The 121605-nt window shown below is 37.8% G+C and overlaps 7 protein-coding genes and 5 long non-coding RNA genes across 15 annotated transcripts; 8 read left to right on the top strand and 4 right to left on the bottom strand.

Moving 5' to 3' along the window:
• Nucleotides 1–11666: 11666 nt before the first annotated feature.
• Nucleotides 11667–13395, top strand: LOC130994511 (ankyrin repeat-containing protein At2g01680-like). The gene is made up of 2 exons (XM_057919554.1): nucleotides 11667–12239; nucleotides 13219–13395. The coding sequence occupies exons 1-2, from the start codon at nucleotides 11667–11669 to the stop codon at nucleotides 13393–13395; spliced, it is 750 nt and encodes a 249-aa protein (XP_057775537.1).
• Nucleotides 13396–15714: 2319 nt separating this feature from the next.
• LOC130994510 (putative late blight resistance protein homolog R1C-3) lies at nucleotides 15715–18426 on the bottom strand. The gene has a single exon (XM_057919553.1). The coding sequence runs from the start codon at nucleotides 18424–18426 to the stop codon at nucleotides 15715–15717; it is 2712 nt and encodes a 903-aa protein (XP_057775536.1).
• A 6018-nt stretch (nucleotides 18427–24444) lies between these two features.
• Nucleotides 24445–27732, bottom strand: LOC130994509 (ankyrin repeat-containing protein At5g02620-like; the record flags this gene model as incomplete). The annotated part of the gene is made up of 2 exons (XM_057919552.1): nucleotides 24445–25254; nucleotides 27223–27732. Coding segments are annotated over 2 exons (1218 nt in total), but the record flags the coding sequence as incomplete, so codon positions are not given.
• Nucleotides 27733–28921: 1189 nt separating this feature from the next.
• On the top strand, nucleotides 28922–32580 carry LOC130995156 (uncharacterized). Its single transcript, XR_009092080.1, has 3 exons — nucleotides 28922–29642; nucleotides 31769–31831; nucleotides 32340–32580. It is a non-coding gene; the product is annotated as an uncharacterized LOC130995156 (long non-coding RNA).
• Nucleotides 32581–40169: 7589 nt separating this feature from the next.
• On the top strand, nucleotides 40170–43403 carry LOC130995157 (uncharacterized). Its single transcript, XR_009092081.1, has 3 exons — nucleotides 40170–40466; nucleotides 42594–42656; nucleotides 43165–43403. It is a non-coding gene; the product is annotated as an uncharacterized LOC130995157 (long non-coding RNA).
• A 4608-nt stretch (nucleotides 43404–48011) lies between these two features.
• Nucleotides 48012–52089, top strand: LOC130995149 (ankyrin repeat-containing protein At5g02620-like). Of its 3 annotated transcripts, none has more exons than XM_057920303.1 (3): nucleotides 48012–48082; nucleotides 50058–50535; nucleotides 51283–52089. In XM_057920303.1, the coding sequence occupies exons 2-3, from the start codon at nucleotides 50059–50061 to the stop codon at nucleotides 52048–52050; spliced, it is 1245 nt and encodes a 414-aa protein (XP_057776286.1). In that variant the 5' UTR covers nucleotides 48012–48082; nucleotide 50058; the 3' UTR covers nucleotides 52051–52089. The 3 variants fall into 3 exon arrangements, with proteins under 3 accessions (XP_057776286.1, XP_057776285.1, XP_057776284.1); XM_057920302.1 differs by having other exon boundaries at nucleotides 48015–48082; nucleotides 50047–50535; XM_057920301.1 differs by lacking the exon at nucleotides 48012–48082 and having other exon boundaries at nucleotides 48246–50535.
• Nucleotides 52090–53598: 1509 nt separating this feature from the next.
• On the bottom strand, nucleotides 53599–56597 carry LOC130995151 (uncharacterized). The gene is made up of 2 exons (XM_057920305.1): nucleotides 55927–56597; nucleotides 53599–53844 (listed from the first exon to the last, which is right to left on the bottom strand). Exons 1-2 carry the CDS (start codon nucleotides 56516–56518, stop codon nucleotides 53831–53833), a joined length of 606 nt encoding a protein of 201 aa, XP_057776288.1. The 5' UTR covers nucleotides 56519–56597; the 3' UTR covers nucleotides 53599–53830.
• A 2501-nt stretch (nucleotides 56598–59098) lies between these two features.
• On the top strand, nucleotides 59099–60692 carry LOC130995154 (uncharacterized). Its single transcript, XR_009092078.1, has 5 exons — nucleotides 59099–59431; nucleotides 59510–59598; nucleotides 59786–59851; nucleotides 60137–60321; nucleotides 60522–60692. It is a non-coding gene; the product is annotated as an uncharacterized LOC130995154 (long non-coding RNA).
• Nucleotides 60693–67506: 6814 nt separating this feature from the next.
• Nucleotides 67507–70145, top strand: LOC130995153 (uncharacterized). 2 transcript variants are annotated; one of them, XR_009092077.1, is made up of 4 exons: nucleotides 67507–68092; nucleotides 68626–69078; nucleotides 69154–69351; nucleotides 69837–70145. It is a non-coding gene; the product is annotated as an uncharacterized LOC130995153 (long non-coding RNA). The 2 variants fall into 2 exon arrangements; XR_009092076.1 differs by lacking the exon at nucleotides 67507–68092 and having other exon boundaries at nucleotides 68099–69078.
• A 4834-nt stretch (nucleotides 70146–74979) lies between these two features.
• LOC130995150 (ankyrin repeat-containing protein At5g02620-like) lies at nucleotides 74980–77281 on the top strand. Its single transcript, XM_057920304.1, has 2 exons — nucleotides 74980–75639; nucleotides 76424–77281. The coding sequence occupies exons 1-2, from the start codon at nucleotides 75067–75069 to the stop codon at nucleotides 77069–77071; spliced, it is 1221 nt and encodes a 406-aa protein (XP_057776287.1). The 5' UTR covers nucleotides 74980–75066; the 3' UTR covers nucleotides 77072–77281.
• A 2017-nt stretch (nucleotides 77282–79298) lies between these two features.
• LOC130995155 (uncharacterized) lies at nucleotides 79299–81054 on the bottom strand. Its single transcript, XR_009092079.1, has 2 exons — nucleotides 79546–81054; nucleotides 79299–79425 (listed from the first exon to the last, which is right to left on the bottom strand). It is a non-coding gene; the product is annotated as an uncharacterized LOC130995155 (long non-coding RNA).
• Nucleotides 81055–83360: 2306 nt separating this feature from the next.
• On the top strand, nucleotides 83361–83864 carry LOC130994508 (ankyrin repeat-containing protein At5g02620-like). The gene has a single exon (XM_057919551.1). It carries the CDS (start codon nucleotides 83361–83363, stop codon nucleotides 83862–83864), a length of 504 nt encoding a protein of 167 aa, XP_057775534.1.
• The last annotated feature ends 37741 nt before the right edge of the window (nucleotides 83865–121605 follow it).

Here is a 121605-nt window from a genome sequence, read left to right as displayed (position 1 = left end):
TGATAATGATAAAATGAGAAATTTTACTTCATTTTACCATGAAACTTTGAAATAAGACATTTATTTAGAGATAAAATTTAGAGTGGACTTTTAAAATCTGCAAAATACTTGAGATGAGAATGAGTAATTGGAGAGTATATATATACTATGAATTATTAATGTTTACATTGTAATGTTCAAAATTTATTGAGATAAATAACTAACTATTGTAAAAATTTATATTTAATCAATTAGATATTTTATAAATATAAATCATTTGGGCAATTATTGGGTACTTCTATACGCCTTGAGATGCTGGAGAAACCGTCGTTGTAGCTTGTTGGGCTTTGATTGCCAAAGGAAGAAAGACGAGAGTTCTATTCTTGTAACTACTGTAATTAATATTTATATTTAAAACTAGAACGAACAATAAAATTATTTTTTAATTGTCTTTGGGACACTAGCTTCATCATTTTGGTTCATTGCAGAACCCTATCGAAGTATAAAGTTATTTTTATAATGAGTAAAATTTTGGAATAGCCAAAATGGATCATAAAACACAAATTATGGCCACTCATTGAAAAAACATAAATTTTGGCCATTTTTATAGCTTTGGGACGTTTTTGCCCTTAACTGGGCGGACTGGGTAGGGTCAGGAGCGCGGGTCGTGTGCCGGGTAGGATCAGGCACGCGGGTCGGGTTAGGCACTTATGGCACTATTAGTGCCATAAGTGCCAACGAATTTTTTTTTTTACTCCCCCTGCCCTGTCTACCCCCCCCCAGACCCCCGATCCCACCCACCCCCAAGCCAAAAACAAAAAAAAATTTACTCTCCCTAGATAAAAATAAATCAAATTTTACTTTTGTTATTTTATTTTATGGCACTAATAGTGCCATAAGTGCCAACGAAAATCCAAAATAAAATAAAGTAAAATGGTCTTTTTAGCACTTATGACACTATTAGTGCCATAAATGCCAAACATGCAGAACAAATATAGAAACAACAACATCATCTAAACCCTAAATGGATAATCTAAACCCTAAATGGAATATCTAAACCCTAGGGGAAGTGTTTAAAAAGTTCCTTTTGGCTTGGGGGTGGGTGGGGTCGGGGGTCTGGGGGTAGACAGGGCAGGGGGAGTAAAAAAAAAATTCGTTGGCACTTATGGCACTAATAGTGCCATAAGTGCCTAACCCGACCCGCGTGTCTGATCCTACCCGGCACGCGACCCGCGCTCCTGACCCTACCCAGTCCGCCCAATTAGGGGCATATTAGGCATATTGCCTAATTAATGGCCATAATTTGTGTTTTTTCAATTAATGGCCAAATATTGTGTTTGCATGTTCAATGTGGCCATTTGACACCATTGTTTCTTAGAAAAATTGATAGATATTTACTAACAAAAATTGACCGACATAATGCCAGTTGAATCTTAGTTTTTTATATTTGTTGCTTACATATATATAATTAAAATCATAATATGCTGAATGGCAATTAGGGTAAAAAAAATGGGACATTTGCAAAAATGCCCACATCCTTATAAAAACTTGTAAAATTGCCCACTTTCATAAACAAAAGTGGGCAATTTTACAAGTTTTTATAAGAAGGGGGCATTTTTGTATTCAAATATACAGTCACTATAGTTACGTAACAGAATTGTCTAGCTAGGCCTGGCGGCCATGAACATGAGATCTAGAACAAATAAAAATTCTTCTCTATCAATTAAAGAAATGGAAAAGAAAATCAACGGGATGGTGATTTTTAAAGGGTGGAAATTAAATTAAACTATCAGGCCACTTTTATAATTAAGAATATGTAGAAATTACGTCAAATGTCTCAATTAATCACATGTGTACTTGGCAGACAAATTCTTATATAACCGCACATGTTTTATACTTTTTCGCCATTTTCTTTTATCAATTCAATATTTAACTAAATTAACTACTCTAAATTAAATTAGGGTTAGTTGTCAAATATATTACCACTGCACATTTGGTCCATTTTGCAATTATATGTCCCCTTTAAAATTAGTTACAATTTCGACATTCCAATTTTTTCAACGTTGAAAGTTTGAAACGACTTTGATATAGGGATAAATTCTCCCTAAAATTGAGTGTGTCGAAATTGCTACAAATTAAAAGGCATATATGAAGTCATATTGTTCCGGTCCAACCCAAGCCCATTGGGCAAAGTAATAATTCAAGGCCCAGATGGTCTATCGTTCCTAATCGGTTTGACACCCTATGACAGTGTCAAAAATAGTGATTTATGTGTGCGTGCGTTGACCTAGTGGTAGAAGGTTAAATGCCCAAGATCTGAAGTTTTGGGTTTGAGTCCTTCTTTGTGCAATAATAAAATTTTATTTATTTATTTATGTAATTTATCAAAAAAAAATAGTGATTTATGTGTGCGTATGTTGGCCTAGCGGTAGGTGCATGGTTAGAGCATCCATAACGCTTACACGTTAGACCTTACACGATAGCCCTATCGTGTAAGCGTTGCAGACTCGGGTTACACGAGGGCTACACGTTCTATCGTGTAGCCCAATTTCTCAATAGTGTAAGGCGCGTGCATCGCACGCGCCTATTTAAAAAAAAAAATCCTTTTTGACTGTTGACTCCTCGTTTTGCGTGTTTTTGACCGTTCAAATTTTTTTTTTCCTTTCTTTTCTTCTATTTATTCTTCTTCTTCCTCATTGTTTTCCCTACACCCTCACTTCTTCTTCTTCATCTTCTTCCTTTCTTCCTCTTTCTACACCCCATGGATCCAAACAACCCAAATTACTATGATCTAAATTGGTGCCCCGATCTATCCGACGACTATCATCCCGATTTATCGGGATGTAACTTGGGGGATGCTCCTCAGGCCGGCGAGGAGATGCCTTCGGCCCATAGTGCCGCCAAACCGAAGAAAGGCAGCCGGAGGAAAGAAGTCGCCCATAAGATCCGACATGACAGGCAGGCGTCGGTGGCGGAGGAGGAGGGGGCGGAGGATGACGGAGGTAAGACTATCCGTCATACCTACACCACTGAGGAGACGGACATCATCGTCTAAATTTGGATGGAGGAGACAAACGACGCCATCCGTGGGACAAATCAAAAGGGGTACGAGTACTGGAAGAGGATCGTCGCCTGTGTCAACCCCCTCATCGGCGCCCACCTCAAAGTTCGTCAGATTCAAGGGCACTGGACCCGAGTGGCCCAAGAGGTGCGGTTGTGGGAGAGTATTTGGGTGGAGGCGCGCAGCAAGTGGCCGTCCGGCCATTCTGACGATATGCTCCGGGACAAGGCCCAAACTCTTTTCAAAAGTCGGAGCGCAAATAACGCCTCCTTCAACTACTGGAATGCGTGGAGAATTCTCCGGAACAACCACAAGTTCAAGTCGATGTACCTCGAGGGAGACGTGCATTCCTCCAAGAGGACAAAGACGACAGAGGAGGGCGCCTTCACCACCTCGGCGTCGGGCGAGGAGATCTCGTCTGCCCGGCCGATTGGGAACAAGGCGGCGAAGGCGGCGGCAAGGGCGGCGAAAGCGAAGAGGAAGGGGAAGGCGGCGGCAAACTCCGAGCAGTCATCGGAGTACAAAGAGGCATTGGATCGGTCCGATCAGAATTTGAAAAATATCACGGCCGAATATGCCAAAAAGAACGAGCTCAAGGAGAGGGAGCTCGACATGCAACTCCTCAGTCTGGATACATCGCATATGAGCGATGCACAGAGGATGGCCCACGAGCACATGGTCCAAGAAATGCTCAAGCGTCGTGGCCTTATCTAGACTAGGAGTTTAATTTATGTAATTTAAATTATGTTTTTAATTTTTTTTAATGTAATTTTTAGGTTTTTTATTTGAATGAAATTTTAATTATTAGTCAAATGTGTTATTTAAATTTGAGCAATTAAATTTAAGTAAAAAGCATAAAAATGGAAACTAATTCTATCATGTAAGCTATCATGTAACCCCACTGCAGCATCTTTACACCATGTGGTCCCCCCATCATAAAGTAGGCTATCATGTAAGCTATCATGTAACCCCATTGCGGATGCTCTTAATGCACAAGGCCTGAGGTCCTGGATTCGAGTCCTCCATCACACAATTTTTAAATTAATTTTTTTATTTATTTGTGTAATTTATCAAAAAAAAAATAGTGATTTATTTGATGATCAACATATTTGATTATGTAAAAGTTCCTTATACATGACCTTGATTGATGGGAATAAAAAACATTTATATAGGATTGAATTTTAGTTCAAAGTTTAGTAAGATGTTGTCCTTTTATTTATTATAAATTTATCATAAATAAATGAGGAATATAAAAGAATTCTCTATTTTTCCCCCTCATTTTCTACAAAAGAGAATATCTAGAAGTGATAATCTTATTCATTTCTCATTCCTCTTTTTCACTTCAAGAAGTGATAATATTATCCCTTAATTTTTTCGATAAAATAAATAATTAAATAATAAATTTAAAGATTACACCACATAGAGTAGAATCTAAGACCTTTGACCTTAGGATTAACCACTCTACCGTTAGACCAACACACATTATCCCTCAAATGTCATTCTCATTTCACTCCAAAGAGGAATAATCCTAAAAAAATTAAGAAATTAATGTCATGTGGTGAACTCTAAAGATTGAATTAAAATGAATTAATTTAATTAAAGAATAAGTAGCTTGAAGGAAACCATTTAAATTAATTGTTATTGTTATAGTATGTATACTCTATATTTTGTGGTCATTTTGTAGTCTGTAACAACAATATCTCGTACATATGGTGATACATGCTTTCAGAAGTGATATATACACTTATGGATAAGCACAAATCTCATACTAGAAGTATAATTATTGTCTGGATATACTTATAATCTTTATGATAGCCACAAAATTGTTATGTAGCATGTGTATTGGTCTTATTTCTTGAAGAATAATTATCAAATTGATAGATCAAGATTATTGAGCAGAGTCCTCATCAAGTTAGAACTCCTGTTTTTATCTACGACTAGGAAAGAATTAACTTAGGCTACAGAGAATATTGGAGACGTCTAGCCTATATAAGGAGGCCATATTTCGTTCAAGATGGTTGAAAAATTTTGTTCTTAACTGATCTCGCAATGTAATCGAGAATTCTTGTTCTTGCTAGGTGTCCCCTCGGACTTGTTACAGTTTGTATGTAGTACAATTACTGATAATGTACATTTATTTGTTCTAGCAGAAGAGTGTTTGAGAGGAATACACTTGATCGTACATTGTAAAAGAATTATAAACTCTTCTTTATTTGGTTCTTGTCTCTCAAGGGATCAGGTGCGTCTAGGAAGTTAATCGTTGTCTAGCTTTCAATTATTTACCGTTGGTGATGTTTTGGGAAGATATAGAGGCTAAGTAAGAGGGTTGTGTAACTCCTTGTATATCTTAACTTCATATAGTGGATAATTTTCTATAGGCGAGGCCCCCTAGACATAGATTGTTAAACCGAACTGGGTTATCATTATCTGTATATTATTCTTTGTTGTTGCATGATATATTCTGTGATATTGTATCCTCTTTCGTACTCACATTGGTCGTTGCATCTCATCACATGTTTTATGGATTAGTGAATTTTTCAATCACATATAGTTAGATCATGTGGTCAACTCTAAAGTTTACACCAAAATGTTAATAACCATATATGGATTAATTTTTAGCCTCTACACGACAACCCCACACAAAATACCTTCTTTTATTTATTTATTTATTTAATTATGTCTTTTCGATGATAAAAAAAAAATACTATGGTACGTTTGTTATATGTGTTGTTTCTTTTTTAGGGAATGATGATCAGTTATAGTTCCGTATTATACTAATTAGTCCACTTTATTAAAAATAATCAAGAAGAAGTCACTAGCTCGAAGTCGTCTTATAAATGGTTGCACGTTGATAGCAGGCAAATTAATAATCCACTTTGCCAAAAGCTCCTTCAAGACGCCAACATGGCTTCAATATTGTTGGTGGCAGACAAACTTTTCTGCTTTTACTTTTTGCTTTTCCTTTGTTGACTTCTTTTCCGTAGTGAAAGTTGTAAGGAGGGAGAGAGAGCATTATTCTTCTGCTTCTTCATTTTCGATAGAAGAGAGAAGAGAGAGCTGTGAGAGAAAAACAGAGAGCTTGGGGTGTGATATACACGAGAGATCGTGAGGTATTTGAAGAGGGTTTTTCCAGCGTGGGTTTGAGAGTGTACGAGAGTGAGAGGTTGATCTCATCTTGGGTGTAATTCTCGATTCATTGTGTGACGAGTTCGCGGGTTGTGCGAATCGTCGGAGTTCTTCAATATTACGATTGGTATTGCTCCCGTGGACGTAGGCATTTGCCGAACCACGTAAATCTCTTGTCTCATTTATCGTCTTGCATATGATCTTGATTACTTGTGGAGATTTTCTTGTTTGCTAAGATTGGGGACGTTTCTCGGTTGTATGTGCGTTATAAATTGTTTCCGCTGCATTGGTATTATTGTATGGATTTGCATTTGATACCAACAATTGGTATCAGAGCTTGATATCAAATTCGGGTGGTTGAGCTCAGATTTGAGGGGTATTGAGCTGGTCCTTGCAGAGGCGCATACCAGGTGTTCGACGAAATTCCTGAGAGAAACGAAAATCTGAAACAAGCTGAAAAATGACGTCTATGAGTGGTGCGGTCAAGATAAGAAAGTATGAGATAGCAAGGTTCAATGGGAAGAATGATTTTTCCTATTGGAGGATGCAAATGAAGAATTTGCTAATTTCACAAAAGCTACACAAAGCTTTGGCGGGTAAAGAAAAGAAGCACGAAGACATGTCTAATGAGGATTGGGAAGAGTTAGATCTTGAAGCACGAGCGTCGATCATTCTCTGCCTAGAGAGGGATGTTGCTTTCTTGGTGGACAATGAGGTAACCGCCGCGGGAGTATGGTTGAAGTTAGAGGCGAACTTCATGACGAAGACTCTAACGAATCGGATCTACTTGAAATCCAAATTGTACACTTGCAAGATGGAGGAAGGTACACCTATCCAGGAACATTTAAACAAGTTTGATAGGTGCATATCGGACTTGAAGGATATTGATGTGAAGGTGGAAGATGAGGATCAAGCTCTCATGCTACTACTCTCTTTGCCAAAATCGTATGAAAATCTTGTACAAACCTTGATGCTCATGGGCGACACTCTGACGATGGATGAGACAAGGACTTCACTCCTGTCGGATGATCTTCGAAAGATTGCAACTAGTGGCATGGCTACTAGTGGGAGCAAGGAGCAGGCACAGGGATTGTATACGAGGGGAAAAACAAGTGATCGAGAGAAAGGCAAGGGAGTAAAGGCTAGATCCAGTTCAAAACCTCTTGCAGAGAGACCATGTTTTAAGTGCGGGGAACTTGGGCATTTCAAAGCGAATTGCCCCAGCAAGAAGACAACTTGGAAGAAGAACAAGAACAAGTACAACAACAGCGGGAAGGTACAAGGGACACAAGAAGCTGGTTTTGCTTCGCAGGAAGGGGATATCGGTAAGTGTTTCAATGCCACGGGTAACGAGGAAAGCTCCGGTAAGTGGATACTTGATTCGGGATGCTCTTATCATATGTCTCCGAATAGGAAGTGGTTTACTACCTATGAGGAAATAGATGGTGGAACTGTTTTGATGGGAAACAACCATTCCTGCAAAACAGTGGGGGTCGGTTCGATCAGAACCAGGATGCATGATGGGGTTATCAGAACCTTAAAGGATGTGAGACATATCCCGGAACTATGTAAGAACCTTATTTCCGTTGGCGTTTTGGACTCCGTTGGATGCAAAATTATCACTTGGAATGGAGTCATGGAGGTTGTTCGGGGTTCTTTAGTTGTGATGAAAGGTATCCGTCAAAGAAATTTGTATACGCTTTTGGGCACAACAATGACGGGAAGTGCGGCAGTTGGAGTAGATGGAACTAGTAGAAATCAAGGGGACTACACCCGGTTATGGCACAGGAGACTCGGACACATGTCAGAGAAGGGTCTGCATCTACTTTGTCAAGAAGGTTTGCTGAAGAACTTGAAGAAGCCTTGCATGGAATTTTGCGAGCATTGCGTGTACGGGAAAACACACCGAGTTCAGTTCAGGGCCAGCAAACACAGGAGCAAAGGCATCTTAGATTATGTGCACACTGATGTCTGGGGGCCAGCTACAGTTACCACCAAGGGAGGCTCCAGGTACTATGTCACGTTTATTGATGATTATTCTAGATATGCTTGGATTTATTTCTTGAAGCATAAGAATGAGGTGTTTGACACATTCAAGAAGTGGAAAGCAATGGTTGAAAACAGGACAGGAAAGAAATTGAAGACATTGAGATCTGATAACGGTACAGAGTATACAGATGGTGACTTCAAGAAGTTCTGTGACCAGGAGGGAATTGCTAGGCACTGGACTGTCAGGAATACACCGCAGCAGAATGGGGTCGCGGAGAGACTGAATCGCACGCTGCGAGAGCGAGCAATGTCCATGCGGTCTCATGCAGGGCTAGGCAGAGAATGGTGGGCAGAATCGATGTTTACAGCACTTCATGTCATAAATCGATCTCCACATTCGAGCTTAGGTGGAGATACTCCATACAGGCTATGGTCTGGGGAACATGCAGATTATGAGAGACTCAGAACTTTTGGATGCACAGCATACTATCACGTCAGCGAGGGAAAGCTTGAGGCGAGGGCCAAGAAGGCAATATTCTTGGGGTATGCAACTGGAGTGAAGGGTTATCGCTTGTGGTGTTTAGAAAATTCAAAGTTCATAATCAGCAGGGATGTTATCTTTGATGAGTATTCCATGGCAGCTAAGTTTAAAGCTACAATGCCCGGTGAAGATGAAAATGAGACGGTCAAGTCTCAGGTGATCGAGATAGAACCTAAGGATCAACCAGGTTCTAGTCGTGTTCAAGAAGTAGGTCATGGAGACACTCGAGAACAGAGTGATGAGGAGTCTGAGCTCGAGGCTCTTGATCAAGAGAATGTAGATGTTTTATACCAACAGAGGCTCGCGGATGATTTGGCTTCCACTAGGCCAAAGCGAGCATACAAGAGAGTTCAAAAGCTGGGGTCAGATCAGCCTTTGAAGCATTATGGGCAGGCAAACTTGGTCAGGTGCGCACTACCAGAGGATGATGCGGTACCAGCATCATACCAGGAAGCTATTCGGGATAAGAATAGCTCAAGCTGGTTGGCTGCGAATGAAGAAGAGATGGAGTCTTTTCGGAAGAATCAAGTTCTGGAGGGGGTTCTACCTTTGCCCAAAGGAAAGAAGGCTATTGGTTGTAAGTGGATCTACAAGAAGAAAGAGGATAATTCTGAGCTCGGTGGGATCAGGTACAAGGCGAGGTTAGTAGCAAAGGGATATGCACAGAAGGAGGGAGTGGACTACAATGAGATTTTCTCTCCAGTAGTGAAGCACACTTCTATTCGGGTGTTGTTGAGTGTTGTGGCTCACAGTGATCTTGAGCTGGAACAACTCGATGTCAAAACCGCTTTCCTGCACGGAGACTTGGAGGAGGAGATTTATATGCGTCAACCTGAGGGCTACAAGGTTGAGGGTAAAGAGGATCATGTTTATCGCTTGAGGAAATCCATGTATGGATTGAAACAATCTCCTCGACAGTGGTACAAGCGGTTTGATTCTTTCATGCTGAAGCATGGTTATTCCAGAAGTGATTATGACTGTTGTGTCTATATTCGGAGACTTCCTGGAGGTGAGTATATCTATCTTTTGTTGTATGTGGATGACATGCTTATTGCCTCGAAGAGCAATGTGGAGATAGATAGACTGAAATCTCAACTTGGTAAAGAGTTTGAGATGAAGGATTTGGGCGTTGCTAAGAAAATACTGGGTATGGAGATTAGAAGAGAGAGGACAAACTGTGTTTTGTTCCTGAGCCAGAAAAGCTACATTGAGCGGGTTGTGCAGAGATTTGGGATGCAAGATGCAAAATCGGTGGCAACTCCGTTGGCTCCTCATTTCAGGCTCTCTAGAAAGCAATCTCCCACTTCACCTGAAGAGAAAAAATTGATGGAGAAAGTGCCTTACACTAGTGCAGTTGGCAGTTTGATGTATGCTATGGTGTGTACACGTCCGGACATTTCACAAGCAGTTAGTGTTGTGAGCAGGTTTATGGCTAATCCTGGAAAGACACACTGGGAAGCTGTGAAGTGGATCCTTAGGTACTTGAAGGGTACCAGCGACACAGGATTGTGTTTTAGTGGAAATACATGTCAGGTTAATGGGTTTGTGGACTCGGATTATGCGGGTGATCTAGACAGACGACGATCTACTACGGGATATGTGTTCTGTGTACACGGTGCCCCCGTTAGTTGGAGATCGATGTTGCAGGCTACAGTGGCTCTTTCCACTACCGAGGCTGAGTACATGGCTTTGGCAGAGGGGGTTAAGGAAGCTTTGTGGCTGTGGAGTCTTCTGGGTGATTTTGGGATTAAGTAGGATCGCGTGGACCTGTGGTGTGATAGCCAGAGTGCTATACATTTGGCAAAGAATCAGGTTCATCATGCTCGTACCAAGCATATTGATATCAGGTATCATTTTGTGCGGGATGTCATAGAGGAAGGTGATATTTCTCTTATGAAAGTGCACACAGATGAAAATCCAGCAGACATGTTAACCAAGGTGGTGACGGGTGGTAAGTTTAAACACTGTTTGGACTTGCTACATATCAACCCGTGTTGATAATCAAACGGGGCAGCCTTTCGGGGCGGTGTTGGGGTGAGGTGGAGCTTATCCTTTTGTGTTCGAACTACAGGAGCTTGATCCCTGGATTGGGTATGTAGGCAACCATGGAAAAGTGGTGCAGCTTGTACGGGTGTCCATGTTTGTGGGCGGTGCTCGTATTCGTCCTACATTTGAGGTTTATCAAATGAAGTACGAGGTGGAGAATTGTTGGTGGCAGACAAACTTTTCTGCTTTTACTTTTTGCTTTTCCTTTGTTGACTTCTTTTCCGTAGTGAAAGTTGTAAGGAGGGAGAGAGAGCATTATTCTTATGCTTCTTCATTTTCGATAGAAGAGAGAAGAGAGAGCTGTGAGAGAAAAACAGAGAGCTTGGGGTGTGATATACACGAGAGATCGTGAGGTATTTGAAGAGGGTTTTTCCAGCGTGGGTTTGAGAGTGTACGAGAGTGAGAGGTTGATCTCATCTTGGGTGTAATTCTCGATTCATTGTGTGACGAGTTCGCGGGTTGTGCGAATCGTCGGAGTTCTTCAATATTACGATTGGTATTGCTCCCGTGGACGTAGGCATTTGCCGAACCACGTAAATCTCTTGTCTCATTTATCGTCTTGCATATGATCTTGATTACTTGTGGAGATTTTCTTGTTTGCTAAGATTGGGGACGTTTCTCGGTTGTATGTGCGTTATAAATTGTTTCCGCTGCATTGGTATTATTGTATGGATTTGCATTTGATACCAACAAATATGAACCTCGCCTCTTGACTACTTCAAAAATGGTTTTCATGTACAACTCAAATAAATGAATTAAGAAAAATTAAGACGAGGAGGCTTTCACGTAATTACTCTTTAAACACTAATTAATAAATTTGTAGTTGGCTGCTCGTCTACTGTGTGTGTGTGTGTGTGAAAATATACAAATATATGTATAAGTCGAACACAAGTTTGTCTCTGTGGAAAAAGAAAATTAGAGAAGATGGCTGGAGAAGTAGCCAGAAGGGATCTACACGTTGCTGCAACAGATGGAGACGTCAGAGGATTTCTTGGGCTGCTTCAAGAAGATCCATATCTTCTTGAAGAAGTTTCATTTGCATGTTCGAGAAATCTTCTTCACATAGCGGCGATGCGTGGACAAGTAGGCATTGTTAGAGAGGTGTTGAGGATCAACTCACAACTAGCTCGATATCTAGACTCCCAGAAATCATCTCCTCTTCACATTGCAGCAGCGCAGGGGAACGTCGAGATCGTGGAGGAGTTGTTATTAGCAGCCCCAGAGATGTGCTGGTGGCGTGACGGCCAAGGTATGAACCCGGTTCATATTGCAGCCATGAATGGGTATGTTCGGATATTGGAAGTGCTGATCGGTGTAGATCCGTTTCCTGCTGCGGAGAAGTTGGATCGTGGGCAGACCGTGTTGCATTTGTGCCTCAAACATCGTCAAGTTAAGGCTTTTCAATTGTTGGTGGACAAATTCGGTGAGCTTGTGAATGTAGAGGATGATGACGGGGAGATGGTGCTGCATTCGGCTGTTCGCTTCAGGCGAGAGGAGGTAATTAAGCCCAGCTGAATTTTAATTCTTTTTAGAGTCAGTATATAAAACTAAGTATTATTTTTTTTATTTTATTAAATTAAAAAATAGTATTCCCTCTTTTCCATTACAAATGTCTAATTACTTTTGAGCACGAAGATCAAGATATATATGTGTAAAAATAGATATATAAAATGGGTTGATGAAAATTATTTAATATATTAGGTATAGCGAGAGTATATATTTCCAAAAAAAAAGAATGAGACATTTGTAATTGTAATGTATTGAAACTAGTTGTTAATTTATTGAAATTATATAATCCATGAAAATGTTGTTCTTATGCTTGTATTTTGATAAAAAAAAAGAGACTAAAATATACGAAATGCTGAAAAAAACCCGAGGGCTGCCGCCCCCGAACCCCCGTAAAAGTTCAACCCCCGCCACTGTCTATAATTCTCCCCTTCTTCTCCAATTCTCTCTCTCTCTCTCTCTCTCTCTCTCTTATATAGTAGTAATGCCAGTTTGCCCGAGTTCCTCCGATTACGATGCTTAACAGTAACACCTGTCTCTCTCCCTCTTATATTTGTGCGCCATGATTTCCTTCGATTACGATGCTCAACTGTTACACTTATATATCTTTCTCTCTCTTGTATCTGAGGAACTTATAATTTTGAGGAGCTTATTAATTGTTGGAGATTATTTTTAAAGCTTATAATTTATTAACTTATTTTGTCAAACACTTTGAAGGAGTTTATAAACTCTTAAATAATTAGAAATTATTTTACAGAGCTTATAAGCTCAATCAAACACCCTCTTAATTAACGTGAATATAATAAGTAGTTGATATGATGTTTTTCCTCCAATCACTTGATTGGAAATTTGAGTAATTGGCTAATGTGTGTGTCATGAGTTGTAACTCAAAAACAATAAAGATGGTGTTTATTTTGAACGATAGCTTATTATTTTGAATAATTTTGAAACTGTTTAATCGTTGTCTCAGGAAGTACAATACTTGGTAGAAAACCACACAACATATGAGCTGCCAACGAACTCCAAGGGCAAAACAGTGCAGCAAATCTCTAGAGAGAGCTCACAAGACACTTCTGTCAGAATCGACGAAATTCTATCTAACAGGGTGAGTTATTCCGGCAAGCCCACCGGTTTCGCGGGAGAATGAGCGACGTCATAATGGTGGTGGTGGTCCTTATCGCCACCATGGCATTCCAGGCCGCCATCAGCCCCCCTGGCGGGGTCTGGCAGGACAACTCGTTGCCGGCCCACAAAGCCGGCGAAGCTGTGATGGCATCTAGTCGCCCTAAAATATTCAAAAGCTTCGTACACGCTAACACATCAGCTTTCGTTTCATCTCTCATCACAATAATCCTTCTCACCACCGGGCTGCCATCCAAAAACATCTTTGTGACGATGGTCGTCTTGCTCACAATGTGGGTATCGATAGGATCTATTGGGATTAGCTATGTAATTTCAATGATAGTGATCACTCCCCATAGGGAAAAACGAACAATTATTCATGTTATCTATGTATTAGTTGCGATCTTCATAGGCAACTATGGAATTTTTTGCTTCTTCAGCCGAGCCACGTTTTACTCGACATTGATGCCTTATCGGTGGGCTCGTCAATGGCGGCAACACCTAGTGATCAGGCCTGCATTCGAAAGTCCGTTTTCTATTCCACGGCCGGTGCCAGCTTAACCCTTGAGGCTATTTATGATTTGTTGGATGTAGTTGTTCATGTGTTACATTCATTTGTTTATCCCGAATTCATGGATTTTAGGTATTTGGGCCGAGGTTGTTTTCCAATCCAAACTCCGTTTGTTATTCCACGGCCGGGTCTGACCATTGAGGTCATTTAAATTTATGGTTTGTTGAATTCAGATCCATTGGTTTATTTCAGATTGATTCATGATTTTACGTGTTTGTTCATGTGTAATTCTCGTTATAATCTATCCATATATGTGTGTATATGTATATATAATGAATGACATGCTACTACCTATCATTTGCATCATTTGTGAGCATCGCTTGTATTTAGTCCATACTAATTAATTAACATTTTTTTTATACATTTCATGATATTATGTTACTCTCTCTGTCCCATCTTTTAGTATCAATCTTTTTTTTTGGCCGTCTCACATAAAAGATGAGACTCTTATTCCACTCGCAACACATCCAATAACTTTATTAAAGCCCGTGTCACTCTCAAATGGATACTAAAAGTTCAGACGGAGGGTGTAGTAACTTGCACTTTTATTTGTTTAAAAACCAGTAATGCGATAATTATCGCATCTTTCAGTAAATGAAGCCCAATAATTATTTTAATGCTCAAGATTCATTCTCCATCCTCTCTACATTTAGCATTCTATATGGTAAAAATAATAATAATGATAGTATGGTCCATGAATAATTAAATATGAGGTAGTGTTATAGTGAGAAAAATATGAGATAGTTGAAAAATGAGCTAATTGTTGAGGTGACACACATATTGCACCACTATGGGGTAGCTATGCTCTAAAAATTTATGCCAAAACGAAAAAACTTTTAATTTGTCAAACTTTTTATAGGAAAAAAATAATAAAAAATTTAATTAGGTATTTATTTTAGCTTAACAATATAGTTTTAGTACTTTGTTAATCAAATTAAGGTTATTCATACAAAAACAAAAAATAAGGTTATTAAATAGTAACTTTGGTTATTATATTATACTCACAGTACCCATTCTAGTTTTAAATCAAAGAAACAGGAATTAGAAATCATCAATTGATAAAGCATTAACGTTTCCCAATGTGTCATCAGGGGCGGATCCAGGATTCAATGTTAGGGGGGGCTGAATCTATTGGACTACAGTGCTTGAAAATATTTACACGGGGGTTCGGGGGCGGGAGCCCCTGAAGCAAATTTTTTTGAGCATTCCGTACACTTCATTTCATACATTTTTTCAACAATCACTTAATATAATAAGATAATTGTTCGCAATTGAATTAATTCAACATCAAGTAGATTGAAAGCATATAAAAACGTACTTTTATTCATTTTTCTTAAAAAAAAAATTGTTTCATCTTCTAAACAAATAAACTAATTTTCATTGTTAGTAATTAGTAATTTTACTTTTACCTTTAGAATTGACTCAAATTTAACATTAAAAATTAACTAAGAAAGAAAAAATGATAAAAATAATACTATAAATGTAACAACTCAATGTGTTGAGCAATTAATATGGATAGTTGGATACTATAAATAATGTATTACTATATTTTTTCTTGTATTTTTTTATTTATATACACATATATATAGATATAAAACAAAATAATAAATATATATATCTATAATTAAAAAAAAAAAAAAAACTCAAAAATTGGGAGGGGGCTGAAGCCCCCCCTAGCCCCCCCCTGGATCCGCCACTGTGTGTCATTGTTGGTGCTCTGAAATGAGTTATTTAAATTGAAAGACTTGTAACTAATAACGAAAGCTCACAGTTTTATAAGCTTACAAAGTTGGGACTTGCTATAGCTCGAACATGAAAGTCTAGTTGGTCTCCATATAAATCCTGTTGTTCTTCTACTATCTTTGCAGCTGACTCTACCGCTGATTCACTGCAATATTCCAAATAAATTGATTTCAGCGTTGCTATTTCTCCAACTTCTGAAGGGATCTCCTCCAATTCCATCAAACCTTGAAGACGAAGCTCCTCGAGAACTGGAAAATGGGAGCTCTCTGCCATCGTCCAATTTTTTAGACCATTACAATTGTCCAATTGTAGTAGCTTGAGGCTCCGAAATTGACCCTCGATAGTGTCCCACTTGCCTGTTTTGAAGATACCATTTTTTAATACTAACTTCTGAAGAAGGGGCAACCACCCTATCTTTTCCAATATCTTTACCAACTCCACATGATAAGAGTAATCGAGAGATAAGTTCAACTTCTTGAGGGAGTGTGGGAAACTAATCCTCTGAAAATACTCAGCATATCCATAATCAAAAGAGAAGTGGCAGTACAATTTTTCCAGTTTACTCAGACACTCAAGATAGCTGAAAGAGTTTGCTCTCTCCGTTTGTTTCAATTCACTCAAACTGATGAGACAACCGTTCATATCTCCCCTTTCGTAAATTAGATGCAATTTCTTGACATTGGAAATTCTCTGAACCACCTCCTCATTCAAATACAAATTCTTCGCTCCTCTGAGCGTTTGTAGATTCTCCATGATAACGATATCATCACTCGGAGGATCTGGGAGAATCAATGCTTTTTCTACAAACTCGAGATGCCTAAGTTGATGCAATTTCCAAATCTCAATCGGTGCAACAACTTCATGCGAAGACATTTCGAATGAAGACTGAGCAACTATTAACGTATATAGATTCCAAAGCAAATTGATAGAAGACGGGAATTTGGACTTCCAATTAACTCTGACAGCAAGGTGTCGTGAGTTCACCAATTGAAAAACATCGCCTAGGAAATGATCACCACTTCCAAGTTGACGTGTATCTCTATCATACTCTTTGAATGTTCTCAACAATCTAAAATTGTGAGACCTTTCAAAGTTTATCCCGTCGTCATTACATATTATAGAACGAGCATGTGACAAAGATCCCAAGATTTCACTTATTACCCTACTTCCAACATTTTGAAAAACAACCCGACGAGGTTCGTTATATATCACTGAAGGAGACTTTTCTATGATATGATAAAACCTCTCCTTTTCAACTTCTTTCAAGCATAAGTCCCTCAATAAATCATGAATCTTACAAAACTTTACATTTCCACTAAACCCCAACTTATCAACTAAAATCATATTTCTATCTACCAACTCCTTCAAGTACTCTTCTGCTATTGTTTCCCAACATTTTCCACTCACGGGTTTTAAAAATCCTTCTGAAACCCATAGCTTCTTCAACATTGAGGCACGAATTGAACGATCTTCCTCAAAAACACCCATATACAAAAAGCACGGCTTCAAATAGTTGGGCAGATAGGTATAGCTCACTCGCAATATTTTCAAGCAAAATTCATCATTATTCGTAATCACAATTGAATTTAAATTTTGCTCAATACGCACCCAATATTCTCTAGTACGCTCAGATTTTGCCAAAAGACCTCCAATTGTAGCAATCGATAAAGGAAGCCCTTTACAATTTTCTACAATATTCTTTCCAATATCCTCCAACTCAGGTGGAAGACTTTCTCCCCCAATCACAGTGTTGGTAAACAAATCCCAACTACTAGCCTTATCTAGAAATTTCATACCAACGCCATAAGACTCACCCAACTGCGAAGTCAAGTTTGACAGCCTAGTTGTTACTATTATTCGACTCCCATTATTGCAATCAGGAAAGGAAGACCTGATCTTGTCCCACACATCTATAATCCACATATCATCCATAATTATGAGATACCTCCTACCCCATAAATACTGGTATAGTTTTAATCCCAATTCGCCCTCACTCAGATCACCACCTGAATTTCCACTTGCTTGGAAAAGAACTTCTCTAAGTGTTTCTCTTACATTATAAGTTTGAGAAATTGTAGTCCAAGCACAAATATCAAAATGCTCCTTAACAAGCGCATGCTCAAATACATGTCGGGCAAGAGTGGTCTTACCAATGCCGCCCATCCCCATGATTGGGATGATTTGGCGACTGAGTTGGCCTCTGGTGAGCTTATCCAGCACTTCAAGTAACACCTCGTCGAAGCCCACCATCATGCTTTCTTTCACAGTGGAAGAGGAGCCAGCAAGAGTTGAGGATACCTTTCTCTGCAGTTGATCAGCTGCGTTTGCAATCTCCAAGGCTTCCTTCCTGATCAAATTCATTTCTTCTATCACTTCTTGTAGATCGTGATAGAAGTCCTCCTCAATAGTTGCGCATTTACACAGAGCTCGAAACAAGTTGATGAAACTGGACATCATCCCACGAATTGTGGATCGGTTATCAGTTTGAACCACAATTTGTGATTCAATGACATCCTCAGATGCATAAACTGCATCAACAATGCGACGCTCCAATAGATCCGCTTCATGGTCATCGACGACTGGGGAGATATTCATATAACCATCAAGAAATTCCTGCAAGAAGGTAACATTTTCAGTAAGAGATTCAACTTGTTGATTGTCGAGAGAAATTGGAGGGGAAGGATGATTCTCTATCCTATCTATGATATGCATAAGAGAAACCAGAGCTCCATAAGCTGCCATGATTAACTCTTTGAATGCAGACACAGAATGTATATATTTATGGGAAGTGTGAATGAAAATATATAAGATGATATTTGAGAGGTGAAAGAAGGCAACCAATCTTTCATTCAAAGATAATCGAAGATGAAAGATGACAATTAATGTAGTAGCCCGCTCTTTTAATTATGATTAAAATTAGTAAATGCAATTTTTATAAATGAATCCAGTTTATGGTTCTGATTTTTTTATCAGAAACGGAGTTATTATTTTAGCTTTATACTTTTATAACGTATGAGAAAAACGCGACGAGGATTATTGAGCCATTCAATAATTATTATTTCCAAGTTATAACTGACTTAGCAAAGTCATATTATTTATTAATCGAAAAACAGAAGCAATTATATTTTATTAGTGCTACTAGAAGTCGAGAAATTATTCCGACTGCAACGCAGATTAAATCTACGGATTTAATTTAAGTTATATTACAGTTTATTAAGTTAGCAGGCAAGGAAAAAGATATCAAGCAGATACAGAAATGCGATGATTTAAAATCGAAGCCAGTATTTATTTACAGTTCACAGATTACAGTCTAGTTCCCAGCTTGGGGAAAATCGGCTAGTATATTACAAAAGCAAAAGCTCTTCAATCAATTAAAGTTTAGATAAAATTTTTATTTCCATCTTTTGCTAATGATGTACACGTATTTACTCCACCAACTATCAGCCACCAACCTTTGCACTCTACCAACTCCACCACCCTTTTTCTCCACCAAACTTTCCACTTACTTCCTTCCCCACCACACGCAATAATACAATACTCACTCAGCTCATTCACAGAGTACCAAAGAACAATCCCAGCTTGTTCCTGCCAAGTTCTCAAGTTCAGTAGTTCCAGTTCATATAACTCTGCAACAACAGCCAACCAACAGTTAGACATCAAGGTATTATACTAAGCTCAGCTTATTCAAATCCAGTGCATGCATCATACCATCAATCACATGTTTGAATAAAGATACAGAGTATACAGATGAGTGTATGCATAAAGAGACTTAGCAATCACAGGAAGTTAGTTTATATACATGTTCTTCATGAGACAAATGCATTAAGAACTCTTATCAAACAGATGCAATCACATGCCTAGTATTGATATCTCGCATTTAGTAATATAGGAACCAAGAAAGTTGAGTTATGAACTGCCAAAAACTAGAAGTTCTTCTTCACAGTAGAGTATTACTGAACTTAGCATTTGGGGAAAAATGGGGAGTCTTTGGGTCGAACCTGTTCCATTAAACGAAGAAGGAAAGTGGCGAACTCTCGTCGTCTTGCCGGCATCGGAAAGAAGGGCTGACTCGCCGGATTCGAGACAATGGCGTGACAGCAGCGGCGACTCGCCAGGAATTCAAGGCTCCATGGGATTCTGCGAATGAACCGAAGGAACAGAGAAGACGACGCTGAATTCGAGGCCTACCAGAGCCGACGACCACTGCACGGCCGGAGCAGAAGGTGAGCGAAGCCGACCGACTCCAGGCCGGAGCAGCACTAGAACGGCGACCAGCCATCAGATTCGTACGAAGAAACAGCGGCAACGATGAATTCCAGATTTCAGGGCTCGTCTTTGGTTTCCGCGTGAGGCGAGAGAGAGGACGTCTTTGGGGTTGACGCGTCGGAAGCCGAGGCCGATCAGATCTTGGCCAAGAGAGAGAACGACCGGCGCTGACTGAATTCATGGTTGAGACGAAGGGAGAGATGAGTACGGCCAACGCCGACTGAATCACCGGATTCCGGGCGAAGGAGTAGCAGCGGTGTTCCAGATTTTAGGGCTCGATTTTGGGGCTCTGGGGGGAGGAGAGAGAACGGCGCCGGGGTTAGACTCGTCGCCGGTCGAAGCCAACCGAAGCAGATGACAGCTGAACGCCGGAGGAGGCGCAGCCGGCCAGATTTAGCCGGAGAAGGTGAAGCCTATCAGAGTTTTGAGGATGCCGAGCGTAAGCTTTGAGGAAGAGGGATGAGCGGCTCCTTGAGTTGGGATTAGAGAGAGACAGCAGCAGAAGCTCGGCCGGCGCGGCCTCACCGGAGCGGTTCGCGGCGGAGCTCGCGTAGAGCGGGCGAGAGAGAGAGAGATGTCTTGAGCGGCTCTTCCAGAGAGAGAAAGGCGAGATTGAATCTTGAGAAAGAGAGAGAGACCGAGAATTAGAAAAGAGAGAGAGATTGGGCTATCAGTTGGGCCGATATATTTTAATTGTTTGGGCTTTTCCCTTTTAATTTTCGGGCTTGAATTTTAATGGCTTGGGCTTCACATCTAAATTCGAATTGGGCCTTTATCTATATTATTTGGGCCGAATTATTTGAGCTTGGGTTTGTTTTATTCTAAAGGAATTGAGCTTCCAATTTAATTGATTGGGCTTTCATTAAATTCGAACTGAGCCAGTCTTTAATTTTAATTGGCCCTTTTCATTAATTCTATTGGGCTTGATTTATTTAAGGAGTTGGGCTGATGCATATTTTATGATGGGCTATTATTCTAGTCCCATTTATATTTCGTTGGGCCAGTTTAATTCATCATTTTGGCCGATTAAATTGCCTTTTTGGGCTAAGATTAATTCTTTTCAGTCCACATTAATTATTATTTGGACCCCTATTTTAATTGTTTTGGGTCGAAGACTTTTTAAGTTGGGCTTTAATTCTTTTAAAGCTTGAGCTGAAGTTACTCCTTTGAGCTAAGCCTAGCAGTATCAATTTTTGATGGAGCCCAATTATTTATCAGTGGGTGAGCCGATTCGTATTCAGTAATGAGCCGCCCAGTTTATTAATTAATGTTTTTGGACTTCCGACTTTAAAGCAAGCCATTATTGTTTATTTCATTTAAGCCACTGGTTTATTTAATTAATTGGCTACTCTCTTTTGAGGCTATTAATTATTTGAGGTTACGCTAGTAATGATGCTTCTATCGAAAAGCCTGATAATTTCTACAAGGTCACACCTCGTTTAAAGCCGAGTTAGTCCTTTTTCAATCAAGTACAAATGCGAGGTTTATTTCACGACTAGAATATTCCAATGAGGAAGGAAGAATCACAGTTTTATTCGACCGCGCTAGACGAGAATTAGCTAAATCTATTAACGAGGATTAATAGTAGAATTCCCGATTATCGCTCAGAGTATTAGTTCATGCATACCAGATTCATGCATAGTTAAATTACGCTTTCTCATTAATTAAGAATTTTCCTCGAGGCAATGTCTTATTTTATATTCTCGTGATTAAGGTCAAGCGCGAGAGTAAGAACTACACAAGGAGTTAGAGTACCTTAGCAAAACTTTGCTATCAGGTGGGCAATTTCTTACGCGTAAATAAGATGTTATGCAAGTGTTATGCTTTTAAAATGCAAATTGGATCTTCAAGTGTGGTATGCTTTATTACGCTTAAATGAGTTAAGCTTTATTATGCTGCACGTTAAATGATTTACGCCTATGTAATTTACGCTTGATTACGCTTATTTACGCTTGAATGCTTTATGCTGATAAGTTTATGCTTATGTTTGATGCTTGCGTCTGTTGGGGGAGGCCTCCCTCAACAGTACGATGCCGTGTCCGCTGAGGAGGGCCTTCCTCACGGCGCGATGCCCGTGTCCGCTGAGAGAGGCCTCTCTCGCGGCGCGATGCCAGTATGCCAGTATGCCAGTGTTACAGCGTCTATTGGGGGAGGCCTCCCTCAATAGTACGATGCCGTGACCGCTGAGGGAGGCCCCCTCTCACGGTGCGATGCCCGTGTTCGTTGGGGAAGGCCTTCTCCACGACACGATGCTTGTTTATGATTGTTGATGATGAAGAATGCGCTCATGCTATTTATGAATTTGGAAATGTTTAATGAGCAAAGAATTTGAAAGAAACTTATGCCTCTTATGCGATGTTGTGTTTTGTTGTTGATGTTATGTTATATGTTTGGCAACTGCCCACTAAGTACTCTTGTACTTAGCCCTTCGATGTTTATGTTTGTGCAGGTTGAGCTGTGATGGGCGATGAAGTATTGCTGAGTGGAGTTTTTGTCGAACTTAAAGTAGGCTCAGAAAGGATACATGTCTTCATACATGTATCTCAGTTATGCATTCCGCTGTAAACACTGATTATTTCAGTTACGCCTTCCGTTGCAAACTCTGATAATGTTTTAGCCAAGCCCCTAACTATGTCTTTTTCCTTTTTAAGGAATATTTCACGCGTATTCAAGCTCTTTGAGTATTCTTTTATGCACCCCTTTCTAAACCCGCTTCTTAATTTCCCTTCCCCAGTCATGGTTTCCCGACTTAATTATCCCTAATTAAGGCCGGTCGTGACAATTAACCAATCTGGTATTATGATTCCACAATTGAGAATTGAAACTTTTTATAGCAGAAATAGTTGAACAAGTCATCTGCAGCATTATTGAAATCAATAAAATATGCTGCAGCTGGCTTAGTAAATTATTAGTGCAACTATTGATCCAAAAAACATATTAGAGTAACTACTATGCACCTAACATGCCATCTGCACAATTCATTTAAATAAGCTGCAATTGTCGGATACAGATTGTTTTATGCACGCCATTAATTTAATTAGTCATATGTTTGCTGTCAAACTAATTGCCGCTGATCACTGATCGATGTTGAATTTCGAGAGCACCGATGAATAAAATATGAATGTTGAAGATTGAATTTTATAATGTTGATAAGGTAGAATGCGTTGTCCTAGAACTTTCCGAGTAGGTGTGAAAAGGTCCTTGCTAGTCACGGCCCAATCCCCCCCCCCCCAACAATGTCTTCTTCCAACTCCTCTTCCAACAATTCTTCATCAAATTCATACGATGAAGAAGTTCCAAATCAAGATCACCTTCCTTTTCTAATCCGGATATCAATCCCGGATTATTCTTCATGCATCTTGCCTCCAACTTCATGCAAGTGACATCTACTATTAATTTTGATCATCCTAAGGGGAAAAAAAAGTGGAGATATATTCTTCGTGATCGTGAAAGCAGGGGAGTTCGGCTTCATCGGGATTACTTTGCCGACGAGCCTGTTTATTGTGATTCATTCATCCGCACTATCTATCCTATTTATTGAATTAATATGCGAAGCATCCATATATTGTTAAGGGCCTTAAGGCTGCGCTTTTGATTAATAGTCATTTTGAAAAAGGAAACACAATATTTTGTCACTAATTAAAAAAACACAAAATTTGACCATTTATTACGTGTTAAGACTATTTTGTCCTTAATTAGGACGGACCGGATTCGATTTGCGCGGAGTTAGGCACACATGGCACTATTAGTACCACAACCGAAAAAAAATAAAAATAAATAAAAATCTAAGTAAATTGGTACTTTTGACACTATTATTGCCAATAGTGCCATGCATGCACCAATAATTTATTAATGTGGGACCGGCCCAAACTCCACTTTTCCACCACATATTTTTAAATAATACTCTATATAAGTAACACATTTATTGGTGATTGGTATGCTGGAATGGAATACGAGTAGAATGGAATGGAAGTAGGAATGGAATGAGGGTGAGAAATGAATAATAAATTTTAGTGATTCCCATGCTTGGTATCCACAAGGAATATCAAATGAATGGAATTGTGATTCTTTGTCTAATTCAATTACTATAATTGGTAGCTAGAAATAAAGTTTAGGAATAAAATAAAATAATTTTATTTTATTAATATCAATCCATGTATATGATTGTATAATGTGTTGCATCAATTTCAATCTATATATTAGACTATTGCTTATATAAAGTTGATAATATTTTATTTTTTTAAAAAATATTTTTTTATTCAAAAAAATATTTTTTAAATAATACATGTTTCATATAAATTTACGTGTCAAAAGATAAATTTAGAAGGATTAAGAATAAAATGGAATGACTAATATCATGGTAGGTGGAAGGAATGGTGATTCCCATAGATGTGGGAATGGAATTGAATGAAGGTAGGCATTCCCACCTTCATTCCATCGTACCAATCACTTGTGGGACTCAAACTCCACTCACAACACACCCATCTACACGCATCGAAAAAAATAAAGACCATTGATCATGGGCGGAGGGAGTATATGATATAGATTCTGACGAATACAACACAGACAAGAACAATTATTTTAACTGTCTCTTTCCTAAACTCGAACAGATTTCACGAAACATGTCTCCGATGCCCACAATCCCACTCCGGCGCGCCTCAGCCACCGGAGCAGCAGCCGGAGAATATTCCCGACGAGCAAAACCACCATCACACCGCTCCAAACACTGATCCCAGTCTTGATGACCTGGCTGAGCGAATGCCTAGCAAATCTGGGAGTCACCACCGTGATCGAAGAGCCATACGTGACGCCGAGGGCCGTCACCGACACCCACATTATCGCCATGAGGGCCCACATGAAGAATCTGTACTTGAACGGCAAACCGCTGATCAACAGCAATATCGTGCTGAGCGACGTCCCGAACGCCACCGTGTTGGAGCGTATGAAGTCCTTGTATATCTTAGGGTTGTTGTAGGCCATCACGGCCTCCCCGGCCCTGTGCTGCGGCGTGTCGTCCTGCCACACGCCGCCGGCGGGGCTGACGGCGGCCTGGAAGGCCATGGTGGCGATGAGGATCGCCACCACCATTATGGAGTCGCGCTTCTTGGTGAGCCACTCCACCGGTGGGGTTTGGGAGGGTTGGTTGGTGGATCGAGATTTGAGGATTTCTTTGATTTTTGTGGTTGTTTTGTCGGATCCTGCGGAGTGGGAAATGATCTGCTTCAGGAGTTTTAGTGGCGTCTGCCCTTTAGAGTTCTTTGATTTCTTGTCTATTTTGGTGCTCTCGACCAAGTATCGAATCGCCTGTCAATTTAATGATAATTTTGAGCTAAACTTTCAATTCTACCCGTGCCTTAATATTTATAATTAAATGAAATCTTGAAATTAGGAAATATAATTAAGGCTATGCATATAAAATAATACTCGTCCTTGGTATGTGTAATTTTGTGTTATATGACACTTGTTTAGAGAGACTTACAATAGAAATATTCTTTTTTTACTCTATCCATCTCATTAGTAATATCTCAATTACTAGAACGTTCCACTAGCCAGTAATGTCCGGTACCTTTTTTAGTAAAAAAATAATTATTTATATTATTATTAACAGTTGGCCCAACCCACTAACTCACTTAAAATAATATCTGAATACATTCTACCAATTTACAGTATACACTAACTATATTGTTCTTAATTTACGTGGCTAAAAGTAGATGGACATTACTAATGGGACGGAAGGAGTATAATCCTGCAAATACGCTAAAAATTAAGGACAAACCAAATTCATAATTAAGGGCACTATGAATTAGATGATGATTAAATAACTAACTTAACTTTGAGGTGATAATTAATCATCAAATTGAATGATTAGAGTGCAGGGTCGAGTTAAAATTATTTTATGAAGCTATTATTTTATCAATTATATTATACTCCCTTCATCCTAAAAAAGTTTGCCCCAATTTCCTTTTTGAGGTGTCCCCAAAAAGTTTGAACCGATCTCTTTACTTTCTATTTTTTTATATGGGTCCACCATGAACTTTACAATTACAACTGTTTAAATTAATACTATTTTTATATATGACCCCATTATCAAATAATTTTTTTTACCGACATTTATAATTAAAATCTGTGCCGCTCCCTTCCCTTGGGCAAATTTTTTAGTATTCCCTTCATTCAGTCAAATTTTATATGAAGAAACAACTGAACTGAAATAATCAAGAAACAACTAGACGACGATTTTCTGTTTTTGCTTCCTTTTTATTTTAATTTTTAATTTTACTAATAAAGAAAGTTAAGGCTTCAATTTTAGGGATTGGGATGATTCACAATTGTGATTCACAATTAGGGAAGAAAGTTAGGGCTTCAATTTTAGGGATTGGGATGATTCAATTTGTTGAATTTAAATTTGATTATAAAGTCAAAGTTTTCAAATTTGGTCTAAAAAGCTGTGTGTATAGACTTCCTCTATTAATAAACAAGTGTCATATTTTGAAAATAGTGCTATTCCTAAATACGTTTCCTATTTCAAAAGTCTATATGTAAAAATTATGTTAAACTGCCAAAATCACCCTTTTTGGTTTGTTTTCCAATACCGCGATGATTTTGCATGTTTTTCCCATGCCACACAATAATTAAACGCAATAGGAGTAAATTTACCTACTTCTTTGATATGCATTTTTAGATAATACGCGACACTTGTTCGGAGATGAACTGATTCATATGAATAATTATATTTCGATTCTTACAAACTGTTCGATTGAAATTAGACCAAACCCCCTTCAAAAAAAAAAAAGAAATTAGGCCAAACCGACCAAATTCAAATAAACCAAATAAACAAAACCGTTTTAATCAAACACAAAAACTCCTATGCAACTGATTGCATGGTGCAATCGGATTGTATTTATCAGTTGATATGAAATTACTATATCTATATGAGTCAGGATACTCTATATGAGTAAGGATCTGGGTCCTGTACAACCATGCAACCGGTTGCACATGAGACCACCTCTTAACCAAAATATGTTTAGCTCGGTTCGATTTCTTTTTTTTCATTTTTCTTTTTTTGGATTATTACCCCTATATATGTATATTTGTGGACATGAAGAATATAGACATTTAGCATGTCAGACTTTTTATCTAACCTATGTCTCTTATCCAAATCCCTAGCTATGTAAAGTTTGCAAAAGACTTGGTCTTACTTTTTTATCTAATCTATGCCTCTTATGCCTATCACTATATAAAAATATGAAGCTTGCAAAAAATCTTGGTTCTTACCTCAACTTGTCTGAACCTAACAGCCAAATGCAACACTGTCTCTCCATCATCATTCTCTGCACACACAAACTCCCCCAACTTCTCCACCAAAGCCTTCAACGCCCAAAGCTGACGATGCTTCACGCACAAATGCAGCACCGTCTCTCCGCGATCCAACCGCTCCATAGCAGCAAACCCATCCTCCTCAACGAGCTTCTCTAGCACCTCGACATGGCCGTTCATGGCTGCCACGTGGATAGGGTTCATGCCGCGGCTGTCACGTGACCAGCACATGTTTGGGGCTTCCAATAGCAACATTGAGGCGATTTCTACGTAGCCTTTTGCTGCTGCGATGTGAAGAGGCGACGATTTCTGGGAGTCTAATTCCTCAGCCAGCTGAGGATTATTGCTCAAGATTTGTTCTACGATATTGAGATTTCTTTGCAGTGTTGCTATGTGTAGGGGAGATTTTTGAGTGCATGAAAATGAGATTTTATTGAGAAGAAATGGATCTTGTTGGAGCAGTTGTTGATTTATACTCCCTCCGTCCACGAAATAAACTCCCAGTTGGGGTTCGGCACGGAGACTAAGAAAGCTGAAAAAGGGGGTGTAAAGGTGGTTTTGTAAAAGACTAAAAGGGTAGTGTTTATGCATTGTGATTACTTTTACTAATCTTTAACTAGCAATTTGATAATAATAATAATAATAACAACAATAATAATAATAATAACAATAATAATAATAATAATAATAACAACAACAACGACAACAATAATAATAATAATAATAATAATAATAATAATAATAATAATAATAAGAAGAAGAAGAAGAAGAAGAAGAAGAAGAAAAAGAAGAAGAAGAAGAAGAATAATAATAACAATAAGAATAATAATAATAACAATAATAATAATAATAATAATAATAAGGATAATAAGGACGACAACAACAACAACAACAATAATAAGAATATGAATAATAATAATAATAATAATAATAATAATAATAACAACAACAACAACAACAACAACAACAACAACAACAACAACAACAACAACAATAATAATAATAAGAATAAGAATAATAATAACAACAATAATAATAATAATTAAAAATAATAATGATAATAATAATAAGGATAATAACAATAATAATAATAATAATAACAACAACAACAACAACAACAACAACAATAATAACAACAACAACAACAATAACAATATTAAAAAAAAAATGATAATAATAATAAGGATAATAACAACAACAATAACAACAACAACAACAACAACAACAACAACAACAATAATAATAATAATAATAATAATAATAATAATAATAATAATAATAATAACAACAACAACAACAATAATAATAATAATAGTAATAATAATACTAACAATAATAACAATAACAACAATAATAATAAGAATAATAATAACAACAATAACAATATCAATAATAAGGATAACAATAATAATAATAATAATAATAACAACAACAACAACAATAATAATAATAGTAATAATAATACTAACAATAATAACAATAACAACAATAATAATAAGAATAATAATAACAACAATAACAATATCAATAATAAGGATAATAATAATAATAATAATAATAATAATAATCACAATAACAATAACAATAATTAATTTAGGGGAGACTAATTACATAAGTAATGGTGGAATAAAGTGGGTGTAGTGACCCGCTCTTTTATATATTTTAAATCCAGTAATGAGTGTTTATTTTTGTTCATCAGTGAATGAAAACGGTTTTTATCCTAATATGAATTCAGCTTATGATCCTGAATTTATATTGTTAAAGCAGTTAATGATATTATTTCAGAGTTATAACTGACTTAGCAAAGTCACGTTATTTATTTAAGCGAGATGAAATTTGATTTTATTTTTACTCAGATCGTGAATTATTTCCGACTCAGGAAGTTAATTAAATCTGCGGATTTAATTTAGATATCAGAACAACGAACGAATTAAATCTACGGATTTAATTTAGATTCATTTTATAATTTATCGGTTTTAGTGAGAAATCACATGTCGAAATACGAGATTTATTTAAATAAACAGTATCAAGCATATACGAGCACACGATCCATCTTACAGTTACAGAATCACCGAGACAGAGAAAATACATCAATAATTCTCCTCTACATTTTTTTTCCTTTCTTTTTCTTCTCTTTTTCTTTCCATTAATTTTGTTCCCCACTCCATCAACTCCACTACCCTATGCTCCCCACCATCTCCACTACCTTTGCTCCCCATCAACTCCAACACTTCACCCATTCCTTCCATTTCGCACCAGCAATCACAAAGAGAAGGAAGACTTGGCTTAACTACTTTGCCAAGATTTCAAGCTGCTCCAGTCCAGTAGTACCCCAACACTCGAAGCTAGAGTTTATTGGGTGAAAAACCGTGCATGAGGTAAGGCAGCGAATCTGCCATAAGCACACTGCTCCGGCAGTGTTTTGCAAGGCGATTCCAGCCATCCAAACGGTTCCCAAAAATTCCCAAATTAATTGTGTATCATATTTCATACATTTTCTATATTTTGGTAAAATTTCAGAATATTTAGAGCTCGCATGATTTATTTATGAATTTGTAAACATCACTGCCCATCTGGAATACATTTTTGGTAAACAATCTTTAGGAGATCATAAGTAAAGTTTCACTCGGTGAAAACCTTTGAAACTTGAATATGTCACTCTAGACTCCCGTATCTTTCTTTTGACATCGGCCTCACCATTTTTGAGTAAGGGAAACAACCGGTATAAATTCTTGAAATCTAGTTCTTATTCCATGTACCATCCAGTAGATTTTACAAACCTACGACTTTGAGGTGGAAAAGGCCGACTTAAATATTTGATTCTCAAGCCTATCTTTCTACTGAATATTCACTGACATGTTGGGAACTTACTTGTTCAGTTTTAGAATTTTTGGTGAAGCTTAAAGTGGTTTTTCCGATTTATGTTCTGAATCTGCCAAACTTGAACTCTTTTTGTGCACTGAACTTTAGATAGTCATATCTTCTAAACCATGAAGGTTCTTAGAGTAAATCCAACTGGAGAGTGTTATGATCTCTCCCTAGTTTCCAGATTGACCTTTGGGGTTCCCAGTGGAGTTTTGTAAAGGGAGATATGAATTTTTAAAGAAAGCCCACTGACTTGGTTGTAATCTGGAAATATGAAATTTACAGATTTTTGCTTGTTAAATACCCATCTTTGAGAGGGCATATCTTGCTCGTTTGAATTGTTTTTCATTCGATTCAAATTGGAGAATGATCCTTGAAATGTCTAGTTTCCAGAATGTCTTTTGGAGCCTCATTTGGAGATCCGAGGTAGATTTGGTGTCTGTTGTAAAACAACCCCTTAAGAGCTCAAGTTGTTGAATTATTTTCTATGTATCAAAGTTTATTTTAAAGGATGTTTCGTGAAAGATTTAGTATATGTGCGTAACAAGTTTGGGACTATTTATTTTAAATGAGGTCCGTTCTTTATTTAAATTAGGATGGACTTTTAATGAATATTTTTGGGATTAAACTATTATTCTTGATTTATATAAATTATTTTTAAGGACTTATAAATATGAATTTCGTAGGCCTACTGACCTACTGTGATCGACGGTTTGTCGATGTCTAACAGCTTTGAAAATTTTATAGCAAGTCCCTACATGAGTCTTGAGTACCCTGGTAAAATTTCAAGCCATTCCAACTTCGTATGGTACTTCTTTAAAATGTAAAACCTAAACTGCACATTACTACTGAGAATTTCAGAGAACAGAGAAAAGAGTCATTTATTTCAGTAGCTTCCTGGGTGATCTAGCTTTCCAAATTTTTATGGTATTAACCTTATTGTGTTATTTAGATATCCACCAAAGTTGAGCCCAGTTTGACAACGTTTACTATTTTTCAAAAATACAAGTTTTCGATTGTTCAAAACTGCCGAACATGGTAGATCGTGGTAAAAACGTCATATCTCTCAAACCACTTGGAGTTTTCGACTCTATTTTTTTTATATGAAACTAGACTCGAAGATCTTTCTTTCGGTATGAGTCTCGAGTCCAGGAGATGTCGGAGTCAGAACAGATTAAATTTTGAAGTTGAGTCAGTGTAAAAGCAGAGCATGTTTTGATGATGTTTGATTGTGATTCTTATGTGCCTTATGTTGAGCCTTTTTATTTTATTTTATTTTTTTTTAATTTTATAACATTACTTGTTCTTATTTATTAAGCCCGATTAATTATGAGATTATAAAGCGAATAAGTTGAAGTATTTATTTTCTATTGACTACGAGGAGCGGGGTTTATTTAATTGACGGATTAGAACACCCCGAAGAGAACGGATTAATTTTTGTTAATTATCCGGCTTCATGAGACGAGACTTAGCTTTTGTTTAAATCCGATAGCCTGGATTAACAATAGAAATTCCCTGATTATTATCTCAGAATAATAGTTCATGCATACGAGATTCATGCATAGTTTAATTACGCATTCTCATTTAATTGAGAATTTTCCCTCGATTTAAAGTCTTACGTTATTTTCTCGGATTAAAGGTCGAGCGCAAGAATAAGAGCTCGTCAAGGAGTCACTAATCTGTAGCAAAGCTTTGCTATCAGGTGGGCATTACTTTCATATATATCAAATGAGTTTAAATGTTACGTTCAAGCAAGTTATTTCATGACTAAATTAATTGAAGTTATTTCAAATATTGTCTTGCCATAAAATGTTTAAATTTCAGTATGATATCTATCTGATGTGACTTTAATCATGTAATCGAATTCGGGTCTTGAGCAGTTGATAGCTATCCTGCCAGGGCTAGTGTACACCAGTGACCGTGAGTCATCTAGCGGGTTGGCCGGTCAAGTGTCCGTGAGAGGTGGCCACCTCTCCGGCACACAGTTCCAGATATGATAGATTACAAGAGAACTTAGTCTGCAGACGAACTTTAAGAATCACAAATGAATTTAGTAAGCTTGGGCCTTTTTAGAGAAAAACTCCCTTGCTGTACTGTTTATGATGGCATGACAATTTACAACTTTACGAAGCATGTTATATTTCATAGTAGGCATATGTGCCCACTGAGTACTTTTGTACTCAGCCCTGCATATATTTCTAAATGTGCAGGTTGAGCAGCTGCCGATGGTGATGAAGTGACGAGCGGGACTCTTTTGTCTTATTATGTATTAATGAACTCTAGGGTTACATGTCTTCATACATGTAATCAGAACCTTATTCCGCTGCGTACTCAGAAGTTTTATGTTATTTTGGATAAGTCGGAGTTATCCGAACTTGTTAGTTATTTGAGTCTATACGACAAAAACTCTGTTATATTATAGATATCTATGTTGTTAACAATGATGAAATACGATCCTTTCTTGTTTGACTATTCCCCTTTCTACCCCGCTTCTAATCTCCCTCCATTAGCCACAATTTCCCGGCTTAATTATCCTTAATTAGGACCGGTCGTGACAGAGTGGTATCAGAGCAAATCATTTGCTCTGAACCCTAGAGTTAGCCCATTTTTCTAGTATGATCACTAGTATATATGAGTCAGTCAGCCAAAGCTCATCACTTCATCACATCGTCATGCTCAGCAAGAAAGAAGGTGGTAATGATTTTAAAACATTGAGAAGTTCACGTTTTATATGAATGTACTGATGCTTACATTCAAGTTTTATGCTTTATTGATTGATTAGATATCTCAATGAACTTAGATGCGTTAAGAATGCATGATCACTGTTACGAGAATAACGATAGAAGCTAGAAACTCAGTTATATTTCACTATAGCCATGGTGAAGAGCTAAGAAAGAAAAAGAGAATCCCATGAAAGCAGTGCAAGCGGAGTGCCACGCACGAATCACTGAAGCAGGCATAGTTCTTCATTCAGGTTGTTCACGAGTGACAGAACACCGAATCGACTATTGCCTTATTTGATGATAGATCACGTGAGTCATTGCTCGTAGCGACGAGTGTGACTTATGTAATCAGCTAGCTATCGCATAATGAGCTAAGACTCATTACTAACTCTCGATTATCACCAGTTATGGCATGAAGAGAACCTTCATGATTTATGTTTGAACTTCAGAGTCGGACTCATATGCAGTTATAACACTTTGTGTATGATGTTATAGCATCGCGATTAGAACTGCCAGCTTACAGTTTCAGATATTTAGAACCTTTATGATTACAATTACCTATTATATTACACGTGAGCATGATTTAGAATCCCTATTGATTACGATCACCTGCTACAAATCGAAAGGAGGATAGGTGCCATGGGTAACTAGAAGTTACCAACCATTATGATTGACTAGAAAAATCTATACAAGTGCGTAAGACGGGAGGAGTTCCTGAAGATGGTTTGGAGTTTAACAAGAGCTAGAAATATCGACAATGGTTCGATGTTAAAGTTAAGAGATTGAGATTATGATGAGAGACTAAGCAGGTTAAGTATGCATACCTTAGTCGATCAGAGACATTCCCCAGTTAGAACATTTTAGACCAAACATTCACTTTAGTAGCCAGAATGCAAGCATTGACTAAGGTCATTCCATGACTTAGAATTACACATGGGGACACATACCCTATAAAGGTGCTCAGATGAGCAAAAGCTATTTCCTTATTGAATGCGTGATGATTCAGAAGGTCTTTTGCAATAACACGGAAGAGTGCTTCAAATTATATGGTTGCATTTCAAGCGCTATGTGAAGGAACACTAAGTACTAGAAGTACTACATTAAGATCATATAGAGGAACATTATTGAGTAAGGTCGAGCCTACCTTATTTCGCCTATAGAAAATGTTTAAGGATTGCATTAAACTAGGAGGCAGACTCCAAGTTTGAGAAGCTCTAGAATATTCTCAAGGACATGTTCAAGATATTAAGAAGAAAGTGGTGATTTTAGACCAAATATACCTTTTGCAGCCAAGGAACAAGAATTGCCAAGTTCGGAAAAGTATTTCTGAATGACTGAGAAGTAGTTGTGTCGGACCTGGCCAGTCCACATGGCCAAAATCTCAGTAGTCGTCATATATGGGTCTTTAAACCTATATATTTTAAACCTTCATCTGAAAAGCCAAACGGGTTCAGACTATTAGGTCATTTCGTTTCGACCTTTCAGTCAATTCATTTCTACCCTATGGTTACTCATTTTCAATTGTTTGGCAAATTATTGAAACACTTTGCCTAATTGCCATTTGTTATTTGAATCATTGCGATCTACTAGTTGTTGGTAGATTTTCTGTGACCCAAGGACAAACAGATACTTATCTGATTAAATCAGTCAAACACATATGCTTCAACCCAAGGGTCAAGCACGTAATGCATACAGATAATCTCTTGTGCATTTAGTAGGACCTTATTTGTGTATTTCAAAAACGATGATCATTTCGATGCTTTTGTATGCCCCTATGTTGGCTTAGTTATTTTGACTAGTATTAGTACGAAAATGCTGGTTCATAGAGCATTTCGGAACTGAGCTCTTTCATGATGACCTTGCTAGATAGCTAGTTCATCGTATAATGCTTGGATAGATCACCAGATCTATATTCAATTGTTGATGAAATAGTCCTCATTGATACTAATTTCCCATGTCTATGTAGCGACCCTATCAGTCTTTTGCGGCAAGTTACTTCCGCTATGTTATTTATATACTTTCATGAGGAAGAGTATGAGCGAGATTTGAGAATCAAGAAAATAATTTACAGAATCGATGATATGCATCTGTGTATTACATTGGTGACTATATGTCGACTCATCGGAATGCCAACAAAGCAAAGGCGTCCGAGAGAAGTTGGATAGAACAATAGTATGCCTTGTGATGTTGCATTAACAACTTGTGTTTGGACCTAATAGAATGCCGTCAAAACGAGGACGACCAAGAGGAGGGGGCGGGATTCCCCGAAATGAAGGAAGAGGCCCAGAAACAGGGCCAGAACCAGAAATAGTTCAATCACCTGTTCAGCCAGAACGACGGATTGAAGAATTATTCTTGCGACAGAACCCACCTACCTTCAACGGGACAGGAAACCCGACAGAAGCTGAAACTTGGGTTCGCGCTATTGAGCGCATTTTCAACTTCCTGCGTTGCACCAACCAAGAGCGCTTGACTTGTATGTCCTTTCAGCTGACTGGGTCAGCTGATTTCTGGTGGGAAGCACGGATGAAAACGATGACAGCAGAGCAGTTAGAAAACCTTACTTGGGAACAATTCAAAGCCGGTATATATGACAAGTATATACCCAAGAGCTACCGCAAGAAAAAGGAGGCTGAATTTTACAATCTGAAACAAGGGAAGATGTCGGTAACTCAATACGATAGGATGTTCTGCGATATGTCTAGATATGCGCCGGAACAAGTTGACACAGATGAGAAGATGGCTGAAAAGTTTTGTGCCGGTCTGAGGCACGAGATTAGGATGGCTTTGGCAAGCCACGGAGGATTGTCTTACACTGAGTCGCTCAGCCGAGCGTTAGACATTGAGGCAGCCATGCCTGGAGAAAGACCTGCAACTGTACCTGCGCCAGCACCTCCACATGATCAAAGTTATAATCCGAATTTCAAAGGAAAAAGGAGATGGGACAACAGTAACCCGAACCAAGGCGAGAATAGGCCATGGCAGGGACGGGTCTTCCAGTCACAGGGCTATGGAGGCCAGAGTGCACCGAAACAGATGGGAAATAACCAACAGAGGGCCCCACATTGCCCCAAATGTAACAAAAAATCATGTGGGAATCTGTAAGGCCGGCAATGATAGTTGCTATATCTGTAACCAGAAGGGGCACTATGCAAACCGGTGCCCGAATAAGCAAAACGGAACGAGTTCAAGGCCGAACCCACCTATCCAGGCTCCGCATCTGCGAGCAATCCAAGCTTTGCCCCAACCATACCCAAGGCAACAACCACAGTATCAGCAGCCACAACAGCACCAACAGCTACTGTACCAACCACAACCTCAACAACCGTATCAGCAACAGGCCCGCCAACAACAGCAGCGACAACAGAAACAACATGAAAAACCTCGTCATGCTAGAGCCTATGCTATGAGGCAGAAGCAGCCCGAGAACAACCAGGGAAACCTGGCAGGTATGGGCATGCTACTCAATACTCCTGTTGTACTTCTATTTGATACGGGCGCATCGCATACTTTCATTTCAAGTACATGTGTTGATACATTAAAACTTAAAATGGAAAGAGCTGACCAGGAGTTGAGTATATCATCACCTATAGGAGGGATGACGACAGTAGATCATGTGTGCTTGAACCTAGAACTGAACATAGGGTCACACAAGATTGTAGTGAACAACTCCTATGTTATACCGATGGGAGATGTGGACATAATCCTAGGAATGGACTGGCTAGCCGAGAACTATGCCACCGTCCTTTGTAACGAAAGACGGATATCGTTTCGACCCCCAGGAAGGGAGCCGTCACATTTCCACGGAATTAGTATGGGAAGAAGAAAGATGATCATCTCCGCCCTGCAAGCAACGAAAATGATGAAGAAGGGATACTCAGCTTACCTCGTATACTTGCACGGAGAACTGGGTACTGAAAAGAGTATAGAAGATGTAGCAATTGTACGGGACTTTTCAGATGTATTTCCAGAGATTCTGCCAGGGCCACCACCGGACAGACCAATTGAGTTTACCATTGATTTGGAGCCCGGGGCAGCTCCCATTTCGAAGGCACCATACCGAATGGCTCCTAAAGAGTTGGAAGAACTCAAGATACAACTGCAAGAACTTTTAGAACTTGGATTCATTAGGCCAAGTGTATCACCTTGGGGTGCACCCGTACTTTTTGTGAAGAAAAAGGATGGCACATTGCGAATGTGTATAGACTATAGAGAACTGAACAAAGTGACACTGAAGAACAAATATCCTTTACCAAGGATAGATGACCTCTTCGACCAGCTCAAGGGAGCAAGCGTGTTCTCGAAGATTGATTTGCGATCTGGTTATCACCAGCTGAAGATTCGACCAGAAGACGTACCTAAGACGGCATTTCGAACTAGGTATGGCCACTACGAATTTGTAGTTGTGCCATTCGGACTAACCAATGCGCCAGCTGTGTTCATGGACCTCATGAATCGAGTGTTTCATCCGTACTTAGACAAATTTGTCTTGGTGTTTATAGATGACATCCTGATCTACTCGAAGAACGAGAAAGACCATGAGGAACATCTGAGAATTGTCCTAGAAACGTTGAGGACGGAGCGCCTTTATGCCAAATTCAGCAAGTGTGAGTTTTGGCTCAGCGAAGTCACGTTTTTAGGACATATTGTATCATCAGAAGGGATTAAAGTGGACCCTGAAAAAGTGCAAGCGGTGCGTGAATGGAGATCGCCTACTAACCCTATTGGGATAAGAAGTTTCTTAGGATTGGCAGGTTACTATCGGAGGTTTATGGAAGAATTTTCCAAAATTGCAAGGCCAATGACGCAACTACTCAGGAAGGGAATAAAATTTTCTTGGACAGAGGAGTGCGAGAAGAGCTTCCAAGAACTCAAGGAAAAGTTGACTACGGCACCAGTGTTAGCCGTCCCAACAGCTGATAAGGAATACGTGATCTACACAGACGAGTCCAAAAATGGACTTGGTTGCGTGCTGATGCAAGAAGGAAGAGTGATAGCATATGCGTCACGATAGCTTAGGCCACATGAACTGAATTACCCGACTCATGATCTGGAGTTAGCTGCAGTGGTGCATGCGCTGAAGATTTGGAGACACCACCTATATGGAGTTAGGTGTGAAATATTCACAGACCACAAAAGTCTGAAATATTTTTTCGAGCAAAAGGACCTTAATATGAGACAAAGGAGATGGCTCGAACTAGTGAAAGATTATGACTGTGGTATTAACTACCACCCAGGCAAGGCCAACGTAGTGGCTGATGCATTGAGTCGTAAGACTCAATCTAAATTGGGAGCTCTCATCACTCGAGAGACGGTGCTCATAAGGAAATTTAGCAAAATGAGCATAGAAGTGGTTAAACCACCAGGGACGATAGCAAGCGTTGTGGCAACGGTACCTAACTTGAGGAAGACGATCGTAGAAGCACAAAGAAAAGACGAGAAGATGGAAAAACTACGGGAAACAGTAAGGAAAGGAGGCGTCAAGAATTATCAAGAAGCATCAGATAATGCTATCCTCTTTGAGAGAAGGATATGCATCCCCCACGATGATGAGCTTAAGGATAAAATCATGAGTGAGGCTCACGATACCCTTATACTGCCCACCCAGGGAGTACTAAGATGTATCAGGACCTAAAGAAACACTTTTAGTGGGAAGGCATGAAGAGAGACATAGCGTCATTTGTGGAGAAATGCCTGGCATGCCAACAGGTGAAGGCCTTACACCAAAGGCCATATGGAAAACTACAATCGTTGGAAATTCCAGAATGGAAGTGGGAGCACATCGCAATGGATTTTGTGACCAGTTTGCCCAAAACAAAGAGAGGAAACACTGCCATTTGGGTAATAGTGGATCGACTCACAAAATGTGCTCATTTTATACCAATACCGATCACACACGGGTCAGACAAGCTAGCTCAGTTGTATGTTCGAGAGATTGTACGCTTACACGGTGTACCCGTGTCAATCACATCAGATCGAGACTCGAAGTTCACATCTAGATTTTGGATGAGCTTACAGAAGGAGTTAGGCACGAGGCTAAATTTCAGCACCGCCTTCCATCCGCAGACAGATGGGCAGTCTGAAAGGACAATTCAGACCCTTGAAGATATGTTGAGAACAGTGGTGTTAGACAGAGGTGGAAGTTGGGAAGCAGTGCTGCCGTTGATTGAATTTGCCTATAATAACAGTTACCAGGCAACTATCGATATGGCACCATATGAGGCATTATATGGAAGAAAATGTAGATCACCGCTTTATTGGGATGAAGTGGGTGAGAGAAAAGTTTTAGGACCAGACATGGTCAATGAGATGGTTGAGATAGTCCGCCAGATCAGAGGGCGAATAAAAGAGGCACAAGATAGACAGAAATCTTACGCTGATGCACGTCGAACTGAGTTATGTTTTGAAATAGGAGACAAGGTCTTCCTAAAGGTATCTCCTACCAAGGGGATAACTAGGTTGGTGTCAAGGGAAAACTTAGGCCCCGATTCGTAGGACCTTATGAGATTTTGGAGAGAATAGGCCCAGTAGCCTATAGGTTGGCGTTACCGCCAAGCTTTGGAAACGTTCACAATGTTTTCCACGTATCACAACTCAGAAAATACGTTTCCGATCCAAAGCACATAATCCACCAAGAAGAGATCATCATTTGCCCAGACTTGAGCTATGAAGAGAGACCAGAGGTCATTCTAGATCGAAAAGTACAACAACTCAGGAATAAGGCAATCACATCAGTGAAAGTCTTATGGAGACACCACGGACAAGAGGAAGCCACGTGGGAGCTTGAAGACAAAATGAAGGAGAAATACCCCGAACTGTTTTAGAAGAAATATGCAAATTTCGGGACGAAATTTTTGTTAAGAGGGGTAGTATGTAGTGACCCGCTCTTTTATATATTTTAAATCCAGTAATGAGTGTTTATTTTTGTTCATCAGTGAATGAAAACGGTTTTTATCCTAATATGAATTCAGCTTATGATCCTGAATTTATATTGTTAAAGCAGTTAATGATATTATTTCAGAGTTATAACTGACTTAGCAAAGTCACGTTATTTATTTAAGCGAGATGAAATTTGATTTTATTTTTACTCAGATCGTGAATTATTTCCGACTCAGGAAGTTAATTAAATCTGCGGATTTAATTTAGATATCAGAACAACGAACGAATTAAATCTACGGATTTAATTTAGATTCATTTTATAATTTATCGGTTTTAGTGAGAAATCACATGTCGAAATACGAGATTTATTTAAATAAACAGTATCAAGCATATACTAGCACACGATCCATCTTACAGTTACAGAATCACCGAGACAGAGAAAATACATCAATAATTCTCCTCTACATTTTTTTTCCTTTCTTTTTCTTCTCTTTTTCTTTCCATTAATTTTGTTCCCCACTCCATCAACTCCACTACCCTATGCTCCCCACCATCTCCACTACCTTTGCTCCCCATCAACTCCAACACTTCACCCATTCCTTCCATTTCGCACCAGCAATCACAAAGAGAAGGAAGACTTGGCTTAACTACTTTGCCAAGATTTCAAGCTGCTCCAGTCCAGTAGTACCCCAACACTCGAAGCTAGAGTTTATTGGGTGAAAAACCGTGCATGAGGTAAGGCAGCGAATCTGCCATAAGCACACTGCTCCGGCAGTGTTTTGCAAGGCGATTCCAGCCATCCAAACGGTTCCCAAAAATTCCCAAATTAATTGTGTATCATATTTCATACATTTTCTATATTTTGGTAAAATTTCAGAATATTTAGAGCTCGCATGATTTATTTATGAATTTGTAAACATCACTGCCCATCTGGAATACATTTTTGGTAAACAATCTTTAGGAGATCATAAGTAAAGTTTCACTCGGTGAAAACCTTTGAAACTTGAATATGTCACTCTAGACTCCCGTATCTTTCTTTTGACATCGGCCTCACCATTTTTGAGTAAGGGAAACAACCGGTATAAATTCTTGAAATCTAGTTCTTATTCCATGTACCATCCAGTAGATTTTACAAACCTACGACTTTGAGGTGGAAAAGGCCGACTTAAATATTTGATTCTCAAGCCTATCTTTCTACTGAATATTCACTGACATGTTGGGAACTTACTTGTTCAGTTTTAGAATTTTTGGTGAAGCTTAAAGTGGTTTTTCCGATTTATGTTCTGAATCTGCCAAACTTGAACTCTTTTTGTGCACTGAACTTTAGATAGTCATATCTTCTAAACCATGAAGGTTCTTAGAGTAAATCCAACTGGAGAGTGTTATGATCTCTCCCTAGTTTCCAGATTGACCTTTGGGGTTCCCAGTGGAGTTTTGTAAAGGGAGATATGAATTTTTAAAGAAAGCCCACTGACTTGGTTGTAATCTGGAAATATGAAATTTACAGATTTTTGCTTGTTAAATACCCATCTTTGAGAGGGCATATCTTGCTCGTTTGAATTGTTTTTCATTCGATTCAAATTGGAGAATGATCCTTGAAATGTCTAGTTTCCAGAATGTCTTTTGGAGCCTCATTTGGAGATCCGAGGTAGATTTGGTGTCTGTTGTAAAACAACCCCTTAAGAGCTCAAGTTGTTGAATTATTTTCTATGTATCAAAGTTTATTTTAAAGGATGTTTCGTGAAAGATTTAGTATATGTGCGTAACAAGTTTGGGACTATTTATTTTAAATGAGGTCCGTTCTTTATTTAAATTAGGATGGACTTTTAATGAATATTTTTGGGATTAAACTATTATTCTTGATTTATATAAATTATTTTTAAGGACTTATAAATATGAATTTCGTAGGCCTACTGACCTACTGTGATCGACGGTTTGTCGATGTCTAACAGCTTTGAAAATTTTATAGCAAGTCCCTACATGAGTCTTGAGTACCCTGGTAAAATTTCAAGCCATTCCAACTTCGTATGGTACTTCTTTAAAATGTAAAACCTAAACTGCACATTACTACTGAGAATTTCAGAGAACAGAGAAAAGAGTCATTTATTTCAGTAGCTTCCTGGGTGATCTAGCTTTCCAAATTTTTATGGTATTAACCTTATTGTGTTATTTAGATATCCACCAAAGTTGAGCCCAGTTTGACAACGTTTACTATTTTTCAAAAATACAAGTTTTCGATTGTTCAAAACTGCCGAACATGGTAGATCGTGGTAAAAACGTCATATCTCTCAAACCACTTGGAGTTTTCGACTCTATTTTTTTTATATGAAACTAGACTCGAAGATCTTTCTTTCGGTATGAGTCTCGAGTCCAGGAGATGTCGGAGTCAGAACAGATTAAATTTTGAAGTTGAGTCAGTGTAAAAGCAGAGCATGTTTTGATGATGTTTGATTGTGATTCTTATGTGCCTTATGTTGAGCCTTTTTATTTTATTTTATTTTATTTTTAATTTTATAACATTACTTGTTCTTATTTATTAAGCCCGATTAATTATGAGATTATAAAGCGAATAAGTTGAAGTATTTATTTTCTATTGACTACGAGGAGCGGGGTTTATTTAATTGACGGATTAGAACACCCCGAAGAGAACGGATTAATTTTTGTTAATTATCCGGCTTCATGAGACGAGACTTAGCTTTTGTTTAAATCCGATAGCCTGGATTAACAATAGAAATTCCCTGATTATTATCTCAGAATAATAGTTCATGCATACGAGATTCATGCATAGTTTAATTACGCATTCTCATTTAATTGAGAATTTTCCCTCGATTTAAAGTCTTACGTTATTTTCTCGGATTAAAGGTCGAGCGCAAGAATAAGAGCTCGTCAAGGAGTCACTAATCTGTAGCAAAGCTTTGCTATCAGGTGGGCATTACTTTCATATATATCAAATGAGTTTAAATGTTACGTTCAAGCAAGTTATTTCATGACTAAATTAATTGAAGTTATTTCAAATATTGTCTTGCCATAAAATGTTTAAATTTCAGTATGATATCTATCTGATGTGACTTTAATCATGTAATCGAATTCGGGTCTTGAGCAGTTGATAGCTATCCTGCCAGGGCTAGTGTACACCAGTGACCGTGAGTCATCTAGCGGGTTGGCCGGTCAAGTGTCCGTGAGAGGTGGCCACCTCTCCGGCACACAGTTCCAGATATGATAGATTACAAGAGAACTTAGTCTGCAGACGAACTTTAAGAATCACAAATGAATTTAGTAAGCTTGGGCCTTTTTAGAGAAAAACTCCCTTGCTGTACTGTTTATGATGGCATGACAATTTACAACTTTACGAAGCATGTTATATTTCATAGTAGGCATATGTGCCCACTGAGTACTTTTGTACTCAGCCCTGCATATATTTCTAAATGTGCAGGTTGAGCAGCTGCCGATGGTGATGAAGTGACGAGCGGGACTCTTTTGTCTTATTATGTATTAATGAACTCTAGGGTTACATGTCTTCATACATGTAATCAGAACCTTATTCCGCTGCGTACTCAGAAGTTTTATGTTATTTTGGATAAGTCGGAGTTATCCGAACTTGTTAGTTATTTGAGTCTATACGACAAAAACTCTGTTATATTATAGATATCTATGTTGTTAACAATGATGAAATACGATCCTTTCTTGTTTGACTATTCCCCTTTCTACCCCGCTTCTAATCTCCCTCCATTAGCCACAATTTCCCGGCTTAATTATCCTTAATTAGGACCGGTCGTGACAGTGGGCCCAATAGATAAAAATGTACTCCCTCCGTCCCACTAAAGTTGGCTACATTTCCATTTTGGGCGTCCCACTAAAGTTGGCCACTTTCCTAAAATGGAAATATTTATCACATTTTATCTCCTACTTTATCACATTCTCTCTCCTACTTTATCACTTTATTACCTTCTCTCTCATACTTTATCACATCCTCTCTCCTACTTTATCACTTTATTACCTTCTCTCTCTCACTTTATCACCTTCTATTTCTTACTTTATTACTTTTATACTTTATTAACTACACACTTAAAATACTAATCTACAACTCCTTAATTCCCGTGCCGAAACGAATGTAGCCAACTTTAGTGGGACGGAGGGAGTAGTAAATTTAAAAGCAAGGGGGTATAATTGTCCAAAAAGCAGAGTAGGAGTTTATTTCGTAGACAAATATTTAAGGGCAAGTAGGAGTTTATTTCGTGGACGGAGGGAGTATATAATACTCCCTCCGTCCACGAAAGAACTTCATATCTTTTCTTTTTGGGACGTCCACAAAAGAATTTCCTACCTATTTTTGAACTATACCCCACCACTTATAATCCACTTACTTTTCACTTTTCACAACTCTCAATAATAATAACACTTTTTCATCACTCCCAATACACTCAACTACCTTTTATCCACTCTCAATACACTCAACGATATTTTTTCTTAAAACCCGTGCCACTCCCTCCTAGAAAGTTCTTTCATGGACAGAAGGAGTAATAAATTTTTTTTTGGGGGGCGGCCCATTTTTCCGGGGGCCCTAGGCGGTCGTACCCCTGGCCTATGCTCAGGGCCGGCCCTGAAGGGGACTTCCCTTTCATGTTGATGTCATTCTTCGCCAATTACCCTTCTTGTAGCTTCTTCCACTTCTACATCTGTGCTCCCTTATTTGGTTCTACTCTCTAAAATCGCATATAAGAAACCGATAAAGAAAGAAAAGAATATTTTTTTGAAGTGAAGGAAAAATAATTTTTTTTTTTTGAAAGAGAAAGAAAAGTAGATTTAATTATGCCCGCCAAGTGTTGTTGCATTTAATTGACCATTTTAAAATCTAGCAATTGACGTTGCTGACCAGGCCAAAAGTCTTTATAAAAATCTTCTCAGGAATCTTTAATTAATTAAAGATATGGGAGTTTTCATTGGTACTCTTAGTCTTGGTCTTGATCTTTTAGGTGTGGTGGAAAGCAATCTCAGTTAAAGTGTCTGCATTCCATTGGAAGCCACTTCAAGATAGAATCTCTACCAAAGAAAACCAGATTAAAAGAAAAATCTTGTCTGGTGATCAATCCTTGGCCTGTGTGTTTTGTCTATAAGTCCTGAAATTGCGTCCCATTTCTTGATTGAGTGTCAGTTTGCAGCACAAGTTAGGGTATTAGTGAGGATATGATGTGATTAAACTGTTCTCTAAATTCTTTAATTGACTTTTGTAACCACTAGCAGAAAGTGTGTATCTTGTACGTATAATTAATGTTATTTTATTTTGATAAAATAAAAAATATAAATATAATATTTATTATATTTAATTTTTCAATTAACAATTTGGTCTATTTAATTCTATTATCTCTTACAACATTTTTTTTAAGAAAATCTAATAGTTCATTACTTCTATTAAATATAATCTATTTTTTAATTCTATTATCTCTTACAACATTATTTAATTCTATTATCTCTTAAAATAAAACATGTAATAGAGGTAAAATAAGCAATTCACACATTGTGCCCAAGGCTTTTTTTATATTAGTATAGATTTTGACAATTCATTCTGGAAGGCCGAGGAAAGGAAGAAAAAAAATGTATTTGATTTAATCTGGCATTACACTATGTGGAGAATGTGGAAGATGAGAAATGATTTTATTTTTAATGGAGGTTACTTCTTAGAAATGGTTACGTGCACATTGTTCTAGCTCATTTCGCCACTCCATTAACGATTGGTGCCTACATCCAAGAGATTGTATTTCTTCTAAAGTTGTAACTTGATTTTTCTTAGGTGTGAGACATCCATTGTATTTTTTCTAAGTTAAAACATTATTTTTCTTAGTTGTGAGCTTGTTATGTGTGTAAGGGTTGAGTACCCCTTGTATTCTTCATTTATACTCCCTCCGTCCCACTCCAATAGGCTCGCTTTCCTTTTTGGGACGTCCCACTCCAATAGGCCCAGTCTAAAATTAGAAATAATTAGGGCCTTCTTAATTCTTAATCAAAAAAATATATACACCCCTTAATTTGAAACCTTAATTTTCATTCCTCACCACTGACCACTCTCTCTAGTTTTCCCTCCCCTCTTCAACAGTCACAAGCTTAGCACTCCGGCGACATAGTCCCCTGCCGCACCTCCGTCGTTCTTTGCCGGCCACCGTGATTGCTGCAGTCACCGCCACCCCCTTCCCCTTCTCTCTTCAATTTCCGGCAACAAAAGCACAAGCTACCCCCTTCCCCTTATCTCTTCAATTTCCGGAGACCCACCTCTGTGAACCACAAAACCCTAGTCGCCTTCTCTCTAAACTTGCCGCCGTATCTTCACCCCTCAAGAGAAGGGGCGGCGCAAACCCTAGATTGAGAAGAGTTGGGGCAACACGTTTGAGGGGCAGAGGACCGGGAAAGGCGGCGACCGTCCGCCGTTTTTCCAGGGGCCAACAGCGGAGGCGGATTTAATTTCAGACAAGAGAAGGGGGCTCGATTTTGACAGAGAACTTATTCCCCCTAATGAAAGCTTCTTCCCCAATTGCAGACAACTCCATGATCTATCTCTCTCTCTCTCTCTGCATGTATCTATCCCTTTCAATCAAATTGAGTGAGAAGAGTTTCGGCGGAGGTGGATTTAATTTTAGAGGAGAAAAGGATTAGAGTTTCCCTTGTTTCAGTCGATTTTTTTTTTTTAGCATTCTTGTTTCAGTCGATTGAAAGGGAGAACAGGGAGAAAGCAAAATGTCTAATTCATCATTTGTAAGGGAGAAAGAGAGACCAGGGAGGATTGCCTAATTCATCATTCAATTCATTTTATTTAAATAGAGAATGTTTAAGGAAACAAACGTGATTAAGAAAAAAAAGGCAATGCTTAAAAGGTTAATTTTCTGTGGACCACACCATTTATCTATCAAAAAGTGTGTTTCTTAATCTCCGTGCCGAAAACAATTGAGCCTATTGGGCTGGGACGGAGGGAGTATATATTAGTATTATCTATCTTGACCTTTTCCAAAAAAAAGAAGAAAAGTCTTTATATATAAAAAAATGTTCTCTTATTTATATAATTATGAGTATAAATTATTTATCTATTTAATTCATTTGACACCGTGATTGTCTATAACGGTGATCATTTAGAACATTTATTTGTTTCCCAATTAATTGGATGTTCTATCACCTTAATTTGCAACTCAAAAATATGCATGAGATGTTTATGGGTCCATATCTAGATACAAATCCATGTTCAATTACATATTTATGAATTTATTGGTATTTCATTATATCTAAATTAGAATCTTATCTTATTTTACGAATCTGGACTAAAAGATGGTCTCACAAGACAGTACCCCCACTACTTATCTATAGTTTTAAGGACTCCAAAATCACTCAAAAGCTTCACATTGACTTAATTGATGACATCTTGTATATATTTCATAAGCCAAATAAAATAAATAAATATACTTCATGATATTTGGTGCATGTTTTTAATAATAATTGCACCCAAATTCCACAAAAATTTAATTTCTCCTTTAGAAAAGGGTTTTGATCCATGAAATATAAAACTACAAGTCTTTAAAGGATTGAGATTCTGTAGGATTTTAAAGAATTTCGAAAGTCTGAGTGTATTCAATCCAGACTTTTAAGAGTCCTTTAAAATCCAGAGGTATTCAATCCAGATTTTTTAAAGTCTTTTAAAATCCAGAGGTATTCAATCCAGATTTTTTAAAGTCTTTTAAAATCCAGAGGTATTCAAACCAGACATTTTGAAGTCTTTTAAAATCAGGTGGTATTCAACATTTCATGAATTTTTTAACAATCCATGGATTCTGATGGATTTGTCAAAAAAAAATACAAAGGACGAAATCCGAGCTTCAGACTTGAGATTTCGATGGATTTCTCTAAACTCCACGCGAATCCACACGGAGTCTATGGATTTAAAAAGTCCTTTAAAATCCTACAGAATCTCAATCCAATTAAACAAAATAATTTATTTATCTGTAGTTTAAGTGTGGTTTGTCTCTCTTGTTTGGTTTCCGAGTTACTGCACAGGACGGAGTTGTACATTTTATCTAAGTAAGTACTTATAGTTTTAACTTCGAATATGATTTTTACACATTTTTAACTTCGAATATAATTTTTATATTTGGTGTAACGTATACTCCTTTAACAAAAGAAAATAAAAAGCATACAAGAGACGTATAAAGAAAGAAAAGTATATTCATGAGTAAACCACAAGCTTTATTTTGATGCAAAAATATAGCATATATATATATATATATAAACTACAGAGCAGAAAACTTTATTTTGTATGTTCTTATAATTCATATGAGATCAAGCAGCTCTCCTTCTAAGCCACCATTTTAATAAAGGTATGTATGCATGCCGATTATTATCATTTGATATAACCGTTAAGCAAAGTTGTTTCAATAAAGATATATCGACACATTCCTTGATTATTTTTATTTGCTAAAATAAGTGTACTTTTTAGGATATAAAATAAGAATCATTTTCAGCCCTTAGATCAGCAAGAGATCTACGATTGATTCGTAACTCTGTTGGATAGATTTATGGTCCTGAGTTCAAATCCCAAAGGTAGCAAAAATTTATTTTTCACAATTCGTACCTTTATACAGCGAATTCATACGTATTCTACATAAAATTCATACATTAAAAATTGCTCTTATTTCTTATTTTAAAATGTGCTCTCACAGTAGCCCACCCCTCTTGTACAACTATTTAAATACCAAATATAAAAATCATATACGTGTAAAGATCATATATGTCGATGGATACGATTTTTTTATGACAAAAATCTGCAACTGCGTGCTATTCAAGGTGCAAACGAGTCAGAGGTTTTTTTAGGACAGTAACTTAGGTTGATTTGGAAATTAGGATAAAAAATTTTGGGCTAATAAAAATAGGACACTAATTAATAAGCATTGCAACCGCGGATATTTCTCGGCCAATTATCAAATTTTTGGACTTACCCGTATGGGCCAAGCGCATGAACCCTAAAAATGATGTGCTTGCCACATAATCAACCCCTCCGTACGGGTTGTCATGTGCTTGGCCGTGCAAGTAAGTCCAAAAATTTAATAATGGGGCGAGAAATGTCCTTCGGGTGCGACACTACTTAAGGTGTCCTATTTTTACAAGCTCAAAAAAAATTGTCCATCGACTTAAGATGTTGTCTTAAAAACCCTCTGAGTTAACTCAGGTGCACACTCTATAAACTATGCTCTTATGCAGTAATTAATAAATCACACTTGAATATAGTTAGATGATCGATTCTTGAACTATTATTTTGTTGAAGTAAGCCCGTTTATATTTCATCAACCGAGATATTTTTCTGGAGAATTTGATTAATTAAACCATGGCAATAACATGGGTGAGACTGAGTGTATAGGTGAGACAGGTGGGGATGGCGCTGGGGTGCAGGTCGAGGCGGGCTGGGCGCGGGTTATAGGCTCGTTGAAAAACACGGATGATTCAAAGTAATTATTGTTGTGATGAAAAGTAATAATCGACATGTAGAAATATAATGTTTGTTAAACATTACTTTTTTTCACGACAATTTTGCTATTTTACTCTCGAGCTTGTACTTTTCGTTTGTTTGGTCAAGTAATTACAGTAATCGAACAAGCAACATTAGAGATGGTATGTGAAAGTCGTACCACTAGGCTAGCGAGTCTTATTTGCAGAAGACCAGATAGTTTTTATTTATACTACTACTGGGAATTGAAAATAAAATGAAACAAAGAAAAAAAACGGATAGTTTTTATTTATAAACTGCTACTGGGAATTGAAAATCAAATGACAAAAATAAGTTTTTATTTAGGGAATTGAACCTGTGCATTAGAGATGGTAGGCGAAGAAACATATTACCGAGCAAGTGCGCGTTGTTTGTAAATTGCAGATAATTTTTACTTATACGCTCTTGGAGAGAATCGTCTCATGGGAGGCCAACTCTTAAACCATAATATCACAGTTAAGAAACAATATTACAATATAATATGGATTGCCGCGGGCATTCTCTAGTGTAGGTTTTCAGCATCGTCTAACAATATGAAACCATTTTTAATGATTTCTTCATGTGCATGTGTTGGCCAATCGGTAAGGGGTTAATGCCTAAGGTCAAAGGTCTTAGGTTCGAGTCCCTTGTGAGGCGGCCTTTAAATTTCTTTATTTAATACTGTAACTAAGTTCACTATTATAAAGATGTTGGAATTCGAGTCCCTTGTGGCGCGACCTTTAAATTTCTTTATTTAATACTGTTATTTTTAATAACTTCTTCTAGATTAATTACTTTTTAACTAAGTTCACTAATATAAAGATGTTGGAAAGAATGTTTGGAGAAGAAGGTACAACTGAAAAGAAACTATATGATGCTGCAACAAAGGGAGATTTATCAACATTGCAAGAACTGCTGCAAGAACATCCACACCTTGTTGATGAAGTTTCATATGCACGTTCAAGAAACCTTCTACATTTAGCAACGATGCATACACAAGTTGAGATCGCTAAAACATTGTTATCGGTAGCCCCTGAGATGTGCTGGTGGATTGATGATCAAGGCATGAACCCGGTTCATATCGCAGCCATGAAAGGGCGAGTTGAGATCTTGGAGGCGATGCTTCAACTGGATTTGCTTCCTGCTATGGAGAGACTGCATCGCGGCCAGACAGTATTGCACTTGTGCGTGAAACATCGTCAGCTTACCACGTTGACGGTTTTGGTGGAGAAATTGGGAGAACTTGTGTATGCAAAGGATGATGATGGGGAGACACTCTTGCATTTGGCTGTTAGGTCCAATCAACTTGAGGTAACTCTTTTATTTGTTGTGGTTGTCATTTGAATTCGATAAGAAATTATATATATTTTTTTTGAAGGTGATAAGAAATGATATATTTCGGTATATTCATTATGACATCGTGGCTTAGGTTGGGACGACCATCTTATTCAATGTATAGTACATTCTACATTGCCTACCAAAAAAAGTCAACATAACAAATTATAGAGTTATTATGTGAAATAGCCATTTTCTATATAGTAAAGATAATATAGCTATAAAGATAACAAATAGCCATTTTGGACTTATACTATGTTTTGTCCTTAATTACAAATTTAAAACTAAATCCACGATTATTATTTTAATCGTGAATTGCCCTTTTCACAACCAAATTTATTCATGCCGGGAGAGATGCTAATAGAGCAGCACACGAGTTAGTTGCTTTTGCTCTCGGTTCTCTGAGCATTATGACTTGGAAGTCGGATTTTCCCTTCTTGGTTCCAGGATATCGTAAACTCTGATTTGATTTGAATAATGAAAGTTCCTTTTTTCTCCCAAAATAAAAAATAAAAAAACTCACGGTAGTTGCGAGTTAAAGGAGTATTGGCCTGTAAATACTCGAACTTTTTTCATTTTCTGATTTTGCATCCCACCTTTAAAATATGCCTATAAATACCCGAACTTTGTATTCTTTTTTATTTTGCACCCAATGAATTTACTAGTCACACGCATAAATTGTGTATACAATTGATGAGGTTCTTGTATGATGCAAAATCTCAGATGGTACGGTATTTGGTGGAAGACAATAAAATAAAGAAGCTAACAAAGAATTCCATGGGCAAAACGGAGCTGGATGTCTTGAAAGAGTGCTCTCCACACACAGCTATTAGTGGTAATTATTCAAAAATGAAAAGAATCTTACTACGCAAACATTGGCTATATCAAGAGCAATTGATGCAAGGCTACCTGAAGATAACCGACATGACAATGGTAGTGGCGGTCCTCATAGCCACAATGGCGTTCCAGTCGGCCGTCAGCCCCCCGGGCGGGGTGTGGCAGGACGACACGCCACCACACGTGGCCGGCAAAGCAGTGATGGCGTCTACTCATCCCAAAATATACAAACACTTCGTTCGTGCTAACGGCACGGCTTTCGTTTCATCTCTCATCGCAATCATATTGCTCACCACTGGTGCGCCTCTGAGAGAATTTATTTTCCTTATGGTCGTCTATTATGCGATGTGGGTGTCAGTGGCGGCTATCGGAGTGAGTTATGGAGCTTCCTTAATCATGACCAATCCCGCCCACACAAAACCACTTGCCCATGTTGTTGCCATAGTAGTGTCTTTATTCGTCGCCATCCTTGGATCAGTGTACGCCTACATTGGTATACAGGAGCTGTACTTGTCGTGGAAGAGAAGGAAACATGAGCAGGAAGATCTTACAATCTCGCGTTATTTTTATCAGATTTTCAAAAAGTTAAATGTATGCTTTATTCGTCTCTTCTTACCAAGGTCGGATTCTTTCCACGACCTAAACGTACAGTGAGATTTAGAGTTTAAATTTAATTAATCGCTCCTCTTACTTCAAGGCTGTGTTTACTTTAATGAATAAATTTATCCATGAAAAATGATGGATAACAAAAATTTATGCATTTAAATGTCTCCTTTATTTTCTCACAATTTACCCAAAATAGAAGTACTCACCATTTTCTTTCCTTATTTTCACTTCATGGATGAATAATATCACATAATAAGGAAATAAGGAAGGAAAAATGGTGAACTTCTCTTTTGTTAAAATGTGAGAAAAGAAAGGAAACATTTATAGGCATAAATTTTTGTTTAGTCACGGGATCTTAATATCGTACTCTACAATGTTGTTATACTTAGTTGATTTTAATTTGTCATGAAGCAATCAGGAGTTAACTTGAATATTGTTAACATTGTTGTTAGTATATTACTCTTGAATCTTACACAAAATACTTATATTCATAAGAAAAGTCACTTTTATAACTGTTAGAATTATAATACTTTTATTCAAAACAAATGTCATTTGTAGCGTACCAGGAAGACGGACAACAAGTTGGCGTGGAGTTTATTGTTAGAGAGACAATCTGGGAAAGATTATTGATGCGGTCAGTCAGTCGATGATTTAATAACATATGATAAAATATTACTCAAATTTTTATTTTTTCATTTTATTTTTTTTGGGGTGGGGCATGACCGCCGTGCCGGTTTTGTGCGTTGCCGAGTCGTCGTCCTGCCACACACCCCCGGGAGGGTTGATCGCCACCTGGAATGACATGCCACAGAGATCAGGATTTAGGATTAGAACCATCACCAACACCTCAATCGTCACCTTATTTGGAGCTTCCATTGTAATTATTTTTTGGAGGATTTTTGTTATTTCAGAATGAACTGTGCCTTGGGGGATCCACGGGACATGTCCAACAACGTTGTTTCCGGCCCCGTTGGAATTCCTCGGCCATCGATATCGTACTCCGGTGATTTATACCACATAACGCACAGTCTAAGATGATGATCGGATGTTAGTTGTTGATTAAGGGTTAATAATGTTCAAAAAATTAAATGATCATGTATCTTTTCACCAATAAAATAATGTTAGTTAAACCCAAAATTTGGATACACTTTGTCTATTTGTATTCAGTTAATCCTAAAAAATCTCCAATTTCAACACTACTTTTGTTTTAGACACCTTTTACGCAACTAGCAGAAAGAGCATACGGTGTACGCATAATCAATATAATGTTATTTTACTTGATAAATTGACATGATTAAATAAAGAAATTTAAAGGCCGCACCACAGGGGGCTCGAACACAAGACCTTCGGTTTTAGACATTAACCCCTAATCACTTAGCCGATACACACACTACATCGTTTAATTTTGATGCAAAGCTATGTTCGTTGTGCATCGCACAGGCGAGTGTACTAGTTATATTAATATTCCACAGATCAAGAAAAAATTATTTGTGTCTATACACGAAAAATAGAAAATACATAAGTATTTGTAAATATTATACTTCATGATATCCAACTTTGCAATTTCAAATTAAAAACGTATATAATTCTCCTTAATTGATATGACTCTGATGTTATTAAGCTTACAAAAACAACAAGTCTGAACTTGTAACTAAACAATCTTAGATGCTGGATGATTCTAATAACTAGTATTACACTGTAACTTCAAAGTTGGGACTTGCCAACCTCTGCAGTCTTTCGTCTTTGTGCCAAAGTATAGCTCGAACACGAAGGTCAAGTTGGTCTCCATGTAAATCCTCTTGTTCTTCTACTATCTTTTTAGCTGACTCTATCGCTGATTCACTGCAATGTTTCAAATAAATTGATTTAAGCGTTGGTATTTCTCCGACTTCAGAAGGGATCTCCTCCAACTTATCCAAACCTCGAAGACGGAGCTCCTGGAGAACTGGAAAGTGGGAGCTCTCTGCCATCACCCAATTTTCTAGACTACAAAAGTCCAATTGTAGTAGCTTGAGGCTCCGGAATTGGCCCTCTATAGTCTCCCACTTGCCTGTTTTGAATCTACCATGATGTAATACTAACTTCTGAAGAAGGGGCAACGTCCCTATCTTTTGCAATATCTCTACCAACTCCAGATGATAACAGAAATAGAAAGATAACTTCAACTTTTCTTGAGGGAGTGTGGGAAACTAATCCTCTGAAAATACTTATCACATCCATAATAGATGTTGCAGTACAAGTTTTCCAATTTACTTAGACACTCAAGATAGCTGAAACAGTTTGCTCTCTCCATTTGTTTCAATTCACTCAAACTCTTGATGAGACAACCCTCCATTTCTTCGGATCTGTAAATTAGATGCAGTTTCTTGACATTGGGGATTCTTTTAACCAGGTCCTCATTCAAATACAAATTCTTTGCTCCTCTGAGCGTTTGTAGATTCTCCATGATAACCATCTCACTCGGAGGATCTGGTAGAATCAATGCTTCTTCCACAAACTCGAGATGCCTAAGTTGATGCAATTTCCAAATCTCAATCGGTGCGATAAGATCATGCCAACAACGATTAATACTACATCTATTCATATACCAAGACTCATCGAGTGAAGGCCGATGAACTATTAACGTGGATAGATTCCAAAGCAAATTGATTGAAGACGGGAATTTGGACTTCCAATGAAGTCTAACAGCAAGGTGCCGTGAGTTCACCAATTGAAAAACATTGCCTAGGGAATTAAAACCACGTCCAATATAATCATCTCTTGATGATAATCGATGTGTATCTCTATCATATGCTTTGAATGTTATCAACAATCTAAGATTGTGAGGCATTTCAACGTTCTTCTCATCCACATCACATATTATAGAACGAGCATGTGACAAAGATCCCACGACTTCACTTATTAACCTACTTCCAGAATTTTGAAAAACAACCCGACGTTCGTTATTTTTAAGTGGAGACTTTTCTATGACATGATAAAACCTTTCCTTTTCAACTTCTTTCAAGCACATGTCCCTCAACAAATCATGAATTTTACAGTACTTAACATTTCCAATAGACCCCAACTTATCAACTATTATCCGATTTCTATCCACCAACTCCTTTAAGTACTCTTGTGCAATTGTTTCTAAGCATTTGTCAGTACTCGTTGGTGTTAAAAATCCTTCTGAAACCCATAGCTTCTTCAGCATTGAGGCACGAAATGAACGATCTTCCTCAAAAACACCCATATACAAAAAACATGGCTTCAAATAGTTGGGCAGATACGTATAGCTCATTCGCAATATTTTCAAGCAAAATTCATCATTATTCCTGATCACAATTGAATTTAATTTTTTCTCTATACGCTCCCAATATTCTCTAGTGCGCTCAGATTTTGCCAAAAGACCTCCAATTGTAGCAATTGATAAAGGAAGCCCTTTACAATTTGCTACAATATTCTTTCCAATATCCTCCAACTCATGAGGGAAACTTTCTCCCCCAAACACAGTCTTCGTGAACAAATCCCAACTACAAGTCTCATCTAGAAATTTCATACCAACGCCATAAGACTCACCCAACTGCGAAGTCAAGTTTGACAGCCTAGTTGTTACTATTATTCGACTCCCATCATTGCAATTAGGAAAGAAAGACCTGATCTTGTCCCACACCTCTATACTCCACATATCATCCATAATTATGAGATACCTCCTACCCCATAAATATTTGTGTAGTTTTAATCCCAATTTGTCCTCATTGATTAGTGATTTTTGCCCCAATTGGTTCTCACTCAGATCACAACCCGGATCCCCACTTGCTTGAAAAAGAACCTCTCTAAGTGTTTCTCTAACATTATAAGTTTGAGAAATTGTAGTCCAAGCACAAATATCAAAATGCTCTTTAACAAGCGCATGCTCAAATACATGTCGGGCAAGAGTGGTCTTACCAATCCCGCCCATCCCCATAATTGGGATGATTTGGCGACTGAGTTGACCTCCGGTGAGCTTATCCAGCACTTCAAGTAACACCTCGTCGAAGCCCACCATCACGATTTCCTTGACAGTGGAAGAGGACGTTGAGGGAACAGCATGAGTTGAGGAGACCTTTCTGTGCAGTTGAGCTGCGGCAGCAATCTCCATGGCTTCCTTCATGATCAAATTCATTTCTTCAATCACTTGTTGTAGATCGTGATAGAAGTCCTCCTCAATAGTTACGCAGTTACATAGAGCTCGAAACAAGTTGATAAAACTGGATATCTTCCCAACAATAGTGGATCGGTTATGAATTTGAAGCACAATTTGGGATTCGATGACATCCTCAGCTGCATAAACTGCATCAGCAATGCGATGCTCCAATGGATCCGCCTCATGATCATCGACAGCTCGGGAAATATAAGCATCAAGAAAATCCTGCAAGAAGGTAACATTTTGAGTGAGAGATTCAACTTGCTGTTTGTCGATAGAAATTGGAGGGGAAGGATGATTTTCGATGCGATCTATGATTTGCCTAAGAGAAACCAGAGCTCCATAAGCCGCCATGATTAACTCTTTGAATGCGGACACAGAGTATTTATAATTTTGGAAAGAGTGAAAGAAAATATATGAGATGATATTTGAGAGGTGACACTACGACAAAATCTGGATAGGAGGACATTTATTTGAGGACTCTTACATTATGAGCGTTGCATTACTATTATAATAGGACTCTCTCTTTAATTTGTCATGTATAATAAATTTAAAGCATCACATTTAATTGAAATTATTTAAATATTATAACTAAATTACCGAAATCCCCAAAATCATACCTAAAACCTAAAATCTGTTACTCCTCACTCTTGTTACTCCTCACACTCTCTCACTTCGTCATTTCCATTTTCTCTCACTTCTCTCCTCGATTCATCAATTCACATCCCAAAATCCCTCTCTCACAAATTCACAAATTCACTTCTCTCACAAATCTATCGCTCGCTGCTGATCTCTCCCTGGAGTTGCTCTCTCACAAATCATTGTACTTGAATCCAGGTAAATTCAATTCCTTGATTTTTGATAAATAGAAATAGCAAAGCAACTGAAATCGGACGTGGATTGATGCTCTGATTTTGATAGCAAATTCATGGCTCTGTCACTCTCTTTCCCCAAATTACTCTTGAGTGCGCGGCAATTGGCTATCCTCAAATTCTTAGTGTGAATATATGTACAATGATACTGCGATAGCCTTCAACATGTTAGAAGAGGATGAAACGTTGTGGTGTGTGGTTTTAGAATAGTAAACTTCCAACTAGTATTTCTTCATTTTTATCCAAATCGAAATGCAGTACAACTGCTATAGATGCGAATTTGAGAAATTTTGATTATTATGCAGATGATTAAATGAGATAATTTCTGATTTTTTGTTATAACCTCTGGTGTGTGGTTTCTAAAACTATTGCACATGAGCATAGATTTCCCCAAATTAGTTACATAATTTACAGATAATTAATGGGGGGTTTCATTTTAGATAGATAATTAAGAAACAAAATATGAGGAATATGAGACTACCTATATATTTCACAAAGGCTGTTAGTTATATGTATTCATTGCACTTTGGTGTAACCTCTTGAGAAATGTTAGAGCCTTTCGGAAATACAGGAGAGAATTTTGGGGGTCTTTGGCATATGTGCACAGTAGCATTTATGTATTCAAATTTCTCATTTTAGTTTTATTAATTCTCTTATCTTAATATTTTAGTTGATAAAAAGTTGATGTAAAGGCATCATTATCTAGCTATCAAGTTCAGCAAAGTAATGGATACATGCATGACCGTTTAAAATGGGCATTATTATTCTTGTTTGGCAACTGTAATCCTTGCTGACTATGATCAATGATAGTGGTAGTGCAGGATAAGAACAATGACAGGTTCACTCCAGTAAAATTCTTATATACTCTGCTCATTGGTAACTGTCATCCTTGCTGATCTCTGCGCATAGCTAATATGCTCTGTTTTCACTTTCTTATATACCATAAGATGCCTACCTGTATCATAATTTATATTTCTACAGACTTGATGGATCCTTGTTATTGCTGCAGACTTATCTTCAATTTCTGCAGACATAACTTATATTTGTATTTTTTTTTCTTATGCAGAGCAGGGGAAAGATTTAGAAGAGATTTTTTAGTCAATTGCAGGTGCGCCCTATATCTTAACCACTAGCTGTTTTTAGTAATGATAATAACTGTGCAAATTTTATTATAAAATTTAATATGGATGCTTGCTTACATGATAATAACCACTTGATGAATTCTATGTCCACTTGCAGAGTGATGTTTGTAATGTCTTAGATGCAGATCAACAGAATGAAGATTTGAATTGGGCTCGTGAAGACACTACGGGATATGTTGTTGAGGCTTGATTGAGATTTGGTCTTAGTTTAGAACGAGACTTTAGCATTAGACTTAGTGTTGAAATTACAAGTGTGTGTATATCAGTTTCATATGGAAACATGTCTTATTGTTCTCCAATTTCTATAATACGTTGTGTGTCATTGTTAAATATCAGTTGTCAATTGAGTGTGTGTCCTAATCTGTTCCTTCAGTTTTTTTATTATTATTAAAAGTACATTATATATCACGACTCTAATTTTCTTGTAGTGATGGCTCTGAGGACTCGGAGATCAAAACTGTGCAGAAAGTCGAATCATGAACGTATCTCATAGATTACAAGATGAGGATGTATCTCATAGATTACAAGATGAGGAAGAGATACAGGAATACGAGCAGCAAAGTACCAATCAAACAGAAGAGAATGAGCAACAATTGCAGCCAGAATTTAGTGAGGGACAAGGTAATCAAGTCTTAGAAAGAAATTTTACTTACATTTATGAATTACTAAGGATGGTGAAGGTACTGAATGTAGTCATATCTTGTTTGTGTAGGACTTCTGTTCTTGAAAAAAATTAGTGCCACTGTCACTCATTTGATACGTTGAATGTTTACAAGCTAATATAGTAATATGATAATAATTGTCAGTTACACCATTACGTATCTCAGGGAAGTCCTGTTTTCTATAGCAGTAGCCATTTTGGGACTCCTCTTATTTGCTCTGCTCATTGGTAATATGCAGGTATATATCTAAGCTCCATACCTCAAGTGACTTGCCACAAGGTGAAAAGATTGCTCTTCAAATTTGTTACTCGAATGCAAACTCAAATTTAGTTATATCAGAGAGATTCTAGTTACTCGGGGCTGGAAAGTCCATCGCTGAAATAAAGAAAACCTTCAAGGTGCGGTCTGCAGGGTCAAGTATCCCCCCCCCAAGAAGATGTCGTCTATGGACACAACCTCCTCCAGAGACGTCTCTGTGAGCAATGCCAGTGACATTGAATCGGAATGGATAGAGGTGGATGAGCCTGGTGTATACATCACCATCAGACAGCTTCTTGATGGCACTAGAGAGCTTCGCCATGTCAGATTCAGGTCTCCATTTCTCATACAAAGCTCACCATAGATAGATAGCCTTTTCACTCGGTTAATAGCTATGTTGATGTGTTTCAGCCGTGAAAAATTTGGAGATGTGCATGCCAAGCATTGGTGGGAAACTAACAGGGACAGGATACAAACTCAGTATCTTTGCTAGAACCAAGGTAAGGTGCATCAGACTGATATTATCATATTGCGTTGGTAGCTATTTTAGCTTGGTCTAATATGTTGTTTTTTGAGAAGTGTATTAAGGCCATTATCCCTCTCCTCCTCTTCTCCATTTATTATTCATAACTATAGCTTGAGAACAAACGAACTTGCTGATAATCTCCATATATTTATACTTTCCAGATATAGACCGTGGATCCTTGGTCATGCGTGCTATTGTTGCTGCCACTACACTTTCAGATCTTCAAGGTAAATTTGATTTTTCCATTGATAAAAATATGTGATGATCTGTATACATCTCAGAATAGTATTTTTAATGTGCCTTAAATCAAATAATAGCATTTTAAGAACATAATGATAATGTGAGTTACTCTTCAGAAGCCTACATTTGTTGAATGTAATTTTGCTGCTGATTTCTATGACTTCAGAGAATAAAGGTTGTATATTGCCAATTATTTTCCTAGATGTTGATCATATTTTTGTAGAGTTTGTAAAACTAGATCATATTCAAACTAGTTCTTCTTTTGTTTTCAGGTGATCAACGATGATGATGATGATGTTCGAAGAAGATTGATATGGTCTAGGATTTGGTGATATACAACAATGCATTGCTTGGCCGTATTCCAATAGAATGGGATGAAGAACTAATTAGGTCGTATTCGAATTTGTCTACAATTGGAGACGCAATCGGAACATGCATTGCTTGGCCTCGCCACTTGGTAATCATCTTTATTTATCTATGTTGTTGATTATGTTGGTGTGCTTGTTCTATTTTAAAATATTGATAACATTTATTCTTTCTTTGTTTTCCCTAGAAGCACATGCTTGCTAAGTTCAACTTTCACTCTTATTCAATTATCTAGTATCCTGCTGTTGGAATAACCACAATTCTAATGGGTTTTTCTCTTGCAGATTTTAGGTGAAAGCTAATGACGATTTGGATTGATGAGAAGATGAATAGCTTTAAAAGTGGAGCCTAGAGGTCCCATTCTAAAACAGTTGGTACCAAAGAGAACCTATTCCAAAACAGTTGATATAATATTCACTATGTAATAAACTTCTTTACTCATGATTGAGTTCTATACCAAAATATTCCTTGGTGATGTCTGAAATTTCAGATTTGAAATAAAGCATTGTTATATTGGGATTAATCTCATATTTGTTGGATTATTGTTACGTAGAATATCACGGATATTAGGAAATAATAGTTAATTTAGTTATAACATTATTTTCATATTATAATTGTATTTTAAAAGCCTCCTAGCATCCTAAAATAAGAGACTCCAATCATCCCCAAATAGGACGGTAAAAAATGTCCTATTATGCATTTTTTGGCAAACTTTTAATAGGACACTCCTGAGCATCCTAAAATGAAGCGTCCCAGAATAGGACATGCACATGCGTCCTATTATACCTATTGTGACTAGCACAAATAGGACTCATTTTGGGAAAGTCCCATACAAGGGAAAGTCCTATTATATTGCATAATAGGACACTTATGAGAGTCCTAATATGGGATTTTTGTTGTAGTGTGAAAGAAGACAACCAATCTTTTATGCAAAGATGAACAAAGATGAAAGATGACAATTGACCAATCTGGTATTATGATTCCACAATTGAGAATTGAAACTTTTTATAGCAGAAATAGTTGAACAAGTCATCTGCAGAATTATTGAAATTAATAAAATATGTTGCAAACTTGCAGTCTTAATTAGTAAATTACTAGTGCAACTATTGATAAATATATATATATATATATATATATATATATATATATATATATTATTGTAACTACTATGCACCTAACATGCCTAGTCTATAATTATAGATGTTAAACTTAGAGGGTGTATGGCTAAGCTTATTTTAAAGAGCTTATAAGCTCTTGGAGCTTATAAGATGGTTCAAGAGCTTATAAGATGTAATTTTTAAGAGCTTATAAGTTGTCAAAGTGTTTGGATAATTGAGCTTATAAGCTAGAGAGAGATTATTTTTGCTAGAGAGAGAAAATATTTTTTTAGAGAGAGAAAGTCGAAGAAAAATAAACTTGAATGATATATGATGAAAATAATAAATTATAGTTGAAAAATATTTGTAAAAAGATTGTTGCATATGAGATTATAAAAAAATAAGTTGGGGTAGAGGAACTTATTTTTTGAGGAGCTTATAAGCTCAGCCAAACACCCTCTTAATTGGATCAGCACATGACAATGAAATTCTTTTAATAGAAAAAAGAAGAAGCAATCTGCACCATTCATTTAAATAAGCTGCAATTGTCGGATACAGATTGTTTTATGTACGCCATTAATTTAATTAATTATACGTTTTTATTGTCAAACTAATTGCTGCTGACTGATGTTGAATTCGAGAGCAGCGATGAATAAAATATGAATATTGAATTAGATAATGTTGATGAAGTTGGAGCATTGTCATAGAACTTTCCGAGTAGGGGTGAAAGTCCGATCAACATTACCGGCGGCGTAACGCCGTCTGTAATTAGCGGCGGCCAAATGTCGCCGGTAATTCTCCGGCAGCTCTCCGCCGTTCAGCGACGACTGTTAACGGTGGCGGCGCCGCCGGTAGTTGTCGGCAGCGTGTGTTTCCCGTTCAGCGACGACTGTTAATCGAGTTACCGATGAGGAACCGTCTGGCGGCGTCTCGCCTCCAAATTACCGACGGCAGACGCCGCCGATAATGGCCTGTTTTTTTGTACTGAGAGACCATGTCCTAATAAAGAAAGCACTATTTTTTTGGCGTATGCTAAAAATGACAGAAGTGTTATACTTTTGGCGAAGGAATGAAGTATCTTTTCTTATTAAGTTAAGACTTTACGATGAATTTAAAACGGAATAGTAAAAATTAAAAATAATATATAACTTCAAATTACAAACGGATTAACAGCGGTTTTAAATTTTCAAAAATATGAATATAAAAAGATGGATCATTTGTTAATTCATTGTTGGTATCGCAATTTTAATGACGACCTTCTTTTCTTTGTTAAATTCTTCCATTGACCAAGAATTCTAAGAAAATATTCGGAGATGTACACAAATTAAGTGGAGAAAGAGACTATCGAAATTGATTTATTAATAATTAATAATTGTCATATGAGTTTTTTTGTAAATATTTTGAGTGAACGGGGATAAAAATATAAAGGTATATGTCCTAAAATAGAAAGACCATATTAATTGATTGTGGACGAACGAAAATGAAAAAAAAAAAAAACTACGCTTATCATAGAGCTAAGCACTCTTTTGCTAAAAGGATCCCTTCTCGAAGAGCTAAACACTCTCCCATTTCTGCATCAAGGGATGAACTACAACACCTCACACAACGCTTGATCATCTATGATGTAAACGCCCATCCCCACTCCATCATCATGTCTAGTTACATATTATTATATCTTTGGTCTTTGAAATCAATTGAAATGGTTTCACACTGCTTTATAATACTAAAATATTGCATAGAATTTCCTGTAACAACCATATATATATATATATATATATATATATATATATATTATTGTTTTATTGAAGTGTGATGCATTTATCTAGAATATTCTAGGTGAGAATAAGCTATGAATATTCTAGAGAATTCACCACTAGCTAGATTAATCTAGAGTATTCTAAATAATACTAGGACAAGTATGAGTAATCTAGAGATTAGATATTTTCTATATAGTATCTAGAGAATTCCTTAAGTGGATGCTAGTAGAGAATTCTAGATACAAGTTAGTGTAGTGGGATCTAGAGAGATCTTCCCACACCTATAAATAGAGCTCTTGTGAGCCATTTGTAACAAATCTCAAACTAATCTCACATAATCTCAAACATCTCAAAAACATCACTCTATCTAATATTATCTAAGTTCTTTGGAGACAAGAGCTCCACTCTAAAATCATTCTCTCTATCTTCTACACACACTACACTCACAATATTCTCTACACCACTTCACTACAATCACTCACCACACTCAAACCTCTATATAATCACCTCCATTTTCTAACAAGTGGCATCAGAGCTTGTTCGATCATAAGCGGGCGTTATGGCGTCGTCAAGTCTCTCCATCACGACTCCAATATTCAATGGAGAAAACTATGACTATTGGAGTGTTCGTATGAAGACTTGCCTTGAATCCCATGATCTTTGGGATGTCATTGAAGAAGGAATCACCATGCCGGGAGAAGATATCGACAAGACATCCTCATCCGAGGTACGTAAGAAATTAAAGCAACAAAATGCTAAAGCTCTTTATCTTCTCCAACAATCTGTTAGTGATTCTATCATGGCAAGAATTATTCGAGCCACTACTGCAAAAGAAGCTTGGGATATCCTTAAGGAGGAGTTCCAAGGAAACGTTAAAGTTCGAACCATTAAACTGCAAAGTTTAAGGCGAGAACTAGAGAATCTTAAAATGAAAGATTCAGAAGCCGCAAAAGATTATTTCTCAAGAATAATGGAAATAATCAATCAAATGCGGTCATACGGAGATAACGTCTCCGATGAAAGGATCATACAGAAGGTCTTAATCAGCCTTACCGAGAAGTATGATCCAGTAGTGGCGGCGATTGAAGAATCAAAAGATTTATCAAAAATGTCTGTCGCGGAGCTGATGGGTTCCTTGGAAGCACACGAGCAACGATTGAGCAGGCGACATGAAAGTTCACTAGAGAGTGCCTTTCAGTCCAAGCTCAACGTTAGAGGCAATAAGTCAAGCAGCGGCGGAAATTTTAAAAGCAATCACAAGGAAGGAAGCTCCAGCAACAAGGAGAGCAAGGCAAATTTTCCACCATGCGGAATTTGCAAGAAGACAAATCACTTGGAGAAGGATTGCTATCATCGAGGAAAGCCACAGTGCAAAAACTGCAAAAGGTTCGGGCACGTGGAAAAAGATTGCAGAGATAGAAGAAATCATCAAGCCAACTATTCAGAAAATCAAAATGAGAAGGAGAACATGTTCTATGCATGTCACTCGGCAACGGAAGCAGGAGAAGAAGAATGGTACATCGATAGCGGATGCAGCAACCACATGACATCCAACGAGACCATCTTCCGTGAGTTAGATACTTCAGTCAAGACGAAGGTGAAGATGGGCAATGGAGAACTGGTGGAGACGAAAGGGAAAGGTACAATTGCCATAGAAACTAATAAAGGTACGCGATTTATTAGAAATGTTCTCTTAGTACCTCGTCTTGCACAAAGTCTATTAAGTGTTGGCCAAATGATGGAAAGTGGATATGCCCTCCACTTTGAGAAAGATTCTTGTCGAATTTACGACAAGAAAAATAACCAAGATATTGCAGTAGTAAAAATGGGAAAAAATAGAAACTTTCCCATTCAATGGCAATATCCACAAAAGGCAATGGTGGCTCAACTCGACGATACGAGTCTATGGCACCGGAGATTTGGGCATTTCAACCTAAATGCCTTGAGGCTACTTCATCAGAAAAATATGATGAGAGATATGCCTCTTCTAAATGAAAGAGAAGGTGTATGCGAAGGATGCATGATCGGAAAGCAACACAGACAACCATTTCCAACGGAGAAAACATGGCGAGCCAAGGAGATACTAGAGCTTGTCCACACCGACGTTTGCGGTCCAATGCGCACACCTTCAGTAAACCAAAACAGGTACTTCATACTCTTTATTGATGACTACTCTAGAATGACTTGGGTATATTTTCTCCAAGAAAAATCAGAAGTCTTTAGAATCTTCAAGAGATTCAAGAACTTTGTGGAGAACCAAAGTGGTCGCAAAATAAAGAAACTGAGAAGCGATCGAGGTACCGAATACAACTCAAAAGAGTTCGACAAGTTCTGTGAAGATGAAGGTGTGGAGCATCAACTAACGGTGGCCTACACTCCACAACAAAACGGAGTGTCAGAAAGAAAGAATCGAACAGTCATGGAGATGGCGAGATCCATGCTGGCGGAGAAAGGATTACCAAAGAAGTTTTGGGCAGAGGCAGTATATACATCGGTCTACCTACTCAACCGATGTCCAACAAAGGCCGTGCTAAACAAGACGCCGATCGAAGCTTGGTCAGGACAAAAGCCTTCAGCTAAACATTTGAGGGTCTTTGGAAGTATCTGCTACATCCACATTCCCTCAGTAAAAAGACACAAACTGGAGGACAAGACGGAGAAGGGAATCTTCCTCGGCTACAGCTCTAAATCCAAGGGTTATAGAATCTACAATCTTGAGACCAAGAAGCTGGTGACAAGTCGAGACGTGGAATTTGACGAACAAGCCTCCTGGAATTGGGAGACAGAAAGTGTTGAAAGGCAAACAACAACTACACTCCTAAAAGAAGTCACAGAACATGGAGAACAAGATCAACAAAGCCCACCAAGGTCCTCTTCAGAAGCCAATACCTCAAGTGGATCCGACTCAGACTCCTCACCAGACTTTCCACCTTTTCGGGTAAGAACTCTAGCAGATTTATATGAATCCACTGATATATATGAGACATGCAACTTTTGTTCTTTGGAGCCAAGTAACTATGCAGAAGCATCCAAAGAGAAAGTTTGGATTAAAGCAATGGAGGAGGAGATAAAAATGATAGAAAAGAATGATACTTGGGAGTTGGTGGATCTTCCAAGTGACAAGGAAGTCATTGGAGTCAAATGGGTGTTCAAGACAAAGCTGAATCCTGATGGTTCGATCCAGAAGCATAAGGCAAGACTTGTCGCAAAAGGATATGCTCAAATACCAGGAGTCGACTACACAGAAACGTTTGCTCCAGTGGCACGGATGGACACAATTCGAGCATTCATAGCTCTGGCGGCTCAAAAGAGATGGAAAATCTATCAACTTGATGTTAAGTCGGCATTTCTCAATGGAGATCTAACAGACAAGATATATGTGGAGCAGCCAGAAGGATTCACAAAGCAAGAAGGCAAAGTTCTTCACCTCAAGAAAGCACTCTATGGGCTCAAACAAGCGCCACGAGCCTGGTACAGCAAAATAGACGGATATTTCACCGGTCAAGGATTCAGGAGGAGCAAGAACGAAGCAACTCTATACATCAAAACTCAAGGTACGGACATCCTGATTGTCTCTCTTTATGTTGATGACTTAATTGTCACAGGAAATAACACAAAATTGATCGAGGATTTCAAGAGAGACATGATGAGCACATTTGAGATGACGGACTTAGGATTAATGCACTATTTTCTCGGAATGGAGATAAGTCAAGAGGAAGAAGGCATCTTCCTATCACAAAAGAAGTATATTGAAGATATGCTCAAGAAGTTCAAGATGCAAGACTGCAAGCCAGTGGTTACACCTCTCATTCCAAATGAGAAGTTGAAGAAAGAAGATGGGTCAAAACCGACGGATTCTACCAACTATCGAAGTTTGATTGGGAGTCTACTATATTTGACGGCAACGAGGCCTAACATCAAGTATGCAACAAGCCTTCTATCCAGATTCATGGAAAGTCCGAAGGAGACCCACTATGGAGCAGCAAAGAGACTTCTCAGATACCTGCAAGGTACGCTCAACTATGGTATCTGGTACAAACCAAAGTCTGACTCACAGATCAGTGGATATAGTCACTACAACAAAAATTGGATAAGACATTACACATATAACACTGTTTTTTGTCAAAGTCTGTGGTCTTATATATTTTGTCTGTGGTCTTATCTTTGTCTGTAGTCTTTTAGCATGTAAATATGCTAATAGACACTAGACTTATGAGTCTGTTGTTATAGCTGAGTTGTTAAATATAATCTATAACACTGGATCTAATAGTCCATGGTCATATATATGATGTTATTTTATAAAAATAATAAATTGGTGAAATAATAATAAAATTTAAAAAATAATTTTGTTTTTCTTTAAAATAAATGTAATCTAATCTAATTTCCCCAAACCACCAATCACTAGCTCTCTCTCCCGTCTGCTTTTCCCCCAAATCCCATTCCGCTGCTCCTTCTCCAATCACCAAACCCTATCGAAGCCGCTGCTATGGTAAACGGTGGCGGCAGGCGGATGAGTGAGAGGAAGAGGCAGAGGGTAGTTTTCTAATTGGGGTCTTGAGAGAGAGATTTTGGGTTTCTATCTGGGGGTTTGACCAATTGGGGGATGGGGATGGAGAAAGAGTCGACGAAGAGATGGAGAAGGGGGCGGCGACGCGGCAGCCGTGGAAGAGCGGCTGCGGCTGCAGCTGTTCATGGCGAGAGAGGAGATGGAGACCGAGAGAGTCGGGTGAGATGTTGAGAGGGAGAGTCGACAGATGCAGATGATGGTGGGGGTGAAGAACCGCTGGCGAAGCGCCGCCGGTCTTGCTGGAGGTGGTCGGCGGCTTGGGAGAGAGAAGAGAGATTTCTGAGAGAGAGAGAGAGAGAGAGAGAGACGCTGGATGTGGCCAGCCCTAGCTCGAGTTCGATTCAGTTCCTCTTAGCACTCTTGCTCCTTCGGATTCAGCATGCTGCTCCACTCTGACTTCAGCTCGTCGTCTCTCCGCAATTCTAACTATTCACTTTCGAGGTATTATTTCATCCTACTCAATTTGTAATTGTTGTTGATTCCTGTTGTTTTTCGTGATTCATTAATCCATTGCTCATCCTTGTTTTGATTTAGCTTGAAGAAGAAAAATTTTGCTTTTTGTTTGGAATTTATATTCAGTGGATGGTTGAATGGCTTCCTACTTTGGTATATGATGTTTGTTGTTTCAGGTTTTTGCATTTTAAATTGTGCAAAAAACTTCATGTTAAAAATTGAATCATTTTGCCATTCCGTATATTATTTTTCGGTTTTCTCCTTAATTGATTTTCTGCCATTTAACGATTTATCAAAGACTAGGATGCGTAACGTAGTTAACCAAATACTCATTAGTGTGGTTGTGAATATTGAAATTGTGAGCATTGATGGGTTAAGATTATCTGGTAATAGTAAGAGATTATCTTGAACATACTTATGTCAGATAAGCCGTCATTTATTCTTTTGTTTTGTGGTTTAAGTTGGCCTTAGAGGTGTTATATCGATTGACTAAGACTCGAAAACCTTTTGATTTGATGCAGATTTAACTATAATTATTGGAGCAGGTTTGGGACTTGGAGATTTGATAATTTATAATTGTTTTTTGCTTATTAATGTTTCATATCCAACTGGCACTAGAAACCCCAGTAACACCATATCCGAATATGCAGAGAAAGTTGCCAAGAATGTTCTTGGAGAGTTACTTTATTGCTACTTTAACTTAGTTATGAATGAAGAGACATGTTTCATATGGCCCAATGAAGATTTTGTGTTCGTATATTTAGGCTTCACCTCTTCAGATACGCTTTCTTATTAGCGTCCTATATACTATATGTTCTTCGCTTTTCCTATACTCTTCTGTTGCAGTGTGCTAGACAAGGGTTTGCACTTGGTCTTACAATGTTAGTTGGCATGGTTCATAGCATTAAATTAGAGTCCTTGTTAAAGCTAATTACAACTTTGCTGGAGGTCTCTTCTTCCATGAAGGGGGTCAGGTGAGTATTGGTCCCTTCTCATGAAGTCAGTAATTGAGATTTATATTTTATTTATGTGGAGCCTTTTATTTATAGGAGGTTAAAGACTGCTTACTGGGCCGTTTATTTGCATATGGAGCTCTTGCAAGATCGGGAAAGCTTACTGAAGAATGGATATCAGATAATAGTAGTGCACTCATCAAAGAATTTAACAAATGTCTTATTGATCTTGCAGCTAAGAAACGGTACTTACAAGAGCCTGCTGTTGCTGTTTTATTGGAGATAGTGGGAAAGGTAATATGTCGTATTACTTACAGCACATTATTATTTTATCATCATCCTGTGGAGTGGAATATTTTTAGCATACAAGTTAACTTGATATGCATTGGATATGCATTCTGGTGATCATGAGGATTAAGTCAAAGGTCTTTTTTTTCTTTTTCTTTTTTTTTTCCTTTTTAAGTTATCCTTAAGATTTATTCTTCTGTAAGTACTCTATTAGTCTATTAGATCATGCTGGGACATAACTCGCATATTCTTCACAAATTTACATGTAACCAGTTTATGTATTAGTTTTAAGCTTTCCTGTGTATCATATCTCCGTATGATTGTTCAATTATTGGTTTCCTACCTTGACTAGATATTGCCCTATATTTTTGTCATGGTTTAGTTGCCTGAAGGTACTACTCGTATTTGTTTCTTAATTTTATTTTTTTTTATCACTGATTAAGTGATATTATTTCAAGTCTTTGCTGATCTGCATGTCTTGAATATTGCAGGAGTCTAGCTTCTGTCAGCCACGAGTACATAGTGTATGACCTGTTTTGGTTAGCCATGCAAGATGTTGATTCAGCATCAAGTCTAATTTCGAGCAAGAAGCACAAAAGAAGTCGTAAGAGTACCCATTCAAGTCAAAGTATCACGAGGTAGCTCAGCTTTACAAGGGCAAAGACTTGAGTTTTTTTTGGTTTGTGGTAGTTTTTTGTCATTTTTATTTTCTTTTGACTTTATATAGAACTATTGTACTTAGCATTTTGATTATCTTCGGATGATAATTTTAATACAAGTGTTAACTCATTTGAATGTTAGGATTGAACTTATTTGGTAGTGGATCCACACATTTTAGTTTTAGTTATTGTTAGAATTTGGTCGAATCTTTAAGTTGTAATGAATATTGAAATTTTATAATGATTATGTTATAAATGAAAATGATTTTCTCATGCTTTTAAATAAATATTGAATTTTCAGGAAAAAAAAATTCTTATAAATACAGGATTTAATTGATTTTAAAATTATAAAAGAGCATGGTTTTTTTGGGACCTACGACACAACTCAAAAACTGAGGTGGTATATAAGAAATAAATTGGGTGTTTTTCTACTACGACAACAGACAAAAGCTAGTGTCGTATACAGAAAATACCATAGACAATCGGCACCTACGACACTACTCGAAAACCATAGTGATATTAATGATACAACAACGGACTCTATGCTCTCAAAGACCATATACAATGTCTGTTGTCATAAATATCTATGACAACAGGCAATACCTGTGGTCTTTGAGCACCTTTTTCTAGGCACCTACGACACTACCACTTACAACAACAGACATTTTCTCTAATAGACAATAGGCATTGCCCAATGTCTATTAGCTTTTTTGTAGTAGTGAGTGATAGTGATTGGGCTGGATCTCAAGATGACATGAAAAGCACCTCAGGCTATGCTTTCAAGCTTGGCTCAGGAATTTTTTCTTGGGGATCAAAGAAGCAAGACTCAGTTGCACTATCAACAGCAGAAGCTGAGTATGTTGCAGCAGCCGAAGCAGCATGTCAAGCTATATGGCTTAGAAGAATACTAGCGGATATGGGCGAACCGCAAGACTCATCGACAGAGATCTACTGCGATAACAAGTCAGCTATAGCAATGGCTAAGAATCCAGTTCAGCACAATCGCACCAAGCACATCGATATCAAGTATCATTCTTGAGAGATGTTGAAGCAAAGAAACTTATCGAGATGAAGTATTGTCCAACAGAAGAGCAGTTGGCGGACATCTTCACAAAAGCACTACCAAGGGACAGATTCCAGTTTCTACGAAGAATGCTTGGAGTAACCGATAAATGCATCAAGGAGGAGTATTGAAGTGTGATGCATTTATCTAGAATATTCTAGGTGAGAATAAGCTATGAATATTCTAGAGAATTCACCACTAGCTAGATTAATCTAGAGTATTCTAAATAATACTAGGACAAGTATGAGTAATCTAGAGATTAGATATTTTCTATATAGTATCTAGAGAATTCCTTAAGTGGATGCTAGTAGAGAATTCTAGATACAAGTTAGTGTAGTGGGATCTAGAGAGATCTTCCCACACCTATAAATAGAGCTCTTGTGAGCCATTTGTAACAAATCTCAAACTAATCTCACATAATCTCAAACATCTCAAAAACATCACTCTATCTAATATTATCTAAGTTCTTTGGAGACAAGAGCTCCACTCTAAAATCATTCTCTCTATCTTCTACACACACTACACTCACAATATTCTCTACACCACTTCACTACAATCACTCACCACACTCAAACCTCTATATAATCACCTCCATTTTCTAACATGTTTATATTGCATGATATATTATTATATGCATTATAATACTATTACTCGATCTTGCTGGAATTGCATTAGCATATATAGGTTTTAATTAATGGATTTTGGTTTTGTTAAATCGATTCATATGTTTTATATTGACTTCTATGCACTATCAAACAAAAAAAAAAGAAAAACAAAAGGAAAAAGGGCAGAGAGAGAGAGAGGAAATGCTTGGTTCTTGTATCTATCTATACCGCACATTAATCAATTGTTTTGTTAAAGAATGAAGACAGATTTGCATTAATTAGCATATATATAGTTTAATATGAAAGATTAGCTAGTAAAAAACATAAAATAACCAGGGGGCTTAGCCCACTGGCCACCGGGTCCTCACTTAAGTGAAGTGGCCCGGGTTCGATCCCTCTTGGGAGCGAATTGGAGATTGGAGATATAAGGTGGATTTTGGTGAATGGAGAGATAATTAAGATGGTTCTTGGAGTGGATGGGGGAACTAATTAGGGGGAACTAATTACTAACATCTAACATGACTTTGCCTGAGTACACCCGAGTAGTATTATTTATATGATTTGAGTCAGGATATGTATGAGTTCAAATAAGGATACAGGTCAAAAAAGTAAAAAACATAAAATCTTGAGTACACCCGAGTAGTATTATTTATATGATTTGAGTCAGGATATGTATGAGTTCAAATAAGGATACAGGTCAAAGTTTAAGTGAAGGTGCAACTCAATTATACGTTACACCCGGATGTAAACAAGACCACCTTAGCAAAAAATATATATATATTATACGCTGATCGAGATCTATTGTTAATGAAAAAAATATATATACGGTTCACACTTTATACGCTGATCGAGATCTATTGTTAATGAAAAAAATATATATACGGTTCACACTTCTCAAATTTCACGAAAATGTAACATCCCAAATATTTAAATTTCATTAACAAATATATATACGGTTCACACTTCTCAAATTTCACGAAAATGTAACATCCCAAATATTTAAATTTAACATCCCAAATATTTAAATTTATGTATAAGTTGAATTATTAGTATTTTCTTGTATAGCTTATTATTTTTAGATAATTACATATGGATATGCACCATTAATTTTACCTAGATTATTATTATTATTATTATTATTATTATTATTATTATTATTAAGATTAGAACTCTTTTATCATCTTTATTCTTTATTCTATTAGGAGATATACATAGACTACAAATTCTACACCTATCAAACTCTTTTAAAAGACTAGTATAAATAAAGGCATAACATTTACCCTAAGACACACGCACACGCAAGAAATATTTTTTTTCGGTAATTCTCATCTCTCAAGTCCTTCATCAATATTCTTTGATCGCATCTATTTTTTTGGGTAAGCTTTTTATTCCTTTTTTTCGTATTTACACCCACTAGATCCTTAAGAAGTTATTAACCAATATATGCATATAATATATATACGAGTAAAAATTTGTTAGAAGCCTGATACTATATAATATTGCAAATCAATGAAGTATAATACTACGCAAGTGTTTCCTTTAAAATTTCAATTGCTAATGATAGTCAGTTGAGAATAATTTTTTTTTTATTTATTTAAGATGCGTTGGTGTTCGAAGTTGTTTCCTGTTAATAGTGTGTTAACTACTACTCCCTCCGTCCCAAATGAATGTCCTCCTTCTTTTGGGCACGATTATTAAGGATGCATTATCTACCTAATCTAGTAGAAACTGAAATGATGCATAATATGTCATTGAATCTTATATGCTGCCTAATCTAGTAGAAATTGAAATTTCCTTAATAATCTACTAGATTAGGTAGATAATGCATCCTTAATAACCGTGCCCAAAAGAAGGAGGACATTTCCTTTGGGACGGAGGGAGTATTAATTAGTAATTCTCTTTTTTCTAATCACATCAAAGTGGCTGCTCTTTTATTAGTTTACCAAGTCTTGATACTTTCATGTATTTCGAAAAATCCATTTAATATATATAGCTAATTGATTAAGTTAATCAGTTTTTCTATAATTTAATTTATTAATTTAGATCATAGACGGTAACTGTTAGTATAGGATTGTTTCTATTTTGAAAATTTATTCAATTTCTTTAATTATGAAAATAAAATAAAATTGTTTAATTCTTAGATTTTCGAAAAGTTAGTTTAATTCCAAATGGTTTATATGTTTTCTGCTTAGGTATATATATTTAGTTATATAGTTTTGCTTATAGGATTTTAGTTTAAGCTATTATAAGATTTTTTTATTATTATTATTATTGAAGCGGTGTATTATTTAATTAGGTGCAGTGCAATTAGGATTCTCAAATTCGATTTTGATTTTTTAGCTTCGAGATTTAAGGTGAGGGATTTTACGCTTATTCATATAGTTATATATGTTTTTATTATCGCGTTTGATTACTTGTTTACGTGCATCTTAATTACGACTATGTTGTTATGTGTGATCATGGGACCTAAGCAATTGATCTATGTTGTTATGTGCGATTATGGGACCTAAGCCATTGATCTATGATGTTGCGTGCGATCATGAGACCTAAGCCATTGATCTATGATGTTATGTGCGATCATGGAACCTAAGCCATTGATCTATGTTGATAAGTTGATCATGGGACCTAAGCCATTGATCTATGTTGATAAGTTGATCATGGGACCTAAGTCATTGATCTATGTATGTGTTTGGTCATGGGACTTAAGCCATCGACTCAAACTATGATTATGTTTGTCAAGGGGCTCCGGTCTCTTGGCGTATGGTTGCAAGCATGATAATGTGATTTGATTACGTATGTGACATATGTGAATATTTTGTTACTGAGTATATTTTTCAATATACTCACCCTTTATATTTTTCAGTTTTGCAGTTTCAGAGTCGAAGTGGCCATGGAAGTGGAGAATGACTAGGGATAAAGATTTTACATTAAACATTTTAGTTGAACTTGTTAAGTTTTATTTTATTTTATTTTTATTTTATGATACTACCTTAGTTTTGGCAAGTTGACTTTGAAATTAGTTTAAATTTTCTTTATAAATCAAGAAATTATTATTTTACTATCTTTTGTTCTCTAAATTTTTAAATAGTAAAGTTTATGAAAATTGAGGTGTTACAGAAAAAATATGATTTTCACCTAGTCCTTTTACCTTTACATTATATGTTGAAGAATGAACACAATAGAATAAAATTTCTACAAAGACCGAAGTTTAATTATTACCAGGAAAGTGAGTATGAAACTCACCTCAAGTGTCAGTACTTAAGTAGGAAATTATGCAGAAAATTCTCTTAATGACCAATTTAAAAAATTGTCTTTATATAAACATCTCCAGAATTATTGACTGTCTCAACACCATCAACAACATAATCAAGAAATTAATATTCACAACCAGGCAATGGTTCGAGAAGTAATTAGAAAAAAGCTTTACGATGCAGCAACACTAGGTGATGCAACAACGTTTCAACAACTACTCCAAGAAGATCCATATCTTCTCGATGTAGTTTCATTTCCCGATTCAAGAAATCTCCTCCACATAGCAACAAGAAGCGGACAAGCAGCCATTGTCGAGGAGATATTAAGGATCAACCAACATCTAGCCTGGAGTTTGGACTCCCAAAAATCGTCGTCTCTTCACATCGCAGCAGCAAAAGGGACAGTCGAAATCGCCTCAAAATTGCTAGCAATCGCCCCTCAGACGTGCTGGCTGCGCGACTGCCATGGCATGAATCCAGTTCACATTGCCGCCATGAATGGGCATGTGGAGATCTTGGAAGAGATCATTCGACACGACCCTTTGCCCGCAACGGAGAAGGTTGATCACAGACAGACCGTCTTGCATTTGTGTGTGAAACATGGTCAGCTTAGAGTATTGCAGGTTTTAGTGAACCATTTTCGTGAGCTTGTCCATTTGCAGGATGATTATGGAGAAACAGTTTTGCATTTGGCTGTTAGGTACAAACAAGTTGAGGTTAGTAAGTTGTCTTCGACTTTCTCACTTGATTAATTGACTCAATTTTGGTTTTAAACATTTTTATAATAGCAAAGATTATTTAATCAAATATTGATATAATATTAGTATTATTTTTTTACATGGAAAAATGATCTATTTGATTACACAACTAAACAACTTTAAACAATCTTTAGTAAATTAATAAACTCTATAAAATTAATCAATTTCTCTCAACTTGGGTTAGTTAAAAAAATCATCAATTTCGATTCGTTTAAATCCCTATATGGGGACGGCTGAGTAGGATGAGATCCGGTGTCCCACAATTTTATGTGTACCACCATGTTCCATTCTTATATCTATTATTTTAAAAATAATTTTTATTAAAATAAAATTTATTATAAAACTATGAATTATACTTAAATTTTATTTCAAATAATTAATTTTTTAAAAAAAGTATATACTATGACTTTGAATTTATCAACCAATTATTAGCTAATAAAAGTGAAATTAAATGATAAAAAATAATTATATACCCTAATTTGATGGAATAAACCCTAGTTAATAATCACAAAATTAAACTAAAGCATATAAAATTGAAATTGAAGAAAAAACATATAAGAAAATAAGCAAAATTGAAAGTGGGACACGAAGTGGGGCATAAAATGTGGTACACTGAATCTCGTTCCCGGGCGAGGTATTAAATTTTTCTAAATTTCCGTATGTGTATTTGGTTAAACCTTTACTTTTTAAATATGAGTAATTCACCTTTATACTTCAAACTATTGACCTTTGATCATCTTAGATTGTTCGGTATTTGGTAGAAAACACTGGAGTAGAATATCAATGTTCAAGGAATTCCAATCGAGAAACAGCTTTGGACATCTCCCTCCAGAGCCCCCAAGACACAATTCAATCTGAGATAACAAAAATCCTCGAACAAATAACGACAATAAAATTTTCAAATACCAGTTTGAACATGGTGTCGATTGAGGTGGTGTTGGTGATTCTGGCCCTGATCGCCGGCATGACGTTCCAGGCGGCGATCAACCCTCCCGGGGGCGTGTGGCAGGACGACTCGGCAACACACAAAGCCGGCACAGCGATCATGGCGTCTACCGATCCCGAGAACTACGAAGAATTCGTAGATGCTAACATGAGTGCTTTTCTTTTCTCAGTGCTCACAATCATAGGGCTCTGTATTCCGACGACGGAGAGGAAAATATCTTTGTTGATGGTTATCCTTACCGGATTTCTTTTATCGTTGGTATATTTCTGCGCAAGTTTTACGACTTCCATGTGGATGCTAAATCACCCAACAAAACATCGTTCTCTCATCATATCAGCTGCCATTTCCTACTTCTATTTTCTTGGATCTGTTCCTTACTACAGATACAGTCCACCCATGGTGTCCTCCTTCTGCAACTATGTTAGAGCTTGGCGTCAGAGTTAGTTAATCCAATATAAAAACTCAAACACCTGCCCTTGTTATCAACGTAGTTAGTATTGCATTTCATGTTCCACTATATATATCATTACTTTTTTCAACTTCTACTGCTTTAATTTGATATTACATTTATTAATTAATTTAGATTCACTAATCCAATCAGCTTTCATAATTATCTTTTTAACATATATACTATTTTGGCTGGACACGAGTTTTAATAAAAAAATTAATGAATATTGTATTTTTAATAGATATATAGAGGGTCCCGTCATGTATAAATATTGAATTAAGTGACTTAAGAAGAAATTAGGTTTAAGATTGAACAATGTTTATGTAATCATTCATCTCGCCCAGAAATTAAAAAAAAAGTTATAAAACACTCGGGAAGCGTTTGATTTGGTAGATGAGATAGATAAGATTAATAGGATTAGAGGGGTGATTGATTAAACAATCTACCCAATTCTGAAGTGGTAAATAATCACTATTTTGAATGATTGGATGTGGGTTGGTTATTAATCACTCATTTGAATGATGGGATGCCGCGATATGAGCCGGGTTCATATCATGACAGTCTCGCCAGCAGCGCGTCTCCGGGGCTACTGATAACAATTTTCTCGAGATCTCGACGTACCCTTGCGCTGCTGCTGTAATGGGCAGAGGTGACAGTTGTTGGGAGTCTAAAGTCCGAGCATCATAGAGTTTCTTTTCTACTGCTTCTGCAGCCATTCTTTTCTTTATTTCTTTCTCTGCTTTCTCCTTTTTCTATTTTATATTCACAAACGTCTCCTACTCTCCCAATATATCTATATCTATACTAATAGAAAAAGAGGCTAAGGCAGTCTAAGGACAACTTGTGGATTGCCTATTTTACCCTTACTACATATTTTATTTTAAAATTATTTTATATATTATATGTATTTATAAGAATATATTAATTCATTTAATATTACACTAAATCTATGTGATATATATCTATAGCTATTGATTAGGCTTATAAATAAATATATCCATCCAATAAATTATCTAACAAAAGTAATGAATTAATAATTTCTTTGAGATAATAAATTATCAAATAAACTAACATTAATCATGTGATATATATCTATAGCTATTGATAAGGCTTATAGATAAATATATCCATTCAATAAATTATCTAATAAAAATAATAAATTAATAGATTTTTTAAAATAATAGATTATCAAATAAAATAACTATAACTACACGTACAACGTACGTTCTTTCTGTTAGTATGTCTAAAAAAGAATCTCGCATGACAAGGTTGACCCAAATACATTTCTACCTAATTTCCTCACTGCTTGGTCGCAATTCAGAAAAGGACCTCACATTAAAGTAAGGGTAATTTGAAACAAAATTCTACCTAATTTCGGGTAAAGCAATATTTAATCTCTCTTGGCCAGCTAGCGTGTTTACTTTGAGCCATAGAAATTAGGGTTAACGGTAATTCAGAGCATCCACATTGGTGTTACATGATAGCTTACTTGATGAGGAGGGACCACATTGTGTAAAGAGGCTGCATTGGAATTACATGATAGCCTACATGATTTTTTTAGTTTTGAGTTTTATGCTTTTCACTTAAATTTAACTGCTCAAATTTAAATAACACATTTTACTAATAATTAAAATTCCATTAAAATAAAAAACCTAAAAATTACATAAAAAAATTAAAAAAAATTGAACAGTCAAAAAAGCACGGAAATCGAGGCAATCAAATTCAAAATTCAATTTTTTTTAATCGCGCGTGTAAAACACGCGCTGATTTTGATCACGCGTGTAGCCCTCGTGCAACTTAGGGCTGCATCGCCTTACATGATGCGAGCCTTACACGAGTAGGCCGCTATCGTGTAGGCGATGCGGATTGTAGTGACCCGCTCTTTTATATATTTTAAATCCAGTAATGAGTGTTTATTTTTGTTCATCAGTGAATGAAAACGGTTATTATCCTGATATGAATTCAGCTTATGATCCTGAATTCATATTATTAAAGCAGTCAATGATATTATTTTAGAGTTATAACTGACTTAGCAAAGTCACGTTAATTAATTAAGCGAGATGAGACTATCGATTCTATTATTTATAATTACTTAAGTCGTGGATTATTTCCGGCTTGTGAGGAGAATTAAATCTACGGATTTAATTTAGATTTATTTTACAGTTCATCGATGCTAGCAAGTAAGAAATCAAATATCGTGCGAGTATATATATATACGCTACATTAGTAAGAATTCAAGATTAGTATTTCATTAAGCGCGTTACTGTACTACAAGTTTATAATTCCCAAGAGGCAAGAGCTGTACTTCAGCCATATCCCACATTACTACACATCAAATGCAACACCATTCCTTGTTTAATACCATCAACCGACAAGGAATCAATAAAGGAAAATCATTAAAGCAATAAAGGAAAATCATTAAGGTTAGTGGAAAGAAATAAGTATGCTGCCACCATCCTTTGCTCCCCACCTCTTCAACCACCAAAAGCCATGCTTTCCTCCCTTTACAGCCACCAACTTCACTCCTTATTATATCACCCACCAAATTCTTCTCTCTTTAAGCATCAATAGCTTGAGAGAATTGTCTAGCTGCTGCAAAACTTCGAAGAGGTAAGATTGGCTTAGCCTTATCCATTTTTTTTTCTTTTCTTAGTTCTCCCTGCATTGTTAAAAAAAAACAAGATATGTGATTTTTTTTCAGCTATCTTCTCATTAAATTCAAACAGAGCAACAGACAGCCAAAAGGACAAAACAATCAAGGTATTACCATCTCAAGTTAGTCTATATGTTTGCATATTTCACACCCCAACATAGCATGCTTAGATCAATCAAAAATTCAGATATAGAATAGCTCAATCAGTTTTATTCACAAGACAAAGGCATAAATAGCAGTACATCAGACTAGAATTTTTATGCGAGATAAGTACGTTTCAACATTTTAGCTTCTAAACCAAGTACTCTAGATAACAATAACATTTATGAGATTCATAGAGTATTAGATACCACAAGAATTTCTTTTACACAACAATTGGGAATCGAACTTAGCTTTAGGAAATGAGGCTGACTGCCCTGCTCAGTGAATCGAGGACGCGACGGCAGAACTTTCACCGGCGTCGGAGGGGCGCAAGCACAGACCTCAGCGGTTCTGCTCGCCGGTTACTCAGTCACGACACAGCGGCAAAGGCGCTGCCTTTTTCCTCTTCCTACCAACGAAAGAGAGAGAGGAGGAATTAGATTTTCAGATTCTTTATTTTGAAAGGAAGAATGACTAGAGAACTTAGCTTTAGGATGAGTGGTACTGGACTGTCGGAGCTCTGCGACTCACGGCGACGGCGGCTCCGGGAGAGGCGGCTGCCGGGCTCTTGCTGTCAACAGCAGCGGCCGACGGCGGCGCTCCTCCAACGAGCCACTGACCACCGAACGAGCTGCAGCAGCTCCAGGCCGCGACTCCGGCGAAACAGCAGCGGTAGTTGGCGGCGACTTCGGACAAGCTGACGGCAGCGGCGTTCCTCCAGCAGGCGTTTTGACCACCGATCTCAGACAGCAGCGGCAACAGCAACATCTGTCGGCGGCGGTTGCGCCGGATCCTTCGCGGGTCTCAGGCGGCGGCGGCAGATCGCGTGAGAGGGTGAGATGTGCGTCTGTGTGTGCGTTTCTTTGAAGAGAGAGAGAGATCTGAAATTGTGTGGGTGAGAGAATAGTATGGACCGTGTTTGAAGGAGAAGAAGATGGAGTTGGGCCAATTCTTTGGGCTTTATTTATTTTAGTATTTGGGCTGTGATTGGGCCTTTATTTTTAATTGAGTTGGGCCGAAAAATTTGGGCCTCCTAGTTATTATTTTATTGGGCTTTGTTATTTATTTTCAGTGGGCTTGAGTTGGGCTGGATTATTTATTAATTTTGGGCCGATTTTATTTACTGATTGGGCCTCTGAATTTATTTATTTTACTCAGATGGGCTTTTATTACATTATTTCATTGGGCCGAATTTATTTAAATTGAAGCCCATCTATTTTTTTTAACTGAGCTGTTATATTATCTTCGTTGGGCCTCGTTTGAATTATTTAATTGAGCCCAGCTAATCAAATTATTTATTGAGACAATATTTATTTAATTACTTGAGCCGATGAATTGTTTCAATCGGGCCTCTCATGTTAATTATTCAAGCCAATTCTATTTAATTAATTATTACGAAAATTGAAAAAAAAAAAAAAAAAACTACGCTTATCGTAGAGCTAAGCACTCTTTTGCTAAAAGGATCCCTTCTCGAAGAGCTAATTAAACACTCTTCCATTTCTGCATCAAGGGATGAACTACAACACCTCGCACAACGTTTGATCATCTATGATGTAAACGCCCATTCCCACTCCGTCATCATGTCTAGTTACACATTATTATGTCTTTGGTCTTTGAAATCAATTGAAATGGTTTCACACTGCTTTACTAATACTAAAATATTGCACAGAATTTCCTGTAACAACCATATATTATAGTTTATACTGCATAATATATTATTATATGCATCATACTGTTACTCAACCATATATATATATAGGGAGGGGGCCGCTCCAATGAGACCCCCTAATTTTAGTGAGATCTAGGGCACGATCTGGTGCGTTTATTTCATCAATCATATGGCTGATATTGTATCTGGAGGGTGATTTTTTTTCGCAGGGTTCGAATCCTGGAGGGAGCAGAATATTTTAAATTTTGTTATTCATCAGTATATATTCCTTGTTCATCAGTATATATGTCTTATTCATTACCAATTTTTTAAATTTTGTTTTTCATCATTATATACACATCTTGTTCGTTAGATATACGTCTTGTTCATTAGTATTATATATCTTATTTATTGTACTCATGTTACACGAAAAATAGGGATCTCACTGGAGCTCGCCCCTATATAGGGAATATATATATATATATATATTATTGTTTATATTGCATGATAGTAATACTATTACTCGATCTTGCGGGAATTGCATTACCATAGGTTTTAATTAATGGATTTTGGTTTTGTTAAATCGATCCATATGTTTTAGATTGACTTCTATGCACTATCAAACAAAAGAAAAGAAAAACAAAAGGAAAAAGGGCAGAGAGAGGGAGAGAGGAAATGCTTGGTTCTTGTATCTATCTATACCGCACATTAATCAATTGTTTTGTTAAAGAATGAAGACAGATTTGCATTAATTAGCATATAATATGAAAGATTAGCTAGTAAAAAACACAAAATCTTGAGTACACTCGGGTATACCGTACAATCGGGTATTATTTATATGATTTGGGTCAGGATATGAGTTCAAATAAGGATACGGGTCAAAGTTTAAGTGAATGTGCAACCCAATTATACGGTACACTCGGATGTAAACAAGACCACCTCAGTAAAAAATATATATATAGTATAAGCTGATCGAGATTTATTGTTAATGAAAATGAATTTTAATTTTGGAATATCCTTACTCCATTATTTGATTCGTACATATTTAATCAAAAGAGATAATTATTGTAGAAATACTGATAATTAAAATGAAAATTTCAATCATACATTATCAATCGTAAATAGGAAATCTCTTAGTGGCTTTAGTTATGATACATAACTAATCTAAAATGGATTCACATTCGTACAAAATTAAATAATTGTAACCTGCCAAAATTAGGAAGCTTTACATAATAGTTATCTTATATGTAACAGGAAAATGAATTTAATATGTAGTCTATTTACTACATGACATCTAAAATATCATTATTCAATATTTTCTCAAAATATAATTAGGGTTAGAAAATATATGAAGGTATCAGTAAGAACCACATCTTTTCATGAGAATTGAGAACAATGCACAAATACATAAAATACATGAATAAAAGATGGTAAAATCATGAATAATTAAAATACGTAAAATACATAAACAAGAGATTTAGATCATGTGTGTGTGTTATATTTAATTGTTCATGATCTGATCATCTCTTATTCGTATATGTAATTTATTTGTTTGTTCACACTTCTCAAATTTCACGAAAAAAAATATGATTTTCACCTTGTCCTTTACCTTGACATTATATGTTGAAGAATGAATAAAATAACATTTCTACAAAGACTAAAGTTTATTACTAGGAAAGTGAGTATCAAACTCACCTCAAGTGTCACTTAAGTAGGAAATTATGCAGAAAATTCTCTTCATGATCACTTCAAAAAATTGTCATTATATAAACATCTCCAGAATTCTTGACTGCCTCAACACCATCAACAACATAATCAAGAAATTAATATTCACAATCAAGCAATGGTTCGAGAAGTAATTAGAAAAAAGCTTTACGATGCAGCAACACTAGGTGATGCAACAACGTTTCAACAACTACTCCAAGAAGATCCATATCTTCTCGATGTAGTTTCATTTCCCGATTCAAGAAATCTCCTCCACATAGCAACAAGAAGCGGACATGCATCCATTGTTGAAGAGATATTAAGGATCAACCAACATCTAGCCTGGAGTTTGGATTCCCAAAAATCGTCGTCTCTTCACATCGCAGCAGCAAAATGGACAGTCGAAATCGCCTCAAAATTGCTAGCAATCGCCCCTCAGATGTGCTGGCTGCACGACTGCCACGGCATGAATCCAGTTCATATTGCCGCCATGAATGGGCATGTTGAGATCTTGGAAGAGTTCATTCGACACGACCGTTTGCCTGCAACGGAGAAGGTGGATCACAGACAGACCGTCTTGCATTTGTGTGTGAAACATGGTCAGCTTAGAGTATTGCACATAGAATCCGCGATTCTGCCCTAAGGATGTGCCACCGCATCCTCTCATACTCCCTCTTTGGAAAACTGGACAGTGGGAATGCAATGTCCAAAAAGGATCTTTACATCCTTTGGGCAATGCACAACAAGGTGAAGCTCAAATTCGGAGCCTTCCTGATCGAGCATATAGAGTCCATCATCAGCAAACCCAATCAAAGGCTCTCATGCATCCAGTTCACCACCGCATTCGCCCAACTGATCGAGATCGAGGAAGAAAATACCTGAATCGAGGCAAAAAAGCTCAATATTGAGGCTTTGATTCGTATGAGAGACGTGATGATGGAGAGAGGTGTGCCCAAGTTCACCAACCCAGAGGAGAGAGAGGTTTCGGTGGCCGAAGGCCAAAGCCCTGCTATGGGCAAAGGAAAAGAGAAGGTGAAGGAATCAGAGTCAGAGGACGAAGAGAACCGGCTGGACAGGATTGAGTTCAGTATTGTGGAGACCCAGGTTGCGCTGGCTGCAACCCAAAATGCTCTTTTGGCCTTCTTCAAGCACCAGGGTTTCAGGTACCCACCTGCACCTGCCCCTTGAATTTTCACCCTCCCTAGGATGTTAGTTTTTTTTAAGTTGTTGTGTCTTTTGTCTTGTTTTGTTTTTTGTGTTGTGTTGTTTATTTTTGTTGAGTCTGTCTGGCCAATGCTAAGGGAAGGGTAACCTTTTGCCTGCACCGGTGTTATGCCCAAAAGGCAACACACTTGGTGCAGGCACCCAAAGTATTGGCCACTTGTGTTTTCGTTAGTTCTTTTTGTTGGAGTCTGTTTGTTTTCCTTGACCCCCTCCACACACCTACTTTGCTCAAAGCAAAGTGTGTGTGTGTGGGGGGCCAAGGCTCTTGTTGTTTTTGTGCAGGGTAATCCTTGTTCTCACACCCTTTGCCTCAAGGCAAAGTGTGTGAGTGGGAGGGAAGACCCACTTTTTTTTTTAGTTTTAGTAGAGTCTTGAGTCAGCACGTTATATTTTCGAGGTTGCTCATGTTTTGATGGTTTTTGAGTTCGATTATGTAAGTAGGACTTTTCCAAACTGTTGTGCCGTATGTAGTTGAGGACGATGGATAGGGTTGTGGGCATATTACCTTGTGAGGATTTGAGCTAAGCCACGCTGACTTATGCCCATAAGCAGCTCTTTCTTTCTTGTGTGAAATTGACATCTTGATTAGGGTGATGCTAGAACTTGCCTTGATTCTTAGTCAAACCCTGTGTACATAGTCTAGGTGCGTTAAATGATTTAGGCAATTCTTTCTTTAGCCCAAAAAACCAAATTAACGAACCCTACATCTATCACTTGTCAACCTTTTGAGCTTAATAATTCATTTGAATTCACTTATAAATTTGTCTAGATTTGAGCCGTCCTGGTCAAACTGAACTTAAGGGCAAAAGAAGGAAGATAGTGTAGTGGATCCTATGGGCAGGACTAGTGCAAAAATTGCAAAATGGGATATCTGATCCCAAAATAAAAAAAAATAGTCCGTAAAGAAAAAGAAAGAAAAAGAAAATAAAAAGAAAAAAAATAAAAAGAAAAAAAAATAAAAAAAGGAGAAGAAAAGAGTAATGGGAAGTATGTGCTTAGGCCCGCAAGAATAGGCAAGGATTTTAAAAAAATATGGGAAATTTGTTGCCCAGAATGAAGTTCAGGATGACCTTAGCCTCGTGCTAAAAATTCTCACCTTATGCCTTAAGCCACGTTACAACCCATAAAAGACCTAATGAGATGCACTTAGAGCTTTGACTAAAGGGGGAGACAATAGAAGATAGGCAAGCCTATGGTCAGAACCCAACAAGATGTCCAGAGTAAAAACACGAGCCTAAACACTTGAGAGAGAGAGAGTGAAAGGAGAGGAACATCCTCATGCCCAGAACCTGATCTTGACTCGACTGATGGCACGTTGTTTGCTTGATCTTGCTACTGGTCTTCTTTTTAATCATCATTGACTGTTGGACTAAGAAATATTAGCATGCTTTGTTGGTTGTGTTTTTGTTTTGTTTCCTGTTTCGTATGTGTCCGCTTTTGGGCAAAATTGTACGTGCACGGTTGAGGACAATCGTGTTTAAAGTGTGTGTGTGTGATGAGCCCAAGTTTGTGCTCTGTTTTAGGTCTAGATCGAGTCTTTTCCTTTTGTTTTGTGTTGTTTGGTCGCCTGGTGATACGTCTTCGACTTTTGGGCCATTTGGCCCTATTTTTTCCTTTTATTTGTGTCGGTACAGGTTTGTCAGGGGGAAAAACGAAGTTGTGAATGAAGGAAGGTCAGTAGAGCGGAAACGGAAGAAATGCGGTCAGAATGGGCATTACCGAGCCTGGAATGCTAAATCATGTTTACCAGCATGGAGCTTCGGCCAACAAGTACCTCTCCAACTCAACTTGGGGCATGGGAACCTGGAGCAACCCACCTGGTATAAGTCACACCAAAGAGAGCAATCCGTCTGATCGTTACCATGAGAAGCAGACAGCCAGAGCCATAAAAGGAAGGTCAATCTCGGAGATCTTGAAGAAACAAGTAGAAGGTGGAAGAAGAAGCTGGAAGGATCGAAGGAATGGGAAAGGTGGACTAAGCTTGCAGCTGGACGCCATCTTCAATCAGGATCAATCAAAGATCGAGCTAATTAAGGAAAGAAGATCTCGGCGAAGATTTGGAACCGGCGCAGCTATGGTTAGGCCTCTACCATCCGGCAGTATAAAAGACTAATGTTGTGCAGCGTGAAGAAGCTCTTGGCAACCAAAAAACTCTTGTTTTTACTTTCAGTATTCAATTAAATTCGCCGTGTGTGGCATCCAAAACAATTTACAATTCCGTATTTTCCCTTTTCCGTTGTGTTATTACTTTTGGACAAGTTCGAAGGCTTGAAGCCTAGGTACTATTTTATCTATTTCAGCATTTCATTTCGTTCTATCATGTGTTTAATTCTTTTTGCATTTATGAATTGTGTTATGTGTGAGTAATTCCCTTGGTGAGGTTTTAGGGGGTGGAAGTAATTGTTGTTAACATGTAAACATTCGTGAGGCACTTGTTCTTTCGGTTGAGTCTCGTGGTTCCGGAAGGATCTGTTCGAAACCATGGACAGTAGGGGCCTAACGGGTGATCTCCGTTCAGTAAAACGCTGTCCGTGTCAAGCAAAGGCCAGGGTTTACCAAGGTACAACAACCGGTATGCCCAAGACCGAGTAGCTGAGCAGCGTCAACAAAAGGCGTTGTAGATCCAGAAGGTGGGGAAAGGATTGATGGGATACACTGTCCTTCCTCAGTCTTGGGCTTCTCTAGAGACTATCCATCAACTGTGACGAGGCATAAAGCCATGGTTATCAAACGAGGAAAGCAATCTCGGCGCCGTAGCATGTCTATGACTGGTCGGCTGACAAAGCCGGAAATAGTTGAGTCCAGGAGGCATGTGTCACTAAAAGCGCAAAGTTGGGGACTTCGGGAGAGAAGGTTGGTGAGGGCCATACTTGGTGAGTAACGGGTATGGCTACTATCTAAGGAGGAGTGAAGCACTGCCTTGTGACCGGGGATTGTGTGATCTTCGGACCAAGTGACCACAATGAGATCAACCATCCTATATGTGAAGTACAATTCCTAGAAACGCCCCAATGTCTTTGGGCCACGCCTTGGAATTGTATGGATCATAGACGGATCATCAGTGTGCCTATGACCGAAACAAATGTTAACAACAGTTATGACCTAACCGAATAACCTCACCCCTTGTTATTATTGATCTTGTTTATTTCTTGTGCAGAGTATACAGATTGAGAATTGTGACACCTCAGTTTGTCGTAGGAGAACAAAGTGGTTCATCACTCCCTGTGGGATTCGACCCTGCGCTTACCGCTAAGACTAAGTTCTTATCGTGAGAAGTAGGAGCGTGTATTGTCCGTACTGGGCTTACACAGGTATTTTGTCCACACCGCACGACGGGTGTGTGTCACCTGGGAGGGTGTAGTTCTTTGGCAGGACCCGCTTATGGGCAAAAGGTGCTTTAGGGGTCAGAACTGCTGTCACCTTCCGTGAAAGAGGTATGTGCCGGAAGCAAGGGGGATTCGGAGGCAAAACCATCCCTTATGCCCATAAGTACCGCATGGAAGCTGACAGGCATGAGGAGGAGAACAGGGAAGGAAGTCAGAAGCACAGCAGACGGGCGAGACAGGACTGTGGAGTAGGCGCTTGATATGGGCCGAAGGCGGCAGCATCCAAGAAGAGACCGATAAGGCTAAACCTCCGCCTTATCCCGAAGGAAAGAAATCTTCAAGATACTAGGTCTGAAAATGGATAGCATCTCCATGCCTTGCATGGATCCGGCCGCAACAACATGGGTTGGGCCTTTTGTTGCCCTAGTCGCGCCTATATATATACCCGAAGAGCTTTCGAAGCGGGGGGTGTTGAAGAACCGACTGTTGTACATTTTGTTTACGATCTTTTGGAGTTCAAGCTTGCCCAGGCTGTGGGCGTAGTTCTAGGTTACTTCGCTTATGTTCTTTGCGGCACTTTTGGCCGTAAGCACTATTTTATTTCTTTAAGTATTTTCAGTTTGTTTTTAATCATGCCTGTTGCGTTTGTTGTTTACTTTATATCTGGCTAGTTTTATATTCTGATTTGGGCAAGATGATCTAAGCATGAACACTTAACTCGAGAGGTCTAATTTGGACATAATAATTGTACGAGCATATTCCCGATACACTAGGTTTGATTCCAATAAGGTTGTAACAACTTGGTTAATTAATTGATCACACTAGTTAACTAGGGAGTTTTGGCCACAAGTAAACTTTGGGCAAAAGCGAGACACCATCGACCTCCAAAATAGTACAACGAGTGTTGGAGCCGTGACTGCGGTGAAATATCTGCGTAAGAGTCAAGTGGGTCTATCTAAATCTTAAAGCATTCTGGGCAAAGCACAACTAGCGATAGGCCATCGCAGAGAGCGTGGATGTTGCCCGGGGTAGTTGATTTCCATTAACTGAACCTTCTAAGGGATCATAAACTGAAAGGATAGATTGGGCAATGGGTTTTTGCGTGCGTGACGAGTGACAAGAGGGGCGCAACAATTCTTATGCCTATAACCACTGGTATGCGAGTATAGTAATTTATCCTTGCACCAATGATCGAGTGCCTAGCTCATGTTTAGTTATTCAAACCCAAGTAAGGATTGTTTTGTTATTTGATTCATTTACCTTTGTTATTTCAGTTTAGTTGGAAACCCTGTTATGCTTATAAGCACGTTGTGGTCAGAACCCTTCAGAATACAAACCCTTTTTAGTGACACCCTTGCAGGAGGAGTTACTACTCAGTTCCCTGTGGATTCGACTCTGGACTTACCACTAGCTAGTCTAGTTGTGGGCACATGATATTTTATTTGTGCGAAGCTCAAACGATAGCTTCCTCAACCAGACCAACAACTTCACTCTGCAAGTGCTTACGGGTGCACTGCAAACCTATCCGTGTGCTTGCCGGGTGCACACAACCGAAACAACTGAAGATCCAATCTTCAGTACCAACACACCTGGTTGGATTTCTCACTCCTAGCACGAACTGGCACTAGGATCTCACGGAGTCAGAGTACCTTCCTGAACTCCTTTTCAACTCAAACACTCGATTCTATCGGTCGAAAGGAGGTTTGAAATCATGTCAACTAAACTTCAAAGAACAAGTTCTTTAGATTTAGTTTTTGAAGGAATATTAAATTGAATTAATACTCTAATGCCCGATGATCGTTTCTTGGATTATTATTAATTCATCATACAACGATTAATCCCTAACATGCTCCTATGAATTTAACAGCTGCACATAGGTGTTAGGAATACTTACTTGAAAAGTGTATGCAGAGGCTGTCGATGATCGAATCAAATGACTCCAGTTCTGATCTTCTGAACTGTATCCCGCTCAGCTTTCACCGTTGGATGGACAACGAACTATGAAAGTCCCAAGCCAGAAAACTCCCACACGTTTCTGCGCCTCTCACAGCTCTCTCAAAACCCTAATTTTATCAGTGTGTATTTCCTGAGAGCTGATAGCTGTATTTAAATAATAAAATACAGAGAGGGGGCGCAGGTTTAGGGTGAGGGACGATTTCCAGCTCTTTCTGGGCTAGGAGACTTTGGGCCAGTCCAGGGACCAAATACAAGGAATAAAGATGGGCCTCAAATAAATTAATTATCTATGGTCAGCCCAGACCATAATTAATTTATAAATATTAGTTCATTCCACTAGAGAACCAATATTGACTTACCCCTTTATTGCCGGTGATGAGTCGGGGCTTGTATTTAGACTTATTAAATCCCCGTATTTAAAATATCCGACATCCATTAATTAATTAGAGCTCTGACAGCTTAAATTAATTAATCTCTTTGTAATCCTTAAGCAGTACCACTCAAACCTTATTATTGCGCCTGAACTTAATCAACCTACAGGGTTTAGCGCAATAAACATTATTGAGCTCCTTAAGGGGATGTCATTATCCTATATCGGATACGAGTACTAATACAGATAATCAAATATCATATATTAACCGCTATCACCCAAGATACAGAGTACTCAAGTTACTATATAACTCTCACTCATAGTAAATCAAAGTGATACATGAATTAACATATATATTCGAAATCTTATTAGTATTAAGATTATATTAAGTCACCGAGATCTTGATTCTTCACTTAAGTCAGATAGAAGAATACATCTCATTGTGGTCCTATCAATACGTTATGACGTACCAGTATAGACAAGTAGTCAAGACAAACTACTTCCATCTATACCGCAGCCTAAAACGATGACTAGTCCTAAAGTCATCTCGGCTGTGATCATATTATATGTGATCATATTATATCTCTTAAGGTTAATCCAATTATATGGTCTTCTGTGATCTACAACACACCATATAATCTACTTATATAGAGATAGAGAACATACATATGCAATCATGAACACAAACAGATAGGAGATAAAAACAGTGAACACAGGAATAATTGTATACAAGCATAAAATGTTCTTGCCTTCAGTATACAAATCCAACAGTTTTGACCTAGGCTTCTGGGTAAACAAAGGTTTGCCTAAGGTCTAAGAGAATATATGTAATCAGCAGTGACTGATTTTTGGCTCTGGTATTCTCTTCCTCGATTCAAGCTTTGGAGAGGTTAAGCTTTTGGCTGAGAAACAATTTTGGCAGAGTTTCAGCTTATGTCGTTGAATCGGTGAAGATTGAAGTGATCCTCGAGCGCTATTTATAAGAGAGGTCTTGAATAGATCCGTTGGCGGAGAAGGTCTTCAAGATTTCTTCCGTTGGAGAGCATTTTGAATTTGGGCTGAGGCTTCAATCTTCGAGGTTCCTTGTTTGGTGAGAACGGCTATGTTGAAGAGCAGGAGATGCGACGTCTCTGATAAAGTAGCCACAAAATAGGAATGACCTCTGCAGAGAAAGGATGATCCTGAGATCTCTGCATTTAATGCGGCTGTACTTTCGGAGTACGTGACTTTCTTTGAACGTTGGAGGTTCAGTCTGAGGAAGAATGTTTAACTGATACTTGACTTGAGTATCAGTCCGCTGAATCCACGTGGCACGCATTAAGTAATCAGTTCATGACTGATTCTTCAACTGATTCTTCAGTTGGCAACTTCAGTCTTCAGTCCTACGTACTTCAGTCTTCAGTCTTCAGAACAACAAACTAAACTAGAAAAGAACTCTAACACTTGAGTTCGAACAGTTCTAGTCTATTACAATCAAAGCCTATGGATTTTGGTATCATCAAAACAAGGATTAGGATATTCCATTAAGTTCCCAACAACGTCAAACAATAAAAGGGACAAAAACGCTTCTAGTGGAAATTGAACCACAATCAATCGGCTACTCACCAAGCATTTAAACAACTGCCCCAACCGATAAATCATTAACTACAGGCAATTACACAATCTATACTTCTATTAATGCACAGTTTTTCGCTGAATTTTTTTCCCGCCAAGAGCAGCTTTCTATAATCTAATGGGTATCTCAAAAAAAATTATCTGCTGGATAATCTATATCTATTTTATTATCTATAGCCAGGAGAGTTTTGGCAAAAAAACGCAGTGAATCTGAAGTGAGGAAAGTGTTTACAGCTGTTGACACCACTTTATTCACTCTTTCTTCCCCTTTTTTCACGCAAAAAAAAGAAGGTGTCAGACATCATTTAAGTCTCCTCATTTCTTTCTCATGCTTTCATTTTTTTTTCTTCTCAACAATGCTTCAAAATTTCTCTACGTCTTATCTTCATTCTCTCTCTAAGAAATTCTCGACTTTTTTTTTCTCAAAATTTCTCTCCCACCCTCCTCCGACACCAAGATAACGTGAAGGCTAATATTGCAGCGACTCATCTTCGCTAGCAAGCAACTCGAAGACGGCCGGACCCTTGCCGTCTGCATTTGCATTTGCATTTTTTTTATATGTTTAGGATTTTTCTTTTTTGTGAAAATCATAGAAATGCGCACACACGCGAGCCTTAAACTCTCCCCCAGTTTTTTTTCTTTCTATAACTCCCGCCGCCGTCGCCTAAGATCGGCGAGTCTCGCCGGCTGAAGCTGCCGCTGACCGCCGCCATCTGACGCCGCCATTGCTGCTGCCTGAAGCCGGCTGGTCCGTGAGTTTTCTTTTCTGTTCAATTTTTTCTGCCAATACCTACTATATTTTGGATTTTATATGTTACCCACACAAAGTTATTTCAGATTTATTTGAATTTATCGCTGAGATGCAACCAGATCTGAGGAAGAACAAAATATAGGTAATATTGAATAGAAATCGAAGAAGGGGAAGAGAAGAAACGATGAAGAGTTAAAATGCAAAGGTTTCAGTGAAATGGATTCCCGTTTTCTCCCTTTGTTTCTTCATTATTGGCATGGTTTTCACCAGCAATACGTGTTTGTACCGAGAATTATTGATTTTTTTCCCTAAAACTTTGGGGGATTTAGCTGTAATTTATACCGTTTGTTTTTATTTTTTGTCTTGCTTTGAATTTGCAGATTTTGTGGTTCGTTGGAATCGAATAATCAACTCATAACTCAACAAAGAATTATGAGCAACATTACTGGTATCTAGAATTTTCTATCTGGAATTTGTTGAGCAGCTTTCCTTCTTATTTATTTTAAATCTGTATGGATTTTACATAAGCATTTTATGGTGCCTGAAACTGAAAATTTGTGTTTTCGAAGTTATCTGTGTCGAATGAGGCTGTTTCTAGAAGTGTGAAGTCGGTGTTCAAAGCTTGGGAGCAGCGGCTTAACTCTTCAGAGGTACTCCATGATTTGCTGAGTTTTGGTTATTGATATGTTTTTCCTTGAATTGAAGATATGAGTTCATGTTTAAGCGGTGAAATATGTTTGATTTTTCTTTGTCATGTTTTTCTTTTCCCTGCATTAGTAGCACGTAGTATGGATTAACAAGGTGTTAGTCGATATGAATTTGCTTGATTTCTTATATTCAATAGTTTATGTCTTATAGAATTGAGTCATGTATATGGCAGGATGTATATAGTTTATGTCTATTATCACCAACAAGCATGTGTTTGTAGTGAGAATTATTGATTTTTGTCTTAAAACTCTGGGGATTTAGCTATAATTTATACCGTGTGTTTTGATTTTTGATCTTGGTTTTAATTTGCAAATTTTGTGGTTTGTTGGAATCGAATAGTCAGCTCATAACTCAACAAAGAAAGGATGAAGAGCTGCAGATTGTCTTTGAGGATTGCAATACTAAGAAAAAGGTTGGATTTATATTCATGATTTTTTTTGGAATTTTCTGTTTTGTAGATTTCGTTTTTAGGGTTAGATGCAAATTGGATTACTAATTCTTTTTAGAATTTCAAGAGGAAAAAAATATATACTATAAGTTTTTTCTTTTTATTTTCTTTTCTGGCGGTAGGTTATATTCGTGCTCAAATATGCAGCTTTGCATTTTTCTTTTCTTTCTTTATTTTTTCTGCAACAACCAGATTCGAGGAAAGAATAAAATACTGGTATACTATATTATTAAATTTTCTTTGCATATGTATAGTAGTTGATTTTCTGAATTTAAATTAATTTTTTATCCTGCGAGTTTCCTTAGCTTCGATGGCATTGAGGGTATTTGATTCAATTTTTTGCTTTGTTTGTGTGGATGCAGAATGACAACCAATTTTTTCCAAAGCACGAACTGCAGGCTGGAGGCAACGGAGAGAAGGCCCATTTTTGTTACTTTTTCTCATATATTTTCTTTTAGTTTTTTCAGAATCTGTGAATGATCTTTAGAGAAGAACTGGAGAGATCTCCTAATATCTGTTCCAAGATAAAAGTTTTAATTTTTGTCTTTTTTAAATGGTTATTTGCTCTTATTTCGTGTGTATGTCTTTTTGATCTAAATATCTAATATATGTATTTCATATTATGCAACTGTTAATTTGTCGACAAAGCTTGAATATGATGGATGTGGTGTCACATTTTATTAGTTTGTCGGGTATGTTATTTTTTACGTTTGACTACAAAGCTTACGTTTCACAATTCTTTTAGGCGAGGATATTTCTATTCTTTGCATCATGCCAATATTCTAGGTTCCAACTTCAAGATATATTGTTTACTTCTTAAAAAATAGTACTCCCTCCGTCTATGAAATGAGTATTCATATTTTCTTTTTCGTCCGTCCACGAAATGAGTACCCATTTTTCTTTTTGGCAAGTGTACCTCACACATCTTTTTAATTAATACACTCAAGAAGTGGGACCCTTAAACTATTCACACTATACTTATACATTTCTTAAAACTCGTGTCGTCCACAAATGAATACTCATTTCGTGAACGGAGGGAGTAATACTCATGTATTTTCTTAAGTTGGGTGAAAGGCTGTGATAGTAATTTGCTAGCTTAGCTTTGACAAACATGGTTTTCGTACCTCAATTCCACATGTTTTGTTGTCATTTCCCTTCATGTTTTGCTTGTGAATGCTTGTTTGTGCCCGAATATTTAGTATTTATGAAGTTTTGATTGCTTGGTATAGTTTTTGAGTTTTTTCAGGGCAAATCAAGAGTTGATTGGAGAATTGTGAGAGCATAGGATTGAAGTACGTCTCGAGAGGAATCCATGAGCGAGAACGGCGCCCGAATCGGAGCTCGGACGAGGGAGAACGGGGCCGACAAAGTCAGCCGCGCACAGAGACCGCGGCCGCGGTCATCGTCCGTGGGGAAGGTATCGCCCGCGGTCACCACCCGCGGCCGCGGGGTGGGACCGCGGGCTAAGTGCTCCATTCCAGGGATGTACCGCGGTCACCACCCGCGCCCGCGGGGTGGGACCGCGGGTCCACCCACGGTCACCACCCGCGGCCGCGGGGCGGGACCGCGGGTTTCCTGAGTTTCGCCCACGTTTGAGCACCACGGGCGCGGGCCGTGACCGCGGGAAAAGAGCGGAGTCGCGTTTTTCAGCCCTTTAAACCCCATTTTTCCCCTTTTTCTCTCATTCTTCTTCTTCTCCATCACTCATCTTCCCCAACACTACACACACTAAACCCTAGCCTCCAACAACACACCCATCTACCATTGAAGACCATTGAAGAGAAGAGAAGGAAGAAGAAGCTCATAAATAGGATTTGTCATTTCTTACTCTCTCTTTCATTATGTACACCTTTAACTTTGATTTATTGTGTTTGAACATGTTAGGCTAAATTTCTCTTTGATTTGGGGATTAGGCTAGATGATTATTGTAATGGATTGATTATTTATGCTCAATATAAATCTTGTTTGTTCATTTGCACATTATCTTTTCAAACCCTTGATTTATTTCTTGTATGGTTTGTTGGCCACATTCTATGCTTTTCTAATTTGCAATTTGAATCGGGAGAGAATAATTGCAATAGATAAGGTGTTTGAAACATATCAATTCGATAACCGGGAGGTTGAGAGTTGGGTGAGAGTATATCGATCTTTGTGTGCTTTTGGGAGTTATAGGTTAGAAGTTGACCGGGGACGGCAACTATGACCCGTAATCTACCGTTCTAGTCGTCCGGGAGGGGGCTAGAACTAGTTGGGAGATCACTCTAGATAATTAGGTTCGTCAAGATTAGTATTGAGCTATAATTGAAGTCCTTTGCTTAACCATCGATGCCTAGTCCCTAAATCGCCTTAATCATCTTATTTATCCACTTTGCTTATTTGATTTTTATTTGTCTTTGCACTTGTTAAGTATTTAGTTAGATAATCAAACCAATCACTCCATTGTTTAGTCTAAATAGCTCTAGCATAATGAATTAGGATAATCACTAGATTGAACTACTAATCCTTGTGGGATACGACCTTGCTTCCATATATTACAACTACCCGTATACTTGCGGCGTGGTGAAAATATTAGCGAACAAGCTTTGAGGCCCGTACCCAGTATATGTTGGTGACATGAACATGGTACTAGGATTTAAGGCTTTCAATAGTAATTTTTCTAAAAATATTTTAAAAATAATAGATAAAATAATTGATTCAATAGTAATTTTTCTAAAAAAATATTTTAAAATTAAAAGATAAAATAATTGAATATACTGGCATACATATAATTGTGGGATATTGGATCTCATCTCAGAAGAATTGTATAGAGTATCATCTTATTTTTGTGTTTATTATTATTTTTGTTAGGAAAATAAATAAGATCATCTTTACATTGCTGAAAACTGTCGAATATATTGCACTGTATGCAAATGAGATCAATACAGAATCCAAATCAAGAAAATACAATGTTATTTATTTATTTATTTTTAATTGTAAGATGTATATGAATATCATTATATATTTGAAATAATGCATTAAAATTTTACATTGGGCCTTTGATTGTATAAATATAATAAATCGTGTGCGTGTGTATATATATCTATCTGATATTTTTTTTTAGTTAAATGTTAAATTTATATAATAATGTCAATTATACTATATGCAATTACACTATGGGCATGTTGTTTGTTAGGAAAGTAATGTGAATTGATATTGTTATTCCCAAGAAAATGATTCCTAATAGATTCATTATCCAGTGGTTGAAAATACCAAATCTAATTGTTAAGATTATGAATTTGTATCATTAAATAAATATAATCTATCAAGAGTGAAAATTTAAAATGTCATATTCCTTAAGTTATATGTGAAAAATGCCCTCTTTTATAAACATAAACATTCTATGTCATATTCTTTAAATACCTTTTGATTTGATAGGTTTGCTTGGTTTTTTATGAAAGTCTTACACATTTGACTGATTTGACAACTATCAGTCATAAAAGTCAACAATTTAACAACGATATTGGTTTTCTGTGAAAGTCAATATAAAAATTAAATTGTAATTTAATCTTCATAATAAATTTCTCTAATTAATTTTATAGTAACAACAAAGTACATTATTAAGGTTAATTATATGATATATAATTCTAAAATTAAATTCAATTTTTTTCCTTACATAATAATAATAATAATAATAATAATAATAATAATAATAATAATAATAATAATAATAATAATAATAATAATAATAATAATAATAATAATAATGTACAACATAAAATATGATTTATAGTTGTAAAAAATTAAATTAAGATTTTCATAATAAAGTATGATTCATAGTTCTAAGAGTTAAATTATAATTTGCTTAAAATAAATTATGAACTAATTAATCAATTAAATAATAATAATAATAATAATAATAATAATAATAATAATAATAATAATAATAATAATAATAATAATAATTCTAAGAATTAAATTATGATTTTCTTAAAATAATTCATGAATGAATTAATCAATAATAATAACAATAATATTGAATAATAGTAAGTAATTTACCTTTTATAAAATAATACAAATAATATTGAATACTCCTGACAATGAGGAAAAAGAATAACAAAGAAAAGTCAGGAATAAGAATCTTGGAAAGTTGCACTACTTTCCTTATTTTCAGGATTCTTATTACTTACCCTGTTTGACAAAAATTTAATCAAACACATGAATTTAATATTTTGGAATCAGATTACTTTCTTAGGACATAATTTGTGCCAAACAAACAGGCCCTATATATTTTTGTGTAATTAGGCACTATTTAATTTATAGTTAATTCGTAATAATTGTATATAGTCACATACATACAAAAAAGGGATCAAGAGTTGTAGATTGTCTTCGAGGATTACAATTTTACTCCCTTCGTCCCTCTATAAGTGGTTTAAAATTTTTCGACACAAAAATTAAGGAGAATATAAATTGGTTAAAAGTGGTGGAGCCTACACTTTTTGAAGGGTTAAATTTTGAGTGGATTTTGAAAATAGCCACTTTTATATAGTAAAAATAAATTTTACCCACTAATATAAAAACTTAAAAAAATACCCACATTTACCATTTTACTCTTGCATATAAAATTTTTACAAATACCCACGAATTCACAACCAAAATAAATTTTGGTTGTGAATTCAAGCTTTAAAACTCGAATTCACAACTGAATAACAAGTATTGGTTGTGAATTCAAGTTTTAAAGTTTGAATTCACAACTATAAATAGTGTTAGTTGTGAATTCGCGTGAATTCACAACCCACACTATTTCAAGTTGAGAATTCACAACCAATAAAACTTGAATTCACAACCAACACTATTTCAATTGTGAATTCACAACCAACGCCGATAATTCAGTTGTGAATTCATAAACTTGGTTGTGAATTCAAGAACATTTGTACAAAATTGCGTGATTTTCATCAATTTCTTCGTTACTTATATTTTTTTCGATTAAATTCAAATTGAATTCAACTAAAGTCTCCATCCCAATCATTCTCATCTCTCTCTCATCATCAACAATCAACTCTCCCCCAATTCTCCCTCTCTCTCACAATCGAAAATTAGGTTTTAATTGAATTGAAATTAGGTTTTAATTTTAATTGAATCAACAACAGCAGTTGTTATGCTGGAGATTGGCGACGAGGTTGAAGCGCAGCTGGTCACGGAGGAGGATCACGTCGCCGGCTGATTTACAGAGAGAGAGAGAGAGAAATCAAGATCCGGCGGGCGCTGCAGACTGCGCGGGCGCTGCAGATCCGACGACGATGCAGATCCGGGGCGGCGTGGTGAAGGACGGGGCGGCGCGGCGGAGGCCAAGCTCCGCTGGACGCGATCGGAAGCAGAAATCGAGAGAGAGTGAAGTCCTACGGCGGAGGAGACGGGCGCCAGAGCCAGGGAGACGGGGGAGTACACGGCAGAGAGGACGAAGGGGGCGGCCGACGCCGCTGCACAGAAGGCCGTAGAGACTAAGGATGCGACGGCGGAGAAGAGAGAGAAGAGAGAGAGCGTGCAGAGAGAGAGAGAGAAGAGAGCGGGTAGAGAGAGAGAGAAGAGAGGGAGAGAGAGAAATGAGAGAATGAAAGGAAATTAGGGTTTGCCCATTTATATAGAAGGGTAATTTAGTCCATTCAACAAAAAAGTGGGTAAAATTTTAAGTTTTAATTTGAGTGGGTAAAATTTATTTTTGTTATAAGAAAGTGGGTACTTTGATATATTAGCACTTAAATTTTTCTATATATAAAAATAGACCACTTATAGTATAACAGCCCAAAAAAGAATACAGACCACTTTTAATGGGACGGAAGGAGCAATATATTAATTCTGATTGTTTTATAAATATATATTTTTCTGGAGAATTAGATAACAATTTGCGTCACTTTGATTTTTTATTGTTGTAAAACAAAAATTGTTTTTCGTAATAAAATATTCATACAGATAACGAGATCTTCTATTCATAATAGAATAAATATTGTTATATTAGTGATTGTGTTAGAAAAGTTTTGTTGTACATATGAGAAAAAAAAATCGATACTTAACTATAAGTATTTTGAAGCTTGGTTGTTGTAACTTGGACCTTAAGGTTCATATTCGGGTGCCAGAATAAATATATATGAGCTTAATTAGGCTCATATATTCAATACAATACTTCTGAATGTAATTTAAATTATCAATTTTATATTATGTAATGTAAATTATCAATTTTGTTTAATTTCTCTATATTATATTTTACTATACATTATAATATTTCTCTGTAAATTATCAATTTTTTTTTAGAATCCTATAGTACTTCTACTATACATTATAAATACGTAAATTATCGGGCCGTTAATACTAGTACTTATATATTCGCGGGCCCAAATCAACCTCCTCCGTTAATAATGTGGACGGATCCAGAATTTTTTTATTACGGGGGCACAAAGTGAAATTGATCAAATTTTTAAAAGAAGCAAATAATCATATTGATTTATAGGGAAAATTGAACCTAAATACACAAACTTTGTCAAAAATTCATATTTGATGCGAAGTTAGGATTTTACATTTTAATACACCAACTTTCGTTGTCCAAATTTGACACGACTTAATTCTTAAAAATTCAAAAAACAGCCACTTTTTGTAAATAATTATACAAAGACCCACTTATGTTATAATTTGGGTCATTTAAACCAAAACAAGATATTTCCTTATGATGTTTTCTTTTAAACCATTTTAGGCACGGATCAAAGATTAAAAGAAAACATCATAAGGAAATATCTTGTTTTGGTTTAAATGTCCCAAATAATAACATAAGTGGGTCTTTGTATAATTATTTACAAAAAGGGGTTGTTTTTTGAATTTTTAAGAATTAAGTCGTGTCAAATTTGGACAACAACGAAAGTTGGTGTATTAAAATGTAAAATCCTAACTTCGCGTCAAATATGAATTTTTGACAAAGTTTGTGTATTTTCACGCAATTATCCCTAATTTATATTATAAATTTATAATATAGATTACTGAGTATAATATGAACCTGTTGAAAATTGAAAGAATATCACTTAAAATTTAGATGATGATGATGGAAGTAGGAGAGAATTAGACAATATCTATATATTATATAAAAGAACAATTCAAGTATGTTTCCACTCACTTTTACATTCATGATTTTATTATATAGATAGATCTGGTGGTGGCATGGAGCAGTTTTTTGTTTTCAATTCAAACTTCTTTTGTTCTTTTCTTTTCTTTTATTTTTTACTTTTTTTTTCTTTCTTTTTGAAAATCATGTAATGTGAGTAAGGATAAAATATTCAATATGCATATCAAATTAAAGATCATAAAATTAGCTTTAATTTGATATATAATAAGTACAAAATAAATTTAAGATGAAAAAGATATTAAAATTTAAAGTTTCAAACAAAATTATTTTCTCTCTCCTCTCTCTTATTTTACTTCTTTTTCTTTAATGATTTATTTTTCGTTTGATTTATTATATTTTGTTTTCGTATATCATTCACTTATTTCTTTTACATTTAGATATTTTTTTATTTTCTTTTTGCTTTCGGTTTTATCCTCTTATTTTTTTTTTCATAGCATGTTTAAGTATTATTTCATAAATTCTCAAAAAAAAAAAAAATGTATGATTCGATAGATATTATTGTATTTTTTTTTGAGTGGATTTTTAAAATGGCCACTTTCATATTGTAAAATTAAAAATTGTCCACTAAGATAAAAATATTAAAAAATGGCCACTGTTTCCAAAATACCATTCCACATTAAAAATTAAAAAAATGTCCACTTTACATCACCCCTTTAAAAAATCCCGCAATTCACAACCAGTGTGAATTCACAACCAATTTTTTTTGGTTGTGAATTCACGCTGGTTGTGAATTGAGATTTCACAACCAGTCGAATTCACAACTAGAATTTTTTGTTTGTGAATTCACAACCAGTCGAATTCACAGCCAAAATTTAATTCACAACTAGAATTTTTTGGTTGTGAATTCACAACAAACGAATTCACAACCAAAATTTAATTCACAACCAGATTTATGTTGATTGTGAATTCACAATCAGTCGAATTCACAACCTGAATTTAATTCACAACTAGAATTTATTTTGGTTGTGAATTTGAGTTTTTAAAGTTTGAATTCACAATTAACACTGTAATTTATTTTGATTGTGAATTTATAGATTTGGTTGTAAATTTAAGAATATTAAGTTGTGAATTCAAGAACGTTAAGTTGTGAATTCAAGAACGTTAAGTTGTGAATTCATCGACCTGGTTGTGAATTCTAAAATCTAGTTGTGAATTATTACGATTGTGAATTCACAACTGAACTGAAACACTAAATTCACAACTGAACTGGACTGAACTGAAATATTAAATTCACAACTAAACTGAAACCCTAAACCCTAAACCTAAACCTAAACCCTAGTTGTGAATTGTTACGATTGTGAATTCACAACTGAACTGAAACACTAAATTCACAACTGAACTGAACTGAACTGAAACTAAACTGAACTGAAACATTAAATTCACAACTAAACTGAAACCCTAAACCTAAACCCTAGTTGTGAATTGTTACGATTGTGAATTCACAACTGAACTGAAACACTAAATTCACAACTGAACTGAACTGAACTGAAACTAAACTGAACTGAAACATTAAATTCACAACTAAACTGAAACCCTAAACCTAAACCCTAGTTGTGAATTGTTACGATTGTGAATTCACAACTGAACTGAAACACTAAATTCACAACTGAACTGAACTGAAACTTAACTGAATTGAACTGAAACATTAAATTCACAACTGAACTGAAACCCTAAACCCTAAACCCTAAACCTAAACCTAAACCTTAGTTGTGAATTCACAACTGAATTGAAACTGAAACTGAAACTGAACTGAACTGAAACTGAAACTGAACTGAAGTGAACTGAACCTTAAACCCTAAAAACTAAACCCTAAACTCTAAAACCTAAACCCTAAAACCTAAACCCAATCTAAACCCTAAACCTAAACCCTAGTTGTGAATTGTTACGATTGTGAATTCACAACTAAACTGAACTGAAACACTAAACCCTAAACCTAAACCCTAGTTGTGAATTTGTCACGACCGCACTTGCTAAGGATAGCAAATTCGGGAAAACCGCGACTAAGGGAGGGAATTTAGGAGCGGGATTTAGAAAGGGCATATTCGTTTTCTTGATGACTCGACTTGTATAAAGAAATCAATCGAAATATCTAGATATCAACGAAGGCCACAAGGGGACCGTACATAATATTATCCCAAAACGGGGTACTCAATGGTTTTAGTACATTATTAAATAATACATATTGTTTGACAAATAACATAATATCTTAACATAATCAGTGTTTGCAGCGGAATAACAATTTGAGTATATGTATGAAGACATATACTCTACTCTGAGGTAATCATCCTAGTTTGACAAAAGCTCCGCTTGCACACTACATCCTCGATCACCGCTCAACCTGCACATTTAAAAATACATGCAGGGCTAAGTACAAAAGTACTTAGTGGACACTTGCCGAAATTTACATACATGCATAATATTTTATTGTCAAGCCTTTCAACAGTAGTAAGATACGAGGGTTTTCCTTTAAAGACTCGTATTTACCAAACATAATATCATTTCTTTCATCAATAACCCGCGCAGGTATTTTATATCATTAATCACCATATCAGTAACTCGTGCCGAGAGGGAGGCCTCCCTCTACGGACACTATGATCGGCCAACCCGCTAGATGACTCACGATCACAAGGGTGTACACTAATTCCGAAGGGATTTGCGGTCCCATCCAGAATCCGAATTCGATTAACATCAGATAGGCAATTAATAATAAAACATAAAGCATTTAGGCATTGACAATATCATTTAAATTCATAAGCATAAAGTCTTAGCAATTCTAATATATATGGTTTTAATTTATACGTAGAAAGCCCACCTGAATAGCAGACTCACGGTTTAGCTCTAACTCTGGTGCTTGACCTTTAATTCGAGAAAATAAAATAAGATTCTAATTCTCGAAAAATCTCAATAAATGAGGATGCGTGAAATGATTATGCATGACTCATATTCCTTTAATTAAATTATGAGATGCTAATCCTATTTAAGGAATTAAAGCTCGTCTTATGAGGTCGGATTATTAATCTTATCTCGTCAAAACCTTAAACTCAAAACATTATCACATAACTATCATTTAGGTTCGAAACTATTTATTCGAACATCAACATGCGCATTAATCATAACTCGTTCTATTTATGTCATCAAGTCAAATATTCCGTCATTTAAAAACAAATCCTATAATATTACATAGGTAAATTATATCATCATAGATCATGCTTTCTTATTTATAAAATCATTTAATCATTTTCAAATAATCCATATTAATAAGTCATTTTGAAAAGAATTAATTTAAATGAGAGTTTATCTCAAAATATTTCATTTTATAATCCACTTAGCCGGGTTTTCAAAATTTAATGAATAAATACTTGAAAACTAAATTTCTTGAGTTAAGGACACCAACAATATCCTTATTCGATTTTCATAAATAATTTGATTTAATGAAAACCAATTTAAATCATGAGTACTTTTATTTGCAAAAATGCATATGCAAATGCATGTCATGCTTAACATATAATAAGTAATCACTTAAAATATGCACATATTATTATGCAAATCATCTTTAAAAATAATTAATCAAACTAATTATAGTCAAATTAATTAAATATTGCGTAGCCCATTTAAAATAATTAAATAAAAGACATTCTCCTATTTTTATAAAATTTCGTAGCCCAGTTTATTAAAAAGAGCAGTCCAGACTAATTAAAATCATTTAAACGAGCCCAACAAAAATAGCCCCAAAACTCAAGCCCAAACTGACTTAAGCCCATTCCCTTTCCTCTATATTTTCGGCCCAACAGAAAATAAAACAAATAAAATCGGCCCATACAAAAGCCCAATTGTCCTAACCCTTTTCTTCCTTCTTTTTAAAACACACACACAAACACACACACACACGCACACACACACGCAGCTGCGCAGCAGCACCCTCCCCCTTTCGCCCTCTTCTCTCCTCCGGCGGTAGGCGTCGCCGGCCACGCCGCCGCCCCCGACAACCCTCACAAATCGGTCCCCTCCCTCTCTCTCTATAATTCCTCTTTTTTTTTTTCTCTCTCTCTCCTAGAACCACCGCCTCTTCTCCCTCCAAGATCTGCCGCCGCCGCCTGCTCTAACCTCGGCGAGAATCGCCGGCTCCGACGCCTCCCTCACTCATCGCCTCCTCCTTCTCACCTCAACCTCTGCTCTCTCCCGACTCTCTCTCGTTCTGCCCTCGCTCTCTTGGCCACGCCGGCGTTAATGCAGACGGACGCCCACACAGCTGACAACGCCGTGCCGCGCCGCCGCCGCCGCTGACCCCTGTTCTTCCTCTCCAGCCAAACGGCCGGAGACAGCCCAGGTAAACGCTAAGTACCCCTTCTCCTTTCATTTTAAATTTCCTCATCTTTTTCTCTTTTTTTTTTAAATTAAAAACTGAAATACTCATTCCCTTTCTTGGCAGATCGGAGACAACGGCAGGTTCACCGCCGCCGCTCCGTCGCCGCCGTCTCGCCGTCGAGACGACGAGCCACCAAGGCTGCCCTCTCCCGACCTCGACTCACACATACAAAAACAGGGCTCAAGCCTCACATTCAGTTCACAAAATAGCATAGGATTTCTTAGCACATATCATTCTCAAACTGTAATTGCTTAATCAAATCTGAATTTCTTTTCTTGCAAATTTAAACACTCAATTAAAAAGTTTTAGTTCATATGTGCATATGTAAACATGTTGTGAAATATCAAAACAGTCGTGTATGAATTCCCTTGGTGGTTCTCTGAAAATTGACAACAAAAGGGTGATGATACCTTGAATAGGTGGATTTTTGTCTCTGCATAATTATGTGTTTAGCATAAGTTAGAAATCTGTAGTGAAGAAAATTGAAAGAGGGAGAATTTCCTTTCATTATTACCGTAAATCTTGCGGGCTGCAGTAGTTGAAAATGGTGGTATGAGAATGGTGAAAGTGGCTGTGGTTTTAAAGAAAAATGAGGAGCGTGGAAATGGTATGAACACTTTCAGCCAGTATGTATGACTGAAGAATTTCTTCAGCATGCGCTCAAAATTCTTCAGCATGCTTAGGATTCAGCATGCTTAGGATTATATATGTAATAAAATATCTAAGAGATTAATATATTAATTATATGGTTCCAAACTCATTTAAATACATTAAGACATATAAGCCTAATTCTTATTGAAGCATAAAATCCATTTGAGCTTGCTTCTAACATAAATTAAATTACTCATGGGCTTAAGTAAACAATCAATAAAAGATTCATATTTAACACTTCAGTGTTAAATTCTCCACAATAAATTAATGGACTCAAAATATATTTTGAGTGCATCATCTATTGAAAATAAAAAAAAATAAATAAATCATCACATATATAAATTATCAAATTCATATAAGTTCGTATTTTATTAATGGATGCTGAACTCTAATTACCATAATCAATCCTTAAATCAGTAATTAAAAGTATATAATCCTTAATAAAAAGTAGGGTCATTACATACTATCCCCCTTAAAAGAAATTTCGTCCCGAAATTTGCATACCTATGTGAAAAGTTCTGGGTATTTTTCTTTCATCTGGTCCTCAAGTTCCCACGTTGCTTCTTCCGGTCCATGGTGTCTCCACAGTATTTTGACTGACGCGATCGATTTATTCCTTAACTCTTGCACCTTTCGGTCCAAAATGGCTTCAGGTTTTTCCTCGTACGTCAAGTCTGGGTTAAGAATCATTTCATCTTGGTGAATCACGTGTTTGGGGTCAAACACGTACCGTCTCAGCTGTGACACGTGGAACACATTGTGGACGTTTCCAAAGCTAGGTGGCAGTGCCAACCTATACGCTACGGGACCTATTCTTTCAAGGATCTCATAAGGTCCTACAAAACAAGGTCTCAACTTACCCTTAACACCGAATCTAACGATCCCTTTCGAGGGTGATATTTTAAGGAAAACCTTATCTCCAATCTAAAATTCTAGTTCAGTTCGTCGGGTATCAGCATAAGACTTCTGTCTGTCCTGAGCCTCTTTAATTCTTGCTCTAATTTGGCGGATGGTCTCAATCATCTCGCTTACTGCATCTGGCCCAAGGATTTTTCTTTCACCTACCTCATCCCAGTAAAGTGGTGATCTACACTTCCTTCCATACAGCGCCTCATAAGGTGCCATATCAATGGTTGCCTGGTAACTATTGTTGTAGGCGAATTCGATTAACGGCAGCACTGATTCCCAACTTCTTCCTCGGTCTAGCACCACTGTCCTCAACATATCTTCAAGGGTCTGAATTGTCCTTTCTGATTGTCCATCTGTTTGAGGGTGAAAGGCGGTGCTAAAGTTTAATCTCGTTCCCAACTCTTTCTGCAAACTGATCCAAAATCTAGAAGTAAATTTTGAATCTCTATCTGAAGTAATGGATATTGGTATTCCATGTAGCCGTACAATCTCACGAATGTATAGTTGGGCTAGTTTCTCCGATCCATGGGTAATTGGAATCGGTATAAAATGAGCGCTCTTTGTGAGACGGTCTACTATTACCCAAATAGATGTGTTGCCCCTATTTGTCTTGGGTAGACCCGTCACGAAATCCATCGCTATGTGCTCCCACTTCCATTCTGGAATTTCCAATGGCTGTAATTTCCCATATGGTCGTTGATGTAAAGCTTTCACTTGCTGGCATGCAAGGCAACGCTCTACAAACGAGGCTATATCTCGTTTCATCCCGTCCCACCAAAATTTCTGTTTTAGATCTTGGTACATTTTGGTACTTCCGGGATGAGCGGTATAGGGCGTGTCATGAGCTTCACTCATGATCTCGTTTCTCAGTTCCTCGTTATGGGGAACACACAATCTTCCTTCAAAAAGAACTGCGTTATCCGTTGCCTCTTGGTAGCCTCCTGGCGTGCCTGTTCGGATCTTGAGATGAACTTTTTCCAAGCTCTCATCCGCTCTCTGAGCACTGACGATCCTTTCTCTGAGGTCTGGGATGGCTACTAGAGTTGCAATAATTGCTCTTGTCATTGCCGGTGGCTGAACCACTTCTATCTTCAATTTGTCAAAATCCCTTACAAGCGTGTCTTCTTGAGTGAGAAGAAGTCCTAACTCGGATTGAGTTTTACGACTTAAAGCATCAGCTACTACATTAGCTTTTCCCGGGTGGTAGTTGATACCGCAGTCGTAATCTTTTACGAGTTCGAGCCATTTCCTCTGTCTCATATTCAAATCTTTCTGCTCAAAAAAATACTTAAGGCTTTTGTGATCAGTGAAGATTTCACATCTAACTCCGTATAGATGGTGTCTCCAAATTTTCAAAGCATGCACAATTGCTGCCAGTTCCAGATCATGAGTGGGGTAGTTCAATTCATGTGGCCTTAGTTGTCGCGAGGCGTAGGCAATAACCTTTCCTTCTTGCATCAACACATAACCTAGCCCATTTTTGGACGCGTCTGTGAAGATCACGTATTCTTTATCGGCTGCTGGAACTGCTAGCACTGGTGCAGTTGTCAATTTCTTCTTCAGCTCTTGGAAGCTGGCTTCACACTCTTCGTTCCACTTATACTTGATTCCTTTGCGAAGTAATTGCGTCATTGGTCTCGCTATTTTAGAGAATCCTTCGATGAATCTCCGGTAGTATCCCGCCAAACCTAAGAAACTCCGGATTTCATTAGGTGTGGTTGGTGATTTCCACTCGCGCACTGCTTGCACCTTGGCGGGGTCCACCTTGATTCCATCTGCTGATACGATGTGCCCTAGAAACATTACTTCTTTCAACCAAAATTCGCACTTGCTGAATTTGGCGAACAACTTCTCCGTCTTTAATGTCTCCAGGATGATTTTTAAATAATTTACATGCTCTTGGTCATTCTTAGAATAGATGAGGATATCATCTATAAATACTAAGACAAATTTGTCTAAGTATGGATGGAAAACTCGATTCATGAGGTCCATGAATACTGCCGGTGCATTTGTTAGACCAAATGGCATGACAATGAATTCATAGTGACCATATCTTGTGCGGAAAGCGGTCTTAGATATATCATCTGGTCTGATCTTCAGTTGATGATAACCAGACCTTAAATCTAATTTTGAGAATACACTGGCTCCTTTGAGTTGATCGAACAAATCATCTATCCTTGGAAGAGGGTATTTGTTTTTAAGCGTCAGTTTGTTCAACTCTCGATAATCAATGCACATCCTCATGGTTCCATCTTTCTTCTTGACAAAGAGTACAGGCGCTCCCCAAGGCGAGACACTGGGCCTGATGAAACCCAAGTCCAAGAGTTCCTGTAGTTGCACCTTCAATTCTTGTAGTTCCTTTGGGGCCATCCTGTACGGTGCCTTTGATACTGGGGCAGATCCAGGTTCTAGATCAATGGTGAAATCTAGTTGCCTGTCTGGAGGTAGTCCTGGCAATATTTCAGGAAAAACTTCTGGAAAGTCTCGTACTATTGCCACATCTTCCACCTTCTTGTCTTCACTAGCTTCCCCGTTTAGGTAGACGAATAAGCTGTGCTCCCTTCCTTCATCATCTCTTTTCTGGCTTGAAATGCGGATATCACTGGTACTCTTTTCTTCATACCTATGCCGTGAAATTCCGTCGGTTCCTTTCCAGGTGGTCGAATAGAAATTTTTCGTTCACTACAAAGGATGGTGGCGTGATTCTCAGCTAGCCAGTCCATTCCTAAGATCATATCTACGTCCCACATGAGCAGAATATTAAGATTGTTCGCTACCATCTTAAGTTCTCCTATTTCAAATTCTACGTTCGAGCAAACATGTGTGGTGGTAGATCTTTCTCCTGAGGGTGTAGTGATTCTTAAGGCACACTTAGCTCGTTCTGATTCGATTTCTACGGTATCTACGCAAGGGGCAGATATAAAAGAATGCGAGGCACCAGTATCGAACAGAATCATTATGGAAAAACCTTTAAGCTTGCCCATACCTGCCAGGTTTCCTTGGTTTTTCTCGGGCTGGTTTTGGGTGAGAGCAAAGGCTCTCGCCTGCTGCGGCAATGGTTGCTGCCGCCTCTGTTGCTGTTGGCGCTGTTGGTGCTTGTGTTGGTATTGCTGCTGGTATGGCTGTTGTTGGCGGGGCTGGTATTGGTATTGCTGCTGGTATGGCTGTTGTTGGCGGGGCTGGTGTTGCCCTTGAACTGCTTGCAGGGGCTGGGCATAAGTGGCCCTGATTGCCGCGCCCTGCTGTTTGTTGGGGCATTGTGAGGAGTAGTGGCCCTTCTGGCCACACGTGTAGCAACTGTCAGTTCCAGCCTTACAGACACCACGATGTGGTTTGTGGCATTTTGGACAAAGAGGAACTTCATTTTGTCTTTGGCTGCCTCCAGCCGGGGCAGGACCCTGTTGCTTCCCTTGTCCTTGTTGCTGATATTGTCCCAACGGCGCATTTCCTTGCCATGGCCTCTTGTTAGTCTGGTTTTCATTTCCTCTATGGTCGTTCCAGTTGCGCTTCCCTTTAAAGTTCTGAGGGCGTGCAGGTGGGTTGGCTGGCGCTGAGGTCTGTGGCGGAGCCAACCTTTCTACTGGCATCGCAGCTTCGATGTCCAGTGCCCTGTTCAAAGACTCAGTGTATGAGAGTCCACCATGACTAGCTAGAGTCATCCGAATCTCGTGCCTCAGACCAGCACAAAATTTCTCCGCCATTTTCTCATCAGTATCCACCTGTTGTGGAGCATAACGCGATAGATCGCAGAACTCTCTGTCATACTCTGTCACCGTCCTTTTCCCTTGTTTCAGGCTATAGAACTCAGTCTCCTTCTTCTTTCTGTAGCTTTTGGGAATATACTTATCATATAATCCCGTCTTAAAGTCTTCCCAAGTGTATGCTGCCCATTGTTCGGGAGTCAGAGTCTTTCGGCGGGCTTCCCACCAAAAGTCAGCCGATCCGGCTAGTTGGAAAGACATACACGAGAGTCGCTCCTCTTCTGTGCAGTGTAGGAAGGTGAAGATACGCTCCAAGGCGCGTATCCAAGCTTCGGCCTCGGCTGGGTCGCCTGTCCCAGTGAATGTGGGCGGATTCTGTCGAAGAAACAGTTCTTCAGTCCTTCTAGCAGGGGGTGGAGGGGGTGGGGTAGGTTCCCTGTCGTTTCGTCGTCCCTCAGGTATTTCATCACGATTTCCATTGTTGTTAATGTTCCTCCTAGCTGGGCGACCTCGTTTAGGTGGCATTCTGTACAATACAAACACCCATTTTAACGCATTCTATACAGGAGTCTCTAAGGCAATTAATAAAGAACTGTTTGTCAAATTTAACTTATCATAACTCCAAAACTAAAATATAACAGGAACCGTTGCATGCACAAGTCACATTATTCAAAATTACTATATTCTTAACTGACTCGTGCAGAATAAAACCCGTAGAGAAACATAAAACATACACGAGATCGTCGTAGAAAACCCATGCTAGGGTCATTTATATCTTATGGAAAATTGTCTCATCAAGGGCTTTTACATCGTCAACCCAAAATGTAAGTAAAGTCTATCTAGTACTCCCTATGATGTACCTGCTTACTAGTTAAGCAATCACAAAAGGGTTTTTATTCACGGAACGTCCTAGAGACCAACATTTCCGTACTAATGCTAGCTAGAAACAACATAGATAAAAACATAGTCATTGGAACGAATCATCGTTTCCGGAGTACATTCACAAGCTAAAAACTATCAAATCTGTGAATCCTGAGTTGCGGTACGACTTCTCCTCGGTGACGCCAGGGGGTCCTCTTCTGGATCCTCCTCGGGGTCTTCCTCCTCATCCTCCTCGGGGTCCTCCTCCTCATCCTCGCCCAGCTCCCAGCTGGGCAACGGAGTCTCTCCCTGGCCCTCGTCTGTCTCCCGCATGATCTGGGCTGAGCGGAAGATATCGTCCACAATCTCACGGATCGGATCGTCTCTGGTGCTGATTCTGGCCGTGGCACGAGGCTTGATCGGAGCTGGAGTTGGCACGGGCTCGGGACGAGTAATCCTCATCGTACCATACTGTGCTGTATCGTCATCCTCCTGCATAGGGTATTTGCCCCTATCTAGAAACTCCCTCATGTTGGCCATGACCCTGTCGACATCTGCCATGGCAGCCTCAAACCTTGAGTCTATCGTAGGTATCAGTGGTGGTGGAGTAGCAGTAGCTCGGATCGCTGAGTCAGGAGGCGATGGGAAATCCCTACGAGCCCGTGGACGAGAAGGGCCTGTCTCGTCATCGTGCCTACCACGGCGCCCTAGAACTGAAGCACGTGGTGGAGAATCTCGTGGCAAGGCCATCGGAGACTCAGGGGCAGTAACGGGTGTCTCCGCTGGCAAAGGCGTCCCCACCTGTACGTAGTCTCCCGGAAGGATGTAGGGCCCTAGAGGGGCGCGGCCCCACAAAGTGAAACAGATCTGAAGCTCCGCAATAAAGCTAGGGAAGTCTCCCACGAGGTCGTGATAATCCTCCCGGCGAAAGATGTAGTGGGCAGAGATCTGCCTAGCCCATCCCTGCCACTCGGAAGGTAACAGTAAGATCAACCTCTGGATACCGTCATAACCTGATACTCCATGTGCACTCGCCTCGACCCAGTGTCTGTGAAAACCTGCGAGGAACTGTCCGAGGTTATCCCCGTGACATGGAGCATAGGTGCGGTAGGACCGCTCGACCTCCTCTGGACTAGCCCATGGGGGTAGTGGTCGTCGTCGGGTGAAAACAGTCCTCGCCATCTAACAAAGGAAATTCTATCGTCAAAAGTAGCACACGACAAGTAACTTAAGGCGATAAGGTTCTAAATATCTAAAATCGGAAAACAAGTTCGGTTCAATAACCATAACGTGCAAAAACACCTCATCATCTAAATCTAGCATTTACACAAGCCATACAGGTTCTTAATACTTAATCACAGATTACCAATTTGACTATCATATAGTTCTAGTGTCGTTGTTTTCCGAACTTAGGGCTTGTTATGTGATGATGATATTTTCTTAAATCTAGCAACGAGCACTAAAAGTTTCAACAAAATATATTCAAAAGGCCAAGCCAAATTCGAGATCTCATCGTAGAAAAACACTCGAATATTTAAGCTATGCCCATGCCATCAACGTACTATTGGCGTTCGTTACGCTGCTCAATCTTCATGCTCGTGGTTTCATCATGCGACCCTTCGTGTGATTCTTCTTTCTCTATTTCGACCATCATTGTCGATGTCATCGTAACATGAAGAAAAAGTTAAGGCATCTCCCTAAGTTCTCTTCTATGTTCCGTCGTGAGAGTGAGCATATATAACTTAACAGTTCTAAGTTCTTGTGATTCATACCATAGTCATACTTATTCATGCTTCATACATTTCAAGAAATTAACTTAATTAAAACTTGAAAGTACTTACCATAACCTCCGTTGAGCGTGACGAGATGTAGTGCCAAGCTTTTGTCAACTAGTTCAAAGTGTATTTACTTACTTAATCTAGACTCATCTTAGAAGGAATGAGTAGTACTCAGAGCAAAAGAAATGCTCTGATACCATTCTGTCACGACCGCACTTGCTAAGGATAGCAAATTCGGGAAAACCGCGACTAAGGGAGGGAATTTAGGAGCGGGATTTAGAAAGGGCATATTCGTTTTCTTGATGACTCGACTTGTATAAAGAAATCAATCGAAATATCTAGATATCAACGAAGGCCACAAGGGGACCGTACATAATATTATCCCAAAACGGGGTACTCAATGGTTTTAGTACATTATTAAATAATACATATTGTTTGACAAATAACATAATATCTTAACATAATCAGTGTTTGCAGCGGAATAACAATTTGAGTATATGTATGAAGACATATACTCTACTCTGAGGTAATCATCCTAGTTTGACAAAAGCTCCGCTTGCACACTACATCCTCGATCACCGCTCAACCTGCACATTTAAAAATACATGCAGGGCTAAGTACAAAAGTACTTAGTGGACACTTGCCGAAATTTACATACATGCATAATATTTTATTGTCAAGCCTTTCAACAGTAGTAAGATACGAGGGTTTTCCTTTAAAGACTCGTATTTACCAAACATAATATCATTTCTTTCATCAATAACCCGCGCAGGTATTTTATATCATTAATCACCATATCAGTAACTCGTGCCGAGAGGGAGGCCTCCCTCTACGGACACTATGATCGGCCAACCCGCTAGATGACTCACGATCACAAGGGTGTACACTAATTCCGAAGGGATTTGCGGTCCCATCCAGAATCCGAATTCGATTAACATCAGATAGGCAATTAATAATAAAACATAAAGCATTTAGGCATTGACAATATCATTTAAATTCATAAGCATAAAGTCTTAGCAATTCTAATATATATGGTTTTAATTTATACGTAGAAAGCCCACCTGAATAGCAGACTCACGGTTTAGCTCTAACTCTGGTGCTTGACCTTTAATTCGAGAAAATAAAATAAGATTCTAATTCTCGAAAAATCTCAATAAATGAGGATGCGTGAAATGATTATGCATGACTCATATTCCTTTAATTAAATTATGAGATGCTAATCCTATTTAAGGAATTAAAGCTCGTCTTATGAGGTCGGATTATTAATCTTATCTCGTCAAAACCTTAAACTCAAAACATTATCACATAACTATCATTTAGGTTCGAAACTATTTATTCGAACATCAACATGCGCATTAATCATAACTCGTTCTATTTATGTCATCAAGTCAAATATTCCGTCATTTAAAAACAAATCCTATAATATTACATAGATAAATTATATCATCATAGATCATGCTTTCTTATTTATAAAATCATTTAATCATTTTCAAATAATCCATATTAATAAGTCATTTTGAAAAGAATTAATTTAAATGAGAGTTTATCTCAAAATATTTCATTTTATAATCCACTTAGCCGGGTTTTCAAAATTTAATGAATAAATACTTGAAAACTAAATTTCTTGAGTTAAGGACACCAACAATATCCTTATTCGATTTTCATAAATAATTTGATTTAATGAAAACCAATTTAAATCATGAGTACTTTTATTTGCAAAAATGCATATGCAAATGCATGTCATGCTTAACATATAATAAGTAATCACTTAAAATATGCACATAATAATAATATAATATTATTATGCAAATCATCTTTAAAAATAATTAATCAAACTAATTATAGTCAAATTAATTAAATATTGCGTAGCCCATTTAAAATAATTAAATAAAAGACATTCTCCTATTTTTATAAAATTTCGTAGCCCAGTTTATTAAAAAGAGCAGTCCAGACTAATTAAAATCATTTAAACGAGCCCAACAAAAATAGCCCCAAAACTCAAGCCCAAACTGACTTAAGCCCATTCCCTTTCCTCTATATTTTCGGCCCAACAGAAAATAAAACAAATAAAATCGGCCCATACAAAAGCCCAATTGTCCTAACCCTTTTCTTCCTTCTTTTTAAAACACACACACAAACACACACACACACGCACACACACACGCAGCTGCGCAGCAGCACCCTCCCCCTTTCGTCCTCTTCTCTCCTCCGGCGGTAGGCGTCGCCGGCCACGCCGCCGCCCCCGACAACCCTCACAAATCGGTCCCCTCCCTCTCTCTCTATAATTCCTCTTTTTTTTTTTCTCTCTCTCTCCTAGAACCACCCCCTCTTCTCCCTCCAAGATCTGCCGCCGCCGCCTGCTCTAACCTCGGCGAGAATCGCCGGCTCCGACGCCTCCCTCACTCATCGCCTCCTCCTTCTCACCTCAACCTCTGCTCTCTCCCGACTCTCTCTCGTTCTGCCCTCGCTCTCTTGGCCACGCCGGCGTTAATGCAGACGGACGCCCACACAGCTGACAACGCCGTGCCGCGCCGCCGCCGCCGCTGACCCCTGTTCTTCCTCTCCAGCCAAACGGCCGGAGACAGCCCAGGTAAACGCTAAGTACCCCTTCTCCTTTCATTTTAAATTTCCTCATCTTTTTCTCTTTTTTTTTTTAATTAAAAACTGAAATACTCATTCCCTTTCTTGGCAGATCGGAGACAACGGCAGGTTCACCGCCGCCGCTCCGTCGCCGCCGTCTCGCCGTTGAGACGACGAGCCACCAAGGCTGCCCTCTCCCGACCTCGACTCACACATACAAAAACAGGGCTCAAGCCTCACATTCAGTTCACAAAATAGCATAGGATTTCTTAGCACATATCATTCTCAAACTGTAATTGCTTAATCAAATCTGAATTTCTTTTCTTGCAAATTTAAACACTCAATTAAAAAGTTTTAGTTCATATGTGCATATGTAAACATGTTGTGAAATATCAAAACAGTCGTGTATGAATTCCCTTGGTGGTTCTCTGAAAATTGACAACAAAAGGGTGATGATACCTTGAATAGGTGGATTTTTGTCTCTGCATAATTATGTGTTTAGCATAAGTTAGAAATCTGTAGTGAAGAAAATTGAAAGAGGGAGAATTTCCTTTCATTATTACCGTAAATCTTGCGGGCTGCAGTAGTTGAAAATGGTGGTATGAGAATGGTGAAAGTGGCTGTGGTTTTAAAGAAAAATGAGGAGCGTGGAAATGGTATGAACACTTTCAGCCAGTATGTATGACTGAAGAATTTCTTCAGCATGCGCTCAAAATTCTTCAGCATGCTTAGGATTCAGCATGCTTAGGATTATATATGTAATAAAATATCTAAGAGATTAATATATTAATTATATGGTTCCAAACTCATTTAAATACATTAAGACATATAAGCCTAATTCTTATTGAAGCATAAAATCCATTTGAGCTTGCTTCTAACATAAATTAAATTACTCATGGGCTTAAGTAAACAATCAATAAAAGATTCATATTTAACACTTCAGTGTTAAATTCTCCACAATAAATTAATGGACTCAAAATATATTTTGAGTGCATCATCTATTGAAAATAAAAAAAAATAAATAAATCATCACATATATAAATTATCAAATTCATATAAGTTCGTATTTTATTAATGGATGCTGAACTCTAATTACCATAATCAATCCTTAAATCAGTAATTAAAAGTATATAATCCTTAATAAAAAGTAGGGTCATTACATACTATCCCCCTTAAAAGAAATTTCGTCCCGAATTTTGCATACCTATGTGAAAAGTTCTGGGTATTTTTCTTTCATCTGGTCCTCAAGTTCCCACGTTGCTTCTTCCGGTCCATGGTGTCTCCACAGTATTTTGACTGACGCGATCGATTTATTCCTTAACTCTTGCACCTTTCGGTCCAAAATGGCTTCAGGTTTTTCCTCGTACGTCAAGTCTGGGTTAAGAATCATTTCATCTTGGTGAATCACGTGTTTGGGGTCAAACACGTACCGTCTCAGCTGTGACACGTGGAACACATTGTGGACGTTTCCAAAGCTAGGTGGCAGTGCCAACCTATACGCTACGGGACCTATTCTTTCAAGGATCTCATAAGGTCCTACAAAACGAGGTCTCAACTTACCCTTAACACCGAATCTAACGATCCCTTTCGAGGGTGATATTTTAAGGAAAACCTTGTCTCCAATCTGAAATTGTAGTTCAGTTCGTCGGGTATCAGCATAAGACTTCTGTCTGTCCTGAGCCTCTTTAATTCTTGCTCTAATTTGGCGGATGGTCTCAATCATCTCGCTTACTGCATCTGGCCCAAGGATTTTTCTTTCACCTACCTCATCCCAGTAAAGTGGTGATCTACACTTCCTTCCATACAGCGCCTCATAAGGTGCCATATCAATGGTTGCCTGGTAACTATTGTTGTAGGCGAATTCGATTAACGGCAGCACTGATTCCCAACTTCCTCCTCGGTCTAGCACCACTGTCCTCAACATATCTTCAAGGGTCTGAATTGTCCTTTCTGATTGTCCATCTGTTTGAGGGTGAAAGGCGGTGCTAAAGTTTAATCTCGTTCCCAACTCTTTCTGCAAACTGATCCAAAATCTAGAAGTAAATTTTGAATCTCTATCTGAAGTAATGGATATTGGTATTCCATGTAGCCGTACAATCTCACGAATGTATAGTTGGGCTAGTTTCTCCGATCCATGGGTAATTGGAATCGGTATAAAATGAGCGCTCTTTGTGAGACGGTCTACTATTACCCAAATAGATGTGTTGCCCCTATTTGTCTTGGGTAGACCCGTCACGAAATCCATCGCTATGTGCTCCCACTTCCATTCTGGAATTTCCAATGGCTGTAATTTCCCATATGGTCGTTGATGTAAAGCTTTCACTTGCTGGCATGCAAGGCAACGCTCTACAAACGAGGCTATATCTCGTTTCATCCCGTCCCACCAAAATTTCTGTTTTAGATCTTGGTACATTTTGGTACTTCCGGGATGAGCGGTATAGGGCGTGTCATGAGCTTCACTCATGATCTCGTTTCTCAGTTCCTCGTTATGGGGAACACACAATCTTCCTTCAAAAAGAACTGCGTTATCCGTTGCCTCTTGGTAGCCTCCTGGCGTGTCTGTTCGGATCTTGAGATGAACTTTTTCCAAGCTCTCATCCGCTCTCTGAGCACTGACGATCCTTTCTCTGAGGTCTGGGACGGCTACTAGAGTTGCAATAATTGCTCTTGTCGTTGCCGGTGGCTGAACCACTTCTATCTTCAATTTGTCAAAATCCCTTACAAGCGTGTCTTCTTGAGTGAGAAGAAGTCCTAACTCGGATTGAGTTTTACGACTTAAAGCATCAGCTACTACATTAGCTTTTCCCGGGTGGTAGTTGATACCGCAGTCGTAATCTTTTACGAGTTCGAGCCATCTCCTCTGTCTCATATTCAAATCTTTCTGCTCAAAAAAAATACTTAAGGCTTTTGTGATCAGTGAAGATTTCACATCTAACTCCGTATAGATGGTGTCTCCAAATTTTCAAAGCATGCACAATTGCTGCCAGTTCCAGATCATGAGTGGGGTAGTTCAATTCATGTGGCCTTAGTTGTCGCGAGGCGTAGGCAATAACCTTTCCTTCTTGCATCAACACACAACCTAGCCCATTTTTGGACGCGTCTGTGAAGATCACGTATTCTTTATCGGCTGCTGGAACTGCTAGCACTGGTGCAGTTGTCAATTTCTTCTTCAGCTCTTGGAAGCTGGCTTCACACTCTTCGTTCCACTTATACTTGATTCCTTTGCGAAGTAATTGCGTCATTGGTCTCGCTATTTTAGAGAATCCTTCGATGAATCTCCGGTAGTATCCCGCCAAACCTAAGAAACTCCGGATTTCATTAGGTGTGGTTGGTGATTTCCACTCGCGCACTGCTTGCACCTTGGCGGGGTCCACCTTGATTCCATCTGCTGATACGATGTGCCCTAGAAACATTACTTCTTTCAACCAAAATTCGCACTTGCTGAATTTGGCGAACAACTTCTCCGTCTTTAATGTCTCCAGGATGATTCTTAAATGATTTTCATGCTCTTGGTCATTTTTAGAATAGATGAGGATATCATCTATAAATACTAAGACAAATTTGTCTAAGTATGGATGGAAAACTCGATTCATGAGGTCCATGAATACTGCCGGTGCATTTGTTAGACCAAATGGCATGACAATGAATTCATAGTGACCATATCTTGTGCGGAAAGCGGTCTTAGATATATCATCTGGTCTGATCTTCAGTTGATGATAACCAGACCTTAAATCTAATTTTGAGAATACACTGGCTCCTTTGAGTTGATCGAACAAATCATCTATCCTTGGAAGAGGGTATTTGTTTTTAAGCGTCAGTTTGTTCAACTCTCGATAATCAATGCACATCCTCATGGTTCCATCTTTCTTCTTGACAAAGAGTACAGGCGCTCCCCAAGGCGAGACACTGGGCCTGATGAAACCCAAGTCCAAGAGTTCCTGTAGTTGCACCTTCAATTCTTGTAGTTCCTTTGGGGCCATCCTGTACGGTGCCTTTGATACTGGGGCAGATCCAGGTTCTAGATCAATGGTGAAATCTAGTTGCCTGTCTGGAGGTAGTCCTGGCAATATTTCAGGAAAAACTTCTGGAAAGTCTCGTACTATTGCCACATCTTCCACCTTCTTGTCTTCACTAGCTTCCCCGTTTAGGTAGACGAGATAAGCTGTGCTCCCTTCCTTCATCATCTTTTTTCTGGCTTGAAATGCGGATATCACTGGTACTCTTTTCTTCATACCTATGCCGTGAAATTCCGTCGGTTCCTTTCCAGGTGGTCGAATAGAAATTTTTCGTTCACTACAAAGGATGGTGGCGTGATTCTCAGCTAGCCAGTCCATTCCTAAGATCATATCTACGTCCCACATGAGCAGAATATTAAGATTGTTCGCTACCATCTTAAGTTCTCCTATTTCAAATTCTACGTTCGAGCAAACATGTGTGGTGGTAGATCTTTCTCCTGAGGGTGTAGTGATTCTTAAGGCACACTTAGCTCGTTCTGATTCGATTTCTACGGTATCTACGCAAGGGGCAGATATAAAAGAATGCGAGGCACCAGTATCGAACAGAATCATTATGGAAAAACCTTTAAGCTTGCCCATACCTGCCAGGTTTCCTTGGTTTTTCTCGGGCTGGTTTTGGGTGAGAGCAAAGGCTCTCGCCTGCTGCGGCAATGGTTGCTGCCGCCTCTGTTGCTGTTGGCGCTGTTGGTGCTTGTGTTGGTATTGCTGCTGGTATGGCTGTTGTTGGCGGGGCTGGTATTGGTATTGCTGCTGGTATGGCTGTTGTTGGCGGGGCTGGTGTTGCCCTTGAACTGCTTGCAGGGGCTGGGCATAAGTGGCCCTGATTGCCGCGCCCTGCTGTTTGTTGGGGCATTGTGAGGAGTAGTGGCCCTTCTGGCCACACGTGTAGCAACTGTCAGTTCCAGCCTTACAGACACCACGATGTGGTTTGTGGCATTTTGGACAAAGAGGAACTTCATTTTGTCTTTGGCTGCCTCCAGCCGGGGCAGGACCCTGTTGCTTCCCTTGTCCTTGTTGCTGATATTGTCCCAACGGCGCATTTCCTTGCCATGGCCTCTTGTTAGTCTGGTTTTCATTTCCTCTATGGTCGTTCCAGTTGCGCTTCCCTTTAAAGTTCTGAGGGCGTGCAGGTGGGTTGGCTGGCGCTGAGGTCTGTGGCGGAGCCAACCTTTCTACTGGCATCGCAGCTTCGATGTCCAGTGCCCTGTTCAAAGACTCAGTGTATGAGAGTCCACCATGACTAGCTAGAGTCATCCGAATCTCGTGCCTCAGACCAGCACAAAATTTCTCCGCCATTTTCTCATCAGTATCCACCTGTTGTGGAGCATAACGCGATAGATCGCAGAACTCTCTGTCATACTCTGTCACCGTCCTTTTCCCTTGTTTCAGGCTATAGAACTCAGCCTCCTTCTTCTTTCTGTAGCTTTTGGGAATATACTTATCATATAAGTTCGTATTTTATTAATGGATGCTGAACTCTAATTACCATAATCAATCCTTAAATCAGTAATTAAAAGTATATAATCCTTAATAAAAAGTAGGGTCATTACAGAATTCACAACTGAACTGAAACTGAAACTGAACTGAACTGAACCCTAAACCCTAAACCCTAAAACCTAAACCCTAAACCCAATCTAAACCCTAAACCCTAGTTGTGAATTGTTACGCTTGTGAATTCACAACTGAACTGAACTGAAACACTAAACCCTAAACCTAAACCCTAGTTGTGAATTCACAACTGATCTGAAACTGAAACTGAACTGAACTGAAACTGAACCGAACCCTAAACCCTAAAAACTAAACCCTAAACCCTAAAAACTAAACCCTAAACCCTAAACCCTAAATAGTCGAATATAATTCACAACAAGAATTTTTTGGTTGTGTATTTACAACCAAAATTTAATACATAGCAAGAATTTTTTGGTTGGGAATTCACAACCAGTAAAATTCACAATCAGAATTTAATTCACAACTAGAATTT

This window comes from Salvia miltiorrhiza, chromosome 7, assembly GCF_028751815.1.
Source record: "Salvia miltiorrhiza cultivar Shanhuang (shh) chromosome 7, IMPLAD_Smil_shh, whole genome shotgun sequence".
NCBI lineage: Eukaryota > Viridiplantae > Streptophyta > Magnoliopsida > Lamiales > Lamiaceae > Salvia > Salvia miltiorrhiza.
Note: the sequence above shows the minus strand (reverse complement) of the source record. Positions and strands in the feature narration are given on the sequence as shown.

Coding starts and splice junctions, on each gene's coding strand:
- LOC130994511 (XM_057919554.1), top strand. CDS start 11,667: ATGGCTGGAGAAGTAGCCAGAAGGGATCTACACGTTGCTGCAACAGAT. Junction 12,240..13,218: donor TTCGCTTCAGGCGAGAGGAG/GTAATTAAGCCC, acceptor TCGTTGTCTCAG/GAAGTACAATACTTGGTAGA.
- LOC130995151 (XM_057920305.1), bottom strand. CDS start 56,518: ATGGCGGCTTATGGAGCTCTGGTTTCTCTTAGGCAAATCATAGATCGC.
- LOC130994508 (XM_057919551.1), top strand. CDS start 83,361: ATGGTTCGAGAAGTAATTAGAAAAAAGCTTTACGATGCAGCAACACTA.
- LOC130995149 (XM_057920302.1), top strand. CDS start 50,047: ATGTTGGAAAGAATGTTTGGAGAAGAAGGTACAACTGAAAAGAAACTA. Junction 50,536..51,282: donor TTAGGTCCAATCAACTTGAG/GTAACTCTTTTA, acceptor GCAAAATCTCAG/ATGGTACGGTATTTGGTGGA.
- LOC130994510 (XM_057919553.1), bottom strand. CDS start 18,426: ATGGCAGCTTATGGAGCTCTGGTTTCTCTTATGCATATCATAGATAGG.
- LOC130995150 (XM_057920304.1), top strand. CDS start 75,067: ATGGTTCGAGAAGTAATTAGAAAAAAGCTTTACGATGCAGCAACACTA. Junction 75,640..76,423: donor TTAGGTACAAACAAGTTGAG/GTTAGTAAGTTG, acceptor TGATCATCTTAG/ATTGTTCGGTATTTGGTAGA.